The 144179-nt window shown below is 36.7% G+C and overlaps 7 protein-coding genes across 23 annotated transcripts in view; 4 read left to right on the top strand and 3 right to left on the bottom strand.

Annotated features, from left to right (window-relative positions):
* Window positions 1–3555: 3555 nt before the first annotated feature.
* LOC133858856 (pentatricopeptide repeat-containing protein At4g15720) lies at window positions 3556–5535 on the top strand. Its single transcript, XM_062294316.1, has one exon. It carries the CDS (start codon window positions 3621–3623, stop codon window positions 5418–5420), a length of 1800 nt encoding a protein of 599 aa, XP_062150300.1. The 5' UTR covers window positions 3556–3620; the 3' UTR covers window positions 5421–5535.
* A 3629-nt stretch (window positions 5536–9164) lies between these two features.
* On the bottom strand, window positions 9165–18665 carry LOC133880284 (cysteine-tryptophan domain-containing zinc finger protein 3-like). 2 transcript variants are annotated; one of them, XM_062319207.1, is made up of 11 exons: window positions 18526–18665; window positions 17282–17354; window positions 17062–17189; window positions 16558–16938; window positions 15105–16453; window positions 14483–14925; window positions 12419–14376; window positions 12158–12315; window positions 10992–11155; window positions 10538–10695; window positions 9165–9712 (listed from the first exon to the last, which is right to left on the bottom strand). In XM_062319207.1, the coding sequence occupies exons 1-11, from the start codon at window positions 18619–18621 to the stop codon at window positions 9494–9496; spliced, it is 5127 nt and encodes a 1708-aa protein (XP_062175191.1). In that variant the 5' UTR covers window positions 18622–18665; the 3' UTR covers window positions 9165–9493. The 2 variants fall into 2 exon arrangements, with proteins under 2 accessions (XP_062175191.1, XP_062175201.1); XM_062319217.1 differs by lacking the exons at window positions 17282–17354; window positions 18526–18665 and having other exon boundaries at window positions 16558–16829.
* Window positions 18666–58152: 39487 nt separating this feature from the next.
* LOC133880248 (sucrose nonfermenting 4-like protein) lies at window positions 58153–79671 on the top strand. Of its 6 annotated transcripts, none has more exons than XM_062319179.1 (15): window positions 58154–58317; window positions 58577–58699; window positions 58829–59036; window positions 59159–59246; window positions 60839–60973; window positions 61416–61565; window positions 61672–61731; window positions 62276–62365; window positions 63992–64126; window positions 64463–64607; window positions 64716–64889; window positions 70158–70221; window positions 70355–70424; window positions 78299–78413; window positions 79107–79671. In XM_062319179.1, exons 3-15 carry the CDS (start codon window positions 58924–58926, stop codon window positions 79196–79198), a joined length of 1431 nt encoding a protein of 476 aa, XP_062175163.1. In that variant the 5' UTR covers window positions 58154–58317; window positions 58577–58699; window positions 58829–58923; the 3' UTR covers window positions 79199–79671. The 6 variants fall into 6 exon arrangements, 5 of the variants coding, with proteins under 5 accessions (XP_062175163.1, XP_062175149.1, XP_062175156.1 ...); XM_062319165.1 differs by having other exon boundaries at window positions 58532–58699; XM_062319172.1 differs by having other exon boundaries at window positions 58532–58699; window positions 58799–59036.
* A 524-nt stretch (window positions 79672–80195) lies between these two features.
* On the top strand, window positions 80196–83119 carry LOC133858855 (uncharacterized). 2 transcript variants are annotated; one of them, XM_062294315.1, is made up of 5 exons: window positions 80196–80340; window positions 80478–80632; window positions 82073–82131; window positions 82400–82504; window positions 82587–83119. In XM_062294315.1, the coding sequence occupies exons 1-5, from the start codon at window positions 80243–80245 to the stop codon at window positions 82644–82646; spliced, it is 477 nt and encodes a 158-aa protein (XP_062150299.1). In that variant the 5' UTR covers window positions 80196–80242; the 3' UTR covers window positions 82647–83119. The 2 variants fall into 2 exon arrangements, with proteins under 2 accessions (XP_062150299.1, XP_062150298.1); XM_062294314.1 differs by having other exon boundaries at window positions 82391–82504.
* A 1798-nt stretch (window positions 83120–84917) lies between these two features.
* On the bottom strand, window positions 84918–102270 carry LOC133880192 (protein ALWAYS EARLY 3). Of its 9 annotated transcripts, none has more exons than XM_062319154.1 (23): window positions 102061–102270; window positions 100762–101712; window positions 99969–100110; window positions 99706–99804; window positions 99327–99389; window positions 98894–98971; window positions 98043–98232; window positions 97528–97787; window positions 97072–97438; window positions 95975–96040; window positions 94824–94984; window positions 94641–94703; window positions 92746–93072; window positions 92477–92655; window positions 92081–92363; window positions 90384–90575; window positions 89794–89826; window positions 89665–89727; window positions 89397–89540; window positions 89052–89270; window positions 88145–88444; window positions 85701–85865; window positions 84918–85451 (listed from the first exon to the last, which is right to left on the bottom strand). In XM_062319154.1, exons 3-22 carry the CDS (start codon window positions 100092–100094, stop codon window positions 85701–85703), a joined length of 3378 nt encoding a protein of 1125 aa, XP_062175138.1. In that variant the 5' UTR covers window positions 100095–100110; window positions 100762–101712; window positions 102061–102270; the 3' UTR covers window positions 84918–85451. The 9 variants fall into 9 exon arrangements, with proteins under 9 accessions (XP_062175138.1, XP_062175086.1, XP_062175101.1 ...); XM_062319102.1 differs by having other exon boundaries at window positions 89665–89826; window positions 100762–101378; window positions 101462–101712; XM_062319117.1 differs by having other exon boundaries at window positions 89665–89826; window positions 100762–101378; window positions 101595–101712.
* A 6693-nt stretch (window positions 102271–108963) lies between these two features.
* LOC133858854 (uncharacterized) lies at window positions 108964–110400 on the bottom strand. Its single transcript, XM_062294313.1, has one exon. The coding sequence runs from the start codon at window positions 110244–110246 to the stop codon at window positions 109101–109103; it is 1146 nt and encodes a 381-aa protein (XP_062150297.1). The 5' UTR covers window positions 110247–110400; the 3' UTR covers window positions 108964–109100.
* A 28073-nt stretch (window positions 110401–138473) lies between these two features.
* Window positions 138474–144179, top strand: part of LOC133880177 (zinc finger CCCH domain-containing protein 58) — a 7551-nt gene continuing 1845 nt past the window's right edge. The window contains exons 1-7 of one of the 2 annotated variants that reach the window (XM_062319077.1): window positions 138474–138635; window positions 138803–138952; window positions 139090–139232; window positions 139550–139615; window positions 139820–139939; window positions 140057–140359; window positions 140436–140738. In XM_062319077.1, the coding sequence (XP_062175061.1) occupies window positions 138862–138952; window positions 139090–139232; window positions 139550–139615; window positions 139820–139939; window positions 140057–140359; window positions 140436–140738 (1026 nt within the window). In that variant the 5' untranslated portion in view covers window positions 138474–138635; window positions 138803–138861. The remainder of the gene's footprint in view (window positions 138636–138802; window positions 138953–139089; window positions 139233–139549; window positions 139616–139819; window positions 139940–140056; window positions 140360–140435; window positions 140739–144179) is intronic. The other variant, XM_062319083.1, reaches the window with a different exon arrangement.

The raw sequence follows: 144179 nt of genomic DNA, 5'->3' as shown, positions 1-144179 counted from the left end.
ATTATTTGACTTGTGAGATTATCTATGATAAGTATAATCATTATAAGTCATAATTTTCACAATTTCTAACTATATATTAATGATACTAATATCATATGATCATACAATCTAAGTATTGTCATATTATCTTATATCTTGGATCATGTGATGACAGTGATGTAATGATATCTAATTAATAATAATACTTATAACATTATAGAGTGATTACATGTCATATGCCACAATGTTATATTATAATATGATCATATAGTCCTATTATATTACATGAATAATATAATATAATTAAGTATCTAAATTGTCATTATATAATATGACTAACAATTAAGTATTATATTAAAACTCTCAGAAAACGGATCTGGGAGGAGGATGGAACAAAAGCAAATTTGCTCCCTCCTCCTCTCCCTTTCCCTTTCTACTCCCTGCTTATACACTCCCCCTCCCATTTTGGTTTTTTCTCTTGTTTGTAGGTGTTCTTCAACCAGATCAGTAATTTTGACATATGTGCTATGCATTTGTCCATCTACCTCCATGTTGTGCTATTCATCTCCTCTATGGCCGTTGTTATTGTTTATTGGTTGTATGTTTGCTTTGAATACGAGTTTTCTTCTCTATAGATTTGCCCTTACAGACGATCTATATGATAAAGGTTAGTCAGGTGTAAGGGGTTATCCTTCACGGTCTGGATAGTTCGGTGTGAGGGGTTATCTCTCACAGCCGGTTTAAATAAATTTTTCTAGGATATTTGGCTACCATTGTCTTAGATTTAGTATGCTCAGAGCAGATATGTTCTTTAACTATTTTTGTATATGGGTTAGCAAAAGATGAAAGTCATAAATAACACTTTATTGTAAGAATTTTGTTTGTATCTATGACTCTGTAACCTCATAACATGTGGCTATAATTTGGCAAAGCTTTATGCTTTGTGATGTAAGAGATTTATACTTGTGATCTTTAATCAATGAAATACTTAGATCTTTCGTTAAAAAAAAAAAAAAAAAGTATTGATATTATTCATTTTTACTATTTTATATACGTATAACCAATTAATATATACTGACCAATGACCATTGTTATTTGTTACTCAATTTATGCTTACATATAGTATATTGTTTATTAATATACAATATTATAAAAATAAGTTATATATTAACAAATTAATACACACAGACACACACATACACACAAGCCAAGCCTTAATAAACGAGTCGATCCTTATACATGCGGATTCACGAGTTTTAATCGAGTCGAAGCGAGTTTATACAAGTTTGCATCGTTTAATAATCAAGCATAATTTCATGTTCACGAGTAGCTCATTTAATAATCAATTCGAGTACAAGTCAAGTTTATTCGAACCAATTTCGAGTAAGTTCACAAGTAGCAGCTCGTTTACACCCCTAGTCGTCACACTCGGAATAGTTTTACCTTTGAGGTGGTTTCCACTTCGTAACTAAAATTTGTGTGTCGATTTGTGATTGTGTTATTATTGTGATTTATGTTTTAAACAATATTTCATATTTCATTATTTACTATATTATTGTGCTTGTTACCTAAGAGGGGTTGTATCTGGTCCTTTCACCTATCAATAAGGTCATTTGTAACTAATGTCACTTAACAAATACCACTTCTTAATGATATTGTTTTCTCAACGTTATTATTGAGCTCTATAAATGAATTTAAGATATTTAAATTTCTGGGTCTTACATCTTAGGTCCTTAAATAGGACATAAGTTAAAACACTTTTAAAATTTTCTATGCAAGACTCACATCGATCGGTCGATAGAAAATATTGAACGTTTAGGGAGGAAACTTCATTCCTTTGAGAGGAAATGTCGAACATTCGGAAAGAATTTGTTTCATTGAATTAAGTTTTTTTTTTTTTTATTGATTGAGTTAAGTTAATCAACTCTAAGGTTGGGATGTTACAACAGTAATTAAGAAAATAAATAGTACTTACTTTGGTTATTATTTTACTTAAAAGTTACACAAAAAATCCAAGAAAGATTTGTTAAATATATTCATTCACGTAATTAGTATCTTAACAATATCTTACAAAATTATGTTAAGCTAACATTGTTTACTACAAAATTGGAAGAGAGTACAAAAGAAATAATCTAATAAATATAGTGGCTCTTGTAAGCCCGAATTTGTTGATCATTCAAATCCTTGTATGCAAATAACGCAATTTTTTATACAATTTTTCCATTTCTGTTTTTTTATATTGCATTTTTTTATAAGTAATGCCATTATAATTCACACTCATTTGAAAGGATATAAATTTTCAACAAATTGGGTGTAAAGATTTCTCCAACCCAATTTTTAAAAATGTCATGTGTTTTAGCATGTAAGAAAGACATAATTTTTTATTTTTTTTTTATAATGCTATTAAAAAAAATGTGTGAACTCTTCTATTCTTATTCATGGTTGCTCTTGGTTATATGGTTCATCTGGAGGAGAGATCGAGCTTCAAGAAATAGTGAATGGTTTTATCTATTCTGGGAATTTCAATTGCGCTTATATTCATCATTGTTGGAATTGCAAGCTTTCCTAGCTCCTCATCAATGGACTTCTAACGTATACGAAGGAGTGAGGTTCGTTTGATAAATTCCTACCTCTCTATCTATCTCTAAGATGATTGGATTTTTCAAAACCCCATGTACATGTAAAAGAAAAATGCTATACCTACTCGGGCGAACAAATACTATACATATTGCTTGCGTAGTAAGAAAGACATGAAACTTTGGGTCAGAGAAATTCCACATAAAACCATTGCCATAACCTGATGCCCATACCTCCGACAATGCACCGAGACTTCATGCGTAAGCCCACGTTCTATTCTCTAGAGCTTAGAATGTTCTAGATAATAAGACGACAACGTTTTTGGGAATTTACAAGACTGAATTAAGGGTGCGTTGCATTTGAGATTGCGATTTCGTAGATAAAAGTGTAATTTTAAACTAAATCGCAGAAAATGAACCGTTTGGGAATTGCGATTTGAAAACGCAGAAAATTGCTTTTTCAAATCGCAGACAATTGAGTGATTTTTTGAAAACGTAAAATTTTAAAAGGCTAACCTGCAATTTTAAAGGTCAAACTGCGATTTTGCCAAATGCTTAACTGCGTTTTTAAAAATCACTTTTTCAAATCGCATATTTTTAAATCGCTATTTTCAAATCGCACTTTTTAAAATTGAAAACCCAAACGGACCCTAAGACATTCTTGTAGGAATTTAGCACTCTGTTTCCATGGACAACTTTCACAAACGGTGTGTTTGGAATTGTGATATTATAAATCAAATCGTATAGAAATTACATTTTTTAAAAATTATGATTTGAAAAAACATAAAAAAAAAGAAAAAGAAAAAAAATATATATCTATATATATATATATATGATTTTTCAAATCACATGCAAGTGGGTTTTTTTTTTTATAAAGCAAAATTTTAAAGATTAATCTATAATTTTCAAATAATTAATTACATTTTTAAAAATCACTTTTTTAAAACAAACATTTAAAAACCGCTGGCGGCAGCCACTTTGAGAGGGTCACGAACATCACCTTCTGACTAGGAAACGTGCGTGCTTATCAAGTCTAATCTTGTTGTTTGTTCTTCACCATTTGATATGTATGGGAAATGCAATGGCGTTGATGAAGCTCGACGGGTATTTGATTTTATGAGTTTTCGTACCAAAGCTTATTTCATTCAACATCTTAAAAATTGTAACGATTTCATCTCCGCAACCTTAGCGCACTCCAACGTTTTGAAGTCCGGTTTCTTAAACGACACGTTCACCGCCAACCATTTGATAAACTGCTATGTCAGACTGCAAGAAATCAAGGATGCGCACCAGTTGTTCGATGAAACGCCTGAACCCAATGTGGTGTCGTGGACTTCGCTTATGGCGGGGTACGTCAATGCAGGTGAACCCAAAATGGCTCTTTGGCTGTTTGGGAAAATGCCCTGGAGTTCGGTCTTGCCTAATGATTTTACGTTTGCAACTGTGATCAATGCTTGTTCGGTCCTTGCTGATCTTGAAGTAGGTAGAAGAATTCATACGCATGTCGAAATATTGGGTTTTCAATCTAATCTTGTTGTTTGTTCTTCACTTGTTGATATGTATGGGAAATGCAATGACGTTGATGAAGCTCGACAGGTTTTTGACTTGATGAGTTGTAGGAATGTTGTTTCTTGGACTTCAATGATCACCGCATATGCGCAGAATGCGCGAGGCGATGACGCTCTCCGAATTTTTAGAGAATTTAGCGGCTTGATGTTGGACCGTCCAAATCATTTCATGTTGGCTAGTGTAATTAGCGCTTGTGCAAGCTTGGGTAGACTAGTTTCTGGGAAAGTCACACATGGGACAGTGATTCGTCGAGGCCATGATGCAAATGATGTGGTTGCAAGTGCACTTGTGGACATGTATGCCAAATGTGGGTCTATTAGTTATTCAGACAAGGTCTTCAGGGGGATTTCAAATCCTTCTGTAGTTTCGTTTACTTCAATGATTGTAGGTGCTGCAAAGTACGGACTTGGGAGGCTGTCCCTCAATCTCTTGAAAGAAATGAGTGATAGAAGAATAAAACCCAACGACGTCACCTTTGTTGGGGTCTTACATGCTTGTAGCCACTCGGGGCTCGTTGGCGAAGGTCTTGGACAGTTGAAATCCATGTATGTGAAGTATGGGATAGTGCCAGATGCCAGGCACTATACATGTGTCGTTGATATGCTTGGTCGAACCGGTCATCTTGACAAGGCCTTCCAATTAGTAAAATCTATCCAGGTAGAATCTGATGAAGGGGCTTTGTTGTGGGGTACACTTCTTTCAGCTAGTAGGGTTCATGGTAGGGTAGATGTTGCAGTTGAAGCCAGTAAGCAGCTAATAGAATCCAATCAACACGTGGCAAGGGCATATGTTACATTATCAAATGCTTATGCGTTGGCTGGGGAGTGGGATAATGTTCATAGCCTAAGGTCTGAAATGAAGCGTACCGGAGTCTATAAGGAACCTGGTTGTAGTTGGGTTGAGATTAAGGATTCAGCTTATGTGTTCTATGCTGGAGACGCAGCTTCATGTCCACAGGGGAGTGAAGTGGCGAGTTTGTTGAGAGAGTTGGAGGGGAGAATGAGGGAAAGAGGCTATGTGGGAGGGAGTGTAGGTTTGGTGTTTGTCGATGTGGAAGAGGAGGCCAAAGAACAAATTGTGGGTCTGCACAGCGAGAGATTGGCCTTGGCTTTTGGATTGATAAACATACCTAAAGGAATGACAATCAGAGTGATGAAGAACTTGAGAATGTGCAGGGACTGTCATGAGGCTTTCAAGCTTATTAGTGATATTGTTGAGAGGGATTTTGTTGTGAGAGACGTGAACAGATTTCATCATTTTAAAAATGGGTCTTGCAGTTGCAGAGATTTCTGGTAATGATCACCCAATATCACGTAATTCAAATTACTATTGTTATATTCTGAAAGTCCATTGTAACACATTGGAAAACTTTATAATAGTGGGAAAAGCCCCCAAAAAGATTAGAATTGTACTAGATATAGAACAGGCAATGGCTTGGAATTACGGGACAATGCTTGTGTAATCTTGATCTAATGGTATACACACACACACAAAGAGAAAGAAAGAAAACCCAGTTTAAGAGGTTTGTGAGTTCAAAGATTTTTCCCTGTTTGTGTGTGTGGCAAGGTAGAGAGAACGAGCTTATGCCCACATGCAGCAGCGTCTCCAATTTTTACTTTTTCTTCTTGTTTTGTTGCACCATCCACATGTGACAAATACAAATAACGGTCAGGCCAAGAACAGATTGAGATGCTCAACAGGAGATTGATCAGAAAATCCTGCGAACCAAATCACTCCTCCCTCCCTCCCTCCCTCCCTCCTCAACAGGAGCCTCCCTCTCTCATGAGCCTTCAGTACATAGGACTTCTTAAAATTGCCTCGACAGGACCATAAAGTGCAGCAAAGCCGGCTCTTTCTTCTCTGCTTTTTCCTTTTTCCCAATTTAAACTTTTAAATTGTTCACTCCATCCCTCCCTCCCTCCCTCCCTCATGAGCCTTCGGTACATAGGACTTCTTAAAATTGCCTCGACAGGACCATAATGATAAAGTGCAGCAAAGCCGGCTCTTTCTTCTCTGCTTTTTCCTTTTTCCCAATTTAAACTTTTAAATTGTTCACACCAAAAAAATGGAGTTTCGAGCTTTGTATCAGGTCAGATATTGTGTTTTTACAATCGACGCACCAAGCAGATACCTAATCCCATGCATAACATCCATAACTAATCAAATTACTCATCCATGATTAGTAATTTAGATCGCAAGCCCATCAAATTACTCTCAATAACCCTACTTCTGGGTCAATAAGAGAGCAGGAACCATCACTAAACAAGAAAGCAATGTTGCAAATTATTATTTATTATGACTCACCCAGACGAGGACATCTGGACATGACATCCTCCAATATTTACATAAACAAACCTCTCAACATCTCGAGGATAAAGTGTCATAGGAGTAGATTTTATTGATTGGATTTCTGAGAATCCATAATCCATCAAATTGGCCAATCCCACTTTCTTAGCAAACAATACCTGGTGTCACAATAAAACCATGATAGGAAAAGGACGGAAGGAAAACAAGAAAATATATATAAATACATAGCTGTCAGAAAACCTGATTCTTTTATTATCTGAACCATAGGAAGAAGAATACTCTGTTTTTGTGCAGAGCCAATGAATATCAACTATATGCTCTAATTACAATCCATACAGAAAAGAATAATACATAAATTTGGGGGGGGGGAAGAAATAGGAAAAAAGCTTATGTTAATGCTATTCGTCAGCGCTTGCAGCTGGTTGCCATCAAGTCAATTGCACCCATTTCACCTACCTAAACCAACATCCTGCCTATTAAACAATCATATATTCATCAGATAGATTCTGCTGAACTACCAGCTACCAGGGAAGTATTAGCTATATCCATCACCACAGGACATATTCATAATATTTAATTCTAAGATGAACATAAAACCATAATCTCCTTTTTCTCCTCGTACTGCTTCTGTCGCCTCGCAAAATTCTGAATGAGACACTGTCTACACTAGTAATACTACTTTTCACACCCATTTTATATCGGTTGACGTAGTGTAGTATAAGTGGCTTTTCCATGTCAGTCACTTAAAAAATAATAATAGAAAAGCCACTTAAAACACGCTACGTCAACCGGTGTGAAAAAATAAGTGTGATAAATAGATGTAAAGAGTAGCATTACTCTAACAAGAATATAAGATATTGAATGACCAGCTCCATATTCCAGATACTTGCTAGTCTGAATAATAGAAAAGACCAACAAATACAAGCAGAAACTCACGACCATCTCACCAACTTCCCCAAGTTGCTACTTCTGTGTAACTGGAAAAATAGGTTGAAATTAAGAATAGAATTTCCATAACAAAATATAATCAACTTAAGAGGGAGAGAGAGAGAGAGCATTTATGAGACAAGTATTAGAAGTCAGTGGTGAGGGAAGAGCAGAAGCACAGTAATGATGGGATAAAAAGGTAAGCTCAAGATATTTTTGTTTTTCTAGTAAAGACAAAAAGAGAATAAAATAGACATGGTACAACCCGCTCTTATCCACATCAATCAATATACTCCCCCCATCAGTGTACCATTTCCTATCTCCTTAATCATGGAACTCAGCAACGCAATGACAGGAACATACTTGCAATGTAATGCCTGCCAATATATAGTTCCTTTGTAAGTGTTATATTTGCCATCTCCAGACACTAAAAACTTGCAAAGTGATATGTCTTCCAAATTCGTGTAGGGAGAAAAAAGAGGAATATTTTCTTTATGTTAGCCACACACAATATAACACTTGCTTGCAGTCACTATAGACATAAATAGGTAAAATATCAGTATCCAAATATAGTTGACATATCCCAGTATGTAATATTCTAAACTTGATAATCATCCCAATATATGATTTCCTAAACTTGATAATCGTACAAACTACAACTTAACAAAATCAAAAACTATGATGATAAATATGACAAAAACACAAAACATAACTCAAGTTGAAACACGTCATTTTTTTTAAAAAAAAAAAAAAAAAAAAAAAAAAAAAAACTGTACGTCACTGAAACTTAATTGAGCTGTCATGATCATGGTGAAGAAATAAAGCTTGTAAACTTATGTTCCAGAGGAAAAAACACAGTTGCAACTACATGATATTCAGGTTCAATTAAAAATGAATATTAAGTGGGAAAAACATTTGAGAGAATGAAGAATAGATTTGCTCACATGAAGATTAATTTTAAAAAAATGATAAATATAAGACCGATGAGAAAATAATTGAAAACAAATCACAGACTACATCCCAACTGAAATGGACAAAAGTATTGAGGGGAAAAATACCTTTAAATCTATTTCTTGGGGTAATCTACATTGATTCAATCCCAAAGAACAATAACACATTTAACATGAAGAAGAAAAATATACCTTCACTAGCTTTACCTCTTACATATCAAAACGGAACAACTGCTAACAAGAACTGCAAACTTTGTGTCCTTATCCAATCATCAATTTACTCAATTTATCCAAAGACAAACCAATACGGCCCTGCAATTCATGTATAAAGGCAGCTGTCAATCCAACTGAGTAATCATAAGTAAATATTCAAATAAATCTTACAATAATAAGATATTTTGCAAACCTTGGTCGTGGAAATTAATTCATGTGGCTAATAATTAGATCCACCTACAGAGAATTAACCTTTACATTATAAACTGAAAAGAAAAAGACTGAAACAGGAGCTCCTCAGATAATGCCACGATGAAATGAAATGAAATGAAATGTTACATACCCACACATTTGTGTTGTTTCTTTAACAGGAAAGCTGGCAGGGTCATTTAAAACAAAAGCTCAAGCTTGAGAATTCTACAAATAATATAGGTGACCTTCCACAAAACTTGAATTTCCATTCCATCAAAGATCAGTAAATGCTAAAAAAACAGCGAGTCCTTGACAGAAAATTGACTAGTCGTCACTATATCAGTATTCAACCTCCTCAAAATGGTTGCCTAAATGATTTCTAATCTCTGTAAACATCTTTTTTTTCCTCAAGCTCCGAATTAGTGGAGCCAAAAAATATATAGAACTGAACTAATACATAACCTCTGAATTCTGTTGCCAAACTAGTAAGAATTCCATGCCTCTTTTCCCAACCCATGAAACTTAGGGGTGACATGCCTTGCCCTTATCTAAGAACTAGCTCAACATTCAAAAATACAACACAAAATTTGCTAATCAATCTCAATTTGTACACATGTACAGAGGGGCAACAAACAGTCGGTGACCTGCCACTTTGCAGGTTTCCAAGGGCAGGTATATGTAGGCATCTTTTTCCCCTTTCTTTTCTTGATGACTGCTCACTAGGGGAAACAAAACTGGGAAAAAAAAAAAACAAAAAAAACATTATATATACAGGGTTACTTAGTCTCTAGCCCCACCGAAGCCTGAACAACTTATCGCCTCCATTGCAAGCCGAATCAGCCGTACTAGCTCCTCTACATCTTGGAAGCTGAAATCAACGACTCTCTTAACAGAAGTAATGCAATCCCTATTCTGTTCCTCTTCGAGGATTACATTAGCAGCTGCAAAAGCATTATGGGATTTTCTAGAGGCCTCCATTGCAAAATTTACATCCTGTGTCTGCAAAACAATCAAATTGTAGTTTTTACCCTTCCATTCCAAGCATAGCCATAAGAGTCAAGATATGCCCACCAGCCCAGAAGAGAGAAAATCTATTGTCCAAGGTGAGACATCCAACAAGCTTAACGCAAACTATCCATAATTTTCAGAAAATATAATACAGGCATACTGAGTCTACTACAACACAAGTCTACTACAACAGCCATAGACTGCATAAATTGGATTTTCAAGAATTAAATGTCCATATACGGAAAACCCAACTATAGGATTTGGATGATATAAAAATTACTCCTGCAGTTTCAAAAACATGACCAGCCTACGCCAAAACCTTTAATGCAATAAAACAGTTATTTAAACTCCAAACCTCCATTTACACAATCCTCTTGGTCCTATACTGCAAGACAAGTGCAGGCCCATTCTAATTCACCTTTCCAACACTTCAATCCAGTATAGACTCCTTGGGTTCCAATGTTTCTCTCCATTAAGATCCCTCTCCATTATCATAATATGCTTTTTTTTTTATAGGTAAGAAAAGAAATAGCATTAAAAAAGCGTAAGGTGCCCCTAAGCATACAGGGAGTATACAAGGACACCAAAACAAAAAGAAAAGCAGAAAACAAATGAAGAACACCCGAAAAAAACCCAAAAGACAGAAGAAACCCCCAACATTACCACAAAAACCCAGAGCCCTCAAAGAACCTGAGCCCTCCATTTTCATAATATGTTACAACAAGAAATCAAGACTCCAGAAGAAATGATGACAAAAGCCATAAAAATCACCCTTGACGAAACAATAAACAAATTTCTAAGGTTAAATGAACTTACGAAGTCAAGCAGGCGAACAAAATTTGGGCGGTTTCGAGCAAGATTGACTTGGCTTCCAGCAACATGAGAACCAGTACCCTTCGATAAATTACTCTTATCAACAGGTGCTTGACTATTTAAGTTATCAACATCCGAAGCGGAAGATGATGGAGATTCACCTAAACAAATCATTTAAGAACAACAGTTACATTATTAATTACATCACTTTCGGAAGCATAAATGCATCTTTACACTTGAGCCGGTTACCCTTAGATATATTCAATCTAATCTTATCTTTTACACTAGACCGTAGAAGTGTTCAACATTAAAATAAGAAAATCGACATTCTTTGGTGGAATAGGAGAATTTCAAATTCACTGCAACAGAATGAGTAGACATGATCTGAACAATGAATTGTAGACAACTCCAAAAGAAGAAAAAAATTTATAGCTGCACCATGACCTTCTTCTATTACCTTGAGGAACCACTTTTTGTAATGTTGCTTGCAACTCGTGCCAATCTCTGTTCATACTAGAATGTTTATGATAAACCACCCTCATGTATGCCACCTCCATGCATTTGTAGGCCAAAGCAGCAGCAGCCATCTCTTGCCGTGTTTCATATTGAATGGCACAAAGTCTGTTGAAATATAAAGTTCAGCATACAGCCACATACAGGGCAGAGTGATACAGAAATTAGACCTTAAGAATAGCAAAGTGCAGTACAGATCACACATATTATTGTGTTGCACCGGTCTTTCTTTACAGTAAACTTGTACTCAAAAAGGAAAAAACATAAACTGCTTAAAGCAACCAGCTCTAAAAGCCAATGACACATAATTAAGCTACTATTAAGGTCAGTCATTCGAAATTAATCACACAGCACTAACTGTTGGAACCATAACAGTCACTGTCTAACACATGCCCGGGCCAAGACAAGCCAAATAATAGGCTGCTGTGTCCCAGCTCAGAAACAGGATCAGCTTGGCTCAGAGTATCCCACAAATTATCTAGAAAAAGCCTCAACTGAAGCAAGCTTAAGCAGCTGGGTTCGTCCTCCAGTGTTTAGACTGCTAACAAGCTGTTAAAATGTGAGCTCTTCGGACTTGGCTTGAACAATGAATAAATAATTTGCAAAGCTGCTATAAATGTGATCTGTTCAGGCTTGGCTCAACAATTAACAAGCTCAAGCCAGTAAAAGTGGCTCAATTAGTCTACATCCCAAGTCAAAAAACTTTGCAATTCATAGCCCATAATGCTGTTCCAAGATATTTTGGGAGAGACTCCTATACCAAAGAAAAACAGAGAAAAGAAATAGCCGCAGATGACTCAGGACATCCTGAACAAGGGTAATCAAGAAGAATCTTGTAAAAGTTTAATCATAAAAAGATTGCTTCCTTCCACCATCAAATTAACAACTGCTTATCAAAAGTACCAAAAAAGTAAAGTCATCATAAAGGTGTACTTCCTTAAAGTTGAATAGTAATTATCCACGACAGCCTACAAGCTAAATCACGTGAGAATGCGAGATTTTTGAGACAGTCTAATTACATTGGACTCCTAATGTGCAGTGGGGAAAAAGAAGGAAAATAAGAAAGTTGAGCAGCAAAGGTTTTAGTCACAACTTTCAAGTTTCACTTACTCGCAAAGTTTAGCTGCAGTGCCGTACGCTTGAATTTGATTCATCTCCCCATGTCTGCCACTCTCACTATTGCAAGTTTCTAGAAGTGACGCTCCATGAAGAAACTTCAAGGCAGCTTGGAAGTAAGCCTCATTACTTTCAAAACCAAAGCAAGAGCTCTATGAAAGATATTGAAACCATACCAGGAGTTAAAATAACGTACAACAAAATATCAAGCATAGAAACAAAAAGTAAACAATTATCAAGGGGCAATAGAGGAACCTTAAGACGATCTGCTGTGTCTCTAAGATCTTTGGCTTCTTTCAGGGTGTTAGTAGCAATCTGGCTGGAGGAGATCACTCTCACGGGACTTGAAGCATTGAGATCTCTGACCCCTTGTCTATCAGGCACAAGATATCCCAAATTGTGGTTAACTCCATTGTTATTAACAGTCCCAGAATGTTTTAATGCCTTTGACACATCACCAGGTGCATCAATAGGACATCCATCAAACATATCTCCTTTCTGAGGTCCTGGTACAGTTCCCCAACCCTGGGATACTGTTTCTAGTTTACTTTCACCATCGGAAAGTGAGAACAACTTTGATTTCCCATTTCTTGGCTCTATTTGTGTTGGATCAGCTTTATTATCACCCTCAAAATCCTGAATCAGGCTCAGCTGGGGGGCAAGCTTCACATTTCTACTACATGGAGCGCATGATTTCATATCCAAACTATCATACTCTTTTTGTTTTAGCTTGATTTCCATTTGAGTCCCACTTGACCATTGTCCTACAGGATCCCTCCTACTAACGTGATTCTTCTCATCCATGACAGACTTGGTGTTTGGATTTTTAGGAAAACTGTGTTTAGCATTAGCTGTTGTTTCATGAACAGGAACTCGGTGACTGGGGTCACACACCGAGTCACTCCTATGGTTCTTCTTTGTATAACCATTAACTGGATCAGAAACCTTCATTTTATCTCTATCAGAACTTCTGCTACTGCCCTTAGGTCGTGAAGTGGTACCCTTACCAGATTTCTGCAGAACTGAATTGTCATGGTGGTTCTTCTTCACCCCATCCTCATTATAGCCATGTTCTGGAGCATGCAGATCATTGAGGAACCGGACATTTTGCTGTACAATATCAACATCACCATTAAGTATACGGCTATTCCCAACATCAGAAGAAGGCTTGGCTTTACCACTGGACTTGTGAATAGCATCTCCATCCCTATACTCAAGCACAGAAAAATTATGAATCACTGTCCCAGGCAGATTAATCTCAGCAGTATTATCCCCATCCGAGTATCTTCTGAAATCACCCTTCATAGAGAGACCACTATGAATAGCATCATCTTTCCCTGTAATGTACCCTCCTGCAGATGTAAACTTGTCTAAATTAGAGGCCCTCAAGGGAGAAGAGGAAACTGATTCCACTGGAGAACCTTTCAGTTCTTCAACGTTGGCTCTAGTTTTACGGGATCCTGAAACCTTTGAAGAGCTTGAAGTGGCTGCCACTGAAACCTGTCCAGATCCTAAATCCCTTCTTAATGATTCTACAACATCCACAGTCGGTTGAGATGAAATCTTCTTTTTATGTTTTCTGAGTTGCTGCTCCTTATCATTTCTCCTGACTTCTTCCATAGTATCACTTGGATGATCTCTAATGCCTGATAAGAGAATTTCTGACATCCTACCTTTTTTGTGCGACTTATCATCAGAATCATTAGTGTTGGACTCTTTCACCTGAGTCTTTGAAACCCTTAACTTCTTTTCCTTCCTCAATCCACTCTCACTACTTTCCTCTTTCTCATATACACTGCCATCATGGGCAGAATTTTGAAATGTCTCTATTTCATTCTTGCCGTCCTCCAGCTCCAATTTCCTTTTCTTCAAAGAAACATCCTTTTTACTACACATTCTCATATCCAATGATCCACCATCAGACAAGACCTGAGCTTGGTCTCCCAGTTTCTTAACAGAACCTAGCACCTTGTCCCTTACATCCAACCTTGTGTTCTCAGATAAACAGTATTCATCATATTTCCGCATATCCTCCCCACTTCCCTTAGTTGGCAAAGCAGTACTTGCACTGATATGCCCCCTACCAGGGTCCATTTTGGAGGTCCGATGTTTATCAACATAGGACATATCCTCTGTCTTGGACTTCTTGGAGGTTCCACCTTCGTATTCATCAGCTTCCCTCTTGCTTTTCACTTTTATTTGTTTCGCATCACCTGTAGATATTTGATGCCCCAAAAGAGCACAAAGAGACACATGATTACCCATTTTCCCAAAAATTCAGACAGCAGTATGAAATTATTTCCACATTTAAATACATACCTCCATTAATTGGCTTTTCTTTCTGACTAAGCATGTCTTTATCCACAACCAAGTTGCCCTTCTTACTCAAATGTTGAGAACTAGATTTCTTCATCAGATTTAGTTCTGCATGATGCTGGTTCTTGCCATTTATGCTCCTTTTTGTAGATTCTTGTAGCTTGTTCTTTGTGGACTTTGAGATCTGAAAGGGGCCACCCGAGTTTCCTGCATTTGCTATTTCCTTTAAAACATGTTTTTTCTTTCCTCTATTAGAAACGGCTTGGGCACTGACATTCTCGTGATTCTGGTCAAGATGGTGGACATCACCTGAATATAGTCCCAATGCAGTTCCACTGATATGATGTTGTAAGCTGTTCTGACTCTCAGAAACTGGTAATTGATACAATGCGTTGAGGGCTCTCGTTGTCTCCTCCTCACTAATGTTGCAGTGGTTCATACCAGGCCTGTTAAAAATATTGAATAGAACAATGAGAAGCTCTGATATATAATATGTACACTTCTTATACACACACAGAATAAATTGGTAACGAGAAAGAGCATGGTACTTGGAGCATTATTTATGAAGTAATGCCCATTGGTTTATTGGGCTATGTGTAACTCCGAAAGGAGAAAGCAAACTTACAGCCAATTTAGCATGCTACACAACCATTTATCAGGGAGGTGCTCTGGCTTTGTACCAAAGGGTAGAAGCCGCCACTTCTGACATCTGTCACACTGTACCCAATCCTCTTCTATAAGCACAGGAGCTGCCATTGGCGGCACCATCTCAGAAGTGAGTCCAGTTTCTGTAATAGGACGCACAATTGAAGCATCTTTTATAGATGCCCCAGATATATCCTGCTCAACCTTCTTACCACTTAACCTTCCCTTTCGTTTATCTAAGAATGCATTCTGTTGCATTCCAACAGAATCAAGATTAGCATCCTTTGGTCTATCACCAGAAGACCTCCTCACTGGATCCATTTGATTATCTTTCTGTTCCAAATTCGGTACCAACAATGAATCTCTATGATTATCCCTGCCCTTATCATCCTTCTGGGACTTTATCCTTTGACTTTTACCATTACAGTCAGCAACAACATAACCAGTATTCTTTTTATTATTTAAATCTGCACTTGCACCAAACCTCGGGCTTTCCTTTGTTGAAACAGCAACTGGCTTGCCATTACTTTGTGCCCCCTTTGACTTGTTTTTTCCTTCAAATGAGACCCTTTCTGTCTTAAATGAAACACTAATTTCATCATCTTCAGTTTTCCAACCAACCTTCTCTTTTTTAGGATTTAGATCTTCCTTACATTTTGACCCATCAGAGTAACCCTGCAAGGAGGGAGAGATTTTATGACAATTGTCATCATCTTTACGGTCAATTAAAACATCCTTGTGGTGATTTAGCACTCTGTTTCCATGGACATTTTCCACTAAACTACTCCTCAGGTTTCCTTTCTCATTCTTGCTACAGTCCTCACCATATATTGACTCCAAAGCTTCCTCTTTCACTAAGTCGGAGCTACGTAATCTACCCTTTCCACCATTCTTGTTACCCTCCCTAAAAACTTCAGATGCCCCACCAGCCACTTTGAGAGAGTCACGAACATCACTTTCTGACTTGGAAACGTGAGTGCTTTTCAAGTCACCAGACAAAAACTCCTTACCTCCAGTGGTTTCATTTACTGAAATTTTCTTTGTTTGTAAGGACATGTCATCCTCAAAACATGTACCATTCTCATGCTTCACTTCCAACTGCCTTTCACTTTTTGCTGCTAATTTCGTTTTCTTTTCCTTCAACTCTTTTCTATTCCCCATCATTGAAAATAACTCATCTACTAAAATGGCAGAGTGTTCTTGACGACCATTGAGGGGTGGCATGGGTTTACTGACACTACAAAGTTTTTCTTTTTTCACCAAGCAAAGCAGGCTGTCATGAATAGGTGATATCAGTACGCCCCCAGGGATGGGGAAGGAAGTCATAGCCTGTTTTAACATGTAAATAAACATCAAATATAAGCAGATCATTTTGGTTTCATCAAGTGGCAAAGAAACAGAGAATACACAGAAAATGCAGAACAAACCATTACTTGAATGATGCCAGTTGGAGACATATCAGTCGTCTCTTGAGATATGGGTGACATCCCTCCGCTTTCCTCCGGGCTGTTCCCCAATGATGAATTTGGGGAGTCATCAAGTCCAAGACCACTATAAATTGCTGCATTCTTCCTCGCCAAGTTATCACAACCCACTTTTATTCGAACCTTCAGCGTTCTTTGGTCAGTTAGATTGCCTGATCTGTTGGAACTTTCATTTTTCAAGGGACTCTTCTCAGCAACTTGATTTTGTTTGATGGGAACATCTGCAGAAGGAACTCTTGAATTATGCAATGGATGGGCACTACAGGAAGCAGTCCCGAGCCTCAAAGATGGGGCTTTATTCGAGGGAGCTTTCAAATTCTGAGAGGCACCCTGTATGGTAACATAACCCACAGTACTCAAGTAAACTAAGCTTCCCCAAGCTGACAAGATGTCAGCAATATATATCTCTTTCCTACCAAATGACCAAAAAGTTAACAAAAGAGATCCACATACCTCGATGGGTAAATTGTTAGGAGATCTGGGAGCATTGTAGTTTTTTGGTGGAGTCTTTGGGCGAGACCAAATAGAAGGTGAGCGTTCATAGGTAGGTAAAAAGGAGCCATAGCCACCAAATTTTGCCCCTGCCAAAATCATCAAATTTCCATATTATTATTTTCAATGCACAAAGAGTGCAGTTCTCTCTGATCCACAACTCCCACAGCAGGTCACTTACCCAAATTCTCGGCAGAAACCCCGCCTTCAAAATCTTTTTGAAAATGGCCAAGAACATTTCGGATCTTCTCATCCTTTATGAAAAATAAACTTTTTAAACTCTTGCTAGTGTCATTTATACACAAACTAGAACAAATATCAAAGAAATTTATCTATGACATGTCCAGAATGATCTAAAATAGGCCAAGTCATACTTATCAAAAAAAAAAAAGGCAAAGTTATCAGCATTGCAGGAAAAGTTACTTTTCAAGAATTTATTCTACAAAATACCTTTGGCATACTGTTTTCAGATATTCATCTAAAAAGAAAGTGATGTCCAAGTTGCTCACGGTTTTAAAAACTTTAATGAGTTTCCGAAAATCTTTCACGCGTTTTAAGGAAATTTTGCACTAATGGTCAACTTGGTTGTTGAGAGAACAAGGGAATGGATTTAACCAATCTTCGATTACTCATTCTTTCAGTGAACAAAAGATGATATACTTAACTAAAGCAATTTTTCAAATTTTATTGAGGGATTAAATTTTTTGTTTAGAAGGGTCAAAGGTCCCTCAGATATTTCTCAAGCCAAAACAGGTTATCTGCAAAAGTAGCAAACATAATTGGCCCCGTTCAAAACTCTCATCACCAGATGTCCAGAGATAACGCCTAATATTCATTGAGTTCTCTACAAGGTTAGAATAAATTTATTGTATAATCGACTAACGACTATGAATAAATATGCACTTTACATATGGTTGTACAAAGCATCTACAGAGTTTCTAGAGGTGGACAAATCAAATTTAAACTTTACTGGCAGTTTGCAGAAGCTCTTCCATTATGGTCCACGAGGTTAATGAAAAAATGGGGGAAAATATTAAATTTACAGGAAAAGAAAAAAAAATCCTCAAAAATAGGAACCTAGATTTCTTGATAGAACCTATATTTCTTTTTCATGTCACTCAGCTTCCCGAGTGATGAACATTCCTTCTCTTATTTGGGCTTCGATTCCCATAGAGCAGGAGCTAAAGATTCAAACATTCAACTTCCTTTGTCTCCTATACTTTCTTGTGGACCGAAAAAAAACTGTTACTTTTGTTACTTCCCCTTATACGATTCAAAACACAAACACCACAACACAATTTGAATCACAGACCAAGAGATTCCAAATAAACTAAATTCAATTTCTTCACAACCAAAATCAATTAAACCCAAAAACAAAAAAAAATAATCAAACAATTCTCCAATGAAACACAAAGAAGCCCTTACGATGTAAGAGAGAGAGATGTCAGGGTCAATGATCTTGTCGTCGTCATCCCTGTAATAGCAAGCCTCTCCTTCCTCGAGCTCAGCGTTCTCTTCCATCCCCACAATCCCACCCAAACCCTAACCTAACCCTAGCCCTAACCCCAAAACCCTAACCCCCTCACACACCTCCTTCCCTGAAATCCAACATCACCAAATCCCTCACAAAACCCACCAAAACCCATAATCCAAAGCTCCCAGACCCAACTCTAACCCCACCGAATCACAAACCCTCATTGAAATTTCGACGAATAAATCAATAAATTACTGATTTAAATTTTCACGATCGGGTACCCGGATCGGACGGCGTAGATTGATCAAGCCGATCAGTGCCGACTCTTATTGTCTGTTGTAACAGAAATCGAATTCTCACTTTACTCTCTCTTGGTTTTTGTCCTCGATGTGTACAGCGGAGACAGCTGTGTTTTTGGTCTTTGGCTTTTATTTATTTATTTTTTCTTTCCTTTTCTTTTTTTTTTTTTCTGCGTTTGGATGAAATTAAATCCAAATTATTCCCTTTAGCACTTTTTGAGCTACCTTTGCTAGACAGGGATCACAAAACGTGTTTATTGCTTTGGTTCTTGGATGGCTTCTAACTTCAATACATGGATCGCGCGTGGGGATGTGATTGCCAATAATGCCAAGCTAAGAAAACGGCACCGTTTGCCTAGCACTTCCTCCGTGAGTATACCACGGTAGTAGCACTTACTGGTTAGAGCAAAAAAAAACATGAGGGGAACATTTTCCTTCAAACATGGCCCTCATTTGATAACGTTTTTTTTAAAAAAAAAAAAAAAAAAAAACTATACTTTTTAGTAAATAAATTAAAATATTAACAAACAATTTCAAACAAAAAATACTCGAAACTATTTTTACTTTTATGTTACATTATAACACTTTTTCAACTAAAAAACGAAAAACATTCTCTAAAAAGTTTTGTGACCTTTGTTACTAGAGCAACACCTTTCTATGGTAACTTATGACAGCTTCATGCCGGTGAAAATTGTGTTAGAAAACATCATGCTCATTGAGAATTCGAGACCGAGACCAAGACCATGTATGCATATTATTGGGTTTATGAGTTAGCAAGCCCAAGTGATTGAAACATCAAACCTGTTTAATTCGAACATTGACCTACCAACATGAGTTTACCGAATACACGAAGTATGGAATCCACTCATACCATTACCACACTGTATGGCCATTTAAGTACTACATGGGACATAACTTATAATCAAATCGTGTGTTCCAAATCTCAAGGATAAGGCCTACTCTAAATCAAATGGGCGTGTGATGAATAACCCTATAAAAAAGGATCATGCAAGAACCAACGAAAACCATCGAAGCAAGTCATTATAAAAGGTCACATAAAGGTAGTAAACGTTTAGTTGAGATAAATTATGATAACATAAAACGTATTGGGGAGATTTAATGGTGTTTGATAACCCTTTTCAATATGCGTTTTTGTGTTTCGATTGAAAATGTGTTTTGATGTGACACAAATGTGAAAGGAGTTTTGAGTTTTTTTGTGAGTTTTTGTTTTGTGAATAATTGACTTAACACATATCATGATCTTGGTCATATAATCGCCAATGATGTATTGGTTATGATATCATAAAGGTAGCAAAAGTCTAGTTGAGCTAAACTATCATAACATAAAACTTTTTGGAGAGATTTAATGGTATTTGATAACCCTTTTTAAGATGTTTATTTTGTGAGTGTTGTTTTGTGAATAAAGTCGTTTGTTAATGTTTTGACCTTTTTGGGTAAAAAGGAAATAGATAATTGATTGACAAAATGCTTTTTACTTGAAGCCTAAAGGCGTAAATATCAATATGGAACACAAAATGCTTTTTCATCGTTATACATTGTCGCGTTCCTAGATTTCAAGACAATTCTTAAGATGTGGTTACATGGGCGGAACTACGATTTTATATTTTGTATTATCCTTGTGCACTAGTCCGATCGATCCTATTGAATTAGCCCGATCAATCATGATACGATCGATGGATTTATCAAACTTGACACGCTCAATCGAACTCTTGGATTTTGTCTTGTGATAAATAAATTAATAATATATATCAAAAATTAAAAAATGGTGTAAATATATTAAATAAGAATAGAAAATTGAAAAATTTACTAATAATATAAAAAATTAATTAATTTTTTTAAATTCTAATAGGCTATTGTTTTAATTCTGTATATTTAGGGTCAATTGACCCTTTTATCAAATGTCGACCTCATTAGTACGTCGACTTAGAGGGGTTGACACTGATAACTTAATATTACGGCAACTATAGGTCACCACTAACAGTAAAACGAGGTCGTTCCCTTTGACTCCTTGAAATTTGTTGGTACTTGCTTCAAAACTTTCGCACCAATTATTTTATACGCATCCACTATGCTGGCCCTAATTATTTTTAGGGAAAATTACAATTTAGCCCCCCAAACTACCAACCGTTTTGCAAGTAGCCCCACGAACTACTAACGCTTGGACTTTGGCCCCCCAAACTATCAAAACGCTTCAAAAAGATAAATGCTACATGATGTGGTCTTTTGTTTACCAAAATATATCAATAATAATTAACCACTCGCAATAGGACGAATCCTTGTAGGATAAGGCTATAGAGAGAGTGTCGAACCTCAAGGACTGCAGGGGTATTATTATCAAGCTTATCAAGATTAAAAATAACTTAATTAAAAAAGATATTTGATTTTTGTTTTCTTAAAATAAATACATAAAAGTAAAAGACATAAATTTAAAGATAGTAGGGATGAGATAAAGAATAGGGGATTGATTTCACCACTTACCGCATAACAATGGTCAATCGTAAATTAATAAGGAAAATTCATACTATGCATGATATAGGGCTCGTCTCACTCGAGTAGTCAAGAAATTACCTCTAAAGAATAAGTATAATCCATCTTCGGTTGGCACGGACCGTCCACCTAACCACTAAGATGCGGTACGATCCGTCTTCCCTAGGCATGGACTAGCTACGTCTTTAATAGGATATACACACAATCAATGGAATAGTATAACCCATCTTCGGTTGGCACTGACTGTCTACCTAAATTACACTAAACTAGGGTGTAGTACAATCCGTCTTCCCTAGGCATGGTCTATCTAATCCTCTTGATCATATGTCAATTAAAACCGTTGTATAACAATCATTCACATAATCACAGAAAATATGAAGGATTGAGTTCAATCAATATAAAAGACTTTCTAAGACAAGATAAGAAATTCATAATGATTGAATATAAACATTAAAATCAATTCTCACAGTTATACAACCATCATGCATAGAGAAAATCCCAAATTAAAATACAATTAAACCATCGTTACTTGGAAAGGGCTACATCAACACCCTATTAGAAATTTAGCCGCTCATCGTAGTGCTGGGATGGCCTCCTGCCATGTTCTTCCCCTCTTCAACTTGTCAGGCCTCCGAGAAGAATTTTTTGTCTAAATCTAAGCACAAGCCCAAGCACCAAGCACACATTCTCTTGAAGCTTAGGGGTTTATTTATAGGGATCACACAAGTCCTAGAAGCCCTTGGAATTCCAGAAAAATCGTCTCTTGAGTCTTCTTGTCCAAGTAGAAGATTGAAACTTTAATCTAAGTAGGAAAAAGATTCCAAATTCGGCCAGAATTGCGGTCTTTTATTGCGAAGCGATTTTGATATATTAAACGTCCGAATTTGGGAAAGTCTATTTCTGACATATTTGTTGAATATTTTATTAGCTTTCCAACGCTACCAATTTTATTGCAATCCAATGTCTGACGCAAAAGTTATGATTCAAACACTGAGACATATGCAGAATCCAAATTTGAATCCAATCTGATTTTGACTCTTGTTGAGAAATTCCGATTTAATCCTTCACTTGATTTGATTAAACTTAACCACATCATATAGGTATTCTATTATGATTGGTTAAGCTTAAACATATCTTCTAAGTCTTCTCAAAGTGTGCTTTAAGCCCAAAATTAACAGAATTAATTGTATCTTTATTTAAAACCTGAAAACATTAAAACAACACAAAATCAAACAAATAACAATGCTAAGGAATTAACATATATAAGTTAAGGGGCTTGAATGTGCAACATTCGACGCTTATCACACCTCCAAACTTACATATTGCTAGTCCCTTAGCAATACAAAACAAGAAATAAAACTGAAAAACAACAGAATAAATCCTTCTTTCGTGGGATGTACGATTGCATTTAGCGTATGCAACAAGCCTTTTAAACCTCTAGGACTCCGTAGTGGACGAGTGAAGTCTCGTGAGGGTTTGCCAGAAATGATACCCACAAACATTGTTCCTACCATGTTATCCCCAAGAATGCAGCATCATAAAAATAATGGTTCTCATTCATTAGCAAGCTTAACACAATAAACTCCATCTTCACAATTTCAGGGAATTAAAAATTAAGCTACTAACATGGCATTATGAGATATCACAAGATTCAACTAGTGTAAAGTGAACTTAACACATAGTCATGAGGTTTCAAAATTAATCTCAATCATGAATGGTTCAATACTCAAAATTCGTTGGACTCCCCATTAGATAAAACAACCAAGGCATATATATATTTTATTATTTTTATATATGCAGGCTGTGCAATGCTTAGCTCCCTTAAGCTTTCTAATTGACCCATGTAACGAGTGTTAGGTCAATGACTCCCAAACCAGATGGTTTTAGGGCACTAGGTGTAAAACACCCTAAAGACTTACTAACTCGAGTCAAAAAGGCTACGACGCTAAACTTAGCCATTTATCAATCAAGGTAAACTTCCACCTTTTGACGCGAATACTCAATGCTTAATGAGGCAAGAGATCCGGTTACTCAGCGAAAAACTCAAAGTAATCAATATTATTATTCTTTTATTTCTTTCTTTCTTTTTTTTTTTTTTTTTTCTTTCTCTTCTTTTCATTTATTTTTTATGCCAAGGTTATTCCTCCAATAAGTTACCCAACTGCATCCAAGATATTGATAACAGACATAACCGATTTCAAATTTCATACCCCACAAACTACGTGCTAATGTGCTTGTGAAAATCAAATTGAAACAAGTAATATCTCATGCTGCCAAAGAAAATAACAAAACTTTTTAATTCCTTAGTCAAGTGATCATGTGTTCATCATGTTAAGCTCACCAATGAAATATGAATCAGAATTCAAAATCAACAGCATGCTCAAGAATAACATAGCAAAATATTAGACAGTGTTTCGTTCTTCCATACCCCCAAACTTGAATCACACATTGTCCCCAATGTGTGTATAAAACTAAACATAACAATAAGAGGATAGGAATACCTGAATGAGCAAATGCGGGGCATATCATACCCCCAAACTTGATTGTAAAAACATATGTCCTGAAAAAGAGAGTGATACTCCAACCAAATACTAGTAAAGTGGAACACGTTGTTGTAAAAATATAAACCAAAAATGAAGCAACAATGGAGAAGATAAACCTGGAAGGAGATCATGTACCCTGACCTGATAGAGGACTCGAGCGTTCAGGGCCTATGCTCGAACCTATGATGCTAACTCATTTAGTCGAAATATGTGGGATCCGCCAAGCCAACGGAATCCACATCCTTGATGCGCTCAGTGCTATTTGACCCTTAAGTTTAAATTTGAAGCACCAATCTTTTCTTCTCTTAGACCAAAGAGAATAAATTTTACCTACAGAAAGGTAATTCCAAATGTTCGCATATCGAGGTAGATTCTTTTGAATATTCTCAAACAGTTTCTCATCCGGAAGGGAATCATGAACTGGAATAGAATGAGAAGAATACACATGGAAGTTTTCTAACTTGATGGTCTCTTTTTGCTCTTCTAATATCCCTAACAAACTATTCTCCTGACCTCTTGATAAATCACAAGCAATAGAGGCTCGGGGTTCATATGGCGTCTCGAGAATAAGAGTGGGTGATGAAGGAGCCTCAGTGCTCACTTCCTCGCCTTTTTCCCGATGTAGAGCTTGTAGGGCCTCAATTTGCTCCTCCTTCTTCTCTTCCCCTTGAATTTCGACCACTTCTCCATTATTCATTGTGGTGATGGTTTGCTCATGATAAGAAGTACTCTCATCCATCACATTGTATCTATCAAGATTAGACTCTGATTGTCTTTGAAACTCTTCTTCTTCTATTTGCTTTGCCATCTGCTCCATCTGAAGCTCTAACTTGGCAATGGCTTGGGAGTGAGAGTTCAATGTATGACCCCGAGATTTCAAATTCTGATTGATCTCACCCATAAGTTTCAACATCTGAACTTGAACGTCAGAATCTGACTGAGTAGATGGTGTAGCCTGAGATTGCTGTTGTGGAGACCAGTCAATGGGAGATGGCTCATCTTCGTCAGCATCTATCTTAGCAATGGATTCAGAGCGAGTGTTCCATGTCTGGCTGATAGAGGTCACTATCTGATCCATCTTGTTCATAAATTTCAACAACTGATCTCGAAAATTCGAATCAAACTGAGGCGGTGGTGTGGCCTGAGAAGAAGGTTGCCAGTTATCCTCAAAGTTAGCACAATATGGAGATGATTGCCATTGCTGGTGGGGAGGATGTAAGTTAGATGGTGGATAGGCCGCTTGATCATTGAACTGCGGATATGTCTGATGGTACAGTTCATGAAATTGTGGAGCATAACTTTCAGGAGCTTGAGCTTGCCATGGGATATCAGACCGGTTACTCCATGCCGGGTCATAGGAATCACAGTAAGGCTCATTCCTCGGTCTAGAGAACTGTGTGTTCATATGCTCATAAGAATAATTAGAAAATTGTCCTGCAGTAGGACAATCTTTATGATGATAAGGACTATAGCAATATGAACATGGTTCATGGGGTGTTGGAATGCCTCCCCACATGAACTAAATTGAGAAAAATAAAACAAAATAACAAAAGAAAATAAAAACAGAATTGAAAGCAAAAAAATTAAAAATAATAATAATAATAAAGAAACCAAAATTAAAATAAAATAAAAAAAAAAACAAAAAAGAATTATGTTAAATTCAATCTTTAAAACATAATAACGCTACCATTAAGCAGTCCCCGGCAACGGCGCCAAAAATTGATGTGGTTTTTTGTTTACCAAAATATATCAATAATAATTAACCACTCGCAATAGGACGAATCCTTGTAGGATAAGGCTATAGATAGGGTGTCGAACCTCAAGGACTGCAGGGGTATTATTATCAAGCTTATCAAGATTAAAAATAACTTAATTAAAAAAGATATTTGATTTTTGTTTTCTTAAAATAAATACATAAAAGTAAAAGACATAAATTTAAAGATAGTAGGGATGAGATAAAGAATAGGGGATTGATTTCACCACTTACCGCATAACAATGGTCAATCGTAAATTAATAAGGAAAATTCATACTATGCATGATATAGGGCTCGTCTCACTCGAGTAGTCAAGAAATTACCTCTAAAGAATAAGTATAATCCATCTTCGGTTGGCACGGACCGTCCACCTAACCACTAAGATGCGGTACGATCCGTCTTCCCTAGGCATGGACTAGCTACGTCTTTAATAGGATATACACACAATCAATGGAATAGTATAACCCATCTTCGGTTGGCACTGACTGTCTACCTAAATTACACTAAACTAGGGTGTAGTACAATCCGTCTTCCCTAGGCATGGTCTATCTAATCCTCTTGATCATATGTCAATTAAAACCGTTGTATAACAATCATTCACATAATCACAGAAAATATGAAGGATTGAGTTCAATCAATATAAAAGACTTTCTAAGACAAGATAAGAAATTCATAATGATTGAATATAAACATTAAAATCAATTCTCACAGTTATACAACCATCATGCATAGAGAAAATCCCAAATTAAAATACAATTAAACCATCGTTACTTGGAAAGGGCTACATCAACACCCTATTAGAAATTTAGCCGCTCATCGTAGTGCTGGGATGGCCTCCTGCCATGTTCTTCCCCTCTTCAACTTGTCAGGCCTCCGAGAATAATTTTCTGTCTAAATCTAAGCACAAGCCCAAGCACCAAGCACACATTCTCTTGAAGCTTAGGGGTTTATTTATAGGGAGCACACAAGTCCTAGAAGCCCTTGGAATTCCAGAAAAATCGTCTCTTGAGTCTTCTTGTCCAAGTAGAAGATTGAAACTTTAATCTAAGTAGGAAAAGGATTCTAAATTCGGCCAGAATTGCGGTCTTTTATTGCGAAGCGATTTTGATATATTAAACGTCCGAATTTGGGAAAGTCTATTTCTGACATATTTGTTGAATATTTTATTAGATTTCCAACGCTACCAATTTTATTGCAATCCAATGTCTGACGCAAAAGTTATGATTCAAACACTGAGACATATGCAGAATCCAAATTTGAATCCAATCTGATTTTGACTCTTGTTGAGAAATTCCGATTTAATCCTTCACTTGATTTGATTAAACTTAACCACATCATATAGGTATTCTATTATGATTGGTTAAGCTTAAACATATCTTCTAAGTCTTCTCAAAGTGTGCTTTAAGCCCAAAATTAACAGAATTAATTGTATCTTTATTTAAAACCTGAAAACATTAAAACAACACAAAATCAAACAAATAACAATGCTAAGGAATTAACATATATAAGTTAAGGGGCTTGAATGTGCAACATTCGACGCTTATCACTACATATACATAAACTTTTACAAAGGGAGCCTTACTAAAATGATGTGGAGCTTATTCATTGGTACTTATAGCATTTCTTTTTATTAATTGTTTTGATCATCTCCAATTAAGAAGTTCTACATCAATTAGTAAGGCTTCATTTGTAGAAATTTAAGTACATGTAGCATTTCTCTTTCAAAATTGCCAATTTTGTCAAAATATGACTATAATAACCATACCACGTGTCATTTTTCAATTAAAAAAAAACTAAAATTTTATTTATTTATTATTATTATTATTATTTTTTAAAAAAAAAAAAAAAGAAAAAAGGTGTTTGGTGGCCACCCTAGTGTTATAGGCCTGAATTTTTTTGTAAGTAACTCAAAAATAAAATAGCACTTCAAGGGGCTATCCCTCCACATACAAGCGCACAGCTTTATGTTTATACTTCAAATTGATGATCTCTTCATTAATCAGCTATTGTATTTAAATACATGAATAGAAACTATTGTTGCTACATTTTAGGTAATTGCCATTAGTGGCTCCTACCCACTAACCCATTACCCCTTAGTCTCTTGAAATGCAACCCAAAACTAACACTTCCTAACCCACTACTTGACTTGGTGTCCAGCCCACTACCCTATTCAATAACACTCCGGAAAGAGGATTAATGGTCTCCACCATTTTAGGAAAAATACAACTTAAAAGAATAAACCAATATGCCTTCCAGCTAGTGCACCTTTCCCGGTAATTGGATGTCTCTAGATCATTACACGATAAGCCACGTGAACAACATTCCCGAGTCTTCTTGAGCCTTGGTTTCAAGGTCTCTTGTCCTGTTAATGACTTTGCTTCACATCCACCTCTATAGCACATCTTCTTCACCTTAGGAACCCCGGGGCATAACACATCCCATTTCTTCAAAAGACCTTGCCCATAAGGTCAAGGTAACTGAAAAGTCTCGAAGTCTTCCCATGTTGCATCTTCCTCCGGCATTCCTTTCCACTGAATGAGGACCTCTACAGCAGCTCGGTTGCCCTTCTTCTTCAACCTTCGGGTAAGTACCTTCTCTGGTGCAGGGGTGAGTGTACCTTCGCCGGGTGAGAAGGGGAAGGGTACCGTGGGGTTCGATGCGAGCTCCAAGCTGCTTATTTAGGTTAGAAACATGGAACACCATGTAGATCTGGGATGTAGGGGTAGATCTAGTTTGTAAGCCACCGTGCCTATCTGTTGAGTCACTAGGAAAGGCCCGTAGTACCTAGGAGAAAGCTTGAAGTTCCTCCGGAGGACCACCGACATTTGTCTGTAGGGTTAGAGCATGAGATAAACCCAATCTCCCACTTTGAACTCTCGAAAGGTTCGCTTCCTGTCTACAAAATGCTTCATTTTTTATTTAGCATCTTTTAGGTTTTCCTTGATTAGGGTTAGCATGAAGTCCCTACTCTTGAGGTTGTCATCCATGGCTTGAACGTGTGTGTAGCCTGGCTCATAAGGCAGTAGTCAAGGGGGTGGGTACCCGTACACGGCTTCAAAAGGAGTGAGCTTTGTAGATGAGTCTTTCAAAGCATTGTAAGCCCATTCAGCCAATGAGAGCCACTGCATCCAATCCTTAGGCATGTGCCCTGTAAAACTCTGTAGATATCCTTCCAAACCCTTGTTCATAACTTTTGATTGACCGTCGGTTTGTGGGTGGTAAGTTGAGCTCATTAAGAGGTCAGTACCACTTATACGGAATAGCTACCTCCAGAAATTGCTGGTAAAGACGCGGTCCCAATTGCTGAATATGGATGTGGGTAACCCATGGAGTTTGAAAATATTGTCGAGGAATAGCTTTGCAATAGACCTGGCTGTATAGGGATGAGCTAATGGAATGAAATGTGCATACTTGCTCAATCTGTCTATCACTACCATAATCACATTATTCCCCTGCGAGATAGGTAAGCCTTCAATGAAATCCATGCTTACCCCTGCCCAGGTCTGGGTGGGAATTGGTAAGGGATGCAACAATCCTACTGGATGGAGATTCTCCGCCTTATTCTTCTAGCAAATGTCACATTCGCGGATGTGCTTTCGGACATCCTTCCGCACCCCATGCCAATAAAATTCTTTATTCACCTTAGAGTATGTCTTCTGAGTCCCTATATGTCCTACTAATGGGCTGTTGTGAAATTGGTGCAGGATTTGCTGTTGGATTGGCACCAAGGAACCTAGATGGAGTCATCCTTTGTAAAAAAGGAACCCATTCTGGAGATGGAATTTCTTTGGGTCTAAGGCACCTTCCTGGTATTACAGCAGCAGTTTTTGGAGCAAAGGATCTTCCACATAAGTATTCTTGAGCTCTTCCAGCCAGTTGGCTTTGATTGTACTTATTGCTTGTACCTACATTTGTGAGTCATATGTGCCTGCTTCAGAATCTAAATTACTTGCTTGTATCTGCATGTCATGTCCTGCATGTTGATCTGTTAAAATTGTCTCTGCATCTGTAATACATGTCTACATGTCATGTCTTGTATGTTGATTTGTTGGGATTGCATATGCATCTGTAATATTATTGTTCATCTGAACTCTTGAGAGTGCATCTGAAGCCTTATCTCCTTTACCTCGCATATACTCTGTTGTGCAAATTTTAACGAATCGTTTGTAATATAGTGTGTGCAAGTGCGAGGTCAAATTCACAGGGAATTGCGTCTTTGCAAACAAAATTTAAATCCAAATTAATTTAATCTTAACCTCATTCCAAGAAGTTTGAGAGATTGGTTAAAAATAAAAAGCATAAACAAAAGTAAAGTGAATTTAATCAAGTAAAAGAAAAAACTAAGGCTTCGGAATCCGCACTCACAAATTCATAGCAACTTATTCTCATGATCAATAATATTTTTCAAAGTTCTCACTATAAAATATTAAGTTTGTTTTACTTCTTACTTCCAATAATTAATCAAAATAATCACATGTATCCATCATTTACATAAATCACAAAAGAAATTTAATTTAAATCAAATCATCATGTGTATCCGTAAATCACAACAAGATATCAAATTTAAATTAAAACATCAATTGTATCCGTAGAATAAATCACAAGAGATATCAAATTTTTTTAATCAAATAAAACCAAGCATTATCAATTTTATGGAACTATCCTAAATCATCAAATGTATTCTTGAATCACAAAATATATGAAAGAATCATTCCACAAAATTGAATTGAAGTAAAAGAATTGAAAATCAAACTCATTAAGGGTTCGTTTGGGTTTACGATTTAAAATCACGATTTTAAAATGTACGATTTGAAAAAAGTGATTTTTAAAGACGCAGTTTAGCGTTTGGCAAAATCACAGTTTAGCCTTTAAAATCATAAATTAGCCTTTAAAATTATGCGTTTTCAAAAAAGCATCATCTTACATGTGATTTGAAAAAGCAAATTTTCTGCGTTTTCAAATCACAATTTTTAAAAACGCAGTTCTCAAACTGTTTATGTTCTGCGATTTGGTTTAAAATCCTACTTATTGTTTACGAAATCGCAATCCCAAAAGCACCTTAAAATTGGAAAATATTATATCACATGAGAATATTGTTACTAATCATAAGTGAGGCTTCATCATCAACCTTAGTTGAGGGTTTAGCCTCTCATGGCTAAAAATAACATACTAACTCTAATTAAAAACATCAAAATTAAATACTTACAAAAAGAAAAGAAGATGCACGAACTGCCCCCTAGAAAATTTGAAATTCTCCTTCACACCTCCCCTTTTTTACAAAAGCAAAGACACATATATGTAGTGCTAAGTGTCGGTGTTGTCAAGCCCTATTAAGGAAAGAAACATGTCTTGGAAAGAATTAAAGTGCTGCAGTCCTAGAAGATCATGTGTATGGGAAGAATTGTGTGCTTGATTCGGTGCTTCTAGCTTTGGAAAACACGTGTTTTCGGATCCTGCAAAACTGGAGAGAAACTCGTGCCTTGGCTGCTTCTTTTAGTTTTTTAGAAAGAATCGTATGCATATTCACTTCCGTGTTGGCAATTGTGCGTGGGAACAGCTGCTGCCAGATATGGAAATTCGGTGCTGAAACGATTTTGGCAAGAAATCATGCGTTGCATGGGTTCCTTTGGCATAAGTGGGTCTCTCGGTCATAAACTGGAGGGCCACGTCCATGCATGCTAGCTTCTTATGGAATAAGTGTGTCTTTAATGTTACCAGCTCACATGTGTTTATTTTTGGTCCTCCTTGCATCGCACGAATTGGATCCTCTTGGATTTGTATTGTCTCATGCTGTCAGCTTTGGAAGGAGCAAGCTAGTCGGTGCTGCCAAGTATGGAAAGGAAGACTCGGTGCTGCATCAACTCTCCAGAAAAATGTCTCTTTGCTGCCAGCTGAGAGGGAATCTTGTGCATGTTTGGCAGCTCTTGTGCATGGATTCGGTGCCTGGAAAACTTGGACAGAATCTTGTCAAGCAATCTCATGCTGCCTCGCACAACTGCTGCCTGTTATGGAGGATATATGTGCTGTCCAGTTCCTAGCATGAAGAGAATTTGGTGTTGCCTTTCTCCACGTGCGTCTTACAAGAGAAAAAAATCACAACTGGAAGTCGATGCTTCTAGTTATAAAGAGAAATAACGTGAAGAGTTGCTGCTGCCTTGTGAAGGAAATAACACGCTGCAGGTTTGGAAAAACACATGTGTCAGCTGCTTTTCTTCAAATCCATTGCACCGCACACATATTCTTCTAGTCAAGACCAAATATATTTCTATATGGGCATGGCGCCTCCTACTCGTGAGACTATGCTGCCTGTAAGCCTGTTTCCTTATTAAGGCATATGTGATTCTATTCGATCCACATATGGGTCAAGACAAACTCTTCCAACTGGATTTTGCAAGCCTTGAATATTCCTTTATGAGTCAAGCCCCGATTTCTCACTTCCCTCTAAGCCACCAGCAAATTTCACTTCTTCTTTCTTTATTTATATTTTCTTCTCACCACTATTTATTTCCTTTGTTAATCCACAAAAATATTGTCATTTTCTCTCAATGTCCTGTAATACACTAAAAATACCAAAACTAACAAAAAATATTAAAAAATAACAAAGTTAAAAGTTTAACAAATGCAAATTAAGAGGTCCATATATGCAATATTTGGCACTCATCATGCTCCACTGTGAAATCATATCCGAGGAATTTAGAAACCCACTCTATTGTGCTGGGATGCTCACCCTTTGCTCTAATAAGTACTTTAGAGCATGTCGGTCTATGCGTACTATAAAGGTCTGCCCCAAGATGTAGTGCCTCTACTTTTTTGACTACCATAACTGTTGTGCAAATTATAATACTCGTAAGTGCACGAATCGTTTGCAATATAGCGTTTTGCAAGTGCGAGGTCGATCCCACAGGGAATTGAGTTGCGAAAATTAATCTCTATTCAAACTAATCATATTTTAACCTAGTTCAAAATTTATGGGTTTTTGATCAAATAAAACATAAACAAAATTAATGAAAATAAAGGGGTCTAGAGTTTTGGAATCTACGCTCACCAAATCATAGCAACCTATTCTCATGCTCATCACACATATTTGAATTTCTCACATACAAATCTTAGGTATGCTCTACTCTACTTCAAAAATTAGTTTAAATCATTCAATGAATCCATTCTTCCACAAATCACAAAAGATATCTAGTTTTAACTAAATCATCAAATGTATCTATAGAATGAAACACAATGAATATCCAACATACATGAAAACCGAAGCCATCAATTTAATGAAACTATATCAAATCATCACTTGTATCCGGAAATCACAAGAGATATCTAAAAATAATCTAAAAAATCGAAATAGAACAATGAGAAATCAAGCCCATAAACTCAAATAGCATAAACAAGCATGAAACTCAGTTTCTATTCACTGGTGAAGTTTCATCCTTAACCCAAGATGAAAGTATTAGCTAGATATGAACAAATAAAGCATAAATAAACTACAATAATGCATTAAAAACGAATAAACTTACAAAAGATTGAAATTCTAGGTCAAAATCGACCCAAAAACCCTAAGATACAGTGAAATCGGCCCCTAGGGCACTCCTAAGCGGCCTCCTCCGCGGCTCTCCTCTCAAAATGAGAAAAGAATGGTATTTATAGAGTTAGCTAGGGTTTCTGAAATTCCAGCTCCGCATAAATTCGATCGATCAATTTTATAATCGATCGATCGACATCGGGAAAATTTCAATCGATCGACATCGGGAAAATTTCAATCGATCGAACTTGAGATTCGATTGATCGACTTCACAGCAATTCCAAATCTCCAGCTTTTATGCATTTTCACTTGAAAATAACCATTTTTCTCTTTATATCCTGCGAAAACGTAAAATCACCAAAACTAAACAAAACATTAGAAAGTAATAAAGCTAAAAGTTTAACTAACGTAAATTAAGGGGTCCAAATATACACTTTTTGGCACTCATCAATAACCAATGTTAATAGCTCATTTTCATAGGTAAACAAAAACAGACTTTTACCCTTTAACCCTTGACTTAGGTAAGCTAAAGGTTTTCCCTCATGTATCAATACATCCCATATTCATCCTCCTGATGCATCACATTCAATCACAAACTACTTGGTGAAGTCGGGTAGACCTAAGACCGGTGGTGTGGACATCATAACCTTAAGATTTTTAAAAGCTTCTTCAGCCCGATTATTCCACCCAAAGGAGTTTTTCCTTAAAATGCCTGTCAATGGGGCTACAATTCTCCCATAGCCTTTGACAAACTTCCGATAATACCTAGTTAGTCCTGAAAATCCCCTTAAAGCCTTTGGGGTCCTAGGGCTTGGCCAATTAATCATGGCTTCAATTTTAGTAGGATCAGCCTTAACTCCCTCTTCTGAAATCAAATGGCATTCCTTTCCACTGAATGTGGACCTCTACAGCAGCTCAGCTGCCCTTTTTCTTCAACCTTCGGGTAAGTACCTTCTCTAGTGCAGGGGTGAGTGTACCTTCAAGGGTGAGAAAGGGGAAGGGTACCGTGGGGTTTAATGCGAGCTCCAAGCTGCTTCTTCAGATTAGAAACATGGAACATCGGGTAGATATAGGACGTAGGGGGTAGATCCAATTTGTAAGCCACCGTGCCTATCCGTTGAGTCACTTGGAGGAGTCCGTAGTACATAGGAGAAAGCTTGAGTTCCTCCGGAGGAACACCAACATTTGTTTGTAGGGTTGGAGCCTAAGATAGACCCAATTGCCCACTTCGAACTCTCGGAAGGATCGTGTAGCGCCCCAGATTTTAAACCCTAAAATATAATGTCTTAAATTAGAATTTAAGACTAAATAAAATGACTTCGATATTTATGAAAATAAATATTCATTAGTTTTATTAACTCTAGTTGGATAAGGATTACTAATAGACTTATAATAATATCACTAAATAATTAAATAGACAGACTCGAATATTCAGTAGTTAAATTAGAGTAATATTATTAGTATAATAATATTACTAGTTTGATTGGTGTTATTATAATATTAATTGATGTGTAATATTTATTATTGTGCATAAATATTATTTGGCATAATATTATTCAGCATAATAATATTATCCGTGTAATAATATTATTGAGAGAATAATATTAATAATGAAATAAATTATACTCAAAACGGGTTTAAAATAATAACTCTAGTGAGACAAATTAAATAAAAAGGGACCCAAAGTGAAAATATTTACAGATAAAATATTTAAGATATTTTATAACTTAATCAATAAGTTCGTACAAAACTTAATCAATTAAGTTTTAAACAAACTTGATGATCAAGTTTGTTCTCACTTCTCTGCTTATAAAACTAAACCTTCCATTCAGTTGAAAACACACCCGACACGCCCTTCTCTTCTTTTCTTCTTCTTTTCTCATTGTCTTTCCTCTTCTCTAGCCGAAACACTGAAAGACCAAGAGAGTGAGATCAGAGATGAGAGAGAGAGATCGGTTGAGGGAGAGATGCAGTCGAAAGGAAGAGAGACCCATGACCCGTCGACCCAGGTGCTGCGATTTCTGGCTAGACAGAGTGGGGTTTTCTAGCGGGTCAAGACTGGGCTTTCTGATGGGCAATTCCAGCGAACAGAGCCATGACTTCAGGCGAACTAGAGACGATCTCTGGCATCTTAAAGGTGCGACTTCCGGTGAAATCAGATGAGATTTTTGGTAGTTTCTTTGAGAGATTTTTAAGGTATTTTTCTTGTGATTTATTAGGCTATTGTAGATTTAATTGGGTGTTTTGAATTGATGATTTCTGGGTTGAATCCATGTGTTTTTAAAAACTAATTTCTTGTGTTTACTTGATGATCCCATGTTTCAATTGAGCTAACCAAAGGAGTTCTTGATTTTGGTGGGTTCGAATGATGATGGTTTGTGTGATTTTTGGGTAGAAGCCGTATAGCCGTTTTGTGGTATGTGTCGTGTCTCCTGTTCCGGTCAGTGGGTGTGAGTGTTTTAGATTTCCTCTGTTTGTGTGGTTTTGCTTGTGAGGTTCTTCCTTTGTTTTAGTGGTCGAAGGGTCATGTAGTGTTGAACCCGTGTAGCCGATTTTCTGTGTGTGGGTATTCCAGTGGGGTAGTCTTGAAGTTTGTCGTGTTTTACCAATACTTTAGCCGATTGGTGCTATGTTGTGATAATTGGGTGTGTTTCCCCTGTTTTTGTTGACTATTGCTAACCCATTTAGTGTTGAAAACTGATCCCCTGTCTTGTTGGTTTTTTGCAGTGTTGAATGGATAAGTGATATGTTGATGGGTTTTGAAATGGGTTTTCTTTGGGTTTGTGTAGTGGCCGATTGGTCTTGATTTTGTGGGTGTTTTGGGTTGATAATTCTTGGCTGATTTGAGTTAGGGATCGGGTTTCTTGATAATTTTCGGTTAAGCATGTGTGTTGATTTTGGTTGATTTCGGTGTGAGCCATGTGATATTCTTATTAAGTTCAATTATTGATAGTTTGGGTTTTTAAGCTTTGTCTCTTTCTATTTTGGTAAAAGGAAGATTTTAATATTTTATTAATATTATAAAGTAATGGTTTTTAATTGGTAACTTAGTAATTTGATTGTAATCGGTTAAATTATGGATTAAAGGATTTTATTTGGTATTCTCAAAATAATCATTTTTGAGTAAAGGTCATGTTTGATAGTTAGATAAAAAGTATGATAAAATATATCAAGTTCCTTTTTAATCAAAATCATGCGTATAGATTAAATAGGTTGAAACTCTGTGATGGATGTAATAGTAAGGATGTTAACACTTTATGTGTATAAATGTATTTAATGTAGATGAGAAACTAAGAAATTGCACCAAAAGTACTGTGAGATTTCTTACTCACTGAGAGTGATACCCGTTGGTTTTCAATAGTATCATGGTTATGGATTTATTTATTTATTTGTGCATGTGAATTTGCATATTTTATTTTTAATTAATGAAATTATTCAACAAAGCTGACAGAACCAGTAGTGGGTATAGTCCTATGAAAGATTAATATTGAAAAACCGGAAGTGTCCGAGGTGAACAAATAAGCTATTAGTGTGAGGAGCTGGTGCTCAAGAAACCCGTTAAAAGGCATGAGACTGCAACGAGGGGAGTGAAAGAAAGATGATCTTTTAAGACTTGCATTAAGACTATCACTGCATCATTACTTTATAGATATATTTATATTCAACTCATGACCACGGACCATGAATTGCAAATACATATAGATATAGAGTTATAATACATTGTGCTTTTTCCTTTCTAAATAAATTTATAAGCATCATATTATTGGAGACGGTTTACTCACTGTGATTTACTCATAGTATGAGATTGTGGAAGTATCCGCAATCACATACTTTGTTGGTGCGGGTTCTAAAGGTTCTAAAGGTGTAGGATTGGACTATGCTAGCTTTAAAGATTTAGAGCTAATGATAATGTAGTTGATTATATTTCTTTGTAATCATTAATATTTGTATTATTTTGGTATGTAACATGTTTAGAAATGTTTGTATTTAGTAGGTTTTTCTTGTATGTTTTTCATGTAATGCTTATGTGTCATTGATGACACATGTTATGATGTAATTAGTTAAATAAACTCATTAAATGTATAGAGGTATTTCAGTCAACTCAACGTGTTATAGTATATATATTCCTAAGTCTTTAAGTTGAAAAATATATTTCACTGTCAAATCTTAACTTTGATGATGCAATAATGTCACGTGAAAATTTGAAAATTTCACTTACGCCTTTTAGTAAAAGGTGGGACATTACAGTTCGCTTCCTGTCTACAAAATGCTTCATTTTTTATTGAGCATCTTTTAGGTTTTCCTTGATTAGGATTGGCATGAAGTCCCTACTCTTGAGGTTGTCATCCACGGCTTGAACACGTGTGGAGCCTGGCTCATGAGGCAATAGCCAAGGGGGTGGGTTGTAACATCCCAGATTTTTATTAGAGATAAAATAATAATAATAATAATAATAATAATAATAACTTATTAAGTAAGTTAAGTTAAAAAAAAAAAAAAAAAAAAAAAGAAAAGAAAAGAGAAGCAACAACTTGCACGGCAAGTTGTTCTTTTTCTTTATTATCTCTTCTACTCTACTTTCTTTTCTTAGTTTTCTTCCTTCTTCTTTTCTCTTTCTTCTTTCCTTATTATTTTTTCTTTCTTCCGCCCAAGACACGAACAGAGAGTGAGCGAGAGACTGAGGGAGAAAGAGAGATGCCGACAGGGAGAGACAGAGAGATGAGAAGAGAGAGAGAGAGATCCGAGAGATCAAGAGAGAGAGAGGGAGGTCACTGGGAGAGAGAGAGAGAGAGACCGAACCCGGGAGAAGACCAAGACTGGAAGCCCGAATTCCGGTGGGTCGACGGCGGGCCAACGGTGTCGTCCAACAGAGCAGGACACGATTCCGGCGAGGTAGAGTGATTTTCGGCCGAACCCAGACCCAATTTTCGGCGTACCAGAGACGAATCTGCCGCCTAAGATGCGAATTCCGGTCGAGCCAGTGGCGTTTTTCGGTGGGTCATCAGGGAACGATTTCTCCGGTGGATTTTCTGTGTTGAACGGAAATCCCTTTGTAAGTGATTTTTGAAAATTCTTGTGATTCTATTTAGATTATTTTTTTGAGGTAGTCGATTAAATTGTGGATGATTTATGGAGAATTGAAAGTGGGTGTTTGATGATTTTCTATTGGGGATTGTTCTGTTTGGGCCGGTTGTAGGTTGGCTGTGTTCTTGTTGAACGGTCTGTTGGGGTGTTCTAGAAGTGATACAAGTCGTGAGTGTATGTTTGGTGATTTTTGGATTTTATTTATATACTGATTTGTTAGGTTGGTTTTTGGAATTTTGGGTTTGTTTTTGGATGGCAGAACCGAATGGGTGTTCTAGTTTTTTTTTAGTACTGATTCAAATCCTTGATCCCCATTAGAAAATTTTACTACCCATTGATGTATAAATTTTTAGACAAGACCATTAAAGTATTCCCGCCTGTCACGCGGGTGACCCGGGTTCGATCCCCGGCAACGGCGCCAAAAATTGATGTGGTCTTTTGTTTACCAAAATATATCAATAATAAAATTACCACTCGCAATAGTATGAATCCTTATAGGATATGGCTATATTGAGGGTGTCGAACCTCAAGGACTGTGTAGGTATTGCTATCAAGTTTTTCGAGATTAAATATAACTTAACTAAAAAGATGTTTGATTTGGTTTTTGTTTTCTAAAAATATATACATAAAATTAAAAGACATAAATTTAAAGATAGTAGGGATGAGATAAAGAATAGGAGATTTATTTCACCACTCGCCGCATAATAATGGTCAATCATAAATTAACAAGGGAAATTCATACTATGCATGATATAGGACTCGTCTCACTCGAGTAGTCAAGAAATTACCTCTAAAGAATAAGTACAATCCATCTTCAGTTGGCACAGACCATCCACGTAACCACTAAGATGCGGTACGACCCGTCTTCCCTAGGCATGGACTAGCTACGTCTTTACTATGATATACACATAATCAATGGAATAGTATAACCCATCTTCGGTTGGCACGGACTGTCTACCTAAATTACACTAAACTAGGGTGTAGTACAATCCATCTTCCTAGGCATGGTCTATCTAATCCTCTTGATCATATATCAATTAAAACCGTTGTATGACAATCATTCACATAATCACAGAAAATATGAAGGATTGAGTTCAATCAATATAAAAGACTTTCTAAGACAAGATAAGAAATTCATAATGATTGAATATAAACATTAAAATCAATTCTCAAAGTTATACAACCATTATGCATAGAGAAAATCCCAAACTAAAATACAATTAAACCATTGTTACTTGGAAAGGGCTACATCAACACCCTATTAGGAATTCAGCCTCTCATCGTAGTGTTGGGATGGCCTCCTGCCATGTTCTTCTCCTCTTCAACTTGTCAGGCTTTCGAGAAGAATTTTTTGTCTAAATCTAAGCACAAGCCCAAGCACCAAGCACACCTTCTCTTGAAGCTTATGGGTCTATTTATAGGGAGCACAAAAGTCCTAGAAGCCTTTGAAATTCCAGAAAAATCGTCTCTTGAGTCTTCTTGTCCAAGTAGGAGATTGAAACTTTAATCCAAGTAGGAAAAGGATTCCAAATTCGGCAAGAATTGCGGTCTTTTATTGCGAGGAAATTTTAGCATAGTAAACGTTCGAATTTGGGAAAATCTATTTCTGAGATATTTTTTTAATTGTTTATTATCTTTTCAACAACACAAATTTTATTGCAATCCGATATCTGAGTCAAAAGTTATGATCAAAACATTGAGACATATGCAGAATCCAAATTTGAATCCAATCCGATTTTGACTCTTAGTAGAGAAATTCCGATTTAATCCTTCACTTGATTTGATTAAACTTAACCACATCATATAGGTCTTCTATTATGATTGGTTAAGCTTAAACATATCTTCTAGGTCTTCTCAAAATGTGCTTTAAGCCCAAAATCAATGAAATTAATTGCATCTTTATTTAAAACCTGAAAACAATAAATCAACACAAAATCAAACAAATAACAATGCTAAGGAATTAACATATATAAGTTAAGGGGCTTGAATGTGCAACATTCAACGCTTATCAATACCCATTTCATTTCTGGTTAAATCTGTGTGTACTGGGTATTCATGCTTCTTTTGTGTTTAGAAGAGATAGAGTTTCAATAAAAATTGAATCTTATGAGTGATGTTTTATTTGTAGTATCCTTGGATTTTTTGTTAATTACCAATGAGCATTTTAGAGTTTCTATTGGTGCTGATTGGGTGCTTATTGAGGTTGAGGTGTTGAGTATTTGTGATTCTTTGATGATTTTCTTGAGTTATGTTGATGGAAATTGGTTGTGAATTGAGGGCTGACTTGAGATTTAATTTGGGGAATGTTGTGAAGGATATTAAGTAGAAAACATAATAAATATTGTAGATTTTATTTTGATGAATTGTAGATAAATTTTGAGTAAAAAGAGCGACCAAATCGGTATTACAATTTCTTTGAGTATATTGGTTGAATGGTTAAATGGTAGGTTTTGGCCAAATTGAATTTTTATCTAGGAAAGTTTTAGTCGAATAGAAATACTGTATACTTATATGCTGTAAATTTTGGGAAGAAATTTTGTATATATATATATATATAGGATAATTTAATTTAAGTCTTAAAACTGAAATTTCAGAACGCTCCGCTAAATTTCTCCTAGTGTTTTATTTAGGTAAAAGCTCGACACTGACGTTAATGGAAAATCCAGGTAAAGGAAACACTACCTAAAAATCCCGGCAAAATTTTAATAAAACTTTTCAAAAGAAAAAGTCGGGGATTTTCCTAAAACTCTCTCATTTCTCTATATTGATTGTCACTTTAAATTCTGTCGTGATATTACTCTTATTATCAAATGTGATTGGGAAATCATGTGATTATATGATTATAGCTTTCAAAGTATGAATTGTGAATTAAGATAATGAAACTATGGTTCTCAAAATGTATATGTGCTATATGTTGATTTCATGAGATTATGTATAGTTGTATTTGTGCATCATATCGTATATGTTGCATGTGTTCCATGTGAGCGGATAGTGATGATATTATCGTAATTATATGTACATATATTCCACAAAGTTTTACCCCACGGCTGCATCGTGTTTTGATCCGGATCCATTTGGGTAACGTGGCAACCACATCAAAAGTGTGGGCTATCGGTCGAGAGGGCTTCACCTAGGGAAGTTCCTAATCCGTCGGCTCTTCTCTGTGACGACAAGATGAGCGATTAGGTCCTTCGGGATCGGTCCTTTTGGACGTGCCAAACGTAACGTGCGCCAAACGTGGTTAAATTGCGGAGGTGGGCCGGTGGAGGGTAAAACTGACACACTATATAAATGATTCAAGCACCATGCTGCATTTGATCTATTTATATGTTATTTAACTTTTTCTTTACCTGCTAATTATATGTGAATTTTATTTAGAATTTCTGAAAAATAGCATACTTTTGTTTGTTGTGTTTACCTTACTGAGTTGTCAAACTCACCCCTTTCTCCCTAATTTTTTTTTTCAGATGACACAGTAAGACAAGGGTATTTCTTGTAAAGGTGTATATCTCGCTAAGAGAAATGGATCGTTGTGGACCGACTATTGTATAATATATCCCTTTTTGGGGTTTATGGCTTTGTAATTAATTAATTATAAAATAGGAATTTCAAATCTATATATTGTAAATGTACATGTTTTTAGCACTCAAGTTCGCGTTTCCCTTATATACCAAAACGGGGCCGTGACATGGGTACTTCTTCGGTTTAGCAATCAATGATTCTTTAGCATTCAGTATTCAGGGTGCTTCTTCGGTTTCCAATATGGCTCGCCGTCTGCAAGCTCGAGGGAACGAAATTCAAGCGTTGAAAGCTCAAAATTTGACTTTGCAGCGAATGTATATGGACTTTAGGCGAAGGAATCGGGTTCTACAGCAAGAAAATAGAAAGCTGAAGAAGGTGGTAGATTCCTATGCGAATGATTTGGGAAAGAGGTATGCTGACTTGGAGCAGAACACCAATCGTCTCCAAGGACAACACCAGGATCTCTTGCGTGCAGTCCAAAATCTTAGGGTTTTCCGCCCTGAGGTTTAGCCAGGTATTCTATTTGATCTAGCAAATTTTTTTTTTTTTATTTACAAAAAAAATAAATAACTAACTGCAGTATTATGAAATACCTGCAGGTATGAGCATACCAGTATTCTCCGGGAATGGTGCAGAAAAGGTCTTGTTTGCAAGTTTATGTTTTTCTTTAAATCTAAAGTGGTTCATCTTGTAAGACAATAATTTCTACGTACCGTTCTTATTCTCTAATATGTCTGTAATCTTTTTGAACTATGATCCTAAACTAGGGTAAAATCCTTATGGTACTATGTTCTTCTTTCTATTTCTGCATGATTACTATCATCCTCAAATATCATTAGATTGAATCCTTAGTATTACTCTAATTTAGTTATGCAGTCGATCAATACTCAGATTTGCTAAAAGCTTATCCGTCAAGCAGGGATATCTAAGAGAATCAATAGATCAAAATTTTATTTAACTTAAGCTCTAGAAAGACCTCAAATATATACAAACTTCTCCAAAGTTCGTCGGATGCATAGGGAAAATAATCTCTCAAAAAATCATCAAATCTTTTGATCAAGTCAGTTATATCAATTCACTTGAGCTTTAGAAAACCTCAACAATTTATCAATCCATAAATTTCTAACTTCTCCAGAGTTTATCAAATGCATAAAAAAGACAATATCTCGAAGTGTCATCAAATTATTTAATCAATTCCCTTCCCTATAGATCATCGAATATATATATATTCCGATAAATTAGCAATCTATAATTTATGCACCTATCTCCAAAAGATATCATATACAAGATGACAGATATTTGTTAATCATAACATATCTAAATGACATACTTATATATCCTCAAAATTCACATGATCCATCGATCTACTAATTATATACCTATCTTCAAAAGGTACCATAGATGCTCGTAATACAACAAGCCATGAATCATTAATCCTTAAGATTTATCTTTTCCTTACTCTCTACGGTTAATCAGGTGTACCTCAAAATCTCAATATATGTTCTTTTGATTCCAAGGTTAACCTTATCATGATCATAGGACAACTATCAATTCTAAGTACATCAATAAAGTGTTATATCAATCTATCAACTTAATATTCATAAATCTGTAAAGATATCAAGTATCAAGATTATGCAAGTTATATCTCCAAAGAGCATTTCAAGATTATGTCTCACAATAATACTAAGTATTATTCAGCCTAATTATAAGATCAATTATACTTCCATACCTCAAATTCATGTATATCATAGACACTCTGCTGCCTAATGCCATAACTAAGAATCTTATCATCATGATGCTGAGATCATGATCATGGTAAAATCCTTCTGTACATAAAACATCCAAATTGTTAACCTCAAATAAGGCATATCTATTCGACTCTACAATAGACAAATAATAATTCAAACATTTATCGATAACTTTAAAGTATTCATACTTAGTGTTATAAAGCTACTGATAACTTAGAGATCATACACAAAAACTAAGTAAATAAATTTAAAGGTATGATCGATTTATCGAAGGTAGTGTGGTGTACTATTTTATCAAGGATAGGTAGCATATACAAACATGCATCGTCCAATATCTATAGAGGAATAAGTCATCATGCTACACAAGTCCTAACTGTACGCAGTGGTTAATAATATTATTCTTACGCATATTCATAGTACATTCTTTATTTGGCATGCAATTTTTAATAGATCATATCAATATGTTTCCTAAGTTGCATAGCTATGAAAACATATAGTCATAGGAACCATATAAGGCATACATTCACACAAGCATAAAAATCCTAACCATTAATGATAGTTACTATTCTCTTACGTTGCTTAACTTCATACAAAAGCTTTTAAGGAGTTTATAAAAAGTTCATTTTCCTATAGCTATTGTGTTAACACTTAGACTTCTACGGTCAAGTCCGATAGTCCTCAGAGCCAACTGCTCTGACACCATACTGTAACTTACCTAAGTTACAGTATGACTCTGAATGTTCACTAGGCCACAGAGCAAACCGCTCTGATACCATACTGTAACGCCCCGCCTTTTACAAAAAGGCGTAAGTTAAAATTTCGATTTCCACGTGACATTACTACATCATCAGAGTATAAATTGGCAGCGGAAAATATAATTTATCCAACAGGCTTGGATTAAATAACACATTAGAGCCTTTAAATTAAATACCTCAACTTACATTAAAATAATAATAAAATGTCTTACAAATAAATACACATAAAAGCAATAACATAAGGGCCACCACGGCACACGTTCTATGTAATAGTAGTCATATTACAAACCATAAAATAAAGCATAAGATGTCTAGAAAGTACATAAAATAAAACCTAATAACGACATGGAAGATAAACTGTTCAGCAAGTCTATCATAAAAAGGAGACTTTAGACAGTCTCATCTATGAAACCAGAATCATCATAAACCAGAATCATCATAAGGTTCAACTCTATCATGAACCTTTGGGAGACGTTGCGCCCAATATTAATAGGTTGATTATTAACAATATGCAATAATCAGTCACACGCATCCAATTAAAATAAAACATAAACACGACATTATTGAAATCCAGTGCTACCCTCAGTAAGTACAAAAATACTTACAGTCCTTTTTGTGCTGTCTCAATTCATCATCTGCATCAAACACATATACATGTGCATACAAGGTCAATATCATTACTTTCTAGAAACTCATGCCTCAACATGAATTCTATTTTTATACATAGACACATACATAGAAGCGATCATCTATTAATTGGAAAATCACTTACATTTATGAACACTCAACATGGTTAAAACTTAATATTTACTTAATCAATTAGCAAATCAATACTTTGGAATAACATCTAATCTAGGTCTCAAGTAATCACTCGAGTACAATCTAAAATTCTTAATATCATTCTCTATAGCATAGAGAAATCAACCAACAAGAAACCTATGTATTTTTCTAACAAAACCTAATCACTTTTAGGGAACATCAATCCAATTACCAAACAATTAACAAAACATATTAACAATTATTTCAACCAATATATTTGAGAAATCATAATAATACAGCATGCTCAATTTCCATAATACTCAACTTCTAAAACAATGCATTACATGATTAAACTCATGAAATCGTTCTTTAATTCTAGAGTTTTATAATTAATCAAGCCCTTAGTTTAAACAACATCACTCATTAATTATCAATAATCAAACATAATCAATACTTTAGAGTATATATATATTTTTCAAAATATAATATACATAAATAAGTTATAATTAGAATATTCAATTCTATAATTATTAAAGTTATATTCTAATATACTAGTTACTTGATTTTATGAAAATATATACTTTTAGGCTAATTAAAAACTTAGAAACTCACATTAAGGATTTCCACTCGAAAATCCAGCGAAACGGTGAGTTTGGTCACCGGGGAAAATAGCCGAAAAGTCGCCGGAAAAGTGGCCGGAAAGTCGCCGGAGAAACTGCCGGCGGCGGGTCGCCGGCGGGTCGGGGTTCCGGGTTCGGGTCAAGCTCAGTGGGTCTGGGTTACTGCTGGGTTTAATGGCTTCGGTCTGGGCTTTGGGCTTGTGGGTTGCTGGTTTAGAACTAGTTTGTGGGGCTTATGGGTTTTGGGCTGCTGGATCTGGGTTGATGGGCTTGCGGGTCTGGGCTGAAATCGGTTTGTGGATTGCTGTTGGGTTGGGCTTGCAGGTCAGATTAGATTGGGTTGGATAAATCTGTAGGTTCTTCTGGCCTACTGGAAACATGGCCCAAATCAGGTCTTCTTGGTGTCCACTGGCGTCTCGCATTTGGGGAATTGGCTAGAATCCGGTTCTGGGTTTGGTCACGCTTCGGTTGTTCGGAAGGAATGAGATGCTTGGAAATCCGGGTTGCTGGGTTCGCCGGTCACAGCCAGAACCCGTCGGAGTTGCCCCTGGGTCGACGCCGGGTCGGCTGGGTCACGCACGGGTTCGTCGAGTCTCGGTGGTTCCGAGTTCGTGGGGTCTCGGGCCTTGATGGGTTTGTTTTTACTGAATTTGTTTATGGTTCTCTGATTGTCTTGGTGGGTTTCGGTCTAAGAGAAGAAGAAGAAGGAACAGGAAAGGAGAATAAAAGAAAGGAAGAAATAAGCTAAGGAAAGGAAGAGGAAACCGGTTCTGTTGGTCTCTCTCTCTGTCAGCCTTAAAAAGAGAAGTAAGAAGGATTAAAGAAAGAAGGAATAAGGAGAGAAGGAATAAAGAATTAAAAGTAGAAAGAAGGTGATGAGAGAGAGAAACATAAAATAATGAAAACAAAGCATTCCATATTCGTATCTCTCCCACTAGGTTAGTGTTCTAGCATGATAGACGGACAACAGAAAAAGGAATGATATAAAAATAAAATAAACAAAACAAGCTTGTCAAGTTATCATTTTGATGCCTTTCGGCCAAATCGGCCACTGCATAAATATATGCATTATTATGCTTGAAGTGCCGACTGTCTGTCGAGGGAATAAAAGAAGAATAAAAAGAAAGGAAAAAGAAGACGTCGAGTGGATTGAGTTGGTGAAGGTACTTCAGCGATTAGTATAAATAGGAATGGAAGGTTTTAATAAACCAAGTGGGAAAGCAAAATAATGTGCGACTGCTTAAACGATTTAAAAATAGGTTTAAATGGAATAAAACGGCTAATCAATTTTAACAGACTGTGTTATAAAAACTGGGTCTTTATCAATTTAATAATTCACTAGAGTGTATTTTAAATTCGTTTTGAGTTTATAAATATATTTTATTATGAATAATAATGCTTTTATTATTATTACAATAAATAATAAATTGTCAAAATCATATTTGCGTAATTATGAAAATAGGATAATTAATCTAATGATTAATTATCTGTCTATTTTATTAACTCAGAAATAATCAGTTTTATTAAAACACAGCTTTTCAAATCAATTGAAAATATTTATAAAACAACTAAAATAATTATTTTTATTCTTTAACGTATTTTAAAATATGTTTTAAAATCCGAGGCGTTACAGTGCCCACCCTTTGCTTCAGTAAATATTTTAGAGCCTGCTGGTCTGTGCGCACTATAAAGGTCTGCCCCAAGATGTAGTGCCTTCACTTTTATTATTGTCATAACCAAGGCTAATAGCTCATTTTCATAGGTAGATAAAAGCAGACTTTTGCCCTTTAATCCTTGACTTAGGTAAGCTAAAAGTTTCCCCTCCTATATCAATACAACCCCTATTTCTCCTCCCGATGCATCACATTCAATCATAAATTTCTTGGTGAAGTCGGGTAGACCTAAGACAGGTGGTGTGGACATCATATCCTTAAGATTTTTAAAAGCTTCCTCAACCCGATCATTCCACCCAAAGGAGTTTTTCTTGAAAAATGGCTATCAATGGGGATGCAATTCCCCCATAGCCTTTGACAAACATTCGATAATACCCGGTTAGTCCTAAAAATCCCTTTAAAGCCTTTGGAGTCCCAGGATTTGGCCAATTAATCATGGCTTCAATTTTAGCAAGATCAGCCTTAATTCCCTCTTTTGAAATCAAATGACTCAAATAATCTACCTCCAAACTTCCAAATGAGCATTTTGAGGCTTTAGTATACAACTAATTTTGTTTTAAGGCATCTAGGACAACTTTTAAATGCTTAAGATGGTCTTTAATATTTATGTTGTACACTAGGATATCATCAAAGAAAACCAACACAAACTTTCTTAAGTAGGGTCTAAACACCCCATTCATCAACCATTGAAAGGTAAATGGTGCATTTGTGAGTTTGAAGGGCATTACTAAGAATTCATAGTGCCCTTCATGTGTCCGAAAGGCAGTTTTGGGCACATCCTCAAGTCTCATCCTAATTTGGTGATACTCGGATCTAAGATCTAACTTATCAATATAACATCCCCATGTAGCTGCAATTAATTTATATTTGGAATAAGGTATTTATCTTTGATGGTATCCCGATTGAGTGCTTTATAGTCCACACACATAGGGTTGGCAATTTTTGACACGACCCACGAACTCGGCACGAACACGACACGAAAAAATAGGGTTTGGGTTTAGCATTATCGGGTTCGGGTCATAATCGAGTCAACCCGATTATGACCTGTTTATAATCGTGTTTGACACGGTTCATTGAAGAAAAAAAAAAATTTAGCGTCAAGTGAAGAATGGGCTACACAGAACCGGTCCTGGACTCCTAGTGGTTCTCGAAGATTCTAGGGTTTTGAGGACGGTTTTGCCATCGTTGGATGGGAATCAGAGGTTCTGGGAATCCTGGGACGAATTGCGCATCGAGTCGCAGTGCGTCAACACGTATACGCCTCAGGTGAAGAAGCCGGAGCTGCCGGCCCTGTACTTGGGGTTTCTGGTGGGAGTGGCGAGTGTGCCGGAGTTCATGTTGGGGCTGATGAGGCTGAAGGAGTCGAAGAGAGCAATGGCCATAAGGGTTAGGGAGGAGCTGAAGAGGAAAAAGAAGAAGGACCTGGAGAGGATGAGGACGGAGAGAGAGATTCGTGTCTGAAACTCTAAAATTTGAATCTTGGATTCTTGATGGTAACAGCGACGAAGACGCCAGCGACAAAGACGGAAGACCCAACACTTGATGGTAACAACGAGTCAGCGATGAAAGATGGAAGACCCAGCGCTTGATGGTAACAGCGAGTCGGCAACGAAGACGGAAGACCCAGCAGCTGAAAGCCTGAAATTGCTGAATCAGTGAATCGTGTTACCTGGGTCGTGTTCGGGTAACACGGATGGCATGCGGGTCATGTTCGGGTTCCACAGTTCAACCCGACTAGTAATCGGGTCGGGTTCGTGTTGAACCCTATTGTGTAATCGGGTCAGTCGGGTCGACACGAACCCGACCCACCGACCCGAATTGCCAAGCCTACACACACATCCTCCAGCTCCCATCTGCCTTTCTCATTAGTAACACAGGTTATGAGTAAGGACTTTGGCTTGGTCGAATGACTTCGAAATTCTGCATCTCCCGGACTAGCTTATCAATCTCTTATTTCTGGTAGTAGAGATAGCGATAGGGTCTTACACAAGTAGGTTTCGCTTCATCTTGTAGAACGATCTTGTGATCATGGCTCTGCGATGGAGGTATGCCTTCCGGTTCTTTGAAAATCCCGGCATATTCCTTTAAGAGCTCATGGATAGTAGGGTGCAGTATAGTCTTGGGATGATTCGGATTGGCCTCCATTAGTTGTACCCAAACTCCCTTGCAATCAACTCCTATTGCCTTTGGAATTGTATCTCTTGCGTTGAGCAAGTCAGGAGTAGGTGTCAGCTTGTGCAATGTTACTTCTTGGTTGTGATAAGTAAATTTCATGGTGAGATCCACAAAATCCCATAAAATAGGACTAAGGAACCTCAACCAATCCACTCCTAAAACCACATCACATCCCTTTAGAGTTAAGAGATAAATAGTAGGATTGAATGGGCAACCTTGTAGAATAATTGAAACTGCCTTACAATGACCTTGGCAAGAAAGGGTAGCACCGTTCGCTACCATTATTGTTAGTTGTCCCTTCCTATTGGCTAGTAGATGAGCATTTCTTGCTACATTTGGATCCACAAAATTGTGTGTGCTTCCTATGTCAATTAGAACTACCACTTCTTGAGACCCGATTTTGTCCATCAATCGCAAGGTACGACGAGTTGGAGCCCCTGTTAGTGCATGCAGAGATATGCCAAGGAGTTCACCCTCAGTTTCTCCTTGTATCAGCTCCCGTTGAATTCCCAGCAACCCTTCCTCCAACATTTCTCCTTTCTCTTCCTATTCCATTCCTTCAAGTAGGTATAATTTGGGTTTGTTACACCTATGCCCTAGTTGATATTTGTCATCACAATAATAGCAAAGTCTCTTCTCTCTTCTTTCCTACATTTGGCTAGGGGAGATCCTCCTAATAGGCAAATTTGGCTTTCGGTTAGCATTGTTGGGATATGAGAAGCTAGTGTTTCGATTTGGAAAGGGGTTGCTTATTGGATTGCGGCTGGCAAAAGGTTTATAAGTATGAGGTGGGGCAGGGAGACTAGGGTAGGCTGAGTTGGTAGGCCAATTTTGGAATTTGGACCTTAGTTCCTTCGAAATACCTCTTGTTCTTGCAACCTAACCAACTCAAATACAGTTGGTAGGGCTGTTAGTTTAAGCATAGTTACCATAATTCTCACCTCCTCTTTAAGCCCACTAATAAAGTTACTTACCCGGAATTCCTCTGTTAGCCTTGGTATTCGATTAGATAACACATCATATTGGGATTGATACCCATCCACTGTCGAAGTTTGTTGCAGCTTCGTGAAGGCTTCCACTGGGTCATCATAGGCTGAAGGAGCAAACTTAATTTTGAGAGCTACCACAAACTCTTCCTAGCTCTTTATTGATCCGATTCCATCAACCAATTATACCATTGCAGTGCCTTCCCCTCCATATGGAAGTAAGTGATATGAACTCTTTGGTTATCTGGAATTTGGCCAAAAGACAAAAATTGTTAAGCCTTGAGGACCCAATTTGTTGGGTCGGTTCCATCGAACTTAAGGAAATCTAAGTTGACAGATCTTGCATTAATGCCTCCTCCTTCCGTAGCCGATGGGATGAAGGTACTGTTCTCTCCAATTGTTTCTCCATGCACAAGAGTTTTGTTAAAATGAACATAATCAGGAGCTATTATTTTCAATGTGTCTAGGATTGTGCGAAGACTCTCTTCGGTGTTGATTTGGAACTCCTTACTTCCTGCCTGATGTTTGTTGAAGGCATTCTTAATGCTTGTTGACTGCTGAGACACCTTTTGATTTTTTGCCTTGCATTCATCTCGTAGCTTTGTTAGTGTTTCAGCTAGTTGAGAAACGCGTGTGCCCTCTGCCATGGTCGCAAGAACCTGACTCTGATACCACTTATTATGAGCCTGGATATTTTGTAAGTAACTTAAGAGTAAAATAGTTCTTCAAGAGGCTATCCCTCCACACACAAGCACACAACTTTATGTTTATACTTCAAATTGATGATCTCTTCATTAATCAGCTACTGTATTTAAATACATGAATAGAAACTACCTTCGCTACATTTAAGTAACTGCCATTAGTGGTTTCTACCCACTAACCCATTACCCCTTAGTTTCCTTAAATGTAGCCCACAACTAACACTTACTAACCCATTACTTAACTAGGTGTCCAGGCCACTACCCTATTCCAGAACACTCTGGAATGAGGATTAATGGTCCCCACCATTTTAGGGAAAGTACAGCTTAAAACAATTGGCTTGTTTGATAAGTTACAGAACAGAACAGCATAATGCTGTTACTGTTCATGTACTTTTTTTCCTTCATTTTTTTATATTTTTTACCACCAATCAACATTAAAACATTCTCACTTTTTTCACTTTTTATATCACATCAATAATTTTTTATTAGGGATAACTACACTTCACCCCCTGATTTATCCACGGTGTGGCGATTTACCCCCCAATGTACGAAAATTGGTACATGACCCCCCCGAACTTGCCAGCGTGTGGCAAGTTATACCTTCCGTCCACTCACCCATCAATTTGGATGGAAATTTGGTCACGTGCAAGTCACGTGAAGTTTTAAGCAAAAATCATTCCCAAAATACCCCTGTCCCCATCAACCTTTATATTCGGTTCAAACCCACCAAATACCCGGTTCAAACCTCCTGCGCAGCATGCATCTTCCTTCTTGGTAGAACGTCTGCTTCTTGAGGGATGGGCAGTGGGCTGAAGTGAATCGGTAGAAAGAAAAGGAAACAAAAAAAAAAAATCATTCGTCTTGTTCCTGCTCGAGATGTGTCAAGCCCACTGGCAAATTTGTATGCAAATAGCATCGTGCCGTCGCCAACTACTCGCCCACGTCGACCCAACTCTTCCTGCTTCCCTTCCAAAAACCGAGCTATGAATCCTTGGTCCGTCAATCTCCATGGGCAGTCTAATAACTATCGGTGGAATAAAAAACCAGATCAGGTCCGTGGAGTTGAAGAAGCTGTACTTACCTTATTTTCTCTAGTTGCTTTGATTCTTCGTCAGAGAAAGCTACAGATTCTACTGGTTATTCACGAACTCATAAGGGATGTTGGTCCTAATGTGCTAGTACTCTCTAGTCTTGCAATGCTACTTTGCAAGTGCTGATGTTACAGCGATACTCTCAATCATATTTCCCTGAAGCCAATTCTCTAGAGGACTATCAACACATGGTTTTGGCTGAAACGCGAAGTTCATATTAAAGAACACTCATATATATACATATATATATATATATATATATATATATATAAGTTCCCTGCAGGGCATTCTATCCATGTTTTCCACGTCCTCTGTTTGACATTCACAAAACAGAGCATGATAACACCCAAAGTAGAGTTCAAAACAACCAAAAGCAGAGTAATAAATTGAGGATCTAGGAGTAGGCTCCATGCATTTCATCGTCAAAAGCACTTACAACCCTTTCATATCGTTACCAACAACATGAAATCGCTGAAATCGACAAAAAAACTAGAAAATATCACGTACTTATAGTCAAATAAGTACGTGATATAGTCAAATAAGTACGTGATATTTTGACGTACTTATAATATCCTTAACTGAGGCGCCCAACCCGTCCAAACAGCCCTGCGACCTCTGGTTCGCTCCTCAAATCCTTCCGGTAGCTCAACCGAGCCACGCCTGAGATCACGCCAAATCAGAATAATTTCACATGAAGTTGATATTTGTTGACTTTATGTGAGGAAGAAGAAGCTAGGTTGATGATGTTGAGTTGGAGCTCTGTTGCAGCAATGAAAAACAGAGTCGAACAGAGACTCTTGTTTTGTATGTTTTGTTGTTTGCATGGTTACAATGTTTTCAAGACATGATGGTGGCGAGATGTGCTACGTGAATCCACGTTCTATCAACCCAGGCACTTAACTGGGAAGAAAACATAAAGATTTATAATTATAAAAACTGCACGTAACTGGCCAATTCTTCCTCTTGATTGTTAATTTGTTTTACTGATTAACAATTGCACGTAATTGCAGATTACCCACACATGCACGTAACCATGGCATCAGCTTCTAGTCCGTCCAGCAAAGGTGAAAACCTGCACATGACAGACTGCATATGTTTATTAACAACTCCTTGGCTTTTCACCTCCATTAATAGCAAAGGTAAAAACCTGCACAATCGAAGTCCTTGGCTTTTCACCTCCATTAACAACTCCAAGGCACAGCACATCCTCGCTAACCTGAACCATCGAGTTGGCACCGAATATGCTTCAATAAACACTCTTGTTCTGCAAAACAAGATAGATGGTCGGCACAGACACCCCAAGACGTGTGTTAAACATGTTGTCGGAGCTGAAACAGACGTCCAATGGCGCCAAGAAGCCACCCTCGTGATGTTCCTGGCGGCAGCCTCAGCGATAAAAGCCTCAGTCAATGCGTTGTAGATAGATTTCTCCACAACGGTGTAGGGGTTGACAGTGCTAATCTTAGTCCCGCCAAAATCTTCCTTGCCGGCAAAATCTTCCTCTCGCTCGTGAATTTGCTATGCGTCGCGTGCTGTAGCAACGTCGGTGACGGGACTGAGGACCAGCTCGGGTTGCTGCTGATGCTCACGTGCTTTCAGAAGGCTGCTTTCAGAAGACTGAAATAAACGAGGGTATTTTTGGAAGGTAAAATGCATTAAAAGGTCACGTGCCATGCACATGACACACTTTTCGTCCAAACAGACATGCAACTGGACGGAAGGTCGATTTTGTTACACGCTGGCAAGTTCGGGGGGGTCATGTACCAATTTTCGTACATTGGGGGGTAAATCGCCACACCGTGGATAAATCAGGGGGGGTGAAGTGTAGTTATCCCTTTTTATTACTATTCAAATAAAAAAATTCACTACAATACAAAACCTTTTCACTTTTTTATACAAATTCTTTTTATTTTATATCACATGATCACTTTTTACTAATTCCAAAATTAACAACCCACTACTTTGTTCTGTTATGTTCTGTACATGTCTTTGTCAAACAAGCCCAATAAACCAATATGCCTTCCAGCTGGTGCCCCCTTCTCGGTAATTGGACGTCTCTATATCATTGCATGGTAAGCCACGTGAACAAGATTCACAAGTCTTCTTGAGCCCTGGTTTCAAGGTCTCTTGTCCTGTTAATCACTTTGCTTCACATCCACCTCTTTAGCACATCTTCTTATTTTAATCACTCTGGCAGCCACCCCCCAAACACCCATTTTTTTTTTCTTTTTTTAAAAATAATAAAAAAAATTAGGTTTTTTTTTTCTTAAAAAAAGAAAATTTATTTATTTATTTTAATTTAAAAATGACACGTGGCAGGAGTATTATAGGCATATTTCAACAAAATTAACTCTTTTTGAAACGTTTTGGTAGTTTGAGGGGTCAGAGTCCAGGCATTAGTAGTTCGTGAGGCAACTTGCAAAACGGCTGGTAGTTTGGGGGGCTAAATTGTAATTTTTTCTTCTTTTTATCTCTTCTCTTTTTGTCTTCATCTAACGCACGCCTATACCCCTTTCTCCTCTCCTTCCTTTTTATCGATTCCCCTTTTCTTTTCCCCCACACTCTTTTTTCCCCTTTGTTTATTTCTTTCCTTCCTTCCACTTTCTTCTCAAAATCCTTTATCCCCTTGTTGCTACATCAACGTAGCTGATAATCTCTCCCATTTGCCCTCTTCTTCCCTTTCTTGTTCTTTCTTTCCTTCTCTCCTACTCTTTTATGAGTTGTGTGTGTGTGTGTGTGTGTGTGTGTGTGTGTGTGTGTGTGTGTGTGAGAGAGAGAGAGAGAGAGAGAGAGAGAGAGAGAGAGAGAGAGAGAGAGAGAGAGAGAGAGAGAGAGAGAGAGAGAGAGAAAATCAAAGGTAAAATCTTCTCAAAATTTATAGTGGTCTCAATTATTTGTCTTGAGTTGATTCGATTGAAATTTTGGCTTGTGGATTTTTATGGTGATTGATTTGGGTTTTTTTAGGGAGCATTGATTTGTGATTGTATTGAAGTTAATTGAGTTCGTCTATACAGTGGAAACTAGTAGTCCTAGCGTCTGCCCAGTCTGACGTGGTGTGGCTGACAAGGCCACGCCACACTATAAAAAAATAAAATAAATAAACGAAACACGTTTGATTCCTAGATTTCAGATTTCTCCCCATTTCATTTTCACCTAAAAAAAATCGAAATCCCCAAATCTCTCCCTCAGTCTTCATCTTCCCTCTCCCACCCCCCTTCACCAACCGCCGCCCACCGCCAACCATGAGCAGCAACACCAACCCAACCGCCAAGCACTGGTGACAAAACAAAACAATTCCATCTCCAGAGACCATGAAAACGCGTTTGATATAGCCATAGATTTCCCCCAAATTTCCAAATCTCCAAAATCCTTCCATCCATCTCCACCATATTTGACCCCCCACCATCAAACATGAGCACCGCCGAGCACTAGCGTACCACCGACCACTGGTTACACAGCAACTCCATCACCGGTTTAATTGGTCAAATGATCATGGTGTTTTGAGATGGATTTCAGTGAAGCTTTGTGTGTTTGGTTTTAGTTGTGATGGCTATTCAAGAATGAATATTTTTACTTTTTTTTGTTTGTTGTTAGCCGAAATTAATGATTGGGTTGTTGTATGTTTTGGGTTCAATTTTTGTAGTTTGCTGGGTTTTGATTATCTCTCATTGGTTTGTAACCATGTGATTTTTTCTACTTTCATTCTTTTTCTCAGCAGCCAAACGTAGGTATGGTTTTTATTTAAAAAATAAAAAACAAACAATATTATAGTGTCGGCTGGAAGTTGTTGCAAATAATGTTTTTTTTTTTTTAATTTTTTTTTAAAGGCATTATCGGTGAGATTTTATTGCTGCTAATAGTCTCTTATTAGCGTCGACTATTGAATCGACGCTAATGATAGATCATTAGCGTCGAATATTATAAGTGATAACATTTGTCGTCATTGTTGGGTCATCATTAGCGTCGGTATTCAAATGTCGCCACTAATAATTATTAGCGTCCCCTTCATTAGCAACAACAGGTAATCGATATTGATCCATAGCTGCGAGAAAAACACTTTTAGCGGCAACAATAACCTCATTTTTTTTTTTTTTTATTTTTTTTTTTATTTTTTTTGTAGTTTATATGCGATAATGACAAATGAATGGTGAAGAGTGACCATCAGTGGACAAGCCAGACTACCAAAATCACTATCGACAAACTCAGCTCAAAAGTCAGATGTGCGCCGAAACTTTCACACGATCAGACCAAAAGTGTGTGACTCATCCTCAACAAAGCATTCCATCATCATGACATGCTTAGGAGAAGTGGTTTCTTCCTTGGTCCAATATTACTATTTAATTATAAACTATGTATGTTTTATTTGTCTTGTATATATTTGATTTAAGTGCTTTTTTATTTTTTTATTTTAACAGGATGACTTTGTTTATAGGAAAAAGTTGAGGACGGGAGAGTAATGGCTTTGTTATAATTTTTGAGTTTTATTTAATGCCCACAAAACCGACTTTCTAAACATTTTTATATTGTGAAACTTGAAGTATTAAATATTGTATTGCAAATTGAGGTTTAATAGTGAATATTCTGGTATGAATTTGAGCATATTACCAAAGTAATGCCCACACGATGAACAATAAATATTATTCTAAGGTTGGGTCCCTTTCTTTTTTATTTTTGAAATAAAATGTTGGGTCCCTTTCAAAAGTGAAAACTTTTGGGGTTTAAGCCATAATGAATTTGTTTGTGATGAAAATTATGTCCTGATTTGTCTACACAGTTTAATAAAACTTGATTAGACCCCACGTGCTCAGAGTTGATCCTATCCAATGTCTTCTAACAAGTAAGAAAACTTCCTCTAAAGAAACCAAAAAAAAAAAGGGTAAGAAAAACGTCCAATTAAGGCTTGTATTTTTCACCAACATCCCACTTAATTTCTTTCCATAATTAAAGAGATTTTAGTATCAGTATGTTTTAGATTTTTAAAAAGAGAAATGCTGGAGCTCATTCTAGTGTCTTTTTGTGGTCTTTCTATGTTGATATGACATCATGTATTTTTTAATAAAAACATGATAGAGAAATTGAGTTTTAGTTTTCTTTATTTATTAAAAATAGGGTGTCATATCAGTATAGAAGAATCTTAAAAGGATGCTAGAAGGGGTTCTAACATTTATCTTTTTAAAATAACGACAGAATTTTTCTCCAAATTCATATAATTTAATCTCTTAAAGTGCCAGGTGTCACACATGCTTTTTTAACGAGACTAGTTATTTATCCAACTCGTGTCAACTCCCATACATTTTTTCAAATGAGTTATAAAATATTTCAAATGAAATTGAAAAAAATTAAAAGATAGATACATTTAATTGACACTTTTTAAAGTTTGGATTCATTATTTCAAAAGTGATGAAAGATTAAGAGTTATAAGTGAAGTTATTCATTTTTAATATGTGTTTCTTATATGTTTTTTTTTAATAGCGTTAATAAAAAAATTATTGTTCCTCTTATATTAAAGGGATGATGGCATTTCTTAAGAGTTCGAGTTGTAAATTTTTTTTACAACACACTTCGTATAAATTAAAGAAAAAATTAAGAATTATGATTTAATGTCATTCAAATATACAATTTTTCATCATCTTACCTATGTGGCAAGGTGATTTCTACTACTTTTTGAGTTTTTTTTATTTTTTAGGAATAAATTAAGGTGAAGGACCATCTTGTCACGTAAATAAGAGAGTGAAAAATTATATATTTAGATGTGTAGTGAATCATTAATCAAAAATTAAATTACAAATATGGCAAATAAATCTAGTGAATCCAAGAACCATACTCCTAACATTTAAAGCACAAAAGCGAATAAAAAACACAACAGTAAATCTGTTCCTCTCCTTCGCTTCAACTCAAGCATCCGCACGTGTTGGATAAAACCATTGAACTCCACCGGTGTCTCACGCCCGCTGGAACATTTTTGCAACTTCACCAGTTACATCTCGCCGTTGCAGCTCGTGGTAATCATTTTTTCTCAGCTTCGTGGAACTCTATTTTTTTTTTTTTTTTTTTTTTTTTTTTTTTTTCACTTGGGAGGATAATATTGGTTTTCAGAACATCTCTTTCTAAGTTTCGTCTTTTAGGGTTTCAAATCGGACTCGATCGCATCAAACCCTCTCGCTTTTCACACCCATTTCTAATTACTATTGTTATTCTTTTTTTTCTCTCATTTAGGGTTTCGATCGTTAATCGCTAAGCTCGCCCGCTTTGCTTCCGCAGAGATTTTCGAATTCGACGTCGTTTTTGTGCTCCATTTGCTCGAAAAAATAGGTCTAGGGGTTTTGTTCGTATGGTTGATTCTTGTGCTTACATTTGTGAACGACGACTACTTTCTAAGCAGTGGTTAGTTTGTTTAGTTCCAAGATATTTTTTTCTTTTTCGGTCGATTTTTTTTTTTTTTTAGATTTTTAGGGTTTGATTGAGGGATTTTGTGCTCAACAGCGCTAGAATTTGGTTGAATTTGCTATGCAGTAAATAAATAGGCTGTGCTGTGTAGCAAAGCTTATTGCTTGGAGGGTTTTTTTCGAAAATTAGGCATAAATTCGGGGCGAATATTTGGGTCGAACATGGATTCGATGCCGGAAGCCGCCGCTGTAGTTCCAGGTGCAGTGTTAATCCCAGTGCGCTTTGTGTGGAGACATGGTGGTAGCCGTGTGTATCTATGTGGATCTTTCACACAGTGAGACTCAAAATTTTTGGTTTTTCATTTTTGATTTGGTTCTACTGGATGCTGTTTTGATTAGTTTAATTAACTGAATTATTGTTTGGTTTTAAGTAATGGGAAGTATTTTTGTTGTGAAGGTGGTCTCAGCTTGTGCCGATGTTGCCGGTAGAGGGTAGCGATAATGTGTTTCAGACTGTTTATGGCTTAATGCCCGGATACCATCAGGTCAGTTGGTAGTCTTGGAATCCCAGTTGAATGCTGGAAATACACCATGAAATTTAATGATCGTACAAAATATTCGTGTTTATGATATGATGTTTGTGGTGAATTCAATTATCAAGAATGTATTAGCTTCTTGGCACTAATTTATAGTGGGACATATTTGAATTTCACTGACAACTGCCTCAAAGATTTGGGTCAGTGTGAAAGCACTTCTCCGGAGTACAATGGGAAGCTAGAGAGGATAAGGTATCTAAATGGCTGAAGAGGAATGTTAGCTTGAGGCTAAGAGACTGAGACCTATGGAGCATAGGAGCTGAAGCAGATTGAGAAGGAGAAGCCCAAATGAAAGACATTTAATTGCTTAATTTATTGTTGTCCTCCTCTTCCTCAAAGTATATGATTTCTGGCCCTAATTAGCTTAGCACTCTTGGGAATTAATTTAACATGTTTGTGCCAAAAAGAGAATATTAAGGTTGCCAGTTTCTTGTGGAGGGGGAAAAAAGGTCAGGCAGGCAGTTTTATAATGGTTAGTCTTCGGCATTGTGGGGATTGATCTATGGAAATATGAGAGCAGATATTCTGGGAACCATTGAAATCTTAATGTTGTTTCAACTTTGTCTTTTGGGAAGTGGAAATTCTTTGGTCACCTCGTTGAGAATAAGTGCGCACCCCTCCAAAGGTGAACAAGTATCTGGTATTTGAGCAAGGCTTGTGAATATGTTCTCCTTGACGACCTTTAGAACTTATGAAATGAAAGGATGGCCACATTATTTTTTGATATGGTCGTTGAAGAAAAGACCAAGGAGGACTAGAATGACCACATGTTCTGGAGTAGATAAAAGTTGTATTCTGGTGGCAGTGAATGATAATGAATGTTTTACATTTCCTTTGGTTTTCCCAAGAAGCTTAAGTATTTGTAAGTATTAAATGGATTTAAGCTTTTAAAATACAGTTAAAGCATTGATTTTGAATCGTGCTGTCTGAATTGGTTTCAGTTCATCCTTTGTTTGGACTTATGGGGTCTTTCTTTGATTTTATAGATGTTCTAAACTTTGGGCTTTGATTTTTCATTGTCTCTTCTTTCTCGGGGTGCTCTTGTAGACTTATGTGTGCTTGATGCTCTCTAGATATTTAAGATATATTATACACGGGTCTGTGTTTATGTTATTTATAAAAGGAAGATTGAAAACATAAGCGGTTGAAGTCTCGGCGATATAGAAGTGGAATGGATTTATGGGGAATTGAGATTGCTTATAAAGGTGTAAAATAGGATACTATAGTCTGCCAAGCATGGTGATAAAGTAGGATGAAGTTGGTTTGTGGCTGAAAAATCTAATAAAAAATATAAACATCTGTGATGTTCATTAGAGCACTTCCTTCAATTACCTCAGACTTATTTTTCATGAGTGGTAAATTTTACTACTGATATATGGGCTGAAAAGCGCTTGAATCTGTCAAAATAAATGTTAGCTTCATAAATTGCTGTTATTTGAACAAAAAGTGCTACCATGAATATATTATGCGTAGAATGATGACGATGTTTTTGTTCTTGGAGACGTATGAATGTGCTTTTGTGTGGATTCATTAACATGCAGTACAAATTTTGTGTTGATGAACAATGGCGAAATGATGAGTCCCAACCTTACGTGACTGGCGAATATGGTGTCGTGAACACTCTACTTTTGGCTACGGATTACATGGATGTTGATAATGAAGCCTTTCGGCGTATGGTTAGTCAATTATACCTTTTATTTGAAACATGGTTTTGGGGATACTTGTTACTCTTCTTGTTGTCTTGTTCTAATATGGAGTGACGTTAAAGTCTAAGCATCTATCTATCTGTGGGCTTGACTTGAGGAAGTAGTGTGAGCTTTAGTGGTCTTAATTCTAAGCGAATCTCTGCACATCTTCAAACCTATAAAGGAAGCCTTTTTTAGTCAAGCATAATAATTATTTGAGTTATTCAAGCCCACGTGCATGTTTTGTGGTTAACCACTTTTTGGTTTTTCTTACCTTGTCATATCCTATTCATCATGAGGTATACAGTATACTATTGGTGTCCTGTGACTCCTGTTGCATCTTAACACAGCTTTTAGCCCTTGTAGTTTGTCTTTCCACTTATCTGTTAATTTTCTTTGTTTTTACTGTTCAAGAGTTATATAAGCGGACTAGGGTGCTGATTTACAATGCAGGCCCGAGTTACAGATGGTCCACTGCCTGAGGTGGTGCCAAGTGTATCGGAAGCTGATTTACAGGCATCCCGTCAACGTATTTCTGTATTTTTGTCTACTCACACTGTTTATGAGTTACTTCCTGAGTCAGGCAAGGTTTGGATGCTTTACCATTTGCCTTCATTTGAGACCCATAATTTACTATCTAATATTGATCATTGTGAATTGGTTCCTAATTTAAAAGCATCTAGCTACAGGTTTTTGCCTTGGACGTTGATTTACCCGTGAAGCAAGCATTTCACATGCTGCATGAGCAGGTATCTACTTCATTTTTTTTCCCTGAGGTTAGAATTAAGTTGAACTCCATTTTGCATATTTTGGAATAGTTTATAAAGAAACATTTGCTGTCTTTGAAACAATGTACCTCTTTATCTGGTATATTGAAGAGAATGATGAATGTGTCTGAAGTGAATCTAAAGTGCTTTCTAAATAGCATTTTGGAGATTCTAAAGTACTTCGGAAAAGCTAATCAGATCATGTCTTCTTGATTCTTTTATTTTTTTGGACAGCTCAATGCCTTAATGATGGAAAGAGCAATGAACTGCACTAGTAATCTATTTATTTTTGGGGTCCTGGGCTTCCATGTTCCATCCTTTATGTACCCTAGCAATTTTGCTGATAATCTATTTATTGTAGAGTTAATTGTTCCAGTTAATTACTTAAAGCTGTTATAGGGTGAAATTCACCTTGTCATTGCCTTCACATATGTAGTATTTTTCATGTTTCCGACATTCTTGCATTTTAGCTTATTTTCTAATACAGAGCTTGGATATGCACCTTTCTGAATCAACCTAATTCCAGGGAATCCCTATGGCTCCTCTTTGCGACTTCGCCCGGGGGCAATTTGTTGGAGTTCTTAGTGCATTGGATTTTATTTTAATATTAAGAGAGGTATGTGTGTGTCAGGAATTGTGAACATTTTCTACGGGTGAGTCTTCTAAGTGCAAACTCTTGTAATTGCTATTTGTTATATAACTTGTTTATAATTTCTTCACCGAAAAATCTACCTGCATTATTCTTGAAGCTACTAATCCACCATATTTAGGGACCATGGGTTGGGTAAGAGAAGCCCCTTAAATGTCACCATGCTTTATTTTTATTTTATTATTAATCTTTGACATACTATGAGATAGTTGTTGCTGAACTTTTTTGTATGTAACCAATAGGAGAGGAGTGTTAAATGCACCTTTGGTCATCCTGAACATTTTATTGTTTCATTTATGCTGTTGTTCTCTTGGTTTTCTTCCCATGTAATATTTTGAAGGAAGAATTCTAAGTATTAGAAGGCTCCTGATGTCTTAAGGCATGTTCAGTATGCGGAACAGATCCCTAGAATGTGGAATAGCCATTCCTTTGTTTGGTTGCACACTATGCCTAATGGCTATTCCCCTAAATTGAGGATTACTATTCCTCTAAAAACAATGAGTAGCTATTATTTTGTATTTTTTTTTTTTACTTTTTCTGCAAGCCTATAATTAAAAAAAAATAAAAATCAAAACATTCAATTTTTTCCAAAAAAAAATCCATTATTTTGTATTTTTTACGCAAACCTAAAATTAAAATTTCAAAACATTCTATGTTTTCCCAAAAAATCCATTATTTTGTACTTTTTATTTTTATTTTTTCTGCAAACCTAAAATTTCAAAAATTTCAAAACATTCTATGTTTTCCAAAAATCCATTATTTTGTATTTTGTGTGTGTATATATATATATATATATATATATATATATATATATATTTTTTTTTTTTTGGTTTTGCAAGCCTAATTTGTTTTTTAAAAAAATTCAAAACATTCTATGGGTGGCCAGCCACCTAACAAAACACTAGGAACACTGGGGGTGGCCACCCCCAATGCTCATTGAAGGTGGCTTGGCCACCGCCAAGCGTCGTTAGGGGTGGTCACAGCCACCCCCCGTGTTCTGCCCGGGTGGTCGGCCACCAAAAAATGTTTTGAAGTTTTTTTATTTATTTATTTTTATTTTTTTATTATTATTTTTACAAATTTTGGGTATTTTAGGAATTTTGATTCAATTTCGGTGAGAGAATCGTGTGTTGTTACCAAACTAAAGAATATGAATGGTCATTCCATTTCAATTCCTTGTATTCCCATTATAGTTATTCCTATTCCTAAAGGAATGAGTCCGAATGACCATTCCGTGCACAAAACGTGCCCCTTAATGTGGACATTTGGCGGAATGCGTATATATTTTTATCTGTTTATTTATTTATCTTTTGTGAGTAACGGGTTTAGTGGAATGTTGTTCCTGAATGTATCATTGTCAGATGTGTTATTTACAGCCAAATGCAGCATTGGAAATATTTAACTCTTGTTTTTTTTGGTGCTGGCAATTTTTTATTGGATGTTGATATAATTCATGGAATTGGTGTTCTAAGATCTTGTTGTTTGCGTTTTCTTGTAAATTTCAGTCAAATATATAGTTGTGTATGCATGTATTTGCATAGTTAAATACTAAACAACAGTTATTAAGCATGCTAACTCACCTTTTATTTTTAGCTTGGGAGTCACGCGTCAAATCTGACGGAGGAAGAGCTTGAAACGCATACTATATCTGCTTGGAAAGAGGGAAAAGCGTATCTCAACAGACAAAATGATGGTCGTGGAAGAGCATTTCCTAGACATCTCATCCATGTAAGTATAGCAGCTGGGATGTTGAAATCGCTGGCATGTAAATGGACCGCTTATTTATTTATTTTTTCTGGGCATGTAATAGACCACTTAGGTTTGCTGTGTGTGTACATTTGCATTTAGAGATGAGAGATGTTAAAGGCCCCTTTTGCAGTTCAACTGTGTGGTCCTGCAAAATTAACCTCGGTTGATAAACTTGCCACTTTTTTTTTTTCTAATCAGTAAATCCCTGTCTGCAATCTCTTTGTGCCTTTCTGAGCTTAAGAAAGGGAGGGTCATTGGTTTAGTATTCAGCATGTCTGACTGTTGTCCTTTGGCTTCTTTGTCTGTTAATTGCAGGCTGGTCCATACGATAATATGAAAGATGTTGCTCTCAAGATCCTGCAAAATGAGGTGGCCACAGTTCCCATTATCTATTCATCTTCAGAAGATGGATCATTTCCACAGTTATTACATCTTGCTTCTCTTTCTGGAATTCTAAAATGTAAGCTTTTTACCTAGCTTCCTAAATAATGATACATGGTTTTGTAAACCTAGCTGGCTAACTAATGGTACATGGTTTGATATTATACTGACGGATGGTAATTTTCAGGTATTTGTCGATATTTTAGACATAATGCAAGCTCATTACCCATACTACAACTGCCAATTTGTACAATTCCTGTGGGCACATGGGCTCCAAAAATTGGAGAATCAAACCGGCGGCCGTTAGCAACATTGAGACCAAGTGCTTCTCTTAGTTCAGCATTAAATCTGTTAGTTCAAGGTATGATTCTTGCTTGGATCCTGTGCAGAGAAGGAAGAGAAAAGAGGGGGAGGGGGAAGAAGATAGTCTACAACATACCAATTCATACTGTTTATTGAGTTGAGTTTTTGGCCATAACTTTAGTGTGTGTGTATGTATAGATAATGTGTGTTTTTGTATACATTATGTGAATGTTAAGGATGTATGTATTCATGCACTAATCTTTTGGAGAGGGATATTTCTTCTCTCTCATTAGAGCTTGCACTTTTATTGAAGTGTTCAGTCATCCTTCTCTTGAAACATCTGTAATGGATGAATTATTGAGTGTGATGCCTTGCCCATTGGCACATATCTACTGCACTTGTTGCTATATGTCTTTTATGGGAGGTTCTGCATGCGACAGTCATGTTATTAATGCTAGTTGTGGTTTTCTAGCACACAATTAGGGGAGCAAGCCTAGAAGTTTCTTTTGTTTGAGTTTAGAGGCAGGAAAGTGATTGCAAGAGGGGGAAGTTGGATTTAGATCGTTCTATAACTTTTTTGTACCTCATGATTGCACCCCCTTCCTTTCCATCGTCTTGCTAATTCTCATAGAAGACACAATTTTATCTCTAGCTTGTGCATTGATGGAAATGTCACTTCTGAGTTAGATTTGATCAAAGAATCTATCACCCTATATTACTCGAATCTCCTAACTGAATCAGCTCCTTGTCCCTCTTTAGATGGTCTGGCGTTCCCTTGTTTAGATTCTTCCGAAGCGGTTTGGCCGGAAAGACCATTTCAAGAAGAGGATATTTTTCAATCCTTGCTAAGTATGGAGGTAGACAAAGCGCCGGGTCCAGATGGCTTCACCATTGCTTTCTTTCGTTCATGTTGGTCTATCATGGAGGTTGATCTTATGAATTTCTTTCATAATTTCCATGAGCATGAGAGGTTTGTGAAGAGTCTTAACGCCACTTTCATTACCCTTATTCGGAAGAAGCTTGGTCAATTGGAGGCAAGGGACTTCAAACTTGTTAGCCTGATAGGGAGCATTTACAAGATCCTGGCAAAAGTTATAACGAATAGATTGCAGCCTATAGTGGGAAACCTTATTTCCAACAACCAGAATGCTTTCATTTGGGGGCGTCAGATTCTAGACTCTTTTCTTATAGCTAATGAATGTTTGGACAACAGATTGAGATAAGGAATTCCTGGGATTTTATGCAAACTTGACCTGGAAAAGGCTTCTGATCATGTTAATTGGGGCTTCATTTTCTATATTTTGAGACGTATGGGATTTGGCCATAAATGGAGGAAGTGGATTTCAGCATGTATTTCCATGGCTCGCTTCTCGATCCTGATCAACGGCAGCTCGCATGGCTTCTTCGGTAGCTCTCGGGGTCTTCGCCAAGGGGACCCTCTATTTCCGCTTCTCTTTGTTTTAGTCATGGATGCCTTCAGTAGGATGCTTTCTAGAGCAATGGAGGGGGGCTTTCTTTCTGGCTTTCGAGTTGACAATCTCAACAACACCCCCTTGGAGATTTCACATTTGTTGTTCGCGGATGATACTCTTATTATGTGTGATGCTGACGTGGATCAAATTCATAATTTGGACCTGTGCTTTGAGGCTATCTCGGGTTTAAAGGTTAACCTTCAAAAATCCGAGTTACTTGCAGTGGGGGAGGTCCCATACATTGAGGGGCTGGCGAATATCCTCGGTTGTAATATCTCTTCTCTTCCATTGCATTACTTGGGTCTTCCTCTTGGTGCTCCCTTCAAATCTAAAGCCATTTGGGATGAGGTAATTGAGAAAATGGAAAAAAGGCTGGCGAGTTAGAAGAAGATTTACTTGTCCAAGGGAGGACATCTTACTCTCATCGAGAGTATGGCATAGCCAAAATACTTGAGCGTCTTCAAAGAGATTTTCTCTGGTACAGTCCAGACGGGGAACACAATTTACATTTGGTAAACTGGAAGACTGTTTGCTCCCCAATTGCAAGAAGGGGGGTTAGATGTCAAAAACCTTACTCTGTTTTACAAAGCTCTGCTTGGTAAATGGCTTTGGAGGTTCGGGAATGAACAAGATTATTTATGGAGGTAGGTGATTGCTTCGAAGTATGGGATCCAGAGAGGGGGGTGGTGCTCTGAGGAAGCGCGAGGTTCTTATGGGGTTAGTCTCTGGAGGTATATTAGGAAAAATTGAGGAGCTTTTTCCAATTATATTTCCTTTAAAGTTGGGGATGGCCTTCACATCCGTTTCTGGCATGATAATTGGTGCGGTGGTAGTGCTCTAAAGTGTTCTTTTCCTGAATTCTTTGCCTTAGCTCGTAACAAGGAGGCTTTGGTTTCAGAGTACATGGATCGCTCCAGTCCACACCCTTTGTAATCTTAGTTTCATGCGAGATGTTAATGATTGGGAAATTGAATCTCTAGATTCTTTTCTCACTCTTTTATACTTTATGAACCCACGTTTGGGAGTAACAAATAGCATGGTGTGGACTTCGAGCTGGCATGGTTTAGCAGCAAAAAGCTACTACACTATGTTAACTTCTCCTAGCAGTGAAGAGCCTTGTTCATTCCCCTAGAAAAGCACTCAGAAGGTGAAAGCCCCTCCGCGCATTGCTTTCTTCTTATGGGCCACAACTCTGGGTAGAATCCTCACTGTGGACAATCTTATAAGGCGGGGGTTTTAGCTGATTAATCAATGTTGCCTTTGTAAGAAGGATGAGGAGGGAAGAGCTTTTCTCTTCCCCTCTTCCCTCTTCCCTCCTCCCTTCCTCTTCTCTTCTTTCCTCACGTCTTCTTCTCTTTCCCTCTGCCTCTTTGGGTTCTTAGGTTTTTCTTTTTCTTGGGTTTACTTCTCGGTGGTTGGGTCTTCTCCGGCTCGTTCCTGTCTTTTCCGTCGATGCTGTTTCTGTGGTTGGCCGCTGCGCTGTCGTGCGTGGGTTTTGGTTCTTTTACATCATGGGTTGTAGATCTACTGTGTTTGGGTCCTCGTACTAGTGCACATGCTTCACCGGAGGTTTCGCCATCTTGATCCGGCTTTTCCCGTCGTTGGCGCTGTTGCGGGTGGACGCCACGCGCCGTCCCGGCGCGCGTGGCCGAGTTTTTTTTTTGAAGTTTGGGAGTTAGATCTTCGGTGTTGGGGACCTCTTCGCCGCGCACGCGCCCCTCCGGCGACTTTTCCAGCAGATTCCACGACTTCCGATAGTTTTTCCGGCTGGTTTAGCGCCACGCCAGCAACAGTACCGCCATGCGCCACCGACTGTAGTTTTTTCCTTTTCTTTTGTTTTTGGGGTTTAATTTGTATTTTGAGTTTGCTTTTCAGATGTAATTCGGGCTTTTTTTGTATTTTTGGGTTTGTATTTCTGTTGGGTTTGGGTGCTTTTGGGCAGATTTGGGTGAATGTTGGTGGGCTTTTTTTGGCTTTTGGTTTCTTATGGTTCTGGGTGTTGTGGGTGCTGCATGCGGGTTTTAGGGTTGGTCCTTATGGGTTTGGTTGGGTTTTTCTTTTTATGGGTTAGCTTTGGCTGTTCCTATGTATACTCCCGGTGTACATAGGGCCATAGGGGCGCCTTACGCTTATATATAAAGTTTTCTTACTTATAAAAAAAAAAAAAAAAAAAAAAGAAGGATGAGGAAACTATTAATCATCTTCTCATTGTGACTTTTCTTGTTTTCTTGTATACTCTTCGTGTACGAGGATTTTCCTCTTTCTTCAATAAAACTTATTATTGCATTCTTCGTATGGTCAGCAGCTTTGGGTAAAATATTGACGCATGATAACTTGCGTAAGATGAATGTTATAGTGATTGAGTGGTTTTGTTTGTGTAAGAAGAGTGGGGAGTCTATTGATCATTTGTTGCTTCACTGCGAAATCGCCCGGGATCTTTGGAGCTACATTCTTATTTTATTTGGGGTAGAGTGGGTTATGCCACGAACGGTGTTGGAGTTGTTGAATAGTTGGGGGGCGGCGATTGGGTATCGTCATGCTAAAGAAGTTTGGCGGTTAGCTCCTCTGTGCTTATTGTGGTGTATTTGGAGGGAGTGGAATGTGCGGCTCTTTGAAGATGTAGAGACATCTATGGTGGAGTTACGGAAGCGATTGCTCAATACGTTATATATTTGGATAGCGTCCCATTATAGCTTGAATGTTTTGACTTATGTGGACTTTTTAAAAGTATTCTCTGTTTGTCCTTTTTAGGGGTTCTCTTGTATACTTCCGTATATAAGGGTTGCGCCCCTCTGCACTTATTTTTATAAATTGCAATTACTTATCAAAAAAGAAAAAAAAAACTTATTATTATTCATCAAAAAAAAAAGTCCCATTGAAAGCGACGTTTTTTGCTTGGACAGTTACCCTAGGGAAGATCCTTACCATGGATAACCTTAGGAAACGTGTTATTGTGGTTGACTGATGTTTTGTGTGTAAGAAGAGTGGGGAGTATGTGGAGCATCCCCTTCTCTATTGTGAGATCGCCAGTTCCTTATTGAGTGCTATTTTTAGCCATGTCGGGTTAGCTTGGGTCATGCCTAAGAGTTGTAGACCTTTTTGCCTATTGGAGAGGTTTAGGAAGCAATCCTCAGAGCACGTTTGTGTGGAAGATGGTTTTGTCCTGCCTTTTGTGGTGTCTTTGGAGGGAAACAAATTATAGAAGTTTTGAAGATAGTGAGAGGACGTTGGTGGAACTTAAAGTATCTTTTTTCAAAATTTTTAATCATTGGATAGTTGCTTTAGATTTTAATGTGCTTAGTTTTCATGATTTTTTTGACTTGTTCTCTCTTTCTAGCTAGATGTTTCTTCTGTATACTTTCAGTGTATTTGAGTTGCACCTTTGCGCTTTTAATGATATTTTATTACTTATTAAAAAAGATTGCAATGATATATGGATCCTATGGACAACAACTAGCGATAAGTCATTGAGTTTGATGGTGCAAAAGAGTTTCATTTAGAGTATTTTACTACAAATTGATTATCACCAAAGCATATATTAAATAGTTTTCTGAGATTATATTTGTCTAGTTTACCTTTAAGTAAATAGGATAGATAAGTAGAAATATGATTGAGTCACGAGATAAGTTTTGGTAGCTGTACTTCTTTTGGTCCAGTAGAGACTCATTGGGCCTATGGGCTACATAATGGGGGGTAGACCTCTTCATTCCATTAAATAACGCAATCCTTGGTGAAGTTGGTATTGCATCATTAGTCTTTTGTACAACATGCTACCTTTGGTCCCGGTAGCTATATATTTCCAAAATGCTACCTTTGCCTGTGTTATAATTTGTATACATCCTTTGCTTTTGCAGCTCAAGTCAGTTCAATACCAATAGTTGATGACAATGACTCGTTACTGGATATATATTGTCGGAGGTTAGTATGTTATAAATTTCATTATTTTTGTGAATATGGAACGCCTTATTTAAGATGCTTATAATTAGTTCTTAGCTTCCTTTTCTTTGTCCGCAAGGGACATTTGTTCATTATTTATGTATGTTTTTGACAGTGATATAACAGCTTTGGCTAAAGACAGAGCTTATACACATATTAATCTTGATGAAATGACAATTCACCAGGTAACAGCTGTAACTAGTTTTTAATGAACCCATCAACTATCTTATACACTTATTGTGAAGTAATATGCCATCAAGTAATGTTTCTATTTCCTCGGTTTTTTTCCTCGGGTTTTTTCTTTGTAATTCGGATTTTGGGTGTTTCTCCTGGATTTCGGGTTTTTTCTTTGTTCGGGTTGTTGTGTGGGTTTTGTGGGTTTTCTTGGGCTTAGGGGGTTTTCTTCTTTGGGTGTTTTATTGTATTAGGGGGGGTCTTGGGTTTCATTGTATTATGGGGGTTCTATTGTATCTTGGGGGTTTTCTTGTATTAGGGGGGGTCTTGGGTTTTATTGTATTATGGGGGTTCTATTGTATCTTGGGTGTTTGTTGGGGGGTTTCTATTGTATTTTGGGTGGTTGATGGTGTTTGTTGGGGGCTTCTTTTGTATTTTGGGTCTCTTGTGGGTTTTGGGAGTTGAGGGTTTGTAGTTTCCTGTGGATTTTCTTGGGGTTTTTATGTGGGCTAGTAGTTTCCTGTGGATTTTCTTTGGGTTTTTATGTGGGCTAGCTGAGTTGTCCCTGTGTATACTTCTTGTGTACTTAGGGGCGCCTTACGCTTGTTTAATGAAATTTTCTTACTTATCACAAAAAGAAAAAAGAAAAAAGAAAAAAAAGTAATGTTTCTATTTGTTAGTGTATTGGAAATGCCATAGTTCAGCTAAAGCCAATTGATGACACTGATTAACAATCTTTGTCTTGAGAGTTAATTGATTATTTCGCATATGAATAATTACTTTTATGCAATCATGTTTGGATCAGGTAAATTATTATTATTATTATTGTTACTATTATTATTATTATTTTCTTTTGGAATTTAGCAGTAACATTTTTCCATATGCATTGAAATGTTTATTGTGCAAAATGATTTTTGGTCATATTAAATATTGGTTACTTGATTGTGGCCAGCGAAGAGCTTTAGAGGATAGGTTTAGTTCGAGAATAATATTTGGCTCCAGGTTGAGGGGTTTATAGAGGTATGAGAAAGTTGGATCCATGATGCATTCCTTTAAGTAAGTTCATATGGAGATCATAGTTCGAGAATAATATTTGGCTCCAGGTTGAGGGGTTTATAAATGAGAAAGTTGGATCCATGATGCATTCCTTTAAGTAAGTTCATATGGAGCTCATAGCTCACGGGTGGAACTGTCATAATTACCACTTATTTCTAAAACTCAAGTGTAATAGGAATGCTTCTAACAATGTATATCAAGCTTACGCACACTAACACTAACATTCTCTCATGTGCACTAACAATGAAACAAATAGTCTTTAAACATGCAAAATGTAATAAAAATCAACATCGGAATAGAAACTGCAACATAATGAAGATCCCAAACCATGTCTAGACATGATTAGGGTTTCATGCCCAAACCGCTTTCAATGTTAGGACAACAACCCACATGCTAGGGAACATGAACTCTCTGACTCGCCTCATGTCCATACACGTGTCTTCCATGTCCAAACATCAATCTTCCAGACCAGATTGATCATGTCTGCAGGCATGTCCGGATAGCTCAGCGAGCACATACTCCTTGGAGCTCCTCATGTCCAGACATCATTCTTACAGAATGATCATGTTCGTTGACATGTCTGGACACCATAAGGAACATGTACTCATGTCCGGACATCATTTTCCATGTCTGGACATTTGTTGCTGTACTTGTCTTCTTGAAGCAATCTTCACCATCTTCACTTGTAGACCTATGTACACAACTACCAAATCCCTAAAATAAGTAAGAACAAGTTTTGGACATTGAATGAGCCAAGACAAAAACCTAATACCCTTGATTGGGAAGCTCAGTTCCCTAATTTGACCCAGAAAAGGTTGCCTATATTGTGTTCAGATAATTTCCCTATTCTTCTCGATTGCGGAGGCCTTCTTGGAGCATGAAGATATTTCAAGTTCGAAAATATGTGGTTAAAATAAGAGGGCTTTGTAGATAGGATGAAACAATGGTGAACCTCTTATCACTTTCAGGGTGCTCCGAGCTATATTCTGGCTCGCAAACTTAAGGCTTTGAAAGTTGAACTAAGAGTTTGGAATGAGGAGCTGTTTGGCAACGTTGAGAGAAAGAAAATGCCTCTTTTGGATGACTTATTGGTTCTTGAGGGATTGGAAGAAGAGAGAGGTTTAAGTGAGGAGGAGAAAACAAGGAGGCTACAATGATTAATGATTTGGAGAGGTCAAATCTTTTTGAAGAGGTGAGTTGGAGGCAAAAATCGAGGGCGTTATGGTTAAAAGAGGGTGACAAGTGCAAATAATTTCAATGGTTAGCTGGTGGTTAATGGCAGCCTTTCTTCATATTAGATTGTGATCATAGAACACATTGTACAGTTCTATGATAGCTTGTTTACCGCATGGTTCTGCTGGCAACTTAGGTTGGATGGCCTTATTTTTTATTTGATTTGGGGGGGGGGGGGGGGATTTATTGGAGAGACCATTCGAGGAAGATGAGGTTCTTGAGGTGGTGAGAGCCCTTAACTGTGACAAGGCCCCAGTCCCCTACGGTTTTACTATGGCTTTCTTCCAAGCTTGTTGGGAGGTGCTCAAAGTAGACAGAATGAATGTTTTCAATGATTTTCATGCTAGAAGTATGTTTGAAAAATGCCTCAATGCTACCTGCATTGATCTTATACTGAAGAAATCAGGGGCCATTGACATTAAAGATTTTCGACTTATTAGCTTAGTTGGTTGAGCTCACAAATTTTTTGTCAAAGTTTTTTTTTTGATAGGTAATTAAAGTTTTATTAAGAAAAGAAGCGTAAGGCACCCCTAAGTATACAGGTGGTATACAAAGGAGAACTAAAACTAAGCCGAAAACCCAACAAACAACCAAAACAACAGGAAAAGTAAACCCAAGGACCCGAGAAACAAACCACAAAATCCCCAAGGCAAACAACCCTACAACAAAGAAACAAACCACAAAAACCCCCAAGGCATACAACCCTACAACAAATGGGTCTTGCCTTTCCTACGCTTAGAAGAAGTTTTAGAATCGCCATAATTAACGGAGCTTTGCAGATTCAGCAGCTCCTTTTTGCCCTTAGTCTTCTGACGCTTAATCATTTCATCCGTAATAGCCCTGATCCTCAGACACTGTCCATGCAAACTCTTGGGACAACATCTCCCAAATCCCAGCAACCTTCTACCTGACATCTAACTCCCACTCCGACGTCAACTTCTCATCCACCCCAGATTCTGACCCCAAAGAAATCTCCGACAAAGTCTTCGGCTGAATCTCCGTCAGACCTAAGCCCACTTCTCTGACTGGATCAACGTGCTGACAGCTAGGCCCACCCCTGGAAGAGGACAAACCCAAAATAACCCAGAGACCGCCGGTGATGATGCCTCCGGCAGAGGAGGAGACGACGAGGTCTCCGGTTGAAGAAGACACCCAGGAGAGCCCGACGACTTCTTTGGAGACAACTTCTCAGCCGAAGAGAATTTCTCACCCAAAACAGTCGACCCACCCCCGGAATAGGTCAGAACCGGAATATCCCTAGGGACTGACGACGACTTATGCTCCTGCCGAATAGAACATCCAAGGGAAGCTGGTGTCATCTTACCTGCAACTTTTGTGATTTCCGACGAAACAGCCTCCAAACCTCCAACAGTAAGCCAACCCGTAACCATCCCAGAGTAAGACTCTGGTGTCGTTGGAACCAGAAAAGCATTTAGAGTCACCAGAGGGATCAAATCTGAAACCGACAAGGGGGAAGACTCGAAGGGAGAGGGAGGCTCGACATGTTCGGCCGCCAAAGATGGCTTAACAAATTTGGCCGCCGATGTCTCCGGTCGAAAGCTTCTCCTATAGGCGTCCGACAGACCGGCGCTTTCAGAACAATTCGTCTGATGAGAGGCTTTGTATTTAGGTTTCGGCATAAGTCGACCCAACCGAAAGCCTTTGGGCCTGAGTCCCAGACCGAACCCAGCAAGGCTACCCAAATGCTTCCCAAAAACCCGACCCGTAGCCAACTTGAAACAGATAAAAAATTTTCTCCATGTGCGTCGGTTCAAATTCAAATTCAAAATTTTTCTCCACTTGAAACAGACTGAACCTGCCACACCTCAAGCAGAGGGACGAACTATGGGTTGCTGATTACCCAATGGACAAGGAAGAAAACCCGTGACTAGCGAACTGATAGGAGTAAACTCCAACAGAGAGCAGTCCACCGCCGATCTTGGAGCTACGAAATCTCTGCTTTGCACCACCGAGAGGATATCAATAGCGCTCGGCTCGTCCACAGGGATCCCCAGCCTGAGAAGCCCACTACCTACACTGGTCGTTGCCTTCGCGGCAGCCTGAGAAGCCCACAGCAGCAAATGAAGGGCCCAGATTGACAAAGGTGGAACCTGGCTTTTTCCTTTACTCCTTACCACCCTGAAAGAGCGCTTTCGGGGACAGCCTCCCACAACCCACCTTCGTAGAGAGAAAATTTGAAACCTTCCTCAACTCGCCGGAAAACTTATGCCATCCCCAACCTCCACACCCTTCAAGGATCAGAATAAACCTTCTCCTACCACCGGACACATATGTTGACGCCTCTAAGAATCGGCCGTCTTTATTACCCCCTTTACGAATAATTCGGACCTTAGACCCTTCCCTGTAGGACTTAATGAAATCTTCATCTTCAGGGAAACCCAAAAGAGATTCTATTATCGTCGCAAGCCAATTGGAACTCTGGAGGCTCAGGACGACTGCACCTAAGAAACCTTTTCTCTTCTCCTCCACCCTCAACACTGAAGCCCCCTCCAGCACTGAGAGGGCAAAAGATTTCGATTCTAGTAGAAATCTCTTTTCCATCGAGAAACACCCAAAAACAAAGGACCTACCCAACAAAGAATTACATAATCGCCAGAGAAGAGAACCATCCAGACACAGGATACATCGTCTGACTAGCTTGCTCGACCCAAAAATGCTTCCTGATGCACGAAAACTCTAACCCCGCACCGAACCCGAACGTGGATGGCTGACCAAAGGAAATCCCTAAGAAGACGTGCTCTCACGCGCCTCCGTTAGCGCACAGAGATTTTTTTTGTCAAAGTTTTAACTAACAAGTTGAAATTGGTTTTGGAGAATCATTTTCAAGACTCAGAATGCTTTCATGAAAGATAGGTAGATTCTAGACTTTGTTCTCGTAGCTAACAAGTGCCTTTATAGTAGGATTAGATTTGGGGAACTAGGTGTGTTGTGCAAGTTGGATATTAAAAAGGCTTTTAACCATGTCAATTGAGAGTTTTTATTGTATTTTTTTTTTTAAAAAAAAATGGGAGTTTTTATTGTATTCGTTGAGGTGATGCGGATTTGGGGAGATATGGTGCAATTAGATAACATTTTGTATCTCTTCAGTGCGCTTTTCTGTATTGGTTAATGGCACTCCGTCGGGTTTCTTTAGCATTTCTCGTGGCTTGAGACAAGGAGATCCGTTGTCTCCCGTACTGTGCCTAATTGTTATGGAGGCCTTAAGTAAAATGATTTCTACTTTAGTGAATGGGGACCTGTTATGAGGCTTCTTGGTGGGGGTGCCTTCAACAATTCTCACCTTTTGTTTGCGGACAACACTTTGATTTTTTGCAAGGAAAATCTAGATCATCTTCGTAGCTTGCACTGTTTGCTTTTATGCTTTGAAGCAGTTTCAGGTTTTGAGGATTAATCTAGCTAAATCAGAGTTGGTCCCCGTTGGCAATGGCATTAATGTTGAAGGTATGGCCAGCATTTTGGGTTGTAGGGTATCTTATTTGCCTATGAAATACTTTGGCCTTCCCTTGGGAGCTTTGTTTAAGGCCAAATTTATTTGAGATGACATTATTGAGAAGAAAGAACGCTGTTTGGCTGGATGGAAGTGGATGTGCTTGTCAAAGGGTGGGAGAGTTACCTTGATTAAAAATAGTTTATCTAATCTGCCTACTTCATGTCTCTTTTTCCCCTCTCGGATACCGTTACTAATTGCATAGAGAAGTTATGGCGGGATTTTTTGGGAGTTGGCATTGGTAAAGGGTTCAAATTCCACTTGGTTAATTGGCCTAAGGTGTGTACTCCAATTTTTGAAGGAGGGTTGCAGGTTTGAAATTTACTTTTGTTCAACTGAGCTCTTTTGGGGAAGTGGCTTTGGCGCTATATTCATGAGAAAGGCCTTATGGAGGGTGGTTGTGTAGTCCAAACATGGCAACTCGTGGAGTGGGTGCTGTTCAAATGTGGTCCATGGGTCGTCGTATGGTGGGCGGCTTTGGAAAAATATCAAGAGGGGCTGGGCATATTAGATTTGAGGTGGCTGATAGCTCCAAAATTAGATTCTGGCATGACGTGTGGTGTGGGGCTGATTCAAGGAAGCTGCTGTGGCAGACCATTTGGATCTTTCTAGTGCCTCTCAGGATTGTTAACTTTCTTAGAGCAGCTCATGATTGGGAGGCGGATCTCTTTACTTCGTTCTTCAATTTGTTGTATTCCTTGAGATTGAGACGGGGTGGTGAAAACAGGCTATGTTGGGTACCTTTCAAGAGAGGTTTGTTCGATGTTCGATTATACTACAATGTCCTTGTTCCTCACGATAGTATTCTTTTCCATTGGAGGAGTATTTGGTGGAATAAGGTTCCCTTGAGGGGCGTTTTTTGCTTGGTCGGCGGCATTAGAGAAGATCCTCACCATGGACCACCTTAGGAAGAGGCATATCATTTTGGTTGATTGGTAGGGGAGTCAGTGGATCGCCTACTGCTTTATTGTGAGATTGCCAGTTCTCTTTGGAACACTATCTTCAACAATGTAGGGCTGCCTTGGGTTATACTTAGTCAAGTGGTAGACCTTTTCGCATGCTGGAGAAGGCAAGTTAGTAGGATGCAGTATAGAAGATGATACTGTCCTGCTGTGATGTCTTTGGAGGGAAAGAAATGATCGAAACTTTGAGGACTGTGAGCGGAAATCAGTGGAATTAAAGGCTTTTTTCTTTTAGACACTTTGCCATTGAGCTGCTGTCTTTGATTTTAATATTTCTAGCTTTCAAGTTTTTCGAGATGTTTTCTCTTCTATTTAGGTGTTTCTCTTGTATACTTCCGGTGTACTTGGGTTATGCCTTTGTGCCTTTTTTTTTTTAATATATTTGCGTATACTTATGAAAAAAATTTCCTGATTTGCTTTATTAATTTGAGTACATTCTGTGGAGAAAAATGTATTCCATATGTGGCCATGCTATATGTACATTCTGACTTGCAACTGCACTCTTTTGAATACATCTTTAGATAAGCTAATAGACATATGGACTGTACATGGAACAGTGGCATACGACCTAATGTAATTTTATGATGAAGGATAACATTCCCAGAGGTCTTTTAGAATTTCTGTATTTAGCATTTATTTGCGTGGTCAGTTGTAGGTAAGTCCAGGGTGGGATGTCAATTCCTTGTTACGATGTGGTCATTGTCAATATTATACAAGTTTTAGTGGACCAATTATTTTTTGAAGTACGAGGAAGTTAGTGTGCCAATGGCTCCAGAATTTCAGTGATTTTTTTTAAGTCTTAACTTTTTATGAGCACCAAGCTTTACGAGAAAAATCATGTTCTCCAAACTGTAAGGTTGTAATTAAGGTTCAATGACATAACATTTGACAACAACGAAGCTGTATTCCCTGGTACTTGAATTTGGGTACATAATCTATGCTTTCTAGCTTCATACAGGCAATATCCTTTATCTTTAGACCCTACTGATGGTTTTTATTTAAATTTCAACTCATTTAAGCCTTAACTCCAACTAATTCTTTTTGGCTGCTTGGATCATTGTTATATAATGTTCTACATTTTGGCTCTCGGTACTTTCTCTCTCTCTCTCTCTTTCTCTCTCTCTAGGCATTGCAGTTGGGACAAGACTCGTACTCTTCTTATGAGCTGAGAAGTCAAAGATGTCAAATGTGTTTGCGCACTGATTCAGTGCATAAAGTGATGGAGCGATTGGCAAATCCAGGTAAAGCTTATTTTGTTTCTAATTTTCTATGTGAAGCATGCCTTCCTTTGTTTAGTACAGAATTTCGAGTTGTGTCTATAAGGCTCCATAGGGATTTGGAAAAAAAGTAAATATTTGAAATGGTATAGCAATTTGTAGTTTCTACTGTTTTGCTTGCAAAGTTGCAAGACAAAATAGAATTATTGTTTATTGGCATTCAGCATTTGATAGGTTGAAAGGACTGTTCTTTCCTTTCTTATTTTTGCATATCCATTTTCTGGATAGCAGTTATGTTGTTTGATAGCATTTGCTTTCCAATGATGCAATCACAGCATAATGCTGTCCACAAAGCAAATGGATACAGTTATCCTGATTTCCATTTCCTGCGTAAGTTTGGGAGAGATGAATTCCCGACTTATTTGCTCAACCTTGTTTTTTAGTTGCATAATATATTTTGAAGACAAATAGTCACTGTTCGTCATTTGCGGGATTTCTTGGCATGCTAACAAACAGTCACATCATATAGGATCTGAACTTTGCATAAACTCTATTTCAGTATGGAATTTGCTGGGTATATGCTACTTTAGAAATGAGTTTTTCTCTACTAATCATGGCTGGCATTTAGCCTTTTTACTTGTACGACCAAATTTGGCCGGCTCCCCCTCGAAATTTCTATGTGAAATTAACTGCTCTCTCAAAAATGTTGGGTTTCAGGTGTCAGACGGCTTGTCATTGTGGAGGCTGGCAGCAAGCGAGTGGAAGGCATTGTTTCTCTCGGCGACATTTTCAAGTTCTTGCTTGGCTAATAATAATATCCAAGGCAATGACTGAAGATATAACGCGGAGGGGTTAGTGCGAAAATCTTTTAGCATTTATGATGTTTGTGGGCACCATCACCTGCTCAGCCGTTCCATAGAGACTCCATTGGTTTACACGATGACTGGATCTCGTTTCACTGAAATATAAAAAAATTCGATTGGCAATTGGATTGGACTCTTGCTTCAACGCCTGCTTTTTTAGGATTTTAGGCTAAAGAAAGAGAGGGTGTAGATTGAGAGGATTTGATTCTCTCCCAAATTTGTTCATCTTTCCCCCCTGTCCATATTGTTTTATCATTTACATTATTTAGATGCATATTTAATGGGGAGGAGCGTGGCGCTTGTAATATTCCAATGCTGCAAGCAAATGAAGTAAGAAAGTGTGAAAGAGACGGGGAGGATGGATACTGATTACTGAATGATTAAAGTTATTGTGTTAAGAAGCTTCATTAACCTGTCAATTTGTCATTGCTATCTTTATCAATTTTTCTTATATATATATATATATATATATATATATATATATATATATGGTCTCTGAATCTTGTCTTTGAGAAAAAGGACAAAAAGTTTATCTATCAAACATATAGCACCATTAATCTGCATATGCCCGAATCAATTCATTATTCATGGCCCCATCCAATGGATCTCCAATTGGATGCTCGTTTTTCAAAATAGAAAAACTTGGGGAAAATTTTAAAAGAAACCAATGTGAATGCTCTAATTAAGATCTTACATATTGAAATGTCACAAAAAAGTGTAATAATCAAACTCTTTAACTATATTATGTGTGTGTTTGGTGACCATCGTAATAACATTAAATGGTTCATGAAAGAGACTAGTGAGACCGTATCCAATTTCCACAAAATGAGATTACGACATCGTTTTGATTTTCGAATTTGGACACAACCTCTAAAACGACGCCGTTGCCCGTGTCGCTAATTTTAAAACGTACTGAAGACGAAGATCCATCGAAACAAAACAAAACAAAGAGAAAGAGTAGGTTTGGGCGGAGGGGGGGGCGAGAGAGAAATGGAAGAACTGAGCGAAGAGGAAAGGAGAGCTCTTCGAGGCAGCAAATTCGCACCCCTCCCTTCCCTACCACCCCTACCTCCTCGTTCCCAACCCAGGCAGGTTCACTCTTCGAAAAAATTACCCTTTCACCCCTCGTCCTCGTCCTCCTCTTCCTCTTCCTCTTCTTTTAGGGTTTCAATTTTTATTTATTTATTATTTTTTTTTCCTGTGTTGATTGTATTTTTGGTTATAGATTGGCACACCCAGGAGGACCATTGAGGACGAACAAGGCCGCGGCACTGGCGAAATTTCTAGAAAGAAAGCTAAAGGAGCCCAGCGGATTGGCCTCCATCAACCCCGATCTTCTCGAACTCGCCGTCCAAAATGCCAAACACACCGTCCTTTCCGGTAAATATTTTTTACTACATATACATGATGATATCTTTCGGTAATTCAATGATTTTTTTTTTTTGGAAATTATACTGCGCCTCTCAAACACACAGTTTGCAGTGTCCCATAAAATTATAAAAATACAGTTATAGCTTACCCAAAATTTAGAAAAAAGAAAGAAAGAAAGAAAAAAAACTCCCTTCCGCCATATTCCACCAAATATACAAATGGAACCTAAACATACGTACCCTCCAATTATATCTTCCAAATCGTCTACTAAAGGCCTGTTTGGCTCGTAGAATAGGCCCTGTAATGGAATAACTATTCTTTTTATAGTTTTATTTGACATGGGACTATTTCTAGGAATAACTATTCCCTTACAAAGAGGAATACCTATTACTCTTAGAGGAATAAACAACGTTTTCTAAAAGAAACCCATTCTGTTGGTTATTTTCTTAAAAAATAACAACAAAAAAAAAAAAACTGAAACATTGAATTTTGTGGCCACACCCACAGCAGAACCAGGGGGTGGTCGCACCATCCCCGATGCATTTGGGGGTGAGTCTGAGTGACCGTGGCCACCTTCGATTGGCATTGGGGGTGGTCACACCACTCCCGAGTTTTGCTGTTGACCAATCACCCCACCCATTGAATTCTTTCGATTTTTTTTTTCCTTAAAAAAAAAAGAGTTTTAAAAAAATGAGAAATAATGTGGGCATTGGTTCAATTCCAATTAGAATATACGAGTTGTCATCAAACTAAGGAATAAGAATAACTATTTTATTCCACCTTCCATTTTAAGTAATAACTATTAATTTTCTTAATGGAATACCTATTTCCCGTACCAAACGAGGCCTAACAATCCATCCCTCTCCTCCAAAGGGAAACTTTAGTAAATAACCAAATTTAACACTCGGGCTAAGGGTCAAGTTAGTAATTTTTCTTACATCTTTCATTCTTTCTCTCTTGGGCTAGTCCGGATATCATACATGCCTTCAAAATATTTAATAAGATTGGTTTATTACTTATAAAAAAAAATACATGCCTTCAAAATAAAGAGCCTTGAATACTAGAACACCTATACCTAACAAAATTAAGTCAATACCCAAAATTGTAGTCATTTTATTTCTATCTTTCAAAACATAACAGAATAATGAAAAAGATTCTTCAAGAGTTTCGGGTTGCATGGGTCTGCCACGACCTGCGGCTGTGGGTTTTTTTATTCTTTTTTTTTTTTTAAAAAAAGAAATATTTATGTATTAATAATGGAGGGTATTTTTGTTATTTTGGGTCGTACAAAATGTCCATTAAACCACTTTCATTAAGATTTAACGGAAAATCGTAACGAACGGGAACATTGCAAGCGCTTTGATTGTTTGCTAATGTATGTGTATTTGATTTACCACTCAAGTCTTCAAATAAATGTATTATAAGTCCTTATCTTATATTTTCTATCAGGTGGTACTTCGAATTCAGGAAGCACCATTCTACATGTAGACTCCTTTGGCGACCCTGAGGTGCTTTCACCTTTCAGTTCTTGTTATATATTTTTAGGATAAAATAATTCCTAAAATCATAATTATTTTTAGTTTTAATAAATGGTTCAGACTTTGTTGTCTCATCATATAATTTAGTAAGATGACAATGGATAAAGAAAAAATTAAGGATCCTCTAGAGATGACTAAATCTAAACCATCCAGTTAAAATTAATGGTTAGGGTGATCCCCGAGTGTCTATTGAGATTATTTTATTTCTTACTTGATAGATGGGTAAAAGTTTTGGCAGGATTCTTCCGAAGAAGGAAATGTGGGAAGTTCTGAGTTGAAGAAATTTAAGAACAAGAAGAAGAAGAATAAGAAGAAAGAGAAGAAGAAAAATAAAAAACGAAAGGTTATTTTGCTGTTGGGTTTCTTGGTTGTTTGCATTTTTGTTTTTTTACCTGTTGCCTAGTAAGAATTTTGTTCTGCTGCAGATGGCGGAAGAAACTGGATGTTATATGGTCAAGAAGCGGAAACAAAAGTCCAGACTTTGATTGGACTAAATTATGAAAAATGGGTTGTACCTGAAAAGTCAATTAGAGACTTTAAAACCGGGGGTTACTGGGGAAGTGGAAGCCGGCCGTGGTGTTTTGATTGTGTGAACCAGTCACTTATCCACTGATTTTTGGGGGACTTTTTAGGAGTTTAAGTGCAACTGACATTTAAGACAAGCCAATATACCTTTTTGTTGTTGCATGTTGCTTGTAGTCGCAAGAGTTACTACTGCTTGGCAGACATGGAATTATTTTGTACCAGGCAACCTCTTTTGTTCCTGTGTAGGGGTTTGTAAAAGAACTGGTCCATTTGCCAATTCACCCACGATCAGCTTGAATAAGCTTGACTCGAACTTGGTTCATTTAATATATGAGCGGTTCATGAATACAAAATCGCGTTCGATTATTAAAAGAGATTTATCTGTATAAACTTTGCTCGAGTTGATTAATGTTTGTTGACATACTTTGCATAAGCTTGGCTTGACTCATTAATTCGTGTATATATATATACACTAACTAGCTAGGTAATAGAGTAACATACTAACTAATTAGTTAATATATTCAAAGTAGCTAAAGATAACTTCAGTAAGTATATATATTTTCATATTAAACTATTTTTTTTTTTTGGAGTGATCATATTAAACTATTTAGTATACTATGACTACATGTTAATATACTAATAATTAATATACTATTAAATATTAACTAGTTCAGTAGTATTGTAATATACTGACATAATTAGGTGGTTAATAATTAATATATATATATATATAAATATTTAGTATACTAACTATGATAATATGTTAACTAAATAGTTAATATACTATTAAGTATTAGTTAGTATAGTAGTGTGTGTGTATATATATATATATATATATATGGGAAGGGAAATGCTCTACTTCTCAAATTTTTATCCTCCAAAATGGCTCTCAAATGATGTGTCATCATCCAATGAGATGATGACATATTTTCCAAAATGATAAATTACATGAGATTGTGACACATCATTTGGGAACCAAATTTTGGGAAAAAAATTTGGGATGTGTAGCACTTCTCATATGGGAAATGTCCAAAAATCTCTCCTTAAATTGCCATCCGATTGACAATGTCCTTCTCAAATTTTTAATTTGGACAATATTCCTCTCCCAAACTACTAAAAAATTGTCAATATCCCTCAAGGCCATCAAAAATACAAAAATGACCATAAATTTGTCAGTAAGACAAAAATATCCCTATAAATTAAAAAAGAAAAGAAAGAAAACTTTTTTTTTTCTTTTTCTTTAAAGAGATGAATCTTTTTAAATTTCCATTCCCTGGTTTTTTCACTGTTTTTTTTATTTTTATTTTTTATTTTATTAAGGGTATATTCGTGGGGAACATTGATAATTTTTGATAGTTTGGGTAAGAGGGGGGACCTAGCTAGTAGGAGCAAAAATAACAAAAAAAAAATCATACCAGCTAATTATCAAAGGAGAAACAAAAATAATTGTTCAAAGATATAGGTGGCGTAAGGCCTCCTTTTTGCCTCCCGCACTCTATTCTCTCACTTGTGTTCTACATGACACCTCTTCTGTCCTTGGGTCCCATGCACCTCGCTGTCGAGTCTTCCATTTGAGCAGTAGATTTAAAGCTTTTAAGTTGATTTCTCTCTTCTCCTCTAAGCCTCTCCATAGCCCCCCCGTTTCATTTATGGAGTTTGCAAAGAATTGATATCCCCTATGCACCAACCGCCTAACACCTTTCACCGAACATCGGAGTGGAGTTCCTTTACATCGATTCTAGTTCAATTAATGTTAGTGCAATTTTTCCCACCAACCAAGATCCTTTACCACTGCCTCATGTGTCCCTCTAAGCAACCACTCCTTTGGACTGCTTAAAAATCATCAATTTTCTGTGACCCTTTTCTTGATCAATGGGTCGAGAAATGATTATATTAGATCATTTTTTTGACCAAATTTCAGTTTTTTGTTGTCTACATTTGTTACTGTATTAACTGTAATGGGGAATTTCTTTTCCTAGACTTGATTATTAACGGTAACGGGAGGTTTGTTGAAACCCCCCCATCTCTTCTTTGTGTATTTTTGCTTCTTTTTAGTTTAATGAAATTTTATCGTGTCAATATATATATATATAAAAGGCCATTGGCAGTCAATGTCAGTAATACATTACTGATTCCACGAGTTAGTTAGCTTGAGTTGGTGTTAAATGAAATTACCATATGTAGGAAGAGTGGTACATTTGTTGGAGTTGCTATTAGAAAAATCCTCATAATTTTGGAGAAAAAACTTCTTGTTATCTTGCAAGTTGTAACCAAAGACAAATGTTAAATCAGCATTATAAGTAACAGATTACTTGTAATGTGTGAGAGATATCTTATAACGGGTCGAATGTGGGACCGACATGCGGCAGCTGTTACTGTTAGTAGACATCCCATTGCTGGCATGTTGGACACCCATCAATGGATTCATACTCTACTTACAGCCATGAATTTAATTTGAGTCCCAATGAATTTTTGTGGGCATTTTACCTTGTTTTCTGAATGTGATTGATTGTTTGGCCTGAGGTGAAGCTGCCGGAGGACAAACCACTAATGAGGAGCAAAACACAATGTATCTCCACTACCCGATTGCATCCTATAATTATAACAGTGCTTGCTCCCCTCCCCCGAATACCACAACACTCTCTCCCTCTCCTCTCTTCCTCAAGCAGACCTGTCAAATCAAATTATAGTTATGGCATTTAAGCTTACTCCGCCAAGGCAATGATGAACCCGGATTGAAATATATTGCGCTTCAGTAACGCGTGCTGCACAACATTCCAAGTGCTCATTTAAGCTCACGAAAAAATAGAAAGAAATTAGATGAACATCGAAAAAGCAGAAGAAAACAAGATGTTATACACAATTCACTACAGATATTTTCATACATGTAGTGATTCCTCTTGATGGTGAAGGGAAAAGAGGAGGGGGTAAGGATGAGACACTGCACTAAACGTTCAAAATGTTGGGTGGTTTAGAGCAGATTTTACAGACAAGACAGAAACAAGAGTATGTACCTATGTAGGTATGAGTGCCAATATCTGATTTCTAATAATTCCCATGCATTTCTGTATCTCTGCGTAAATTGGAAGATTCTGTGAACAACATGGCTGCATACTTGTTACAGCAGAATCAAGCACCTGGGCAACATCAGCTGGTGGAAACTGACGTTCTGTGCACTTCTGCATTTTTGTTTTTAGTGAAGATTATTAGAATCAGAGGATACAAAGTACCTTCCATTATAATAGTGAACATATAACCATGAGGCTAGTAACAATATTGCTAATGTCAAACACAAACCATTACAATAACAATATATCAGAAAGAGCAAGGACTTCACTAAGCAACTCATATATCTCATTAATTTAACCCCAAACCACTTGACTTTGTAAGCCCTTTCGAAATGCATGAGATTTTGTTTGTTTCTAATGTAGAATGACTTTGTTACCATTCCTCCCAGTGCTTGGTTAGAGCCTTTTAGAGTTATAATTTGTCAATCCCCCTGGCTTTTCATGCCATAATGTTCAAAATCAGAGGAAGTTTCAAGTGCAACTGGTTTTACAAAAGAGAGTCATCATCATCTCATGCTCATATTTCATATGTGACTGTCAGGGGTAGGATCATCCCCAAGAAACCACCAGTAAATGACTCTCACCAGACAGTGAAGGTAAAAATTGATATGATTGTTTTACCAGGTAACACTGATCAAGCTCTAGTTACCAAAGTAAAAGCCCCCTCTACCCCATCATGAACGTATCCAAAGATGCCTACCTTCGCCCCACTTCAATTTGAATGGGTAAATTCAACTCAATCAAAGATGTCTTATCTTCTTCTTCTTCTTCTTCCTTTATTTCTTCTTCTTCTTTTTTTTTTCTTTTTTTTTTTTTTCATTTCATTTTGATAGGTAAATCTAACTCACACAACTCACGCTCCTCCCCTTATTCTTATTCATGGGGAATGGAGATCCTATCGAGCCCAAACAACTGACATATCCAAAATGCCTATCATCGCAAAATGATCATTTGATACTGAAACTAGAACCAGTGACAGTAACCAAAGTCCATCAATGATGCCCTCACACAAAAAGCATTCTGTTAAGTTTTTAGTGTTAGCAAATTCAGTTTCAAAACATGTTTGGTTGTAAGTTTTAGGTCTAGGGTTAAGTCCGTGTAAAATTTGATCAAAGACATAAGAATTCAAGTTTGTGTATGTTGTCCAACATAGACTTAGTCAGAGTAAAATAACCATATATTTTGATTCTGACATCAGATGAATGCAAGCTTAGTGGCGTTAGAAAGCTAATTCAAAGGGTTAAAACTTTGTATTTCATGAATATTTTCCAATTCCAATGTTTACTAGGACAAAACGAGCAGTTAATAGAAGTCTAAAAATCTAGACAAAATAGCTCGGTTGGAAGCCGTCCGAACGAGTGTTTAGTGCAGTTGATTAGAAGTTCCAAAACAACTCAGATGGAAGCCGCCTGAAGGAGAGTGTTCAATGACGTTGATTAGAAGCTCCAAAACATCTCGGTTGGAGTGACGGTCGGTTCACGTCCGAACGGAAGTCTTCAATACATAAAATTAAGAGTTCCAAAACAGTCTGGTTGGAGCACGGTCATACAGCGTACAAACCCCACCAACGAGAAAACTGTGAAACCCTAGCCGACTTCGCCTAAAAATCTATGTTTTTTCCCATTTTATATAAGCCTCATAACCCACGTCTTCCAGACATAGAGAAGCATTATTCCTTCATTGTGAGAGAAGTTTATCATTGTTCTTAAGCCTAAACAAATCATAAACTTCTCCTAATTTCTTTTTTGCCAAATCAAACCACAGAATATCTTGCGACCATAGGAGTTCTGGTTTTGAAGCGGATGAAGTTTGTTCATGAAGGTGATATGTGTAGAAGAATGCCAAGGTTCTGAAGCCAATGAGGAATGTAAAGTATCGTTTACCGGGATTACAAGATTGGGTCTTTGGAGTTACAAAGGTTTTGTAAGTAGAACAATTTGTAACACAAATATTCTATAGTGGATGTCTTTGGGGTTGGCTGGCCCCCTATGGTTTTATTTTTGAAGAGTTATTTAAAAGGTTTCCACTTCGTTACCAAAATCTTTGTGTTGATTTGTTTTTTGCTTGCTTTGATTTTGGTATTGATATCTATGGTGTTTGGCTTTAAAGTTGATAACTTTGTTAATTATTATTTTGTTTGGTAAACTGGATTGATAACAACTTGGGGTCTAAATCTGGAATTTCACATTCAAGCAAAAGCAGATTGATAAAGGGAATCTTTTTTCACGAAAAAATGTCAAAGACGTTCCGTGGCAAGAGGTTGTTTGGGGGGTGGTCATTCCGAATTAGGAAACACAACTAAACAATAGAAAGTTGGAGCACATCAAACCTTTTGGTCTCACGGTTTCAGATTGTAAAAAAAAAATTATGGAACATATGGTAGAATTTACCTGAATCATGAACAAAGTAGCTACACAGTTAGCGATAAGTTCTGAAGGGATTTTTGCTTCATTTTGGTCAGACAATGTGCCTGACTTAGGATCAGGTGCATGATCAGTTGCTGATGAAATTGACGTACAGGCAGTTGACTGATCCTGAGACGCCTCAGTAACATGAAGAGAATCTGCAGGAGTGGAAGCCCTCCTGGCTAACATGCTAGATTCATCTACTAAAAGCTGATTATTTACAAAATCTATAGCCTCCTCAATCGTCTCAATGTTAGCTCCCCCCTTTTTAAAACAAGAAACTGCCTGAAATCAAGGGGAAATAATGGTCAGAGAAAAGCACTGCACTGAAAACCAGAGAACTGAAGTGGTCACTATGATGGATTAACCTTGTAAACCTGTGTATACTGTCAGTGTGGCTCAACCAAGAACTTATAAAGAAAATAGTTGCTTGTCAGAAAACAGTCTAAAACTAAACCATCTACTGTCCATCCGGTAGCACTCTGTTGTTGGGGGTATTTGTTGCCTCAAAATTGCCAAATTAGGTCCCGTTAAGTATTACTATCCAAAGAGAATGCTTCCCTAGGACTCCAATAAAAAACATTTCCATTGAATTTCCGAATTTAGGATCAATTATGCACGTCTAAAATTGTGATGAAGGGGCATGGGAACACCCCAATGTGATGAGAATTTCGGTATGATGGAGGTGAAGCACTTCCATCAAGTGCTCTGCTAGCGAGTTCTATGGTTTGAATGCAAAAGACAATATTAGAACATGATATTCTGGCTTAACATGGAACAGATTGCAAAAAATAATCAGAAAATTAATTCTTGAAACTACACCAAGTTACAAGAATCACAAGCAATTACATAAGGACCCCAGGACAGGGATTATGTAAATGACATTTCATACCTGCATAGCCACATCAACCATAATTTGAGCTTTTGTTCTTGAACTTTCAACAATTTCAGCAACATGAGGTCCAGATTCTTGGGTATGACAAGTAGAACAATCGAAAGAGCTCAACTGACCACCAGGGTCACCTAAACTAGCCGTGGGCTTCAACAACATAAGTGGGGAGCTCTGTCGATACGTGTTACGTTGCCTCAAGCAAAACAGAGCAGAAGAAACCTGCAGATGAGAGGCATTAACGATGAAAGGCGTTAACCTCAAGCAATTGCCGCATCGTCAAAGCAAAGCAGTGCATTATGATCGAAAACAAATTAAATCTGAAAGTTAGTAAATAAGAGTTCATGCCTGCTCATTGACTTCATTTAACTGTAAGAGTACTGCAGCATATTGCTTCTTAAAACGTTCTGAATCCTTGAGAGAGTTATCCCCATCTTTTTGGTTTTCAAATACCGCATCATTCATGCGCTTCAGCTCCAACACCACAGCTTCCTATAAGTTTTAAAATGATCCATCAGCTCACTTTTCTACCACCAACTTTGCATTTAAATATATGAAAATCTAACAGTGAAAAACATCTAACATTAATGCAGAAATAGTCAATAAGTGGTAAAACCTTTTTCTCAAGAGAACAAGTCAACGCAGAAAGAGCTTGTACATCAGCTTCCTTTGCTTGAATCTGAGCAAGAAGTGAAAACTGAGAATTTGCTATTTGTTGGGTTTTAGCAATTTCACTAGGCCTTACTTTAGCTTGAACGCTAGAGCTTGGTGACCCGCCCTGACCAAAACAGTGTCCGCAAGTTTAATAATACGATCAATTTGCTTTCAGGCATTTTCCATATCAAATTCTTCCAAGAGTTATGAAATTTGAGGCCATAGTTTTAGGCACTCCGAAAAGAAAACTGAACAATAGAAAATTAGGCACTATACACTGGAGAGTTAAAGCATAGGGAAGCAACAACAGATAGTCAGGATAAATTACACTCAAATTTAGCATCATCATTGTGAGCAACATAAACACAATCCGATTAAAATTAAAGAGCTTTGAACGAACAGGATTTGAGCAGTGTATTTCTGATAGTCTTTGCAAGATTTGCGCACACAGACACGTGGAGACCTCCGAAAGACTGATATTCGTAATGAACAGTGAAACCGACACGTTTTTCATTGACAAATGCAATTCACTCTACAATTTAAAATACAAAACCACCCTTTCCTTCAAATTACAAAATAATGATAATAGAATACATGTACACTTCGCAGTTAAAAGGACTTGACATTGACCCAATCATAGCAAATGAGAAAATTTAAATTCCAGAGACTACTGACTTTTACCTGCTTTAATAAATTGCTGATCTGATGAGATGACTTGGAATTATAAGGACCATCTGTATTGTCCAGGTTCTCATTTGGGGAAAATTTAATCTTGAGCTCATTGAAGTTTTCTAATAATTTATTGACCGTGACGTTTCTTGTAAGAGAAGCAGGCATATTTTCCACTGGATTTAAAGGCATGCAATCAATATCCTGCGATGAGAAAAGGTATTATACCATTCCATCCTTGGAAGAACAATATAAACAGAATGCCTTACATATTTAAGGGTTGGAATTCAATAAAATAGTTAACAGTAAGACCTTATCCATACCAAACCTGAGAAAGAAAAGACATGTACAATCTCTCAGTTACTATAGCTACAGAATACGATATTTTTTGTATCACATAAAAAACCACATAATGCAAAAATTGTCAAGTAATACTTTCCTTCGAAAAAATCCGAGCACATAATTACAATTCTAAGCATATAAAGCACTGACAGATAGAGCCAAATTTTGGCATCTCACATAAAGAATATGTGCAGATAGGCTACATGGATACTGTGTTCAACTTCTGGAATTTCAAGAACCATATAGTTTGATTACAGCCCATCCAGAATTCTCAGATTGATGCTATTTGAATTCATCCCATTAGGAGCTTCCAAAATAAAACTAGGACGCTTGTCTTCAACTACATCCCTATGCTTATGCTACTATCTTCAAGTGCCTAGAGAACTGTAAACTATTACCGTCTTATATCCAAAAGTTCATACAACACATGTTTAGTTATAAATGACAATTAATTCAAACAGAGAGGAGTTAGGCAATGAATTGATCTTTAAAAGGCGTTGTCTACATTGACTGGCCCAAAAGGTCCCTGTTTTGTTATGGATAAAACCTCACAGCTACCTGCACCCGACTAACTACTGAGCATACATGGTTGGATAAGAAATTCAAAATTTATGTGAATGCATGTAACATTTTTTACGATAGGCAATTACTAAATCAGGCTACAACTATTGTATACTGAACAAAAAGTTATGGGTATCAAGATAATAATATAAGAAAAAAAAAATTGAAGAGGCCCCAATCCCTCCCCACAACTGTGGGGCGGCATCATCAAAATAAAATCCACCAATGAAAAATCTGGCAAAAATTTGTAGTCTCCTTAAACATAACGGAAGACATCTTACAAGAAGGAAAGGTTTGACTACCATGTGCTGAGTCAGTTGTTCGCAAGTAGCTTAACAATCTGCTACAACTATAAACACCCACTAATTATGTGATCTCATGGCATGAAGATCATGAAGATTCCATATAATATACATATACAAATTAAAAAGGTAATTTTTTTTTTTGAAAAAAATGCTAGTAACCACTTTCCTAGGTTAAACCATCAACTTCTCTAATTTTTTTTTGATAGGTAATTCCATCAACTTCTCTAATAATTGCCGCAAACCAACACAAGGGTAACAGGAGGGGTAAGGGAGGATACTTGAGATAGCAATGCAATATGTGTGTTCTACCCCATCTATTATTACTAAGTCATAGGAAAAAATTAAATCACTAAATCAAACAACTTCAAATTTGAAGCACTAGTTCTATCCACTTTCCTTATAAACGAAATACAAAACTATTTAACTGTGCAAAATTTTTAAAGCTTGTAATCGGACAAGATATATGAAATTAGAACAATGCATTGAGGAAGAAAAAAGTACCGGGACAAATTCAACCCCTAAATCAGGCCGGTCAAACTGAATTCGACTCCTACAATGGTCAACAGTTAATACACTTCCATCGTGAATTTCTCGTGTCCTCGGATGAAGAGCAATAACACGTTGTCCAACTGATAAAGGACGAGCTAAATCAGTTGGAAGTCCTTCCCTGGTACCAGCACTAAGTTCAGCATAATGTCTTCTAACAGATTCCCGGTATTGATTTAGCTTCTCTCTCTCTTCCTTCAGAAATTGCTCAGAAAATCTCCGGGGTCTGCCAAGTGAACTGCAGCAACAAGAAATCACAAGTGAAGAATTAAGTAGCAAACACTATATCAAGAATGTATGAAAGAGTATAGCATGAACATCAAATGAAAGAACCAGTTGAGAGTCAAATACCTCCTTATGACACCCCATTCAACACAGGTTAATCTTGGAACATGACCCAATCCAACGTGATCCAAGTACTCCACGAACTCCCTTTTTGCAAACCATGGATAATCAATTGCACTGTAGAACCACTCAAAAGTGCACCATCTCCGTGCTTGATACCAAGATAGGCAATTAGAAAGCTTTTCCTGTAATTGACAAAAAAAATATTAATAAAAATAATCAAATATTCAAAAAACTCAATTTTACGGCAATATAAACAATGGTAAGTATCCGACCTTAAGACTAAGTGCTCTGTCATCAGTTGAAGGAATGGGTATATTGGGATGTTCATTTAAAATACTTTCAGAAGACTTTGAATCATTCTGTATCAGTGGTTTCTGTACATCCATCTTCCGTCTACTCCTAACTTTAGTTGGTAGTTTGAACTGGTCTGCTGATGAAACCTTTAAAGTTGATAGAGTTGAATCCTTCCCTTCCCTTCTGCGATCAGTACTTGAAGATATATGTTCTGTTGGTTTCACCATCTTTCCTGGTTTTGGTTGTGAGGCATTATGAGAAGAGCGTTTACCTTTACTCAAGGACACCTTCACTTCAGCAATAGCCTACAACCAGTGCAGTGGGTACACAGACACCAAATGTTCCCCAAGTAAGAATATCCATGAGATACAATAAAAAATTAAAAAAAAAAACAATTTAAATGCAATAACCATAAAGACCAATTTATGATAAAGTGAGACATGATAACTAATTTCAACTTAGGTCTGTACTCCATGACAAACTTTAAAAGAATTAAAGGAAAATGACACGTGGGGGCACACACATATTAACGATTTGCCTAATGTACATACTGGCCCACTTCCTAATAGCTTAAGATGTTCTAACTTATGGTTCACCAACATGGCATCAAAGCCTCGTTGTATATGAGGTCTTTGGCTCAAGTCTTGATGACCCCCCATTTAAGTAATTTCTCCCATTCGACATGCATGTGCAAGGCCTGCAGTTTATTTGGTGCAACTAACAAGCCTAGAGAGGGAAGGGGGCCACTACTAGTTTGCTTGATCTAAATGCTGACCTACTTCCTAATAGTTTAATATGTTAGGACTAATGATTCACCATATTGGGAGGCACAGATGAAAATCAAGGATTTCTGTAACATAACCAGAAGAAATCAATAATGAAGAGACTTGGGAGAAAGGATAGATATCTAGTTCAACCTACTGTAAGCATAGATATTAACATAGAGTGCAATTTTAACATTTGCTCTCCTTTTTTAAAACAATTTGAAACAAGAGTTTTGTTTACCTCCATTGAAAAAATCATTGGAAATCTCATGTGAAAAAATAAACATTGGAGATGGGATGATTAAAGGAGAACTCCAGTTCTTTTTTCACAGGAAAATCTAACTGGAGGCAAGCCAAACTCGACCAAACGCAAGTGTGATCCCCATTTGAAAATAATTTTCTCCTTTATAGAGTAACTCAGGTGCAATCCAAGCCCAGAAAGCAATATATATATGATTCCAATGCACATCAACCTCATAGAAGTCAGTACACTAGAACTTCCGAATTGGACATGTGAACAATATTCATAGTCGAAAACCAAAAGTTATATATAGGGCTTGATTCAAGTTACACTTGGTGAGACTTTATGTGAATCTTTCACCACTCAATTACTTTTAATCGAATTAACACTTTTACAATCCCCATCATTATCTTTGTACTATAGACGCACATCAAATTTCATGTCAATCAAGTCACTTACAATCAAATTCGTAAGCTCATGTATTATGTGAACATTTAAAAACTAACAAAACAATTAAAATTTTGTAGATTGAATAGTTATTAATATCTTATCATATTTATATTTGGCGAACATAGAAAGTATAAGGTGATCATGTAATCTAACAGTGGGTTTGCCAAAATACTCATCCAATGAAAAGTTCTTGAGGGGTGTAACATTGACAAGAGTTACATTAGGTGCAACTCAAACCTACAAGGCAAAACGCCATGTGTATATGATATTTACAATGGGTGCTATGGTGCAAGAACATCCTACAAGATAATTGTTTAGAAAATTAGATATTCAATATCTTTGAAAAAAAATATCATCAGTAACATGAAATCTCTGTAATCACACCTTATAAACTTTCAGGGTGCAAAGAATTACACACCTCAATTTTTTTAGATTCGCTCAGATGAGAATCAGAATGAGCTTCATTTTCAACACTCTGCAACTAACAACAAATTTACATATGGTCATAAGTTCATGTCAAGACCAAATAAAATAATAGATTATCACCAATAAATAGAAATACAAGCAAATTGATATGAATTGAAGTTTCATCTTTTCTTACTTTAAATGGTAAAATTTTCTGTTTCCTTTTTCGCATTCCAGTATTAGATTGGTGAGTTTCCTCCTTTGTTTCAGGAATAGCACCAATGTTGTGAGCAAAACCTTTGTCCAGCTTAGCCGTTCTCAAAGCACTGGCTTTGACTCCAGGAATAAAATGATTCCCTTTCAACAAACAGAAAACACATGAAAATCAGATCTTCAGTGAAATTAGCTAATAATAGTACAGAATATATTTAAAGAACAAAATCATAACATGCTTATATAACTCAAATATTTACTGTTGTCATTCTCTGGATAGCCAAAAGTCTATCACACAAACAAATTACACAAAGACAAGCCAAAGGTATTGAAAAGTGGTACAGAGAAAAATACAGACAGCGAAGAATCAGGTATAGCAAATTTACTTTTATGTAAGCATCATCATTGAAAACAGAATCTCCTGTGATATCAAGAATATTAAAAGGAGCATTAACGACAGCCTTTTGACAAATTGAACTGTCAAGATAGATTTAATGCTTTTTGCATTTCAAAAGTTAGAAAAATATGAAGGAGAACTTGCACACACCCTGCTTGCAAAACAATGAAAAGCCATGAGCACTTGCAATTTATTAGCTAGTAACCCACAAGTTGCAAATTGCATTTAGTGAATAAAATTTACTAAAGCAGACTGTAGCCTCACCACTTTTTACATAGAAGCAATCATTTAATTGGCATGAGAGCATAAACAAAGAGCTTCCTAGGATCAGATAATGTTTATTGTCTTCAAGAACTGATATTTCTTTTAAAGCATTCAATTCATTGACTGGGTTTAACAATTTGTCATCACTAGTAATACTTATTACTGCTGTTCAGAGCTGTACATTTCTTTATAAAAAAATTATTACTAAAACCAACTTCAGTGAAGTACCACATAGTCTAGCATTGAATATGTTGATATTTCAGGTAATGTTGTTGCCACTGAGATTTCATACTTGCATAAGTTTAAAACATAATGAAGTGTATGCACCATTTAACAAGGATAACCAAAATATATAAGATCTCTTACATTTGTCAAGAGCAAGTAAGCACCTCATGTAAGCGATTAGTCGTCACATGATACTTTTAGAAAAGCTTATTATTCAAATATTGTTAGTCAAAACAAAGATCTCTTACCATTATATGGCATCATCAAAGACAGATCTGCCAAAGTTTGCAGGGCATCAAAGGCAGAGCCTTCATCTACATGAAGAGAAGAGTAAAGAACAACAAATGAATTAGAAACATGCTTCAACAAAAATGGAAAGAGGTCAATTAAAGGTCAACAAAACAAATTAATTTGGGGACCTGGGGAGGAGGGAGGTTCATAGGATTATTTTTAACAAATTGATTAAACACCTGGTAAAACCTAGGAAAATAGTGATGACAGCATTAATTAGAAAATCTAGTATATTGTGGAGATGATATTGCTTCAGGAAAAAAAAACAAAAGGGAAGTAAATACACAAGAAAAATTACCTCTTAGAATCTCCCATAACTAATGTGCTCTAACCAATTTTTAAACTCTCAAATATCAATCAAATTTGTGATAAGTTATTTTCCAAATTCAGGATCCAACCATTCTTCAAAAAAATCACTTTTAGCCCCACAATGCAGAAACTAAAACCAAGGGAAATACACATGAACCTTGGTCAGCTCAGCTCAAAAGGTTTCCCATGTTCATAACAATTACTTGATGTGGTATCTATTGGGTTCACACCAAAATCTTCCATAATCCGTTTGAATTCTGGACGAGCAAACTTAAAAGAATTCAGTTGACTATTCAAGGAAAAAAAAATACCATGAACCTAATTTGATACTAGTAGGTCTCCTTACTACTAGTATTGCTTGATTTATTGACAAAAGGAGAAACTTGCTTCTGAAATGATATCAAAATAAATCAGGAAGTGGAGACTAAGAATTATATTTGAATGAGAAAAAGGAATTAATGTTCAATATTCAATCTTTTTAATCATAAAATATGTATTTAGGGAAATAATACAAGCAGATTGTGTCTACTTAGTAAAACAGATGCAAAAGACCATAGTAATAAGAAACAAAAAATGCCAAGGGAAAAACAAAAGGGCAAGCTGCAGGAGAAAATGGTACAATCCTCACTTAGAATTCAATCAATAAAAGCACAAAGAGATGTTATTACAGAGGGTAAGAGAGAAAAAAAGAACAAAAATATTGAGATCAATAAAGGCCTGGCTTAAGAACCGATTGATAATGTACCTTCTCCAAAAAGAACTTTTTTACTTCTCTTCCTCAGACCCTTGACAGAAGACCTGGCAACAACTTCACTTTCAAGCTTTCCTTTGACAGCAACAGGTTTTTGTCCTTCCTCTGTCCCACTACAGGCTTCCTTTATGTCATCCAAATCATTGTTTATGCTTTCTTCAACTTCTGGCTTCCTTCCATTGTATCTCTTCACCTTTTGTTGACCTTCTACAGTACCAGCACCTTCTCTACCTCTTGAATTTCTTTTATCTCTAGCATAATCGTCATTATCAGCTTCAGTGCTTCCTAAGCTTAATTCACAAGCACCCTCATCCACTTCACTAACGCGAAGCTTGGCATAACTCATCTCTGCTTCAGCATGCTAATAAGCAAAAGGGGTCACCAGTGACTAACTAATTACCTTAAAGTACTAAAAGAAAAAGCAACAGAAACTGTCAAACAAAAAGTTACCATCTTTTCACCGTTGTGAACAGGTGACAGTGTGGCACCTTTTGTTTTTCTGTTTGGTGTTCGAGAAAGTTGGGGAGAACCACCTCTCTGTGAAGCCTCTGTCAACACTAATGCAATCTCGTGGGCAACATCATCATCTTTAGCATCCACCCTTTGTTTTGAACTGTGCCTAGCTGGTGAAAAATACTTCTCTCCATTATCTCTATCGTAAGAAACAGGGACCCGAGGCGTCCTCTTTTTAACAGCATGGGGCTTAATTCCTAAAAGAAAATCCTAAACAACATCAACAAAGTTGAGACTCGAGAACATCAACATAATCTTAAAATGAAACCCCCCTCCTCCCAAAAGGATAAAATATTCTTCTTCTGAAGACAAAGGAGAAAGGTAAGCAAGAAGTTAAAAGAATTAGCATTTCAGCAAAGATTCCAATTTCAATTTTGAACACATACGGCCAAACTACCCATATGCACACACACACACACACACACACACAGAGAGAACACAAGGATTCCCACCAGAGCGCCTCTTCTTCAATATTGACAGGCAGCCATAACTTGATGCAAAGGACTGGGACCGTGAAAGGTCAGAAAACTGCCCAACTAATTCTTTAGAGGTGTTATTCTGGATTTTTCCCCGTGCCCGCTTTTGAGGCTTCCGAGATGCTCCTGCATCCTCATTGCTTTCTTCTTCACTATCACTTCCTTCCTGCCAGCTCACAGAACATTTAATTAGTTCCAATGATGCTATCCCCACAACCTTTTTTGCTCTAAGCAAATAACATATGACAGGTCTTATTATCCATAATCAGATGATATGCATGCATTAGAAGCCATAAAATTCCTTCAGTATATCCAAGCTTAGAATTTTAGAAGTCGTAATCAAATTTCAAGTAACTCCTAATCCAAAAAATTGTACTAACAGCCAACATCTAAATCACTTGTATACTCTATCATCCGCGTCCTTGATGAGCCTGATTTAAGCTGCAAAAGGATTAACAAAATCGACAACTGCCACCATAGAAAATTATAGGGAGCTTACAAGAGACAAGATCCCACAAGATACACAGCACTGCTCTTGAACAGGCAAACTAAGGTGGGTGAAAGGCATGGAAAATAGCAAACCCTCTCCCAAGAAAAGCAATAGTGAACCACTTACTGTTTTCTATTTTTGTTCCTCAATTTTTCATTACAAAATGTATGGTTTCCTTTCCTCTTGAAGTACTTGTAAACAGAATAAAACAACAAAAATGTAATATACAAATAATCAAAGGCAAAATCAATTGGAGCAGCAGCGGCATGAGAATTCCAAAAAGTAAGATCCATATAACAGTCTAAAGCTGTGTATTAAAATTGAAATCCAATCTCACCAGTACAGAATAGTGATCAGTCATCATAGCTATTAGTCCAACCACAGAAGCAGTACCCTCTGGAAGAGATAAGTAGGCCTGAAAACACAACATAAACCAAAATCACCATGTTTCACAAACAAAAACCAGGACAATCAAAATTCTCCTCCTCATGTCACATAATGTGCAAAAGATCAAAATCTGGTGCCCCAACAAAATTAAATTAGGGGGTGGGGGGTTGATCACTTTGAAACAACAAAAATTTCAATTAAAAGATAAACATAAATCAAGAGAAGCAACCCTCCGAGTGTGAAATAAATATTTGGCCAACTGTTATAAACATTAAATATAAAATTTGACACACAAAAATGACATGTCAATAAACAAGAAGCAGCAAAAAATAAAGAAATCAGGATGAGTTACTGGGTACGTTCAGGTGGAAAACCATTAGTACCTTATTCATAGTGTAAAGGGCCTCTACCATATCCACGGAGCGGTTACGCACTACAGCAGCCACCTAAAGAAACAAGAAACAGGAAGCGGAAGATGTAATAACTAAAATATTAAGGTGGTTATGATTCCAACTAAGCATTGAAGTAGAATAATGAAAAGGTTCAAACATGAAGTTTTTTTTTTAAAAAAAAAAAAAAAAAATTAGCTTCAAACATGAAGTTGCAAGGTTGTTCCCATGAAATTGACTACGGAGTCCAACTAATACCTCTAGGTATATATCTAATGTTGGCCAAGAGCAGAAAGCTTAATTTAGATAACAGCATTTAACCCTGTCAACTATTTTTAATTAGAATACTGCATTATTATTGTGAAGTATATACCTTCTTCCAATCTTTCCCATGCTTACGATATGCTGCATAAAAGCGCTCAAGCTCTTCCTTGCTCCATTGAGATCCTAACATGTCAGACAACTTCCGCTTCTACACATAATAGGAAGATGGTAATAAATTAAAATGAATCCAACTTTTCAGCAAGTTGATTCTTACCAATTTCATTGATATCAACATATTATACACAAACTATACTTAAGCATAAATCTAGTGGGGGAAGCTCATCTACTATGACGACTTTAAAACACAATTACCTTTTGAACAAAGCCAGGACTGACCCGCTGCCTTTTGTTAGCATTTTCTCCATCTTTACTAGAAGCAACCTCATTAATATAGGAAAACCGCTTGTTCACACTTCTCGATTTTCTTGATGGGGCCATGAGTTTCCTCAGTTGTCTATAACATATCATGATACCAAGAAGCAGAAAATGGGTTAGCAAAGCAATATCATTGATGGAAACCAAAGCTAACAAACTTATATTAATAATCATTGTTAAAAAAAGAAAAGTTTGCAGTGTTCACCAGAAGTATCTCAATTCCCCGCCCCCACCCCCTGATGCCCCCAAAGAAAAATAAAATCCGAAAATAGCGGTTTGCTCCAATCTATTGGCTAAGAACAAACAGTTATACTTGAAGTGGTTAACAAAACCCCAAGAAAATGATATTTTATTTTATTTTTTTCGATTCAACTTTAAAAATCAAATTTCAGAAATATGAGTAGAAAATAGAAATGTGATCCAGAGGAACACACACACACACAACTTGGGAATTGAAGATTATAGATCTTAAACAAAACAAAAATACAAAAAGATAGAGATACGCAAGAATGATAATTCTTGAAAAAGTATGCAAGAGTATCCAAGAAGTATTGGAGATGTTTCTGAAGTTAGTAGCATCCAGTTATGCAGGATGAATGTAGTTGCGAGATGCTTAATTACTATAATCTCTAATAAGCTATAAAACTAATTTCAAATCTGCTAACATCTTTTTTTTAAAAAAAATTATGACAGGAAAACCCACAAAGGCAAGGCCACTTCGTGTACCCACCCCTGAAAGATAAACCCCAGACCTGTGCAAGCCCCACTTCAAACCTTAGACTTGATGGAGATGCCACCAAGTCCAAAACTTTCACCACTTGGGCCAACCCCTTGGGGTTGTCTTCATAAGTATTAGATCAGCAACAAGAAGGGAAAGAACGTTAATCCTTATTTTGCTGATAACACAGTAAGCAATCTATTAATGCTGGATTGCACATAGCATTTAATTTTTAGGCTCTGAAAATGGGAGGAAAAGAAAATTTTCCGCTCAGCCAAGCCCAAAGCAAATGATTTGACTTGTCTTCTAAAGTAATTTTTCCTTCATTTAAAACCAAAGCATTTCATTCAAAACTGAAACAAAACAAAAAAGAAAAGACATAAATATAATCTGTATTTCCCTCATTTTCCCAGTGAACCAAACTGCATGTACAGAACCCAAAAACCAGTAATTCCTACACTAACACGTTGCATGAATGAGAAGCACTGAAAAGTGTGATTGTTTCATACTTTTATTATTTAAAGCAAGAGGTGTCACTGTATCTTTAGAAGATCTGCAGATTGCTTGTTTCCTTGATTCCTTCCCTCGCTTGAATACCTCTCTTGCAGTTCCTCCCAGAGCCAAATCTACTGAAATTCAAAGCCATCTAAACGGTAAAAAGCTTCCTCCAGTAAACTGGGATTAAGATTAAGCTTAAACGTGCAGGCATAACCTTAGCCCGTGACCAGGTTACAACAACCGACTTGCCAAAGCAAGATCAGCATATGCGTCCCATACCCATCAAAGAGATTAGATTTTCAGATTTCACTCAATTAAATCAGAGAGAACAAAAATCCTCCACCTACTTGGCTTACGCAAAGTAAGCTTTCCAATTTTACAATCCCATTTCTCTATATGCTTTTCCTTCCGTTAGATTTCCCGCCAACCAAACAGAAAGTCCAAGAAAAAGCTTAGATTCCTTGACTGTATTGAGAGACAACGCAAATTCATGCCAATCAAAACTCAGATAGCTTCTGAGCAATAAATGAACAGTAAAGTAGCAATTATTGATCCTAAATCGTTAGGTTGCTGAGAAACAATTGCTGAAAACTAAAAGAAACGATAAATTTTGAACCAAAATTCAAAAGGAAAACCAATTCACTGAAACTCAACCAAACACAACTATTTCGGCTAAGCTTGGGATCCGTTGAAAAATTAACAAAACCCCATGCATAGAATTCAGAGGCTTTTGATCTCTCTCCTAGCGCTCAATTTTCTCGGTAACCAAACGCGAAATCCCTAACGATTCAACAAACAGTAAGAAATTCCAACCTTAACAACCCGAAGTAGAAGAAGATTCAAACAATCGGCAAATGCGCGCTCACCGATCAAACAGCGTCCATTACCTCGCGAGCACACGGCGAGAGAGTAAAGCCACCCTCCGATCGAGTAGCACATGCGTACGAGAACCGAGTTGTGGTGGAGAAGGAGAAGAAGAGGAAGAAGAAGATGGAAATGATCGAAGAAGAAGAAGATTGAGAATAAGAATTCGAGGGCATAACCGCGAAACTTTAAAATAATAATAGGCCGATAGAGTTTTGTAATTATACTTGTGTCAAATTTTTAAATTTTTAAATTTGTTTTCCGTTTTTTGGAGTTTTTTGTGGTTATTGGTTGTGAAACGTCCTTGAGGGACCCAGGTATGGGATAGCGTCAGCCGTACACGTGGTGTTTGGGATTAATCCGACCCGTATGCTTGGGTTGGCTAATTTCTTTTTATCAAACTTTTTTTTTTTTTTTTTCCTGAGCTTATCAATTAATTTCTTTAGTGCTTTGTTATGCGATCTGGGCAAGGATTATCTCTTCTTGTTATATGATATAATGTTTTATGCATCATAAAAGATTATTATATTAAAAAATGATTCGGTTTAAGTGCGGCAAAAAAAACTACAGCATATATGTGCAGTAATTCTTTCAATAGTTTAAATTTAATTAAGTTTTTTTTGTGAGAAAGAGACATATTAAATCTGAATTATGTTGTAATTTAATTTTACAACACCTAAACCAAATTTATTAAAATTTGCTCAATTGTGATTCTACAATAAAGAGTAAGGAGTTATTAGGTCAGAGAGTCTGATGGTAATTATTTTTGTTGTAATAAAAACATGGTTATTGTTTTTTTTTTTGAACAGAAACAGAATCTATCATTGATGAATAGCCCAAGGCTTACAACTTGAAAATAAGGGACAAACCCTCAATTCTCTAAACCAGAAGGATCTGGCTTAAAAAACAGTTGCCTAAGCAGAAATACAACTTTTACAAGAAAGTCATTTGAGCCTCTTTTACATTAACGCTCACTTTCTAAATAAAAGAGACCAGATCTAGCAATTAGCCAACAAATATTCCCGTAAAAATTGAACCCAACACAAGCAAACTGTGACCCAAGAAAAGAGAAAAAAAAACATACGACACTGAAGCAGAGACCCCCCCAAAACAGGCTGCCGGCAGTGGAGCAAAAGGGCCAAGAAGCCGGACGACGGCGCGTGAGGGACACGCGCCAACACCAGCGCCACCCAGACAGAGAACCGACGCCGGACGACCGAAAACCGCCGAGATCGACCTGAAAAAAGCGGCACGTGGCCCACACGCGCACCAAACAGCGGAGAGCCCACTGGCGCGTGGGAACCACGCGCAGATCACCGGCGACCGACAGGGCCGGATCTAGCGGCGGCTGGGTGGCGCGTGTCAGTCAGAATTGGGAGGATGAGCAGATCTGGCTTCCAAAATCTGAAGAAACTATTGTTATCTTTATACCAAGGATCAAATACTATATGAACGGTCAAAAGGCCCTCACAACCTTATAGGGGCTATCAGAAAATTTTCGTTGTTTTTGTGAGATTACTGAATAGCCTTTATAGCCATCATGGCCTTCGAACTACTGGCGGCTACCGCAAAAAAGATGGATGGCCTTGGCTAAAGAGTAGTGCTATTTAGTAGACTGTTACACAATTAAATGATATGACGGTAAAAATTAAGTCTTTTTATTTTTTTTTATATTTATACGTGTTTATCTAAAGGCTTATTTTTACTGTTGCATCATCAAATTGTATGACAATCGTATAATAGCCTACTAAATAGTATTACTCAAACTCAAATGCAGCTGGTTAGCAATAAGCTTAAGTTGATTTTCGATGATTTAGCAAGTCTAGACTTAGAAAACAACATCTAGCAATAGTTTTGGCAGTCTTTGACTAGTGCATATAATATGATGTAGACAGCATCTTCCAATCTTGCCAAACATTATAGATAAGATACCCTATAGGTGCCCAGTCGTATCACAGTTTTTTGCTAAACTATTTTGTAAGGTCTTGAAAACATTTTTCCGTTAACAGCTTCTAGTGGTAGATTTTAAGATTAGTTCGTTTATGAGACGAGCTCAAGTAGAACTTTGAAATGTGTGTTGAAGCTTGGGCGAGCTTGAACTTGCACTTAAGCTCGAGTTTATTGAGAATGTCATTCGAGTCAAGTTGCATACTTGACAAGTTAGGCTCAGCTAGAGCTCGATGTAGGCTATTAAAGATTTACCAACCAAATTTAGAATTTTGACTTAGTGGCCACTAGTTAACCAACTTTGGCATTTGAGCATTGGCTGCATAGCATTCCTAGTGAATTAGTTAGTCTTTAGCTAATACTTGAGCTAAAACGTGTGGTGCGTTTCCTCTGTTTTTCATTGATACTTCTTTTTCATACGACATTTTGATTTGTTTTGCCTCTGAACGTGAATGCAATTAATTATGCAAGAGGACGTGAAACAGAGGATTGTCAAGAAAGTTGAATGCAGAGTATTTTTCTGTCTTCATTATAATACATGTGTACAGTAAAGTTTAGACATGAACAGAGAAATATAATATGTGAAGTCAGATAAATGGCAATTCAGAAAGGCTTGAGCTACTGCATTTCATTCCTGCAAGTTTCAGTCATCTTTTCCACCCATAGCATGTGTTTTTAATAACTTCTACTATTTATTACTTGCTCCTGCCCAAGAGGTGAGAGAAATACAAACACAGTTTTCAATTGATCAGATCACATCCATATTGATCTAGATAAAGCTATTGCAATGTTAAAACCAAATACACATCCAAATTACATGACATATGTAGGGGCTTCACATCTTGAGTTCCTCAATGAAACAGATATAATTTGAAACAACAAGTAGACCAACAATTAATTGCAGAAAATGTTTGAGCACTGTGTGCACCGAAGTACAAAAAAAAAAAAAAAAAAAAAAAAAAAAGAGAGGGAAAGAAAATGTCTTTGTGCATAAGGGCAATAACATAGACCATAGAACTCCATATCACAAAACTTGCACTAAAACCAGTGGCTACAAAAGTAAAAAAAATAAAAAACAAAGTGATATTTTTCCCTTCAAGGATTGTCAAGTTGTGTCAGCGAACATATTCTTGTTGAATTTCATCCATGGCGCTTGTATTCATCATCATAAGTTCTTTTTCCTCTCTCACTTGTTCCAACCAAAGCGCTTTTCTCCAATGCGTATTTTCTCTTACATAAGGCGCAACATCTCTTTCTCATGAAAAAGTGCTTCCACAAAAAAGTTTTGGGTAAAGTCCACATACCCCTTCAAACTATCACCCAATTGACAATGTTCTCCCAAATTTTCAATTTAAACAATGCCTCCCCCCAAAAAAATAAAATAAAATAAAATACCAAAAATTGTCAATGTTCCCCTCAATGACAAAAATACCCTTAATAAAATAAAAAAAAATATTAATAATAATTAAAAAAAACTAAAAAGAAATACATAAAAACCAAGGGTGGCCCAAATTAAAAGAAAATTAAAATTTGTGCTTTTTTTTTTTAAGAAATTAAAAATTAATTTTTTAAAAAATATATATATATACAATTTTTTTAAAATATATATATATATATATATGAATTGATAAGGGTATTTTGTGTTATTGAAAAAATTGTAAGGTCATTTCTTTTTGCTGGCCTTGGGAGTACATTGACAATGTTTTGGTAGGTTGGAGAGACATTATCCCAATTGAAAGTTTTGGGGAAGGACATTCTCAATTGAGTAGTAGTTCAAGAGGGACAACGCCAAATATGAAATAACATTAGTTGTGTCTCATTATTGCTAGCAATGATTAAACTCAAGTTCACTTGTTCTAACTCAAAGCTGTATATATTGATTCTCCACCTGTGCATGAGATAAAATTAAATATACTAAATTTACTCATCCGTGAAAATTGATATCCTGCAGATACTTATGACCCTTTTTCTTCTGAAATTATATCAGCATAATGAAATCAGATAAACATTTAGAAATCCTTGACAACAAAGTAATAAATCTACATTAGTTCGCAAAGCAGTTGAATCAGTTGTGCATTACACAGCCAATCCAAAGCACAAATAGCTCCCAAAAGGACTTAAGTTGTGCCAAATAGACAACCAAAACAACACCATTGGTAAAATGTATGGCTTTGTTACGTTGAGATGACAATTATCACATTGGCAATAATAAAACCATACTATTGACAGGAAGTGTGTGCAACTCCTTGCAAAAAAAAAAAAATATATATATATATATATATATATATATATATATATATATATATATAGACACTATTAGACAGGAAGTCTGCCAACATCATACTAACAAAATGAAAAGTCCAAATAAAACATCTCTACTAAGACATTTTAGAAGAGAAATCCCAGCATATTGATCATCATCTAAAATAAATCCCAGAAAGAAATTATTTATCATCCAAAATTTATGTACATTGGTCATCAAATCCCAGGCATTTCAAGCCTCAAAGATACATATACTAAGATGTTAACAGAGCATTGAAATTATAGAGTTTTCTCTATTCTTGTGAGATGAGACTTCTCCAAACACAGTGGTGAGACTCCATTGTGATGTGTATTCTCTTTACTGTATACACTACTGTTCACGTGTACATGTTTTCTGTTAGCTCTCTGTTCTCTGCATACTTGGCCTGACGCACGCAAGGCAAAAACACTCCGAGGCACACACAATCATATACCCAAAACATATAAAGATTCTTCTGTCAATAAAATCACACATACTCCAAAAAAAAATTACAAGCCAGAATGATACAAATATAGCAAGAATGAGATGGAACAAGAAACAAACATACTAAAAATAGAGGCTCTATCCATGCTTGAGGCCCAATGTTGAGTTGACACAAATTTATTTCCGATTGTCAGTCAAATTGGAATCTCTGATCTGCCAAAGAATCTAAAGAAATACCAAAGATGAGTGCAGAGAGAGAGAGTGAGAGTTACAAAACTGGATAGATTGAAATGTGCAAATAAATTACAACTTATTCCCAGGGAATATGATGCAATAAAAGCTAGTACTTTATTTAACCAGCAAACTTATGGAGATTTACACAAGAGTCAAAAGTGATAATTGAGCACTGGAAACTGCAATGGACATTTGTTTGCACTTTGCTAACCAAAAAGATCTAAATATCTGATGTTCCTGACTGATCGACAAAAGTAAAAAAGAAGGGCATGAAGGCATTGGTGAAAAGAAAGAAAGAAGACCTATCTATAACACAAACTACGAAAACTAACTTTTGTTCAGATGCATCTGATACCTGCAAAACAGCTAAGTATCCCTTATTCCTAAAACTAATTCAAGGAAACCACGAATGCACAACAAATTATAAATGACATGGTAACAAACCGAGAACACATAAATAAGAAATGGGTTTGTTCCTAAGGAAGAACAAGGAGCAAAAATGAAAAGGGGAAATAAACTTAATAAGTTTCTATATGCTGATTTGCTATGTCTATTTTGACTTGCTCCAACAGGTAAATGAGGAAATGAAGTAGTTCAGAAAATCCTTTAGGGTTGTTTGATAATCCTTTATCATCATCCAAAATTGTTATTGAGTTGATGTCGATAACAATTGGATGATGACAATTCACCGATAGAAAGAAATGAGGGCAAATACTTTGTATCGAGAAATACAATTCCTAACAATATACAATTCATAAGCCCGGCCGCACACACTCAAAAAGGAGCGTGCATACGCAACACACAAAAAGGAACTTGATAAGGATCAATCCAAATGGGGGTTTCAATCTATCCATCCCAACTAGTGCTAGTGAGGGCTCCATAAATCAAAGGAGATGTTACAATTTTATAGATTCTAAGAAAATTCACTCATGAACATGAGACAACAAAATGCTGGCTTACAATGGATTGCACACAATGCAAGACCCTACAAGAGCTTCCATGTAGAATGAGAAGGTGATACAATAAGGATAGGTGAATTGAACAAAGAATCTCATAATATCAAAACCATATCATTGAACTTCTACAAGAGTAACCATATGAAATTAGTTGCAGAGCAGTGTTCAAGACAGAGCAAAAATCAATCATTCAAGCATATTAGATGGATTATATATTACACTGTTAAAATTATGCCTCAACCAATATGAGAAACAAAGGATGATCCAGAATTGCAAATAGCATAACTTAAATTAGTTGCACTCTAGGACATGAAGTAAAGCAAGTTCAAGAACAATGGGATCAAGTAACACAATATGGGAAACAAAATAGCATTTGGATCCATGATGTTAACATTTCCAAGAGCTGCAGCCAAGGCTCTCTCCCTCTTACCAATTGTCTGGTTAGATTGAAAGATCCAATTTCACTTGTATAACTTTGATGGCTAAGGAGCTGTCTCATGACATTTCATGCAATTCTGCAGGAATAACTTTTCAGGATCCTCTAACAGACAAGTCACCCTAAAAATTCATCATGACCAAATCTCCCAACAATAGAAATTTACATAACAAAAGAGCTTGGACAAGTTCTCTTCTCCAAGCTTAGAGAAACAACCACTAGCAGATTTAACAAGAAATTGGACGGCTGCGGTAGTGTGGAAGATGGCTCCTTGTTGTCTTATGTGGTGCTTGTGGACGGAACGCAACGATAGACAGTTTGAGGACAAAGAAAGAACCATAGAGGAGCTCATTTCCTTTTTTCTTCATTCTTTGTACTCCTGGACGGCTGCGTATTTAGCACCTTTAGAGATTAGTTATAGCAATTTCCTTGTATTGCTTTCTTCTTCTTCTTCCTAATTGCCTCTCCTGTATACCCCCTGTATACCTGATTGCGCTTTGCGTTTTTTCTAATAAAATTTTCTACTTACTTATCAAAAAAAAAAAAATTTATTTCCATACGTGGACCCCAACTGTTGAAAGTTTAACACCAAATGATTCTACTGGACCAAATAACTTAACAGTCAATATTCAATTCATGATTTGGGCTACAATTGCTTCATGTCATTCTTTGCCTCTTACATATTCCATTCTCATTCTCTTGTCATTTCTTCAAGATCCCCTTTCTTCTCGTATAGCTTCAACAGCTCAGAAGATTCCTTCTTATAAGGTGTCACAAACTTCTCCAGGAACTTCTTCTCCTGATACTCAAAAAGTGTAGGCAAGTAAATATTCTTCTCAACCAGACCTTTTGACATCAAATCATCAATAACTGAAGTCCTCGGAATAATTCTCTCCTCCAAGCTCAGCAATACAAGTATTGGACGTTCGATAATAAGCGAAGACTCCCAACCCATTTTGTTGACAAAGAAATCCATTGCCCTCTCAATCTTATCCTCAGACGCCAAAATAAACAAGGGGTGCTTCTTAAAAGCTACAAGAATCTCCGGCTCAGACAAACCCCACCACTTATAAGCATTGACCTTCCTCTCCCACGTGGATTTACTCATAGCACTCATTGCATAAACAGCTTCAACAAACTTCATCTTTGAAGGATTGAACCCCATTTCCTTTACTTCCTCCACGGTCCTACTAAACCTAACTGAATCTATCATGAAAACTCTAGGCTGGGTTTTAAGAAACTTAACCATATTCGCTTCAGGCACTCCATGTTCTCGCAGAGTATTGATATTGGCCACATAAGTATCAAGATCATTACATAGAATACTCGAAAAACGTTTAATAGCAGTAACAGTATCCACACTGGTTCCAAGCAAATTCTTAAAGAAAACAAAAGAAGGGACTATATGGTTTTCTAGGCTAAGATCCAATATGGCTGGACTTCTGGATAGGACTCCAACAATGTCAGGGCCTGTAAAGCCTTTGGAGTAGAAAAACTCCAACTTGGGCAAAATGGTTTTCTCAGGATCTGATAAAAGCACACAAGGGACTCTTCCAATAATGTTTGAGATTTGGGTTTGAGAGAAACCATGGTTCTTGAAAAAGGCAATGACCAAGTCTGCTTTATCTGGGGTTTCAAAATTAACATACTTGGAAGCTGAAAGAGCAGTTTCTGGGGACAACCTACATGAGTTTATGAGGTAGGACACTGTAAATGACTGTTGGGTTGTAGCGGTTGAGATGTGTCTGGCAAATAGTAATGATTTGGGGACTGTTGAAGCAGCCCTTGTAGTATACTGAGTCCCATGGACAATAGTTTTGCAGAGAAAATTCAACATAGATGGTTCAGAAGAAGAAAACTCACCTACCGTTTTGAATCTTTGCCGTGAATGAACGAAAACCAGCAATTCTACCAGACAAGTTGGAGGCGGAAACAACCAACTAAAAGTCCTATCTTTCTGTTAAAAAGACCCCTAGCCGTATTGTATTAGGTTTTCAATTTTCCGTCATGTTCCGGCGGGTATCGTGGAAGATTATTTATAAGATCAGCGATGCTACAAATTCCCAATTTTTTTTTGTTCAAATTTTGGTTTTCCATCTCATATGATTTATTATTTAAAAAATATGTGTTATAATCTCATAGAATTGTAAAAATCATTTAGAGACAAAATTTTGGGAAAAAAAAAATTAGAATTCTAGAAAGTAATTTAAAAAAAGCCCCCCAAATTTACAGTTGTTTTTAAAGTAATCCTTAAGCAACCAAGTGTAGCATTATGACCTCCAAACTACCAGAAAGTGCCAGAAAGACTCATGTTTTCCTATAATACTCTGGAGGTGGCCAAACCACTCCCACGACCCTTGGGAGTGGTTTGGCCATCCCCAAAAGAACAAAATGGGGGTGGTCAAAACCAACCCCTAGAGTCTTGGGGGGCCCATTTGGCCAGGTTTAGGATTTGGCCTTTGGGGGTGGCCGAATCCGCCCTCGTGGCCCATCTGGGTGGTTCAGCCACCCCCGCAAGGCAAAAAAAAAGAAAAAAAAAAGTTTAGGGTTTTGTCTTTGGGGATGGTTGAACCCACCCCCAAACCAAACGGCCCCTAAAGCTCTTGGAGGTCGTTTCGGCCAACCCCATTTTGCTCATTAGGGGTGGTTCAATACGATAGGGGAGGCTGAGCCACTCCTATTTTTTTTTTCTATTTTTTTAACCATTTTTTAATATTATTAATATTTGTTTGATTTTTAAATTGTTTTAATTTTTATTATTTTTTAATCAAATATACAACACGTGACAATAGTATTATAAGAACATTTTGACAAAAGTAGTCTTTTTTGCACTCTTTGGTAGTTTGAGTGGTCATAGTGCTACACTTAACAGTTCAGATGGCTACTTTAAAAAAGGCTGGTAGTTTGTGGGGCTTTTTTGTAGTTTTTTCAAGAAATAAAAATTGAGCTGTCTAACAATTTTGAGTATTGTACGTAGGTGCTTCTCATGCTCCTCTCGGCTTCTTGAGTAGATTATTGTGTCATCAATAAATACAACCACACACTGATTGATGAACTCATGGAAAACGCAATTCATCAAGTTCATGAAAGTTGTCGGGGCATAGTTAAGCTGAAAGGCATAACTAGAAGCTAGTAGTGATCGTACCTAGTTCAGAAGGTTGACTTTGGCTCTTCGTTCTCCTTAATATTCATTTGGTGGTGACTCGACCGTAAATCGATCTTTGAAAAGACCTGAGATCCTTGCAACTGGTCAAACATATCATCTATGTGTGGCAATGGATACTTGTTCTTGATGGTAGCCTTATTTAATTCTCAGTAGTTGATGCACAGTCTCATCGTCCCGTCCTTCTTTTTGACAAACAGAACAGGTGCTCCCCACGGTGACACGCTAGGCCGAATAAAAACGCGGTCCAGAAGTTCTTGTAATTACTCCTTTAATTCTCAGAATTTTGAAGGTGCCATCCGATAGGGTGTTCTGGAAATAGGTGACGTGCTTGGCAGAAGGTTGATAGAGAATTCAATTTCCTGATCAGGAGGTAGACCGGGTAATTCCTCTGGGAAGATGTCAATTAATTCTAGAACGATAGGGACATCCTCAACCTTCACTTCTTGCTTCTCAGTTATGCAAGCAAGAACACCCGTACATCCTTTACTGGTCAAACGACGAGCTTGCATGGTTGAAACTAGCTTGGAAAGGTGAACACCTTGATTCCCCCGGAACTTAAACTCTGACCCCGAGGGTGGTTTGAACACTACTTCCTTTCAAAAGCACTGTACACAAGCATGATTTGCTAACAGCCAATCCATGCCTAACATTATGCAAAACCTAGCATCTCAAAGACTAAGAGATTTGCAAGCATGATGTAACCTTCAATGTTAATGGGGCATCACTTAACAACTAAGTTACAGATTAACATTCTTCCTACTAGAGTTGATACAGCTAGGTTCACATCTAAGGTTCAGCTTATAAGTTGCAAACCTTACTAATAGAGTGTAAGACGAAGGAATGTGTTGCTCCTGAGTCAAATAAAATAGTAGCTACATAGGAGAGGATCAGAAGTGTGCCTGAGACCACCTCATTTATGGCGTCAACGTCCCCTTGGTTCATTGCATACACTCAAGCAGGAGCGAAAATCTTCTGACCTTTTGGCTTCCCTTGTCTGGACTGTCCAACGTTCGGTGTTCAGCACTCTCGCGCAATGTTTCATGGTTTCCGACACTTGTAGCAAACACCTTGTCCTTGCAAGCAAGCTCCATAATGGGGTTTTTGGTACTTCGAGCAATTGGGGTGTGGTCCGTTTCCTCCTTGAGCTCCTTGAGGTGTTGGGTTACGCCAGACCTGGTGGTTATTCCTTCTTTTGATTGGGTAATTGTGTTGTCCACTTGTTCGGTTGCCATGAGGTGCCGTCCTCTTCTTCTGTTGGTTGTAGAACTCTGCATTTGTTTTCCAAGTCCGCTCAACCACCGATGCCTTACTGATAAGATTAGCAAGGTTGTTTAGTTTGAATCTTGCGACACGGTCTAAGATTCGTGGGTGAAGGCCTTTCTCGAACTTTCAAGCCTTAAGTTCCTCTGTCGCGATGAGATATAGGGCAAATCACAATAATTCTATAAACTTAGAAAATGTATTGTTCCACAGTCATAGACCCCTGTGAGAGATCTGTAAATTCTTGGCTTTCGCTAGTCGGATCGATTGTGGGAAGAATCGGTCCAGAAATTCCTTATTAAAGTCTTCCCACTGAATTAAGGCTACCTCTTCGAGCTGTTGTTGCATGTGTTCCTTCTTCGCCACCCACCACCTTTCGGCCTCTGCTGCTAGTTTAAAGGTTGCATTGCGCACCTTCTGCTTATTAGTGCAGTTCATTACTTCCATAAGCTTCTCTATTTGACGTAGCCAATTCTCCGCAGCTATTGAGTCAGGCTGACCTTCAAAAATGGGGGATTGTTGCCGGTTGAACTTTTCAAACATACAACCATCCTCTTTGCTGTTATAACCAGCATTTCGATTTTCATGGTGATTGGCCCCAATCAGACTTGCTATTTGTTCTACAAAAGCCGCCAGTACATCGGGTCCCTGAACAGACTCACAGATTGGGTCGTGTGTTGTCTCATTGGTGTTTGGACTCTTAGCTTCGTCGTGTGTTCTGTTGCTACGTGTGTTAGGTACCATCTACATGAATAGTCGCAATAGGTTAGATCGAGGATACTAATCTACTAAACAATGCGGACTCTAATTGGCCGGAATACTAAACCCAAACCCTTCCTAATCCTATCTGAATGCTCTGGTTCCTAAGAGTCTACAAAATCCTAAACTTTAAGCTTTGATACCAACTGTAACGCGCAAACCAGAGGGCCTAATCTGTTAGCCTTAAAGCCTTGGAGGTGCAAGGTTACTAATTAGGACACTAAAGCCTTGTAAACTACTGCCATACATGCTATGAGAAAATAATATTTTTGTTGAAGCATAAGTTCTTCTCATAAATAGTACATAATAACACAACTTAATAAGTTAAGTGAGTATTTTTTTTTTTTTTCTGTGTCCAATGCACTCACTAACATAAAATTTGCAATAAAAGTAACATAATGGATGATATGATGACCCCCAAAAGCCTAGGCATTTCGGTCACCTACCCATTTGCCTCAACCTGAAAAGTGGAAAAAAGCAAGGGTTGAACGAAAGGCTCAGTAAGTAATACTTCACACCCGAATTAAAACGGTTGGTTAAGGGGAGACAAATAGCAACATAAGTAAAAAGTAGTCATCATAAGAAAAACGTGTAACACTGAAACAAAATGTAAACTTCTTAATAATTTAAACATCATATCCTTTATTGTTTTACCCATATGGCCTTGCATACAATTATGCCCCATATGCATGGGGTTGTGAGATCCAACCTTCAAGGATCTGGCAACACCGTGGCCGCGGATATGCCCTGGTTAGCTAATTAACTTCTTGGTACACTCAGCATGGCAACTTAATGATGGACACACATTCACGTAACTGTAACTTCAGTGTGGTGCACTCCATCTTAGTCCGGTACCGTACTATTAACTTTTCCTTAAGCCAAACATCTTAAAACCTTCCTTTACATAATGTGGTTCCACCTTACACATGTTTATTCTTTATTTCCTTAAACTTTCAATAATTATATAACTTAGCATGTGAAAATGATACCACTTCTTTACGTAAAACTTTCCTTATTGGGAAAGTTTCATTAAATGAAAACTCTCCTTATTTAGAAACTTTCCATAAAAGGAAACTTTTCTTCATTTGTGAAAAATTACTAAAATATAAGCTTCCTCATTTGAAATCATCATTTCAATTCTAAGCATTTGTACTTACTTTTGGATAACAACTTAGTTATAAATTATTATGATGCCATGAGCTTTTAAATCATAAGATGACATTTAAAAAGGAAACATAAAGCGTTGACAAATTGTGATAAATGCCATAACAAGTACATGTCATTAAAATATTTAAGGTAATAATGAAACATTAATTTGCATGATAATTAAACTTTTAAAGTAATCCATCATAACATGTATAATACGAAAGTAAAATAATTTTTAGAATTGAAATGCATTTGGAAGGGGTAAGGAGTATCACCTACCTCGCTATTGCGGTAAAGGTAAGCGAGAATTTGCTAAGATCTGAACAATAAGGTTCATCTTTGTTAGTCCAGAGCTAGATATTCACAGATCCTAATTAGGAGTACGTCCTCCCTTACACAACTTTCCTGACCTTCCGCCCCTATTAAAAGAGATTTTTTTTTTTTTTGGACAAGGTTCGAAATTAAGTTATTATTTCTAAAAATATATTTCATTTAACCTCACTTATTTTATTAATATGTTTGTGTTCTTTGAATAAATGAATCCAAGTGGGGTCAATTTTGAAATTTCACTTAGAAAATTTATAAATCTTTTTCTTTCAAAAGAATCTCAAAATTGTTTTTATGGAAGCTTGGGTCAAGAATGGCCCATTTGGATATCTTTTTAACTAGGTTAAGCACTAAGGCCCATAACTTACTAAATGAGTCTAAACTAGCACTCTTCACTTAACTTACTTGGCCCATTAGCTCAAAACACATCTAAAGCTATTCACTTAACAAGTTTTTGGATCAATCACCCACTCAAACATACCATGGACTTACATTTTTTTTTTTTTTTTATTTAAATCAAAGGCTTTCTTGATGTCATATATGAGAAATAACATATTTCCTTAAAATAGTTTTAACATCACTCTAAGTGTTAATGTTTAGAAATATATTACCATTCAAAAGAACCATTATATAAGATTTTTTTTTTGTTATAAAAGTTTATGACCTAGTCTAAAATTTATACTCATTATTCATTTTTAAAATCACTTTTCACATCATTACACGACTATGAACTTTTGGTATGGGATCCTATGCCATTTTTATGAAAAACGTTATTAAAGGGTCATCATGAAGTTTTCATTAGAGCAATGTGGCGTTCATATGTTCATACACTTGACTATTATGTTCGAAATTAAGTTATTATTTCTAAAAATATATTTCATTTAACCTCACTTATTTTATTAATATGTTTGTGTTCTTTGAATAAATGAATCCAAGTGGGGTCAATTTTGAAATTTCACTTAGAAAATTTATAAATCTTTTTCTTTCAAAAGAATCTCAAAATTGTTTTTATGGAAGCTTGGGTCAAGAATGGCCCATTTGGATATATTTTTAACTAGGTTAAGCACTAAGGCCCATAACTTACTAAATGAGTCTAAACTAGCACTCTTCACTTAACCTACTTGGCCCATTAGCTCAAAACACATCTAAAGCTATTCACTTAACAAGTTTTTGGATCAATCACCCACTCAAACATACCATGGACTTACATTTTTTTTTTTTATTTAAATCAAAGGCTTTCTTGATGTCATATATGAGAAATAACATATTTCCTTAAAATAGTTTTAACATCACTCTAAGTGTTAATGTTTAGAAATATATTACCATTCAAAAGAACCATTATATAAGATTTTTTTTTTTTTTTGTTATAAAAGTTTATGACCTAGTCTAAAATTTATACTCATTATTCATTTTTAAAATCACTTTTCATATCATTACACGACTATGAACTTTTGGTATGGGATCCTATGCCATTTTTATGAAAAACGTTATTAAAGGGTTATCATGAAGTTTTCATTAGAGCAATGTGGCGTTCATATGTTCATACACTTGACTATTTACAAAACTATTGGTCATTTTAAGATAAGGTAAATGTGATTTAAGAAAATAATGCATAATAAGGTACATAGGTTTGGTTATAACACATGCTTTTATGAGGTATTCTTAACATGTGTTTTTATGGTATAAAAAGAAATTTAGCATTGTATGGATTAAGTTGCCTAGTAAAATAGTATAGTCACATTTCCATGGTTTAAACAAAGATTTATACTACTTAAGCAAAACATTTCATCTAGGTTTAAGCATGACATTACATCGTTTTAAATACCTAAGTAAAATATGACATACAAGATAAAGTATAACATAAATGATAGCTTGAAAGATGAGAGGATAGATTACTTACAAAGTTAATGTAAATCACACTAGATGTAAAGACACTTTTTTTTTTTTTTTTTTTTTTTTTTTTTTTTTTTTTCTTGTTTTTTGAAAACATACAAATGAGTCATCACAGTGGTACGACTACTTGTCGCTCAGCCAACATACGGTATACATCCCATAATATGTACCTGATATACAGAGTCACATCTATGCAGCAGAACATATACAACATAATCAGAATAGCGGAAAGCACATCTATAAATATAAATGTTAATCACAAAAGAGCCATACATAAGTCTATCTGTTTAAGGCTTCTAAAACATAATACTTTAATTACATACTAAAAGATTGGCTCTACAAAATACAAGTGTCACGTAGGACACGAGCCAATCAACAAAAGACTACCAAAATGGGACGTCCAAGTCCACACAACTACGACTCTAGCGATATGCCTCAGTCGTAGTACCTCAAATACAGAGTTACGGGGTCATCTTTTACTTCCGCTAAACCTGCAGCCAAAGCATCAATATCTGCATGGTTGTGGGGTTAACCACATCCGCACAGGTGAAAGTATGAGTTCACCACCTCAGCTGTAAAACTGAGGTCTCAGCAATATAGTACTCACTAGTTTCGCAATGAGCCAACCTTTTCATTTTTACCATATGTTTACAATAATGACTAACTGTGAAATGGTAGTTTTTAAAAAGGTTTCTTAGCCGATAAAGTAAACAATGATAATTGGTTTACAAACAATATAAATAAATAAAATGTGTGACTTAGACATTCCCATAGGCAAGCTTTCCATTCTTTTGGGGAATTGCAAGAATACACGAGTATCAAAGCAATGGGTGACACTACGTTTCGACCGTATGCGCATATGAGTCATCCATACTTTTGGGGAATCCTGATATACGCACACTCCCAAATATGGTATCACATAAAGATGTTTGACATAACATTCTGGCTATGTACACATGCATTTCTTTCGTACCTTAGGGGAATACATGCATATATACATTCCAAAACTTTACATCAATATGATTCAAACAACACAACCAATCCATTCAATGTCATACTTCGGTCATTCTTATTGTTGGCAGTTAGACATAGAACCATTCTTTCTAATTTTCATCTGTGACGTACCACATCGTCTGGGAATGAGGATGTGCTTATATGTATAAATGTACCCTTTATGACACAACGTGTTTCAAAGCGGTGATGGTCATGAACCTATCAGAACTCCGCAGTTAAGCGTGCTTCTGCGAGAGCAATCCTAGGATGGGCGACCTCCCGGGAAGTCTGGTTTGGCATCGTCTGGGAATGAAGATGTGCTTATATGTATAAATGTACCATTTATGACACAACGCGTTTTAAAGCCGTGATGGTCATGAACCTATCAGAACTCCGCAGTTAAGCGTGCTTCTGTGAGAGCAATCCCAGGATGGGCGACCTCTTGGGAAGTCTGGTTTGGGGAGCCAAAAGCGGACAATATTGTGTCATTGGGGGTGGGTCGTTACATCATCAATCTTAACCCAAATTCCTCTTTCATTTATTCTTTACTTTCTCTCTATAGATTATATTCTTAAACTCGATAACCTTCTATATGACTCTTCCTCAGATGATGAGTTGGAAATAATTTCAGCTTTTGCTATGACAAAAGAACGATTGGATAATGAAAGACTGTGGTTTACAATAAAAACTCTAAGAGAGAAAAGACATGGTTACTCTAAAATGTCTTTATATTTTAGAGAAAAAAAAAAGAAAAAAAAAAAAAGAGCTTGCAGAATAGAGGAATGTGTGGCAAGTGAGTTGGCTTTATATATTTTTTTTTTCTCTTTTATTTCTGGATGTCCTTAATTTGTGTGGCCTACAAGTTAATTGAGCCTTCTTCTTCAAGCCACGTTCACCCCTGTGTTCTGATTTAAATACACTGTGGCCTCACTTCTTCTTCACCTTTCCACTTGACAAACTGAAGATAGTAAACTCTTTCCTTAGTAAATCAGCAGCAGGTATCTTCTTCTTTGCCTTCTTAAAATTTGTATACCCTTTTTAGTCTAAATTACCTTTACTGATATTTATGTATATACTTTGGGTTAGAACACCACACACATACATAAGTCAAGACCGGATGTGTTTTACATCTACTTATTTTCTTTTCTTTCAATTTGTTTTTTTTTCTCTTCTTCTTCTTCTTTTTCTTTCTTCCTTCTCTGTTTTGTTTCTCTTCTTCCCATACCAACCGAACCAAAGAGAGACAAGAGAGATGAGGAAGAGGTCGAGTGAATGGGGGAGGGAGAAGAACCAGCCGGTGGGCTGGCCACCGGACTAGGAGAACGACGCCGCCGGATCGGCAGGCCACGGCCCCGCGTCGGCGACTTCACCAGAGAGCGTTTTCCGGCGACGTAGAAGATGGGGTTTTTCCGACAATTTGTCTGGTACCCATAAAGTAGGAAGCTTATTTTCTTTATGGGTAAGTGAAAATCTTAGTTCTTTTCCATTTTAGGTTGATTTTTGAAAGGATTTGGGGGCAAATCCTATGGGCTGACTGATTTGGGTATGGAGGATATTTTTTTTCTTGTTTTTCGATACACACTATGGGTTCTGTTTTGACAAATAAAGAGTCTACGTTTGTAATTTATGGGAATTTCTCTGAGTTAGCTGAATGATTTTTCTGATGGGTCTATTGGTGTTTTTGAATTTCTTGTTGATGATGGGTTGGTTGGATTGAGAGTCTATGTGATTAAAATTTTTGGTTTTTCCTTTGGGAAGGAAGCCGAATGGTGTTGTTGGGTTATTGAGTGGGTTACTTCTTGTAGCAGTATGGGTATTTTTCCTTGATTAAAATTGCTGATTGTTTAGGTGATTCTGAGTGACAATAATTATTCTTACAGAATGTGTTTGAAGGCATGATACTCTTTGTTATGTGTTATTATTTAGAAATTTGATATGCTGTACTATAACTTGATAATTATTGTCCTTAATGAAGGATTATGAATTTTGAAGTTTCTGCTCAAGAACAGATGTTGGATTGCTAATGTTTTGTAAAATGTGATAGTTTGTTTTCTTTATCTCTTCGTGGAAAGTTATAATTTATAAAGCTAGGTAGATTGGTACTTGATCTAGCTAGTAAATGATATAATTATCTGTAATAGTATTTTTGCTATTATCTAACATATACTCTTATGCTTATAACATAGATGTTCGTTACTTTTATCTAAGAAGCCATTTTGAGATGTGTAATTGTTGAATTTTTTTGAATAGGATAAAAATTTAATTATCTTTTAATTGATTTCTAAATGAATTTTTATGATTTAATCTAGGAAGAAGTATTTAAAAGTTTGCTCAGAAAATTCAGGTAAGGGAAACACAGCCTTAAAACCCCGGCAAAATTTTAATAAAACTTTTTCAAAAGAAAAAGTCGGGGATTTTTCTTCTAAAACCCTTATTTACATTTATACATTAATTGTTCTTTTTAAATTATGATATATTATTTATTCTAATTACAATATTGAAGTTGAAATTTCATGAGATCATGTATAATTATAATGGTACACCATATCATATATGTTGCATGTGCTCCATGTGAACGAAAAATGATGGCATTGTCGTAATTATATGTGCATATATTACACAGTTTTGCCCCACGGCTGCATCATATTTTGATCCGGATTCATATGGGTAGCATGACAACCACACCAAAAGTGTGGGCTATCGGTCGGGGGGTCTTCACCTAAGGAAGTTCCTAACCCGTCAGCTCTCCCCTATGACGACAGGATGAGCGATTAGATCCCTCGGGATCGGTCCTTTTGGATGTGCCAAACGTAACATGCGCCGCTCACGGTTAAATTGCGGAGATGGGCTAGTGGCGGATAAAACTTTCACACTGTATAAATGATTCATGCATCACCACGCATTTTAGATATGAATGTATCTTATTCATTATTTAGTACTCATTTTAGAATTCTGAAAAAAAAAATATTATATTTACTTGCTTGTGATTTCCTTACTGAATTGTCGAACTCACCCATTTTCCTTATAACCTTTTCAGATGAAGGTTTATATCATTGTCATGAGAGGGGGAGTTCCAGTGGGACTCCTTGTTATTAGCGATCCACAGATATGGTCGTATTAGTGGGAAACTTGGACCCACTGCTCAGTTGATTAGCAGAAGATGTAGTCATCTGTAAATAGTAGCAGTTTAGTTCTTGGGGACTCCACCGTTAACATGGACTGTAGAGCTAAAAGATTAAAGTAGTACAGTTTTATTTTGTTATGGCAACTGTACACATTACCGTCCTTTAAGTAGTTAGGAGGTTATCTAGAAATTATGATTGTTAGCTTTTATAATTTCTCCTTACTTTTGAGATGTAATAAACTGTTAACCCCAGTGTAACATTTTTGATACTGCTAATGATGATAGTATGATTAGTTCTATTACTCGTGTCTTGGGACTCTTTGTCTTTATTTTTTTACATAGCCTCACTTAGTTTGCGTTTCCCCTTATATTCCAAAATGGGGGCGTGACAGTAATGGATAGTTTTAAACTATTTGTTAAAGCAGTAATTTCAATTTTTTTTTTCATCCAGTACTTGAGGTCGCCAAACGAGGATGAAGTTGCTAGATTGCTAGCAATTGGCGAAAGCTGTGGATTTCCAGGGATGCTGGGAAACATCGATTGCATGCATTGGAAGTTGAAGAATTATTCAAATGCTTGGAAATGTATAAATTCTGGTCATATTCATGAACCAACCATTATTTTCGAAGTTGTGGCATCCTATAATTTTTGGATCTGGCATGCATTTTTTGGGTTATTAGGGTCTCACAATGACATCAATGTGTTGGAACTGTCTTCTGTATTTACCAATCTAGTTGCAGGGCATGCACCTCCAGTCAACTACTTAGTCAATGGTCACAATTATACGATGGGATATTATCTTGCCAATGGTATATATCCTTCATTGGCAACATTCGTAAAAACAATTTATGCTCCACAAGGAAATAAATGGGAAAATTTATTTTTTTACTGCAACTCAAGAGTCAGCAAGAAATGATGTAAAGCGAGCATTTGGAGTGCTTCAAGCACGATTTAGTATTGTACATGGACTTGCACGTTTACACCATCCTAAAATGCTTAACGAGATTATGATGTCATGCATAATATTACATAACATGATTGTAGAAAATGAGTGAGATTTATACCTTGTAGTAGATGACTTCGATTATGAACAAATCAATAACATTCCCCTCGAACCACTGTCACACGAGCATACAGATGAAGCACTGGACTTCATACAAAATCATCACTATATTAGAGACCGAGAAACCCATTCTCAACTCCAATCACACCTTGTCAAGCATTTATAGCAAATTCACAGCCAATCATAAGAACTTTTGATTTAGATTTCATATGATCACACTATGCTTATTAAATTGTAACTTTTTATTTTTAGTATCCAATATATTTTTATTATGTCATCCCCCTAAGTCCAGAAAGGTACACAAGGAGGTACAAGTGCTAATATGGATCAATATTAGCGAAAGCTAGAAGTATACTGATGAACATGCGTAAAATTTGTTACTTTTTCTTATTTCATGTTCTTCAAAGTTGTTGATTTTGAATTAGAGTAACCCATTTTCATAGTTTGTCTAAACGTGTAGTCAATCTCGGACCTTAGATTCAAGTCATATGCTATGCAATGACTGTCAAATTTTGCTATGAATGCGGTTTATAACAAATGTGATCCTTAGGATGACCTTCGCATGTGTAAAAGGTTCTCTTTGCTATTTCATATGACCTACAGATGACTAATCTCAGTGGCAAACTGTGTACTTAACTTCTAGGAAGAATGTGATCCATCATTATATGACCATGGTTCTTGAACCTACTATAATGGGTCAAACTTTCTTTTTCGAACTATCAATGGGGATGTTTCATAATTCATCTTAGACTTGCTTTCAGGGTGGTTCTTGATGATTTGATCTACCTAATATGCTTTATATATATATATATATACACACACACACACACACACACACACACTATAATGTACCTAATACACATTACTTAATAAGTCTATAAGAATTGAGTATTCATGATTTAGAAACTTTTCTTATGTTTTATTTTTCTACTTAAATCATTGTTGCAGAATGGGTTCAATTATCCCTGGATGCTATAGTGTGATGCCAAGGTGCATCCGTCACAAAGGGGAGTGTATTTGTGCTCACGACTCTTTCACACAACCTGTAATAACCCTGACTCCCTTTCGAGGGTAGAATGGTCTTCTATTACCTATGAGAATGGATGACTAGATGAGAATAATAAACACCTGATTTTATATATGCATTTTTTTTTATTATTAAATAACCACTTCTATATTTTATTAAATACTTGTTTTTAAATTGTATATCAATTTGAATTCCACTTTTATATTTAATATTTAGGGAAAATTATAGTTTAGCCCCTCAAATTACCACCCGTTTTGCGCTTAGCTCCACAAACTGCCAACATTCCGACTCCGGCCTACCAAACTACCAAAACCTTTGACAAAGGCCCCATTTGGCGAAATATCTCCATATTATCCTTGCCACGTGTCATTTTTCAATAATAAAAAAAAAAACTAAAAACTAAAAAAAATAAATTTTTTTTTTTTTAAATTTTTTTTTAAAAAAAAGAAAAGAAAATATGGGGTGGCTACCGAGCCTCCCCGGCCTCTAGGAGTGGCCGCGTGCCACCCCTAGAGCCCTAGGGGTGGCGCACGGCCACCCCCAGAGGTCGGGGTGGCCTGCTAGCCACCCCAGAGGTGGCGCCGGCCACCTTTGGGGGTGGCTCCCAGGCCACCCTGAGCCCTAGGGGTTAGGGTTGGCAATTCGGGTCAGCGGGTCGGGTTCGTGTCGACCCGACTGACCCGATTACATAATCGGGTCAGAACTGCAAACCCGAACACGACCCAATAACGAATCGGGTTACACGACACGAACCCGACGAACACGTTTTGCAACTTTGTTAACGCCTACTCACTGGCCACTGCTCTCTGCTCACCGGCACCGTCTCATCCCACAGGCCACGCGGACGAAGTCACGGAGGACATGAGGTAGAGCAGGATCGACTGGGCTTGGATAGTTGGATCTGAGAACCGATCTGGCCGTCGCAGATTTCGACGAATTTGCCGTGCTTGATTAACGGCACCTTCCAGGCTTCCAGTCGACCACCAAGGGTGGGCTGTAGTTCACGTCGGTGGCGTGCCTGCCGCTAATGGTCTCCAACAACAAGAATGCAAGATCCCGAAGGCGAAGCTTAGATCTCGGCGCTCAAATCCCTAACACTCAAATCTCGAAGCTCAGATCCCCGGGGCAAGGTAAATCATGAAGGAGTCTGGACAGAGGAGTCGAGGACACTGGACTGGACAGTCTCTTGGAGGCTTGGAGCAAATAGGCGACAGGCATACCGATTGCCGCGTGAAGAAGGTGAAGGCACTGAAGGGAAAAGAAAATATGTGGATTGCGGGCATCTGCGATTCTGCAGCTAGGGTTGCCTTTTGCCTTTTTTTTTTTTTTAATCGGGTCTTATCGTGTCTGGCGGGTCAACCCGCGGGTTGACCCGTCAGACACGATTTAACCGGGTCATAATCGGGTTGACCCGAACCCGATTATGATAAACCCAAACCCTATTTTTCCGTGTCGTGTTCGTGTCGGGTTCGCGGGTCGTGTCAAAAATTATCAACCCTACTAGGGGTGGCTTACAGGCCACCCCGAAGTCCATTTGGGGTGGCCCGAAAGCCACCCCTAGGACTCTAGGGGTGGCGCACGGCCACTCCCAGAGGCCGGGGTGGCTCGGCAGCCACCCCATATTTTCTTTTCTTTTCTTTTTTTTTTTAAAAAATAAAAATAAAAATTTAGTTTTTTTAGTTTTTATTTTTATTTTTTATTTTTTTTATTGAAAAATGACACGTGGCAAGGGTAATATGGAGATATTTCGTCAAATGGGGCATTTTTCAAAGGTTTTGGTAGTTTGGTAGGCCGGAGTCGAAGTGTTGGCAGTTTGTGGGGCTAAGTGCAAAACAGGTGGTAATTTGGGGGGCTAAACTATAATTTTCTCTAATATTTAAAACCCAATTTAGTCTTACATGTAAAAGAAAATAATAAAAAAAAAAAAAGAAAGACCAGATTTGATATTTTAAATATTACATATCTGATTTTATTATTACTATTAAAATACATGTTTTTAATACATAAAACCCTAGCAGCTATAGAGTGAAACCCCACTCCTATAAATAAGTATTTTAGCCGTCACCGTTCCCACACCTCAGAATATTTTATTACAAGCTAGTCGCACCTCTCTCTCCCTCTCTTGCTAGGAATTTCGATTTTCTACAGACAATGTAATCTTTTTGTCTATTTTATATTTTTGTCTCCTTGGTTAACAGTAGTATGAATGCATTATTTCTCTCATTTTCTTTCAATTTCCTATATTGATATCACCTGCATCGTCCTTTCCCTATTTCCTTTCTTCTCTTTTCTGAACACTGTTGTACCAGAACCTGCAATTGATTTGAATATTTTTTTTTCTTCCCTCTTTTCTCCTATGTACCATAGCATTACATCACATGGGAATTTTTTTAACTAGTCACGAGAGTCAACATATATATATATATATAATATTAGTTTTCTTCTTTTTTTTTTTTTTTTTTTTTTTTTTTTTTTTTTTTTTTTTTACCTAGTGCCACCAACAACCATTGAGAGACGTTGGACCATTGTTTATACATTTTATTTTCTCTCCCTGGTCTAGCCGAAACCACTTCAGGCTTGCTGAATTGTCGAATTCTCATCCTTTACAATACAACCAAATACTATTTTGAGAAATTACCCTTTGTTGTTTTGTTTTGTTTTTACTTCTCTGTACAGATTTGGGTTACCATAAATTCTTCCACAGTGAGACATGTATAGTCCTGAACTACTTTTGTCCTTTCTTTTTAATATTTTCCCTCTACTCCTTTGTCCTAACGACCCCATAATAAATCCATCCCTGTCCTAACTGTATTAAATTTTAATTATTTTAATTATGACCCACCGAGAAATAAAGATAGTTTTAATTCCGTGTGTTTCAAAAGTTCTGGAAAATTACTTAAAAATTATTGAGCCTTTTAATAAATTATTTTGAATAGACGTATAGTTTTGTGATACTTGAAATTATCAAAATTTTATGACTTTGGTAGGAATTCTTTCTTATGACAATCGCCTTTATTGAACCGTATTTTTAATATCAATAAAAGAAAATGTGTTAGTGCTCATTTAATGATTTAAGTATTATTCGAGTAATGTCGTTAAATATACCTAGGGAATCCATTCTCAGTAAGCTGGTAAGATGAATTTTAGTGATTTCAGTGTGTCGTATAGTGACTAGCATGAGGTATTAATTTATTTAAACTTGTATCAGGTGATTAGCTAGCTATTAAAATATTTCATCAGCGTACTGCGTTCAGAGATGTAAGGGATCTTATACCCCTTCTAAAATTGTTTTATGTCATATTATTTTATCTATTGATTCTAGCATATTTACAAATAATTGTTCTTATTGTGTATTTCAAATTTACATTGTTGCATGAAGGATTGTTTAAAATAGTTTTGAGATGAAAGTTGTTTGTAGAAATGATATTCTTGAAATCAACGGTTTTGAGAAAAACTTTAGTTATAAAGGATTTTCTAATTATAGTAAATTGCTTATTTGGTTCCCGAGATGGGAAGTTACTACTTTATGATAGTAATGAAAATAGAAGTGTAAAAACCCTCCCACACATTGCCTCAAGAGTTACCAAGCATAGAGAAAAGAGTAAGAATAATTATGAAAATGAGAAAGATTTTTTTTTTATAAATGAGGAACGTGTGTGGAGGAGACTATTATTTTGGCCCCAGAGATATTCACAGAGATTCACAGAGGTTTAAGTTCGGTACCGTTGCTTGAGATTGAAGTGCACCCGGTGAAGGACGTTGAGAATGCGGTAATCCATCTCTAGGTCATGCTAAGTGCACTTTAATTAGTTAGTTGATGGGGCAGGCCTGCGGCCACAGTTACCTACCATGGTTACAACAAAGACCGCGCAACCCTAAGTATACAGGGCGTAATAGTGTATATGGGCTCTAAATATGAGAAGATTTATTTATCAACTAGTAATTCTATGCTTTACGCAAAATGCCGAATTGATATTTTGTATTATGGAAATTTTTGATCTCAAGTGTGTTTAATAATCGTTTTGAAGAAAATGAATTTAACTCAACCGTTTTATGATTGAGGGTTCCCTTATTGAACATTTCTCGCTCACCCTTATGTTATTTTGTTTTCAGGTTATGAGCAGGGTGACCTAGGCGGCCGGAATGGGATCTAGGCTAGCGTTAGGATATTGCATTTCATTTATCTTATCAAGTGTACCAGCACAATAAATTTAGTTTTACTTTGAATTTTCATTTATTGTACCGAACATAATTATTCTTTTCGAATTACTCGTTTTCACATTTATTAAAGCTCTGAGTTTAAAATTATCTTTTTCTTCTGGTAATTTATTTAATCCAGCATATTAGCTAGGTTATCTGGCAGACCTTATGAATCTTTGCAGCTTTGTGTAAGAAAATGGACGAACTTAACCCTAGCGGTTTGGGGGCGTTACACAAACGATTCACACATGCCAAGATGGAGCTTACATGACAAAGTTAAAAAAAACAAGTCAATCTCTAAATCAACATTAATCACCATAATAACTAGCTTGCCATAACATAGAGAAACAAGCCAAGATGAAGCTTACATGTCAAAGTTAAAAAGACAAGTCAATCTCTAAATCAACATTAATCACTATAATAACTAGCTTGCCATAACCTAGAGAAACAAGCCAAGATGAAGCTTATCGGTTATTTATTTCAGATAACTATTGAATAAAAACATCCACCAATAACAAAATAACCATTTAACAAAAACAAGACACAACCCCACAATAGCAAAACAACCACTAAAGAATTAAGGATCTTCATATATGTAAACAACACAAGTATTCTTAGTATTCATCAATGTGCAACAAAGAGGTCTATGCTATTCAATTTATAAGAAGACACAACCCCCCAATAGCAAAACAGTCATTGAACAAAAAGAACACAAAATGTTTGCACAATACAAAATGACACGATTAGTTCACTTAAAACACATACGTAGGCTGATAAGCGTCGAATGTTACACATTCAAGCCCCTTAACTTATATATGTTAATTCCTTAGCATTGTTATTTGTTTGATTTTGTGTTGTTTTAATGTTTTCAGGTTTTAAATAAAAATGCAATTAATTTCATTAATTTTGGGCTTAAAACACATTTTGAGAAGACATAGAAGATATGTTTAAGCTTAATCAATCATAATAGAAGACCTATATGATGTGGTTAAGTTTAATCAAATCAAGTGAAGGATTAAATCGAAATTTTTTCGCTAAGAGTCAAAATCGGATTGGGTTCAAATTTGAATTTTGCATATTTCTCAGTGTTTTGATCATAACTTTTTGCTCAGATATCGGATTACAATAAAATTAGTGGAGTTGGAAAGCTAATAAAAAATTTAACAAATATGTCAGAAATAGTTTTTCCCTAATTCTGACGTTTACTATGCTAAAATTTTTCCGCAATAAAAGACCACAATTCTGGACGAATTTGGAATCCTTTTCCTATTTGGATTGAAGTTTCAATCTCTTACTTGAACTAAGAAGACTCAAGAGACGATTTTTCTAGAATTCCAAGGGCTTCTAGGACTTGTGTGCTCCTTATAAATAGACCCCTAAGCTTCAAGAGAAGGTGTGTTTGTGCTTAACTTTAGACAGAAAATTCTTTTTGGGGGCTTGACAAGTTGAAGAGGAGAAGAATATGGCAGGAGGCCATCCCAGCACCACGATGAGCGGCTAAATTCCTAACAGGGTGTTGATGTAGCCCTTTCCAAGTAACAATGGTTTTATTGTATTTTAATTTGGAATTTTCTATATGCATGATGATTGTATAACTGTGAGAATTGATCTTAATGTTTATATTCAATCATTATGAGTTTCTTATCTTGTTTTAGAAAGTCTTTTATATAGATTGAACTCAATCCTTCATATTTTCTGTGATTATATGAATGATTGTTATACAACGGTTTTAATTGACATATGATCAAGAGGGTTAGATAAACCATGCCTAGGAAAGACAGATTGTACTACACCCTAGTTTAGTGTAATTTAGGTAGACAGTTTGTACCAACCGAAGATGGGTTATACTTTTCCATTGATTGTGTGTATCCTATTAAAAACGTAGCTAATCCATACCTAGGAAAGACGGGTCGTACCGCATCTTAGTGGTTAGGTGGACGGTCCATGCCAACCAAAGATGGATTATACTTATTCTTTAGAGGTAATTTCTTGATTACTCGAGTGAGACGAGCCCTATATCATGCATAATATGAATTTTCCTTGTTAATTTATGATTGACCATTGTTATGTGGTGAGTGATGAAATCAATCCCCTATTCTTTATCTCATCCCTACTCTCTTTAAATTTATGTCTTTTACTTTTATGCATTTATTTTTAGAAAACAAAAATCAAACATATTTTTAATTAAGTTATATTTAATCTTGAAAAACTTGATAGTAATACCCCTGCAGTCCTTGAGGATCGATACCCTCAATATAGCCCTATCTTTTAAGGATTCGTACTATTGCGATTGGTTATTTATTATTGATATATTTTGGTAAACAAAAGATCACATCAATTTTTGGCACCGTTGCCGGGGACTGCAAACAGTTATGCTATTAAGTTTTAAAGATTGAATTTAACTTGATTAAATACCAATGACTATTTACTCATACGCTTCTCAATGATTTCCACTTGGAGAGATTAAATATATTCAAGTTGCACTTTAGACAAGTGGCTTGTATACATCATCATAATTTCCCTTTCTTCTTTCTTTTGTTCCCTTGCTTCTTTTCTAAGTTCAACCTCAAGCTTTACTTTTTCAAGTTATTCTTTCTTATGTTTCTTTTCCTCTTTCCTATGTTAAACCTCAAGCTTTTGTTTTTCAATTTATTATTTCTTTTGTTCCATTTCCTCTTTCTTAAGTTCAACCTTAAGCTTTTGTTTCTCAATTTTTTCTTTCTCTTGTTCCCTTTCCTCTTTCTTAAGTTCAACCTCAAGCTTTTGTTTCTCAATTTTTTCTTTCTTTTGTTTCCTTTCCTCTTTCCTAAGTTCAACCTGAAGCTTTTGTTTCTCAATTCCAATGATTTCTTTTTTTGTCGTATCAATCTCTTTCTTTCTCTCCTCATGCGATATCTTCTTCACTTCCGTCAACCCATTCAAAACCTGCATCACGATCTCTCTCTCTCTCTCTCTCTCTCTCTCTCTCTGTCTCTGTCTCTGTCTCTCTCTCTCTCGGCCTTCTTGCCAAGAAGACTTTCCAAGTCTACAACTGCATTTCACCCTCATTGTCTTCCCCTAAATGTATATTGTCTTGAGGAGAAGAATAACTTGTACCAACAGATTTCCTTTTCAATTTTAATTGAATCACCGTCTTCCATTTCAACAATGTTTTCAACAATGTTCAAATTGAAATACGATATTGTTATTGAATTCCCGGTACATAGCCTTTGCCTCGTTGATCTGAAAAAAAATAAATTACATAAATTGAAAATAATTAGAATCTTGAATCAAATTAATGGTTAATTTACATCACCAGCAACAAATTATTTATACATTGTCTTGCTCACTATGTCCATTTTGATTCCTCGATTCAACTTGCGCTAAGTACCCACATAATTTGTTGGTGAACTTTTGGATTGAAGGCCACTGATTTGATAAAGAATGAGCAGTACATTCTACAATGGTTTCTTTCTTGTTCTCTTTATAGTTTTCCAAAATTTTATCCCAAAATTTATAGGCTTTTTGATCATTCCCTTGAATTGGATCAATGCCAGTATTGACCCAAATCTTTATTAGTAAAATGTCTTTTTCAATAGAGAGGCTTGTTTTTTTAGTAGAAGATTTTATTTTAGGTTGGGGTGGAGTTTCATTGTAGTATTGGTGCCCCCCTTGTAAGAGCATAGTGAAGCTTTGGTTAAGAGTTTCATTGTACTCTTGCAACCTCTCTTGTGAATCCATGAGTGCAACAAGTATAAATTTGTTCATTCATCAAATAAATGTCAAACAAACTAAGAAGTGCAAAAAGACAAACAAAAGTGAAAGCTCCACGAAACAGAACTTTTGCATACCGGTCGAGAATATCCTTCTTCTTCTTCTTCTTCTCTCTCTCTCTTTTAATATAAGCTACTGTAGGCTCATTTTTATAGTTTTTTTTAAGAGATTTTCCTTACATATAGGGAAGAAAACAATTTTAGGGCAACTACTGTGAATGCTCTTACACCCAAATTTCTCTACTGATGGAATCAATCATTTCCAATTGTTATTTAATTGGAAACTAAATGGAGCAATGGTGGACTTTCTTACACAGTTTGATTATGAAATTTAATCTATACATTGGCTAGAGCTGTTTTAATCTTTTGAATTGAGTGGTATATACTGGTATAAATGTATGCCTTTGCAGTTATGTTTCCTCCAACACGTGCCTAAGTGCCTTCATATGATACTTTCCCAATGATCAATGATGAATAGAGCCAAATATTTAGCTCTGAGATACAACCATGCACCGATTAAACATTTTATACTAGACAATGCAACTTCAAACCATATTCGTATCATACTAAAGCACAAAAAGAAATTAAAAATTTGAGAAAACTTCACTTATAACCTTTCATATTTCATCACTTTTACAATTAAGTATTCAAACTTTAAAATGTATCAATTTTTCAATTTCAACTCTCTAGTAAATTTTTTTTCGTTAAATCCTATCAAAATTCTAAAAATACCCCTTATTTGTTTTTTACAAAAAAAATTAAAAAAAATTGCAACAATTTAAGTGTTGGACAAAATTTAACGAAATTTACAAAAATACTCATGCCGGAATCTTTTAAAAAATTTGTATTTTTTTTTTTTTTAAAAAAAAACACGAGTATTTTTAAAATTTTGACAAAAATTAACGGTAAATTCTAACGGATAATTGAAATTGAAAGATGGATACTCTAAATTAACATTTTTTTAAGAGAATGCTTGGTTGTACACTCTCATCCCATTCCTATCCCACCTTTATTTACGTGGACCAATAATGTTGTTAAAAAAATCAAGGTCCCACTACATTCTCTCTACTATCTCTTACATTATTGGTCCACATAGACAAAGGTGAGAAGGAAGTGTATAACCAAGTATTTCTATTTTTTTAATGTTTAATTACTTAATTGTAAAAGTGCTAAAAAAATTAGGAGTTATAAGGAAAATTTTCACTAAAAACTTTGTATCCATCTTTGACAGACAATCCAACTTCAATCCAACCTCACCTAGTCAATATGAAAAGACACTCCAAGCCATTTGAAAGAACTCTCAGGTTCTCCAAGATAGGAAAAAACCATAATCTCTTGCAAGTTACAATGTGAATGATTCCATTCAAAAGCAATAATCCAAGTATTCTGTCATTCTCTATACAATAGTAACATCCAGACACAAACACGCTACAGTTACGGCAATCAACAGTCATTACAAATAATTTGTTGGGTGATGCCCGCACCGCTGCATCTACTATTGGAAGAGCAGTATATATTTGTCTTCCAAGATCCCTGCTATACAAAAACTGGCTTCTAGTAGGCCTACACGACTTGCTTTCTTTCAGTTTGACAGGACGGACACAAAGAAAGGACCGCAACCTAAACCAACAAGCCCGACACTTGTTGCAAAACAAAAAATGAGACGAAAGATGAGCTTACACTTGCTCCCACCAGCCTCTCGGATGACCTGGAATAAGATGATTGGATAATTGAAGATAACAAAATAAGCATGGCATTAAGAAGATAACATAAAACAAAAACAGGTAGCATAAATGGGGGGCGGGGAAGCTCAAGAAACATTATCATGAGCATCAAAATGTTCAACCAAATGTCAAACTGAATTCTGCCAAAAACAATCCCTCCCCATTTCAGAAACCAACACGGTGACCCATTTCAAAATGCACTAAAAAAACCACTTCTCTATGAAATTCAGAACTTAGTTTGCCTAAAGCTACCTTTCTCACTTGAATCATCCATAAAAAAGACAAAAATTTAAAAAGAAATGTCGTAGAAGGTGATGGTGAATTTAGGAAAGTCTTCACATCCATATCTCCATAGTGAATCTCTTTTATTTCACATATAGAAGGTGATGGTGAATTTAGGTAAATCTTCACATCCCTAGTTAAGTTTTTTTCTAAATTTATTTCATTCTGCTTCAGATATATAGAAGGTGATGGTGAATTTTTTTCACACACAATCAAAAGGAAGAAAGAAGCTGTCCAGCACAAGAAAAAATCACCCAATTACATTATCAGCTAAATTCAACCAACACTTAAATGAGAAAATCATTAACATACATTCCTTTATTTCCTCTAATCCAAGATTTAACTGTGGGAAGAAATGTCATTACTTGAACCATACAAGATTTAATTGTGACAAGAATTTTGTCTAAATACATACAAGATTGACTTAATTTTTATGACAGGAGAGAATCACGTAATATTTTCATTTTTTTATCTCACCATCACAAGTGTAGTTAGCACTAACTGTAAGAAAGTGTGCAATGGGAAAATTGGCCAATATAAATTGACCACTCTATTCCACTGTATTTATAGTAATTTACAAAGCCAATACTAAACAAACTTTAAGTTCTTATGCACGGTGATGTCGAAGAACCAATACACATTGAACTAAAACAACCTATACACGTTGAACTAAGAATCATTAAACTCCAATCTATCTTGGTCTGTATGACTTGGAGTACTTCCAATAGAATTAGAAGTAAGACTCCCAATAGAACTAGAAGACTCCCAGCGTGACTTCCTTTAGGACTAGAAGTAGGACTTCTAGTAGTAGAGTAAATGTGACTTCCTTGAGATTGAGATTGATCATTATTCTTAACACTAACCACAATATGTTTGACAGAAATCCTTCACCTGGGCTGGATGGTTTGGATCTATATGTTTTGGCAAGAAAAGAAATGAAAAAACAAAAGGAAAAAAATCTCTGTATTAATAATTCCATTTATAGTCACTGTCTGTGATCCTGAGAATAATTACAGAACCTGCAAATACAAAGTAACCAACAGTCCCAAACCACAATGAGAACAAATCACTGCCGTGTGGTTTGATGGGAGTGCTGAAATCAAATACCAAACCCAAATGAAAACAAATAGATAAACAGACAAACCCAAACCCAAATGAAAACAAATACCAAAGCAAACCCAAACCCAAATCAAAACAAAAATCAAAGCAAAGCCATTTAGGGAATTATATCACACGTAAACATGTAAACATACCTTCTTCTTCTTACGGGTACACAACGTATGGTCCGCGAGCCTCTGACCTGGTGCCGTGGGTGGCGTTCGGTGGCCGAGCGCCTGATTTCGAGCAGATGCCGCGGGTGGGCGGAGGCAGATGGTGGGGAGAGAGAGAGAGAGAGAGAGAGAAAGAGAGAGCAGCGTGCGGGGCGTGGGTGGCGTACGGTGCCCGAGCGCCGGATTTCGAGCTGGTAGGGTGGCGTTCGGTGGGTGTCTCTATATTTCGAGCTGGTGCTGCGGGCGGGCGGGCGGGCGTCGGTGGAAGCCGGGGGAGAAGGGGGAAAATCCAAAATGAATCCTAAAATTTGAAACCACGCGTGCACGCATCAATTCCAGATGCTTTACGGAAAGAAAAGTTGTCTGTAGCATTACTAATCGGGCCATGATCGGCTCACAACCCCTACAACTTTATCAGAACCCCGCTTATAATGGTGTGTGACCCATACACATGGGCCTCACACCATTATGAGTGGGGGTTGTGAAGAAGTTGTGATGGGATTGTAGTTTTATCATTTTTTTTACTAATCAGAATAATTTTATTTTTTAGTGTTGAATTATAAAATCCATTCCATGTGTGTAGTTTCACACCAAATATAAGTGTATGTACAATAATATATTTTAATGTTATATGCCAAACTTATATTCTCTTTTTATCTCTAAATGTGACTTTTTTTTTTTTTTTTTTTTTTTTTTTTTTTTTAACATTTATATACAACTAAGTTTTAAATCAATTATTGAATTTGTAAAATCAATTACTGAATTTGTAGAGCCCCTTGTGAGTCCCATAAATTTAAAGGTAGATTTAAAAATGAGACGTACAAAAGATATATAAGTTTAAAAATATAATTTTTCATTGAATTTTGATCCAAGAGTAATTATAAAAGCCGTATCACATTTGGAGATTTGGGAATAAGAGGGGATACTCTTAAAGCATTTTTAATAGTCGCACTAAATTTCACCAACCAAAATAGCTAAAAATTATTTTTCTCTATTTTAACCATCAAATTTTTTAAAGCCCACTCAACACCCTCACTATTTTAACTATTTACAATTTCTTTTCCATTTAAAAAATCTTTTTAAAAAATGAGGTTGTGTGTAATGTATGAGAGATAAATAAAAATAAGGAAGAGAGAAAATTTTAATAGTTTTTTTTTATGAGAAAAATACACATATTCCCCTAAAATTACAACTTCATTGTTAATGTCCCTCCCAAATTATCAATTATGTCAATATCCCTTCCCAAACTATCAAAAAATGTTAATGTATCCCTTAAGACTAACAATTATCTTAAATTTTTTCCAATAAGACAAAAATATCTTTATAAATTCGAAAAAAAAAAATTAAAACTAAAAGATAATAACTAAAAACTAAAAAAAAAAATGATTTTTTTCTTTTAAAATAAAAAGAAACAAATTTTTTTTAATAAAATAACCGAAAATTTAAAACAATTTTTTTTTTGTTTTTTTAAAACAAAAAAAAAACCAATTTTTGTTTTTTATTTTAAATTTAATAATTTTATGAAGGATATTTTTGTCATTAGGTGGACATAGAATTTTTTGAGACATTAATACAATTAGTAGTTTGGAGGAACATTGACAATAAGGTGATAGTTTGAAGGAATTATGTGTACTTTTTTTTTTTTAAATTATTTTAGTGAATAAATAGTACTCATTATTATTGGTAAATATTATTCGCTCATCAAATTAGCAAGCCGACTAAATTCATTTTGAACCATTTCAACTGATTAGTTTAAAAAAGAAAAAGAAAAAGAAAAAGAAAAAAAAGATTATTTTAGCGAGTGTAAGAAGAATACTCTAAAACTCTGATGCACAAAATCCACAAAATAACTCGCCGACATTGTGGTCGATAAGATACAGTTACTACAGTCCGAAACAGACCAATGGCAGCAAATCTTAGAAAGTGCCACTTGTGGCCAAGGCTTGTCCAAGTCAAACAAGCTCACTTTCCACCGGATGACTTCTCAATCCGGTTCCCTACATCACATTCACTGATTCACACGGTCCACCAACCGCCTACACCCGGTCACACGTTTTACCTGGTGCCCGGAACAATTATGGATCTGTGGACTTCTTACCTACTGCACAACATCCTACTTTCGCACTAATACTAAATGCTGACATTAAACACATCTTGGCCGTCCATTCTGCGAGTATAGGAACTAAGCCGTTGGTTTTAGTTAGAAACTACCCCACTTGATGCTTACCATTTTCGTCACATAGTCAGACTAATGCATTCCCCACGCTCTCTTACTACGACTTAGACCTACTTTTACTTGTTTTCCTAACAGGACGACTGACGAAGATAATAAGGACTTGTGGCAGCTAGTCACGCGCTACAAATTACGCGTGGGATTATATTTGTGCTGACAAAAAAAATCCCATAGCCAGAGGTATGAAGCGTACGTTTCGAGCTCTGATTGGCTGGCCCAAAAAGTTTTTATTTTGAAGTCCCTTAGGCCTTAGGGGCTTTTATCCTACACCGTTTTACTGATTTAATAATTAATTTTTTTGCCATATTGATTTGATTAATTTTTATTGCCATATCGTTCAGTTAAGATGGTTATGGGCTTTAAAATTACTATTGATATTAAATTTTGATATAATAATAATTTAAAAAGTCACGTCAACTTTAAGAAGATAAAAAAAAGACAAAAAAAAATAGTTCATAGCATTATTCTATGAAAATAAACGGGTTATATGTACATTGTAATCTTATTTAGCAGCTCATGTATACTGTCGTACAACTGGGTAATATAATAGTAAAAATAATGTCTTGCATTAATACTTGATTTTTTTTTTTTTTTACAAGTACTAATTTAAAGAGTGATTTTTACTGCCACGCCATTTAGTTGTATATCAGTTATACGTGAATCTACTAAATAGAATTATTCTATATTATACTCTTATCTGATCTCTATTTTATTAGACTGATGTGACATTGCTCATTAACCGTTTCATTTATTTATTTTTTATTTTTAAACAATGACTGATTTAAAGATTGTTGGACACTACCACATCAACCTAATAAAATAAATAGGAGTACAATGAAAGAGCCAAATCAAGATGATGGTGTAATTAACTTGAGAAAGCAAATTAAGGTCATGATTTAACATTTGAGAAGTTGTCATTCTCCATTCAAATATGTGTTGTATTATATTCTGCAAATGCTCATTGCCATCTTTGTTGTTGGTGAATTTAACAGGTAAAGTTGCTGACCCTAATGATATAATTAAAAACAAACAAAACATTGGGTTTGGAAATTGAACCAAACTTATAGAGAAACTCCTAATCTTGCTGAAAACATCCAAAAAAATCAAGGGTTTTATTTGAACAAAATTTACATTTTAATAGTGTATTATCATTTTGGGAGCCGTTAAAACCACCATTTTAACCCTCCAACCCACTAATTTGAGAATGATGTGACCATTTTTTATTTTTTTTTCGTACAAAACGTTTTACTACCCTAAACACTTTGATAGTCACAAGCTCATGACAAGCATACCCTCAACCATAAAATCATATGCTAGGGAGGCTAGTAGCAACTATTTTTGAAGGAATTTGATGGGAAAAGCAGTGGACCTGATCGAGTTGAAAGTCTCAAGACAAAGGGTGATTTATTAGAACCAAAAAGTGGAATAAAAAACCATGCAAAGGGAAACGGGTCCCCAATCATTCTTAATCTCTATAAAAACGTTTACCATTTTTCAAGGAAAATCCTGCCACGTTGAGAAAGCTTAGCAGCCCCTACCTTTTTCACCTCTTTGCAGTCAGGTGACCAAGTTTGATTAATTAAAATCCCATCATCATTACCTTTTTGTAAGAACTATGAGCGAAAGGACAGCCTTGTCATGTCTCGCTCAGCCCACGAGCTGCTGGAACGCAAGGGCATTCCTGTCGTTCGACACGCCATCCGAATTAATTAACTAATTTATAATCAAATAAATTAAAAATATTTTCAGGGAATTTATAATTATTTTAGGTAAAAGCTTTCTTTCTATGCGTTTGGCGCGTTTGTAAAACCGCCGGACCCATAGAGAAAGATCCTCTCACACACAAGGAATGGCATAGAAAGAAAGATGGGAAAAAACAAACACGCTTTGAAAAATAAAAGAGAGAGAGAGAGAGAGAGACCCAATTCCAAACCAAGACAACCAAACCAAAACCAAAGCCAAAACTAAAAGAAGGAAGACACAGTGACGGTGTGTTGGGTGTGAGTGTAAGTGTATGTGTGTGTGTGTGTTTGTGTTTGTGTCTGTGACAGTGAGAGAGAGAGGGAGAGAAAGAGCGAAACCCAGAAATCCAAAGACCGAGCTCTTTCTCTATCTCTCTCTCGTGTCTCTGTCTATTTCCCCATTTGATCGGAGTCTCTCATTCCTTGTACAGAGAAACATTCTAGAACAAATCCTCGGGTTACTGTACAATCAGTGACCGGAGTGCGTACAATGGACCGGTACGGTCGGGCTATAACCGAAGGCTCGCAGTCCGATCCGTCGCCGGAATGGACACCTCAGGGACCAGAAACCGGGCTCGAAGGTAAGCGCAGAGACTCTGCATTTCGATTCCATTGTCGTTTTGTTCGAAATCCCATGCGTTTGGCGATTGCGATTCGCTAATGTGTGAGAGCTATATTGGGTTTTTGATCTTTCATTGTGGTTTTTTGCGGAATGTAGAGCCTATGTGGCAGCTGGGATTGGGAGGTGCGGAATCGTACCCGGAACGGCCAGACGAGGCCGACTGTATCTACTATTTGCGAACCGGGTTTTGTGGGTACGGCTCGCGGTGTCGGTTCAATCATCCCCGTGACCGTGGCGCGGTAATTTCATCGAATTCCCTTTCGTTTCGCTCAAGTTTAGGGCTTAATTGGAAGGTTTTGATTGGTTTTCGATGTGATCATTGGGTTTTTTTGGGGTCGAATTTGGTTTGATCTTGGTCTTATGTTTGGATTTGGTCATGGGTTTTTGAAACTCGAGCGTTTTGGCTAGTGTAGTTGATATGGAGTTATTGAATTTCTTAGTAAATGTGGAGGAATTTGTGATTGTTTGAAGTTAAATGAATGAGATCTATAGGGTTGATATGGTGATTAAATGTTCGCTTTTTGTTATTGGATTTTGATGGAAGTGTACTGCTCAGGTTATAGGAGCTGCAAGACCTGGTGGAGGGGAGTACCCCGAGCGAGTGGGCCAGCCTGTGTGCCAGGTACGAATTTGGTTGTTCTCGTTGATTTTGAAGCTTGAATTTATGCCAAATGGTTGATATTGGACAATGTCTGTACATTCACTTGTTTATAATCGTGGATTGTTGGCGTTTGTGTTTAAAGCATTGTTGATTTTTTGCTCTGTTTGGTTTATGCTATATTGGGTTCCCATTGTATCAACTATGCTCCTTTTGCTCAATTTGCAGTATTATATAAGGACGGGGGCATGTAAATTTGGTGCTTCCTGTAAATACCACCATCCTCGGCAGGGAGAAGAATCTGTTACCTCTGTGTCACTAAATTATTATGGATACCCATTACGTCCGGTTTGTATTCCTTTACATTTATGTCTTTTATTTTTTCAAATTTTTGTATCATATTGGAATCACATTTTCTTAATGTGCACTTAAGTTCAATCTAAACATGAATTTTATGAATAACAGGGTGAAAAAGAGTGTTCCTACTATGTAAAAACTGGGCAGTGCAAGTTTGGTGCAACATGTAAATTCCATCATCCACAGCCAGCTGGCATACAAGTTCCAGCAGTGTCGTTAGCGCAACAAGTTGCAGCTGTGCCTGCACCTACATTATATTCAGATTTGCCGCCTTCATCTGTTCCTCCACAACAGTATGGGATAGTCGTTGCAAGACCTCCTCTGCCACCGGGTTCATATGTTCAAACTCCTTATGGTCCTGTGATGCTTCCACCAAGCATGGTTCCCTTTCCGGGTTGGAGTCCTTACCCGGTAGGTGAAACTTCCATACTTTACTATTCTGCCAAACTATATGCATTTTATTGAAGCTGTTAGCCACTTGGTGCAGGCACCGATAAGCCCAGTACCCTCTCCTAGTACTCAGTCCGCTGGGCAGTTTTATGGGATAACACACCTGCCCCCACATGCCTATACTGGAAATTATCAACCTTTACCTTCTTCTGCTCGTCCTTCAAGCAGTAGCCAGAAGGAACACTCATTTCCAGAAAGACCTGGCCAACCAGAATGTCAATATTACATGAGAACAGGGGATTGTAAATTTGGTTCCTCATGTAAATATCATCATCCAGCTGAATTGATTGCACCAAAAACGAATGTTGTTCTTAGCCCCAGTGGTCTTCCTCTGCGTCCTGTAAGCATCTGCTTGCTTTGTTTTCACTTAGCATTATTGAATGTTTTGCCTGTTTTAACTTTATCTGCTGTTTCCCAAGTCAAATTCAGTTTTACCTATTATTTATTTATTTTAAAACTTTGAACCTATGGCTTTTTCTTTGTCTTCCTACCTTAAAATCCAGTTTTGGTGGGCTCCATTTTATAGTTGATGAGAAACTTTGGAGTTCATCCAAAATCTGCCCAACCAGTGATTCATTCAGGACATGTTATGCATGTTGATCATCAGCTATCTTGTAGACAAACCCCACAGTTAAAGTTTGATATGGATATTCTTTCTATGAACAAAAATAGGATAAGTTTGGTTTAGATCCTTATCTGTTGCAAAGCTTTACTTAGGCACAAAGGGATGGTATAGATATCCTTTCTTTGCTGTTCATTCCTATGGTTTGCGTATCAAGTCATTGTTTTCTGTTAACTTTTGGGATATGATGCAATAAGGAGAATATGCTCTTCCCTTTTTGCTGTAACCACTACAGATTGACAAAGTAATGATTTGATATTACCACTACATTTTTGGACAATAATATATGATGGAAGGGTGTCTTTTTAACCTAACGGGTTTTGTCTTTATTGTATTCCTTTGAGATATTAAGCCACATAGGCATATTAATTGGACAGATTCTCTGAGAAAGTGCAGATCACTATCATGGATTGGGAGTGAATGAATTTTTATTGCAGAAACTTTGGTCTATATATGTCTGCATGAGGTGTGTGGCATAAGAGATTATGTGCCAGTGTTAGGATGCTAAGAATGGCTCCGTCTAGTCTTTTTTGTTCCTCTCATATTAAGCTATGAGGCTAGTGCTCTTGCCTTTGTTCTTGTCAAGTAATGCCCTTCTCCCACTTTTTTGTGTCATTGTCCCTGTCATAAGAGTTGGCAGGGAGGGATTAATCCCACTTTTTGTGTCATTGTCCCAGTCATTAGTGTTTTTAGGAAAATTAGGAAGCTGGGGGTTAACATCATGAATACAATTGATAGCTAGGGAAGATGGTTTATGTGAATTCAACTTAATCCTTTTTTACTTTACTACATTGTAGTTGACAACATTATTTTTTCTCAGGTTATTTTGTTGAGAGTTGATGTTAGATGCTACCTTATGTTTTCCTTTTGACTCTATTAAAGATTGGCGTGTCAAAGATTATTTGTACTGGAATGTGATATTACTTGTTTTTCACCAATATGGACCAGTTTACTCGTGTTGGGCCTGTTGGCTAATGAATGTTGAAGAAACATTCTAATTTTTTTTAGCAACTATATTATTATTATATTCTGGCTTTATTTTCAGGAATCCTTGTTGTGTCCATCATAAATCAGTAATTTCACTTTCTTCACTTGTGGATAATCTATGAAACTGTGATGTTTAAGGTAACTTTTGTGGTTTTCCCACACACACACATTAATCCACATATTTCCAAGTTCTAGAGAAGAAAAAGCGTACATTACTGGACTGCTACCTTAGTTTTGGTTAAGTGAATATTTGAGATATGAGGAACTAAACTTAGTACCCTAATTTACATCGCGATTAGCTGACATCATCTTATTTTCCTTGGGACTGAAGAGTGTTAAGAATCTGTGGTGTAAGGACTCTAAGGTTATGGATGCGGGTTTGTCCTACTGAAAAACACTAATTCATTACACATGAAAGATACATGTAGGAATTGATGAGCAAACTGCTTGCAGTTGATTGTTTTCAGTGGAAGCTGAAGACTGATAATTTGAGTATTGTCTTATTCTGAGTGATATAGGAAATGTAAAATAGGTTCACTGTACTACTTCAAGTACTCGATCACATCAAAAGAGTCGCATGTGACATGCAGCTGCCGAAATGAATGAGGTAGCTTATTGGGTATACTTTTTTTTTTTGATAAGTAAGCTTATTGGGTATACTTCATACTGTGGGAAGCTATGATGGGGAAGAACTTAAAAAATCAATAGCAAACGTTCATGAAACCATTTAAAAGAATATTTAAATCTCTTTCACAGCTTTCCTGTCAAAGACCAAAACCAATTGGTTGGGCAGCAGTCCACGCCCTGTTTTTCCTGTCCTCTCTGTTTAGGGTCATGGGCTTGGCACCTCTATGGTTGATTTAATACTTCTTATTTCTTAAGCCTCAGCACTCACTCTCATCTTGCCACATCAATATCTAGTAAATATTATGGGGACTAGACATATAATGTCAACCATATAAAATTCACCCTGATTAAATGCATTTACTAACAACTTGTGTATCGTTAACATGATCAACGATGAAAATTTGAAATCATTAAATCTAGATGATTTTTGCTACATGTTATCTACTTAGCAGGAATCATCAATGTTTGGTCCGTATTATCTTGTACTGCTTATTTCGGGGAGATAGGAGGCATACTGGTTACTAAGAAAGGTTTTAGCGGAAAGGAGCAGACTGTAGAGTTGTCATTTCCATTACAATATCAAATTCTGTTATCTTTTCTGCTAAATGTGTGTTGGTGGCTCTTTTGGACCTTCCATCCGTAAATCTTGTTCATGGTGTCAATGATGTTTGCCATATATTTTCTTCACATGTAAATATGTGATAAAATTATTTCAGCATGCTTTCCCTTCTTTTATAACTCATTGAGGCTACTCATAGGTTCTCTTGTCTACTCTCAACTCCTAATTTTGTCCTTCCGTGAGGTAACATTTATCCACTTTAAAATTTCTCATTATAGCAGCAGTCCTCTTTCAATTTCAGCTTTCTTCATTGTTGACTCATTTGCTCATCCTGAAGAAGCTCTTCTTTTCTGCTAGTCAGTTCTCATTCAACTGTGTGCTTCTTTATTAATATCTTCCCCCTTGTGAACTATAGTCCAAGATGACAGAAGCTAAAATATCTTTTGGTGCCTTTTAACACATGTAAATGTCTTTAAGCGTGATTGTCCACATATCTGCTCATCCTGAAACAGTTGCTCTTTCCAGCTAGCCAGCTCTATTTCTACTGTGAAGTTCCCCCTTGATCTACAATAGGCCTCCCAGCTGACAAAACTACGATGGTTTGATTAATTGAGAAAAAAATGAAAAAAGAAAGAAAGAAGAGTACTCTTCAATTAATTACAATTTTTTATTTTTTTTAAAAAAAAAACATATATTTAGATAACAAATCCTTAACTTGATACCTTATTCTAGTGGGTGCAATTAGATAAATACTCTTTTTTTTCTTTTTCTTTTTTTCTAAAATTTTGAGCAATCCCTGAGTTTTCTAAAAATTTCAGTGGGGCAGGTTGCCTCCACTCAAATGTATGTGCTCTGCTGCTGATCATGTAAACAGCTACTTAGATTGGTAAAATGTGAAACAAGCTTGCATTATATCTCCAAGAAAATGGATTATGATGGAGTGCTAATGTTAAATTGTGGTGAAGTATAACTGAAGTGCATTTTCT

The sequence above is a fragment of the Alnus glutinosa genome, chromosome 1 (assembly GCF_958979055.1).
Source record: "Alnus glutinosa chromosome 1, dhAlnGlut1.1, whole genome shotgun sequence".
Taxonomy (NCBI): domain Eukaryota; kingdom Viridiplantae; phylum Streptophyta; class Magnoliopsida; order Fagales; family Betulaceae; genus Alnus; species Alnus glutinosa.
Note: the sequence above shows the minus strand (reverse complement) of the source record. Positions and strands in the feature narration are given on the sequence as shown.

Bases quoted from the DNA above. Each gene is read 5' to 3' on its own strand.
- LOC133858856 (XM_062294316.1), top strand. From the start codon at position 3,621: ATGTATGGGAAATGCAATGGCGTTGATGAAGCTCGACGGGTATTTGAT.
- LOC133880284 (XM_062319207.1), bottom strand. From the start codon at position 18,621: ATGGAAGAGAACGCTGAGCTCGAGGAAGGAGAGGCTTGCTATTACAGG. The intron at 11,156-12,157 runs GTAAGTGAAACT...ATATTTCAACAG, and splicing joins ACTGCAGCTAAACTTTGCGA to ACTTTGTGCCATTCAATATG. The intron at 9,713-10,537 runs GTAAGTTCATTT...ATTGTTTTGCAG, and splicing joins TTGTTCGCCTGCTTGACTTC to ACACAGGATGTAAATTTTGC.
- LOC133880248 (XM_062319179.1), top strand. From the start codon at position 58,924: ATGGATTCGATGCCGGAAGCCGCCGCTGTAGTTCCAGGTGCAGTGTTA. The intron at 59,037-59,158 runs GTGAGACTCAAA...TTTGTTGTGAAG, and splicing joins CTATGTGGATCTTTCACACA to GTGGTCTCAGCTTGTGCCGA. The intron at 62,366-63,991 runs GTATGTGTGTGT...TTTTATTTTTAG, and splicing joins TTATTTTAATATTAAGAGAG to CTTGGGAGTCACGCGTCAAA.
- LOC133858855 (XM_062294314.1), top strand. From the start codon at position 80,243: ATGGAAGAACTGAGCGAAGAGGAAAGGAGAGCTCTTCGAGGCAGCAAA. The intron at 80,341-80,477 runs GCAGGTTCACTC...TTTTGGTTATAG, and splicing joins CCTCCTCGTTCCCAACCCAG to ATTGGCACACCCAGGAGGAC. The intron at 80,633-82,072 runs GTAAATATTTTT...ATTTTCTATCAG, and splicing joins CAAACACACCGTCCTTTCCG to GTGGTACTTCGAATTCAGGA.
- LOC133880192 (XM_062319138.1), bottom strand. From the start codon at position 100,094: ATGGCCCCATCAAGAAAATCGAGAAGTGTGAACAAGCGGTTTTCCTAT. The intron at 89,541-89,664 runs GTTTTACCACTT...TAAAACTTATAG, and splicing joins CTTGTTCTCTTGAGAAAAAG to GAAGCTGTGGTGTTGGAGCT. The intron at 89,271-89,396 runs GCATGAACTCTT...TCTCATCTGCAG, and splicing joins TAAATGAAGTCAATGAGCAG to GTTTCTTCTGCTCTGTTTTG.
- LOC133858854 (XM_062294313.1), bottom strand. From the start codon at position 110,246: ATGTTGAATTTTCTCTGCAAAACTATTGTCCATGGGACTCAGTATACT.